This window comes from Odocoileus virginianus, chromosome 25 (assembly GCF_023699985.2).
Source record: "Odocoileus virginianus isolate 20LAN1187 ecotype Illinois chromosome 25, Ovbor_1.2, whole genome shotgun sequence".
NCBI classification, from domain to species: Eukaryota; Metazoa; Chordata; class Mammalia; order Artiodactyla; family Cervidae; genus Odocoileus; species Odocoileus virginianus.
In genome coordinates this window covers 8,462,578-8,606,756 of record NC_069698.1, presented here as the reverse complement: position 1 = coordinate 8,606,756, position 144,179 = coordinate 8,462,578, and the positions used below count along the sequence as shown (strand labels likewise).

At 36.6% G+C, this 144,179-nt stretch overlaps 1 long non-coding RNA gene across 2 annotated transcripts; it reads right to left on the bottom strand.

Moving 5' to 3' along the window:
• Positions 1-30,141: 30,141 nt before the first annotated feature.
• On the bottom strand, positions 30,142-139,331 carry LOC139031090 (uncharacterized). 2 transcript variants are annotated; one of them, XR_011483521.1, is made up of 6 exons: positions 139,277-139,331; positions 76,596-76,697; positions 62,548-62,686; positions 44,427-44,540; positions 31,603-31,647; positions 30,142-31,430 (listed from the first exon to the last, which is right to left on the bottom strand). It is a non-coding gene; the product is annotated as an uncharacterized lncRNA (long non-coding RNA). The 2 variants fall into 2 exon arrangements; XR_011483522.1 differs by lacking the exon at positions 31,603-31,647.
• Between the last annotated feature and the right edge of the window lie 4,848 nt (positions 139,332-144,179).

Here is a 144,179-nt window from a genome sequence, read left to right as displayed (position 1 = left end):
TTTAAATGTGTTCAGCTCAAAACTGCATCTCAAGTTTACCTTTCTCAAAGCCTCACTTTCTACACCTGCCAATAATTTCTACCTAAATTTCCCTGTCTCCAAACCCCTTAAACTCAGTATATACAGTCAGCTGTCATACAGCTTCAGCCAAACTTCTGCATTTATGGAAAGGATGTTATTATGTACTTATTTCCCCTAAATAAAAACTTTTCTTTCTTTCCATATCTGAACTTATTGTCTTGCTGATCCTTCATTGTTAATTTTCCATGTATTTTCTTGTTTCTAGTCATTATTTCATCATCCTAAATCATTATCTTTTATTTCATTAATATCATTCTTGGCATACCACATATATTTTGTAACTGAGAATCAATTTAATTCTATTTGATATATTATTAAACCACTCATGATGTATTTTCCCAAAATACAGCTGCAGTTTTTTCAAGTTCCAGCTCAGAAAACATTCTTATCTTTAGATGATAACCATCTTAAGTTTGAAATATCTACAATTATATATCAAGTTGTTTCTCCATTTTTCTCTTATATCTCTGCTCTAAATATATATGTATGTTTATCATTCATTTAACAAAAGTTTATCATAATCTATTTTTCAGGCACTTTGCTAGAACTTGGGAAGCAAAGATGAACATGACATACTGCTTGTTCTCAAGTACTAAGGAAAAATAAATATTGAACAGGAAGTATTACTGTCGAGTGTTAAAAAAAAAACATATTGATTTTTTATATTCTTGATTATGTTTTCTGTTACTGAATGTCATCATTGTGTCCCTACTGATATATTTTATTTTTTTCAGCAAAAAGAATTCACTGTTTATCTCTTGTTTTTTGTATGAATTTTTCTTCCATGCCTAGAACTCTAATCTCTGTAGTAATTAATATAAATTTAAACTCAGCATGAATTATTTCACTTATTATTAGTTTTTTTTTTCTGGGGCTTTTGCTTTTAATTTGTGTAAGATTATAAATATTTCCAGGCAACTATGTTAGTTAAAACTAATGTTCAATCATTAGTAACAAAAGGTTTATTTTTCTTGTTACCCAAGAAAAGGAAGTTAAGGATTTTCTGTTTTAATCAGCTCAAGGGTATAAATAACTGAGGCTACTGTAGTTTCATCAGCCCTTCAAGTGTGACCTCCAGATGGCTGCTCCAACTATAAGAAAGATCGTTTTCCTTTTGCTAATTAATGAAAAAAACAACGTGGCAGAGGGTAATGCCAAAATTAGGGAAAGAAACAGGTTCGGGGCACATGAATCCAAGAGAGACACCTTTTTAAAAGTCCAGAGATAAGCTTTGGACTCCCGAGTTTGATTTATATCAGGTAGCTGTCCTTAGCTGCAAGGAATTCTTAAAAAATACAAACTGCAACTTGGACATGTTGCTACTTATTACAAAACTGTAGCTCTGTTATTGGGTAAATGAGGAAAATAGTCACCAGTAGGATTTACCACAGTAGAAGAGTGCTTCTGTCACTGGCTACTGATATTCATTAACATTTAACGTAAGTCACTAGAAGTGTGTGCTGTTTTCTACCCATTGCTGATAGATCTGTTTCCATAGATATGCCTGTCATTTGCAGAAATTACAGATGTGGAAACTAGATCTTCAAAAAATTGAGAAAAAGAGAGCTCTAGTTATAAACAGACTTGGTAAACTCTAACTTCTTTCACAGAGAGAGGAAGTAATGTTATGCTCACACACAGAGATGTACAAAAACAGAAAGCTGGAACTTTGATCTTAAAACCTCAGCCACAACTAAAGCTTGTACAGAGCACAGTCGTTCATGTCTCAGAACAATTTCTAGCGTCTTGCATCTCTTCTGGAGATAGACTTGTCAGAAAGTCACAGGTGATGCCAGCAGTACACTTGTGAAGTTCCTTGATCTAGGGCTCATTCTTCAAAAAGGCACACATTTTTTTTTCTTTATTTTTTTCTCCTATTGATTTGAAAAATATGAGCACACAGTGGCAAGTAAACAGGATTAGCAACAACACCGTATGCCAAGAGGCATGAAAGTCCTCAAGATAAATACCATAGACATTAACAGATAATTAAATAAACAGGGAATAAAAGAGTGAAAACTAAAAACCTCTATTCTTGAAATACTTAATATCCGAAAGGAACACGTTATTCACTTGCCTAACAGAAGATTGGACACAGCAGAAGAGAGGATGAGTGAGCTTAATAGAAGTTGATAGAAATTATCAAAGGAAAAGAAATAATAAAACATATAAAGTGAACACAGGTTCTCAGACATGTGGTAAAATATGATGTTCTGATAAAAGTTGTTGAAAACTTAGGGAAGGAGGAGAGAATGGGGTGGAGGTAAGATATTGGTAGAGAATTTTCTGAAGTTGATGAAAGATATCGGTCCACAGATTAAGAACATTTAGAAGCATCCAATTGAAATAAGTGCAAAAAAATACCACTGAGGAAAGTTGAAGTCAAACTACTGAAATATGAATATATGTAAAAACAAAAAAAATACAACCAGAAAAAACTGCATTATATTTAGGAGAACAGTAAGAATGATGGGTGACTACTCAGAAAAAGTGAGAGGCCAGATGACAACAAAATTATACTTTTAAGTACTGTAAAAATTTTGTAAAGTTCTAAAAATTTTTAAACTGTCATATTGAAACTGTCATTCACAAATGAAAGTATAATAAGGCATATTCATACAGAAGGTAAGAAAATATGTCTCTTGCAGATTAATCACAAGTATTAAAGGAACTTTAAGTCACTGTCTTTTAAATGGCTTAAAGTTAAAATGCTGGTTATGTAAGTTAGTTAAGTAGTTAGTAAGGTTTATAAGTTGTAGAGGTAAACTTTATTGATAACAATACAAAATTTGAGAGACACTGATTGTGCTGTCTTAAATATCTTACATTATTGGTGAAGCATTATAACATTTATTTTAAAATAGACTCTGAGAACTTAAAGATACACATCACAATCCCTAGAGAAACCACTGAAAATTTTGAGATACAGCTAACAAGTCAATACAGAGAATGAAAATTGAATACTAAAAATATTCAATTTGAAAGAATGCAAAAACCTCAAAATATGTTGAATGAAATATCAGACATGAGTGAGTATATCCTATGTGATCCTACATATGTAAAATCCAAAGACAGTCATACTTAATCTAAGCTGGTAGGTATCAGACAGTATAGATGGTAGTTGCTTAGGAGGTGGGGTTGTGGGCACATGAGCTTGTGATCAGAATGGACAAGATACAACCTCCGAGGGGAATGGAAATAATCTATATCTTGATTTGCATAGTGATTATATGAGTATTTCACTGTCAAAAGCAAACAATTGTACACAATATCTAGCTTCACAATACATACATTTTAATCTCAAAAATGTAAATAAATTTTAAAAAATAGCAAGACTCTTTAATCTATTAGAGGCTATATTAGTTTCCTGTTGCTGTTGCAACAAATTAACACAAATTTAGTTGCTTAAAGCAATGCAAATTTATTGTTAGTTTTTCTGGAGAACGGAACTTTAAATGGGTGCACAGGGTTGTTTTCCTTCTTGGGGCTCCAGGTGAGGACCCATCTCTTTGTCTTCTCCAGCTTCCAGAGGTTCTCCATATTTGTGGATCCCTTTTTCTGTCTCAAACTCATAACTCCAGTCTCTATTTCCAGCTCCCTATCTCCTTTTGATGACTTTTATCCTCTTGCCATCCTCTTATAAGGATGATATAAACTACACATCGCCCCTCCCCTAAGTAATCCTGGACAATCACCCGATTTCAAGTTCCTAAACTTTTTCAAACTTGCAAAACCCCCTTGTGCCATGAAAGGTGACATATTCATGGGTTTTAGTGATTAGGATCTGGATCTCTGAGGTGACGGTAGGGTTGTGGGGGGAGGGTATAATGTGTGCCATCATTCTGTCTACCATACAGACCAAATGATCAGACTAATTGAAAACAAATTCCCAGGGTTGCTGACATCCACTGGGAAATGAACAACTGGGCACAAATCAGAACCATTACCAGACTGATCCTAATATTAGGAACTGTAAACCACAGTAAAATCTCATTCTTTGCATGAGATTTTCCCCCTGGGATTAAGAATGATATGCCTGGGTGCAATTATTGTGAAAAGCAGTATAATCATCCATACTGCTATGCTATACTATAGAAGAGTCACTATAGTTCAGAAAGCAGCATAGTCTTGTCAGACAGGTGATTCCTCCTGTGCATCTTAGCGAAATCACAGCTGTGTACCTTCCTAGTGGCATACCCAGCATCTAGTGTGTACTCAATAAATATTTGATAATGATCTCAAAAAAGAGAATAACTGTATTACTGTTGACATCAGTTCAGTTCTGTGGCTCAGCTGTGTCCAAGTGTTTGCGGTCCCAAGGACTGCAGCAGGCCAGGATTCCCTGTCCATTACCAACCCTTGGAGTTTACTCAAACTCATGTCCATCAATCAAGTCAGTGATGCCATCCAACCATCTCATCCTCTGTCGTCCCCTTCTCTTCCTACATTCAGTCTTTCCCAGCATCAGGGTCTTTTCCAATGAGTCAGTTCTTTGCATCAGATGGCTAAAGTACTGTAGTTTCAGCTTCAGCCTCAGTCCTTGCAATGAATGTTCAGGACTGATATCCTTGAGGATGGACTGGTTGGATCTCCTTTCAGTCCAAGGGACTGTCAAGAGTCTTCTCCAACACCACAGTTCAAAAGCATCAATTCTTTGGTGCTCAGCTTTCTTTATAGTCCAACTCTCACATCCATACATTACTACTGGAAAAAAAAAAAAACATAGCTTTAACTAGATGGGAATTTGTTGGCAAAGTAATGTCTCTGCTTTTTAATATGCTGTCTAGGTTAGTCATAGCTTTTCCTCCAAGGAGCAGGTGTCTTAATTTCATGGCTGCAGTCACCATCTACAGTGATTTTGGAGCCCAAGAAACTAAGATCTCTCACTGTTTCCATTTTTTCCCTATCTATTTGCCATTAACTATGGAACCAGATGCCATGATCTTAGTTTTTTGAATGTTGAGCTTTAAGCCAGCTTTTTCACTCTCCTCTTTCACTTTCATCAAGAGGCTCTTCAGTTCCTATTCACTTTCTGCCATAAGGGTGGTGTCATCTGTTGATATCAATGGAATGTATTCATAGAGATCAGCAGAGGGTATGATGCTGTCCTGAACTCATGTGTTACTCCCAGAGACACTTGGATTGGAAAACATGTCAAATTAGTAATATTTTGTCAAACCTGGTAGCTCAGCTGGTAAAGAATCTGCCTGCAATGTAGGAGACCTGGGTTTGATCCCTGGGTTGGGAAGATCCCCTGGAGAAGGGAACGGCTACCCACTCTGGTATTCTGGCCTGGAAAAGTCCATGGACTGTATAGTCCATGGGGGTCTCAAAAAGTTTGACATGACTGAGCGACTTTAGCTTTCACTTCAGGTTATTTTGCAAAAAATAATGTTACTCTCTGTGTGAATTTAATTCATTGTTTTAAAAATAGTTTGTTTCTTCATGGAGAGCCACCCTTTCCTATTCTACTCTTCTTGCTCCCAAAGTCATTTTGTAGATACTGATCCTAGAGGGAGTAAGGCCTGATTAATTACTAACTTCCCAAGAATTCACAGCCTCCCATCAAAGATTGTACTCAGCATATCCCATTCTATTAACACTTGCAGCCTGTTAAAACAAGTAGAGAGCTTTCACCATTTCAATTAAGCTAACCTGACCAATTTAGGAGTTACAGACACATTAGCGCCACAAATTAAGCTTGTTGTTCCTATGGGTCTTTTCCTGAGCTTTTTTATTCAGCTTAAGTTTGTGAGAAGAGTTGTCTGTCAGCTCACTCTTCTTTAAACCCATATATCTCTCGGGAAATTTTATCTTAGAAGCCTTCATATACATAATTACTTATTTTCTTTTCAGAAGCACAAAGCATCTCGTCATTTTTTACTCTTAATGTAACATATTATTGCTGTAGTTTTTGCAGTGGCAGAACTTTAAATCAACTATTAACTATCTCTGTACTCCCCAGAATGGTGATATAAACATTCCCAAGTTACTAGAAAACAGCTGTTTTAAAGAGTACATTTTTTTTCTGCTTTGTTTATGTATTTTTGGTTAACCGAGAACTAAAGATAATGACTAGAATAACTGTATCTTATGTAATTAAACAAGTCACCTGTGAATTTAAATTGAGAATAGTTATTGGACTTAAGGGGTCAATTCTCTAACAGTCAATAAAAAGAGTAGTATCTTTTGTTGTTGTATTAGGCTCATTATGATTGAGAAACCAATTATATTTGACAAGAATTACATGTAAACTAGTAGGAAACTTAGAGTTTTCTATCTTACCCTTGGAGAATGCTTTTAATCATTTTTCATTAAGAAGAGATTTGTGGTTTGAGGTAGAGTTTTCTAGGCAGTCATGAGATCTTCTTATGCATTAGAGAGGAAATGGCTTTCTTAAACTGCACATGCAATTTCATGAAAATTGGGCAATCTTTTTAAAGAATTATAGAACTATAATAGAGTAGATGATTTTAATAACTTAAACTATTGTCCCTCATCCTCTGACTTCAAATTTTATGGCTTCTAAATAAAACCAGACCATTAGACATCCTATCTCATATGCAGAGATCTTCAGACAGTATCTCATAGTCTAGTTGAGTAGTCCACCCCCATGCCTAACAGCCCTCATATGCTTCCCAATGAACTGATTTCTGGTGATTTTGCCACAGTGGAATTAGAGAACAATATGTCAACACAATGCTTCAATGAATCCCTAAAATCAAATAAGTAAAGGCCGTTGTTTACTCAACTAAAGCTAAATAATATCCTGTTTCTTCAGCCTCTTTAAGCTCAATCTTATTTTAGAAACTCACTTTACAATTTCCATGATCTTGAATTTACTTATTTTATAATTTGCATGTGTTACTGTATCTCCAACTCAATAAATCTGAAACTCAAATCAATACCTCTTTTTTCCAAATTAGCTTCTCCTCCTTAATTATCAATTAGCTTTCATCATACTGTCATCTTTTATATGTGCATCTGTGCATGCTCAGTTGTGTCCGATTCTTTGTGACCCCATTGACTATAGCCCACCAGGCTCCTCTGTCCTTGGAATTTTCAAGGCAAGAATACTGGAGGGGGTTGCCATTTCCTACTGGGAGAGGGGATCTTCCTCACCCAGGGATTGAACCCATGTCTCCTGAAGTAGCAGTGGTAGATTCTTTACCAGTGTACCACCTGGAAAGCCCCATTATCTTTTATATACACATGATCAGACTTTTAGGGGTACAAATGCTGAATTCTGCTGGGTTCCATCTGTAGTCACATAAGTGTCCAAGGCCCTGTTAAACCTTCTAAATGCCTTTATTTAGCATCCTCTATATTTTCTCTCAGGCAGTATCTTTAGGATCATGTTGCTTTTTGAGTAGACTATTCCTACAAGAGTCTCTTTTTAAACAAATATGCATTTTGTCTCTTTTCCTTTATTATTTATTAATTCTATGAGATTAATTTTATTAGAGTGCATTATGAACCTATATGAGGGACTCTTGTAGGATTCAGCCTCAGGCCCCTTTATACAGAGTTATTATGGTTGGATTTTTTCATATCTCTAAGTAACAACTTTCTTTAAAGTCTGAAAATTGATTTTCCAGCTTTCTATACACCTAGGACATGGGCATATGACCCAAAATCCACCAGTCAAACTCACCATGGTGAAGTGTTAACTCTGAGTAAGAAATGTGAGGGTTCAAACACCATGTACATTTCAGTTAAGAAGGTAGTAGAAATGTTTGGTTTTCGAGACATGTGTGAATGCAAGGGGTCTTTCTAAAACAGAACCGGTGCAAATGCAAAAAATTCAGTGGTGGTAGTTATGTTGATTTCCTGGTGCAGAAATGGTAGATATGCACAAAATTAGGAGTGGTAGTGTCCTCACTGAAGAAGGAAATGGCAACCCACTCCAGCGTTCTTGCCTGGAGAACCCCAGGGACGGGGGAGCCTGGGGGGCTGCCGTCTATGGGGTCGCACAGAGTCAGACATGCCTGAGGCGACTTAGCAGCAGCAGCAGTGTCCTCATAGTGTTCACCAATTCAATGGACATACATTTGAGTAAACTCCGGGAGTTGGTGATGGACAGGGAGGCCTGGTGTGTTACAGTCCTTGGGATTATAGAGTCAGACATAACTGAGCGACTGAACTGAAGTGTCCTCATAGACCTCTTCTGTAGCCCAGTTCTGGTTTATTCCTGGAAGGCTACCCAGAGTTTCATCATGTAGTCCCCAGACAATTCTCTCAGGTTCTCTCTCTCTCTCTCTGTATATATATATATATAGTGTATTTATAGTATATGTAAATATATAATACATATGTATATACATTTTTATTGAAGTATAGCTGATTTTCAATGTTTGTTTTGTTCAGGAGTACAACAAAGTGATGATTCAGGTGTGTGTGTGTGTATTCTGTTTTTATGTTCCATTCCATTATAGTTTATTAAAAGATATCGAGTATAGTGCCCTGTGCTATATAGTAGGATATTGCTGGTTATATGTTTTATATATAATAGTATGTATATTTTAACCCCAAACTCTTAATTTATCCCTCCTTTCTCTTTCCCCTTTAGTAACTATGTTTGTTTTCTACAGCTGTGAGTCTATTTCTGTTTGTAAGTAAGTTAGTTTGTATCTTTTTTTTTTTTAGATTCTACATGTAAATAATGTCATATCATATGATATTTGTCTTTGTCTGGCTTATTTCACCTAGTATGACAATCTCTAGGTCTATCCATGTTGCTGCACATAGCATTATTTCATACTTTTTTCATTTTACAACTGATTAATATTCCTTTGTCTATATAATGTCTTCTTTATCCAGTGAGCTGTCCATGGACGCTTGGGTTGGGTTTATGTCTTGGCTGTTATATCTGGTTCCATTGATCCATGTTTGGTTTTGTGCCAATACCATACTGTTTTGTTTACTGTGTCTTTGTAGTATAGTCTGAAGACTGGAAGCCTGATTCCTCCAGCTTTGTTTTTCTTTCTCAAGATTGCTTTGGCTATTTGGGGTCTTTTGTGTTTCAATACAAATTAAATATTTTTTTTTTTTCTAGTTCTGTGAAAAATGCCATTGGTAGTTTGATTGTTTCTTGTGCACTTGGGAAGAATGTGTTTCCTACTCTTTTGGATGGAATACTCTATAAGTATCAGTCAATTCAATTTGGTATAATGTGTCATGTAAGATCTGTGTTTCTATATTGATTTTCTGTCTGAATGATTTAGCCACTGATATAAGTAGGATGTTAATGCAATATATTCCTATATCACTTTTTCAAGGAAGGGAAATATAAATCTCCTGCAGTTGATAAGAATCCAGAGTAACAGCATGTTTAAACCTTTGAAGCAAAATATTCTAAATGTCTCTATTTTCAAACAAAGTTCAAACTGCAAATATTTACCAAATTCTGACCTCAGAGTCTCACTTAAGTAATTGATTTCTCTATTCCTTCATAGCATTCATACATGCCAGCCAAATTGTTCTAGTCACAGTTCTTTGAAGTCAGTCTCACCTATTCTTGAGCCCTTTTTTTTTTTTTTTGCAATTCTTCCCCCATTTCTTCAAAATACCTAAAATGTCTCCTTCAAAGACTAACTGAAATACTAACATCTTTCATAAGGTACAACAGATAAAAGCACACAGAAGACTCATTTGACATTACTTGGTTAGTGCTAACTTTTTGGTTTGCTTTTGCATTACTACTGCTCTCACTACTCATGTGATCTGGAATAAGAGAGGAATTATTGAATTAATTCTCTTAGACTTCTTTTTCCCTGGTTCCAGTAGAAGACACCAGGTGCTTCGTAAACGTATCCCACAAGATGGGTCAGATAACATCACATTCCTAATGTGGTCCAGTAGCAGGATTAGCTTGTAGAATATATTCAAACAGCACATATTTGCTCAGCACTCTGCAAGAGACTTAAACCATAGCTAGCCTATTACTTGAGTTAGAGGCTCCTTATTTTTGCTAATTTATAGGCAGGAAATGACTTGAATAACATAATTCAGCCTCAGTTCAGTTCAGTCACTCAGTTGTGTCTGATTCTTTGCGACCCCAGGGAGTGCAGCATGCCAGCCCTCCCTGTTCATCACCAACTCCCAGAGTTTATTCAACTCATGTCCATTGAGTTGGTGAAGCCATCCAACCATCTCATCCTATGTTGGCCCCTTCTACTCCTGCCTTCAATCTTTCCCAGCATCAGGGTCTTTTCAAATGAGCCAGTTCTTCACATCAGGTACCAAAGTATTGGAGTTTTAGCTTCAGCATCAGTCCTTCCAATGAGTATTCAGCCTGCCATTACTCAAAATTCCTCAGCAATTTATATTTGTTTATGTTTAGGCAATATTATCTATCTCAGTCAACCTCAATGGCTTATCATAGCAAATGTTTATTTCTTAATCACACATTATTCATTGTAGGTGGCCAGAGTTTTCCTCCATCTGGTGAACAGATAAATACTCTTGTATTTTGTAATGCTTCTATTTTAACAGTTGGCCCACATGACATGGAAAAGTAGTCATAGAAGAGACATCAATCTTTAATCTACCTTGGGTCAAAAGTGGCGTATATCACTTCTGTTCAGTCTGTTGGCCATTACTAGTGATAAGCCCTTAATAAAACATCATAAGATGATAAGAAATGTACAAGAACACATGGAATATTGAGCACTGCTTTTTATGCCACACAATCTGAAATTAATCTATTGTGTTTGAGGTATATTTATAAAAGTGCAAACTAACTCCAATATCTTCTGTCTTCTATATCCTTATGTTTTCCATAAATATACCATGCTTCTTTTTAGTTTATCTCATATTTTATCTGCTGTGAATTTTTGTGTCTAAAATTATATCCCTTCCACTCATGGTTAATTTATTTCTGAAATATACTTAAGCCGCACATCAATTCCCTTACATTTACAAGGCATCCCTAGATACTTCTGAACTCATTAGTTCCCCCTTTCCAAATGTTTATAGCACTTAATTTACTTTTAAGTTTTGTGGCTTATCTTATCCTTCTGTACAAATACTATGTACAGGACAATCTTGGGAATAAAAAATGTGATCATCATAAATTTGATGTAGATGGCAAGTCATGTAAGAGGACGTGGTCAGTAAGCGGGATACTAGTAGTGGTTACTCTTGGTAATATGTAATGAGACTCAAAATGGTAACTAATTTGGCTACATTAGATTATATTATAGAAGTCTGAGGAAGGAGTCTTTTAATAATTGTGTGTGTGTGTGTGTGTGTGTTTGTATGTAATGGGGGCAGGAGTTTCCTCCCAAACTCTAAATCAATAGGAATGCACAATGGAGTCAGATAAGGAGATCAAAATATTAATTTTATTAGTTGTAAAGCTGATACCAGAAAGAGACTAGAGTTACTGACACAAGCAGACTCCCTATGTCCTTTATTAATCATACTTGCTCGGCTACAGGCAAAGTTGAGTGAATGCAGATCTTTCTTTCATTCAGGGACCTGCTAGTTACTACAAAGGAGAGGAGAAGGAGTCTAATTTAAGAGCAGGTTGCTTCTGAGAGAGAAAACTATAAAGGGTTGAGCACAAAGATGTTTTCCCTTTTCTCTAACAATCAGGTAAATCACTTTTCCTCTCAAGGTTGGAATTCAGAAAAGTCTGTGGGGAAAAAAAAAGAGATGAAAGGCACCTCCAAAATCTTTACTCCAGGGGAGAATTTTCCTCCCATCCAGAGAAATATGAAGATGAGGACTAAACACGTCCTGTTTCCACAGACCACGTCACTAGAATGTGGAACTGGAGCTGCTCTGTACATTTGGAGTAATGTACATCCCTGATCACTGGTGTAGAGGCTGGGAGATAAAGTTAATGCTCAAGTGGCAAGACTTTGTTGGAATATTTTCTCAAGAAGGGTAGGTTTTTGTCTCATTACCCCCAGATTCATGTCTGACATCTTCATTTGTTTTCCATGAGCTTTTTTCCTGCAAACATCATCATTCCATTAAAGAACAATCATTGTGTCACACATTTGAATTTGTTCTTCCAAAGTTCCTACATCAGGATAAGGCTCAATTGATGATAAATCAGTTGACCTATGTTTCATTCCTCCCACACCCATGTTCTCTTTTCTAGTCATTTATCAAGTCTGCCAGTTTTCCCCCATGGAGTTTTCCATAACTGTCCTTACCTCTCTTCCAGACCCACCCTCTTCTACTTTAATCAAAGACACCATCAGATCATCCAAGGCTATTACAATTATCTGCTAATTGAACTCCCCCCCTCAAGACTTTTGGTAATGCAATCCATTACATAATACATTGCCTGATTAATCTTTCTAAAATGATATTTTGTTCCTGTCAGGCCCTGCTTGAAAATCTGTTCATATCTCTATAAAACAAGTCTAATTCTTGAGCCTCAAATTCAAAACATTTACAAGTTGGCTGCTACTTCCTTTCATTCAAAATCTACTGAGAGGCTAGTACATTAACTAAATCTGAGTACTTTCATTTTCTTTGTTTTAAAAATTGAGTTTATTTCAGTTCAGTCTATACCTTAAAAATGTATCAGTTTTGGTCCTTAAGTTCATTCATAGACTCCTGTAAAGATTATTTTCTAAGGGAAAAAGTGAATATGCAGAAGTTTTAGGTCTACTTCATTAAAGCTCATTTTTACAACACAACCTTATGAAATTAATATTTTTTTGAAATTAATATTTTTTTTGAAATTAATATTTTTAAGATGCTTATTGCATGTAATGGGAGAATGACCTATATCTTCAATTTATTCTTGTTTTATGTGTAAATGAAAATAAATAATGCTAACTAAAGATCATTTATATATACAACCTAAGCATTGTTTTCTTTTGCTAACCAACAAAAATATCTTTAAAAATATTAATGGATATTTTCTCATTTTTTGTTACTAAAAATTAACATGCACATCAAAAATACATCAATCCTAGGATCAGTGGATACTTGGACATAGCCATGGGAAGAAATATGCAAAAAATAATGATAGCTATATGTACTGGTATTTAAATAAAAAAATAATTGAGAGAGAATATAGAGGAAAATAGTTGCAATATTCAATTAGTAATTCATTTAGATATATTTTTTACAGTTTTTCTTTTGATTATTCAAATTAAATTTGCCTATGAACATGCATTTCTTTGAGTTCTCCAGCAGAAATTATTACAGGTGTTAAACAAGATAGCATTGAGAGATTTTTTTACACATTAGAGTGAGTTTTCTGTTACAACCATCTCAGTCTGTGACAAGAGATAACATGCTTTCTCATGAGACTGACTGCAATTTCCTGGTTGCTATGATGTCTCATGTTTAGACATGGCCAAGGCATGAAAGGAGAGGCTCAGCATTAACAGAGTCATACTGCTCTAAAGTTACACGCCCTTGGCTTCTTGCACATACCATGCGTACATGTACACAGGCCACATGCATTTTGAAAGCTGCTTTCCAAAGCTGGAGAGCAGGAATGCATTCTTCAGGCAATAGCTCAAAGATTTCAACTTCATCTGGATTTCAGTCTATTTTCTGTGAAGAATTGGCTTTGGGGGTGGAATAAGAGCTAGATGTGTTCTTACCTTTTGTGATCTGAAAGGCACACACGCACACTAGCTCCATTCTTAGAGGTAGGGAAATAGCATAAATTCTATAAATTTAAAATCAAGCTGAAGTAAATGTCTTGTAAATTTTATAGATATGTGATTAAAATTCTAATGATTCATCCTTGGCAAAAATAGTGTATTATTTTAATTATTTTATGATCATCTATATGAACAAATACAAAACATAGATTAGAAAACAACAAACACTGATTAAATGTAAAACCTTAAACAGAATTATAATAATTGTAATCACTACTTTTGCATTAATTTCTAAATTATTTCTGGATACCCCTGGACTCCTCTTACAAAAATTGTGAGAGAGGTATCCTTCCTTGAGATGTTCTTAACCACTGCTTAGAGTATATGTGGAAATATAAATCTCTACCACTCATACTTCTTCCTCTTTCCTTATATCTCTTCTAAAGGCCTTAGTCTATTGTGATGATATATTGTGATGATATACAATCATTATTTTACTAATTCCACTCCCTGGTACTAATAATTTCAAGACGCCAGCTAGGAAACACCATGTCATCTTTTGCACCTCTATTTCCTATATCCTTTGCCATCAGATAATTTTCCCATTTTCATAATCTACCAGTGAACTGGCTCAGGAATCTATCAAATCACAATTTGTTCCTGTTTCCCATTCCTAATGTTATGACGGGCTTTCCTGATAGCTCAGTTGGTAAAGAATTCAGTAGACCCTGGTTCAATTCCTGGGTTGGGAAGATCTCCTGAAGAAGGGATAGGCTGCCCACTATAGTATTCTTGGGCTTCCTTTGTGGCTCAGCTGGTAAAAAATCCACCTTCAATGTGGGAGACCTGGGTTCGATTCCTGGGTTGGGAAATCCCCTTGTAAAAGGGAAAGGCTACTCACTCCAGTATTCTGGCCTAGAGAATTCCATGGACTATATATTCCATGGGGTCGCAAAGAGTTGGAGATGACTGAGCGACCTTCACTTTCACTTTCTTTTAATGTTATGACACTTATTTGGACCTACAGTAATTCTCAGTTGTATGACGGTGATCCCTTTCTAACCAGTTGCTCAACCATAATCTATCTTAAGTTCAGTTCTCACTTCAAAGTACTGCTTTAGTGCTCGGTTATATTACTCTCTGTTCAAAAACCTTTCCTATGAATAGAAAATTAAAAATGCAGTTAAGACAGATAAAAATGCCCTCTCTCCTCATGGAACTATCATTCATTTGATGAGAAAGTTTTATAAAAACAAGTCAAAATAGACATATTCAAAATGTTCTAAGTATTATTTTTTCCCAGAAAAGTTAAATACTATTTGATAGAAAATGTGATAGTTGATCTAGGCCTTAAAGAATGAGTAGAAGTTCAGGTATAATTGGAAAAGGAAGAGAGAAAAAGAATATTTTATGTGTGGAGAAATCGTATGAGCAAAGGAAAACTATTTCAAAGTGTTTTGGGAAATAATATTTACATTAGTATGTATACAGCTATGTTTCCCAAAATATGTTTCAAGGAATATCAGTCCTATAAAAGATCACATGAGAATAAATGGGAGGCTGATGAGATCCATGATTAACTTACTTTGTGAAATTCAGCAACTTAGGTTTGTCTGTTTGTTCGGAAACTAATGGTGAGTTAACACATTAAAGGCTCTGAAAGATTAGAATTTTGCAAGTATTTGAATCATGTCTCCCTATTTTAAAAAAGATAGCTTTTAATATTGCTTTGAGTTTGTGTTGTTTCTGTTTAATTATTAAACAAACTTTTTGCATCTCATGGACTGTAGCCCACCAGGCTCCTCTGTCATGGGATTCTCCAGGCAAGAATACTGCAGTGGGTTGCCATTTCCTTCTCCAGGAGATATTCCTGACCCAGGGATTGAACCTGTGTCTCCTGTTTGGCAGGCGAATTCTTTACCACTGAGCCACCTGAGAGGCCCCTTGAGTTTATGATATATGTATATAAACTGCTTTGATTGCTATATTTAAAATAGATAGCCAACAAGGATCTACTGTATATAGCACATGAACATCTGCTCTGTTACGTGGCAGCCTGGATGGGAGGGGAGTTTGGTGGAGAATGGATATATGTGTATATATGACTGACACGTGTGTGTCTTTGCGTTTCACCTGAAACTATCACAACATTGTTTGTTAAATTAGCTATATCCTAATACAAAATAAATGTTAAAAAATTTAAAAACTGCTTTGGAAAATTGGATTGGATAAATGCAAATAATTCCTGGGATTCTTTCATTAAAACAAATATATGAGTGTCATGAACTAACAAAGACAGCTTTTATGCATCCTGAAACACTTGATGAGAGTACACACATAGGTAGCCTAATATGGAGTGTTCTACATTAAGGACAAAGCCTTTTCTATTTACTCTTACTTTAATTTTTGTGGAGGAAATTTGGCAACATGAATTACAAACTATAATAATGTCTTTTCCAACGTTTAAAGAGATGGGTTTGGGGTTTGAGGAAAGAGCCAGTCAATAGAGAAGGGCACTGGTTACTGTAATTGACATTAGCCAACATTCATGCATTAACTTTTCTTGTGAATTTTATATATAAAAAAGAGAATTTCCAGCAATTTTATTGAAGATAGAAGAGGGTAGTTATAACTGTACTATTTCACTTGGTAAGTTGAGTATCCCTAAGTGCAGAGGGGTCAGAATTAAGCAGTGGTATATCACCTTGCGTTCACACTGGTTAAGGACCTACTTGGATTCCATCTGCTTTCACTACTTTTTCATATCAAACAGATTTTCATATTATCTCAAATAATTTTCCATCTTCTAAAGACAGGTAGCACTCAGGATAATTTTGCATAACTCACACATGCATATTTAAACTATATTCTAAGGCAATTCATTTAACATCTTCAGTAGTTCCTTAACTAGGAAACATGGGCAATCATAGTAACTATCCCTGTGGAGTTCAGTGTCAATTAAATGAAATAATATATGGAAAGTGCTTGGCATGGCCTCTGGAACATCATTAGTCAATGCATATAAATTACAGTGCTGGTCACAAACATGTTAATGATATTGCTCAAGTCCTGTCATATGAATAGGATTTATAAATGTTTATATTCTTAATTGTTTGACTTGGGGTAAATAAAGTTCACACATGAAGACACTTGGTCTGGCAAAGCACTCAATTTTAATTTGTACAAGTATATATATTAGCTATATGAGAAAGGGCATTTTAACATAATTATTTGGTGTCATTTAACTTGTTTGGGTTGTCGATCCTACATATATCTTGAGGAAATCCTCACATTGTGGACTTATATCCCCCTGAATTTTCTCCCTGAAGACGTAGACAGAAACACAGACAAGATAAAGGCGAAGCAGAAGAGAGGAAGACAATGATGAAAAATGCTGCTATTTCTACAAACAACGCAAAGGTTGATTTTCTTTTCTTCTCTCCAATTCAAATACTTACAGTCCTTGGTTATTCATAAAGATTTCAGGGGGTGCAAGGATAAAACACTTTGGGGTCTATTTCCTGGCCAACATCCTTCTTACTATGTTCTCCTAGCAAGACACACCCAATTATTTCACAAAGCCTCCCATTGTTCATTTATTTTGAAATGTTGAAAAGATAAGTCACTCCTAAGGCATGGTAAAGAACACCTATGGAAATGAGGATGGAGTCAGGCACCCTACTGCCGCGAAGCAAGGGGACACATCTCTCCTGATAAGGAAAGAAAGTCTGCATGAAAGATACAGAGGCCTTAATGAATGTGAGATATGCAAGCGATATTCCTGTACAATGAGAATGACTTAATTCAGAGAACATTAATTCAGTGTTTGATTTCTGGGTAATTAAAGAATATAAATATTGGATTCAGGGTTATAGCTGTCCATCACAATACAGTTCTAGGTGTCGTGGCCATTCCATTTCTGTTCATTTCTGTTCTCCAGTTTTTTTTTTTTTTTTTTTGTGCCTAAATGAGAACAGAGTACCATAAGCAGGATGTTTCTTGAAGGGTTGTTCTTCCTTCTGAAGGGAGATTTCCCTTTCTCTCTAGTTTTAAAATAGATTATAACTCCACTTAACCTCTCCCATGCCACCATCATGAACATGAGCTTCATATAGTCAAACTGGCCAGGGACACCAAGGTGCTAGGCATTACAGGCTCATGGTAGGTGCTGGTTGGGTGTACATGGAATTTGTGGAGGACAGAAGCCAGCTTTATCATCCCAAACCTGAAAGACCCCTAGTGCGAGGGTCACATGTTCATGCCTTTGGAGTTGGAGCAGGAGGCTGTGAGACTCTGGTGGGTCCTAGAGATGTGGGTGAACCTGTTGGCCCACAAGAACCATCTGTGACCATCAAGTGTTTATGTTTTAAGTAAAAAGTAATAGTAAAAAAATTTTAAAAATGTGGATGTCATAGATGGTGCACCCTGCTTTATCAATCAAGGGAGGAAGTAGGAGAGAATAGAGATAATTCAAAAAGAAAATAAAAAATTAATAGTCTCTTGGCATCCTGGACCATGGTTCAGTCATCCCCAGAGCCAGAAGTACCCTATCCCTCCTAAAAATTTGAAGTTGATTCCATAACTCTCTTCTTTATGTTTACTGGTTTAAATTGTCACATAAAATGCCTGGAATAATAGAATGATGGTAAAACATGCGGCAGTTTTGTAGCATAGGTTGACACTTTTTGCTGTTGTTATTAACTTATAATCGTTCCTTAGTAACTTCACATATTATAGTTTGAATATATTTAGGAAAATTACTTATACTCTTTATTGAAAGCAGAATCCTTCAATTGTCTTGTGATTTATCTAGAATGTTACTTTTTCTTACATTTTTAAATTGAAATATAGTTGATTTACAATGTTGTACCAAGGTCTGCTGTTCAGCAAAGTGACTATTATACACGTATATATGTTCTCTTTGTATTCTTTTCCGTTATGGTTTATCACAGGACATTGAGTAGACTTCCCTGAACTATACATTAGGAACCAATGTGCATATACCAACTCTAAACTCCCAGTCCATCCTCCACCCCTCCCCACCCTTGGCAATCACAGGTCTGTTCTCTATGTCTATGAGTCTATTTCTGCTTTGTATTTAGGTTCATTTGTGTGCTGCATTTTAGATTCCACATATAAGTGGCATCATATGGTATTTGTCTTTTCTTTCTTAGTATGATCATCTCTAGTTGCATTCATGTTTCTACAAATGACATTATTTCATTCTTTTTTATGGCTGAGTACTATTCCACTGCATTTATATACACATCTTCTTTATCCATTCATTTGTTGATGAACATTTACATTGTTTCCATGTTTTGGTTATTGTGAACATTGTTGCTATGAATGTAGGGGTGTGTGCATCTTTTTTAATTTTAGTTTTGTCTGGGTATATTCCCAGGAGTGAGACTGCTGGATCATATGATAATTCTATTTTCACTTTTTTACTTTTGTATTCTAGCTTCACCAATATGCACACTTCTGTGCAACTTTCCCAGCAAAATTTGCTGGAGACTTTTTCCCATTTTATATTCTTGCCTCCTTTGTCAAAGTAGGATGTTACATTTTTCATCTCCTTCAATTTATTTTGTTGTATCAGGGTTTTATTCATTGCTACTATTAAATATATTGCTTAAATAACAGTAAATTAGTTATGGAAAACAGTCAAACAAATTATTGAATAGTTTTATGATATTGTACTTATTAAATATTTTATCCTCTCTATTAGTATTACACATATTCAAATAGTGAACATAATATTTTTCAAACAAGGGGTATTTTAGCTCTCCAACGGTACATGTCATTCTCCAGTTGCCATGATAACTAGCTTTTATTTTACAAAAGCACAGATGTATGCAGCAAAAAAAACACCCCATAAACAAGAAAATGGCAGTTTTTCCAGAAATGGCACATTTTGCTTAATGCAAACATTAAACTTCTTTTCTTTGCAACTGATAACTTTTCAATCTCTATCATAAATAAAGCATGAAAAAGAGATTTTAAACTAGATTTTGCAATACACTTTTAAATAGAATTCAAGTAAGTTTGGATGATGTACTAAATGACCTTGGATGATATCAGAAGGTGCCTAGTTACCTGATTAGTCATTCTCTGTATGGTCAGGTTTCATTTTAGGTACTGATGAAATTTACAAAATGCTTCTGAAATCTATTGTGTTATAGAGAATGGTCATTCTGAAACAAAAATGGAGATGTATTTTGGCTTTTTCTGTATTGACTGAAATATTGTCCAGTGTAAATCTCATTACCAAAGTGATGCTGATACTCTCTGTTCAGCAAGGGACACTGTACTTCTGTCTCTTCAATTCAGTTCATTTCAGTTCAGTCTCTCAGTCATGTCCAACTCTTTGAGACCCCATGGACTGCAGCACACCAGGCTTCCCTGTCTTTTACCCTTATAGATTTCCTTATGCCTTTATAATAATCATATTAAATATTAAAAACTAAAATACATTTAAACTTAAAACAGTTGTAGTCAAATTTTGTGGTCAGTTCTAAAGCATTGACTTTTGTTGAAAAAACCAAGCCTCATCTTATTTTTTTTTTTACTAACTTTGCTTCATAATATTATATAATTATATATGTGTGTATATATATATATATATATATAGCTTTGAAATATTTCTAATCCAAGTAAAAGAAAATGTTGAGGTGTGTTTAGCCTCTATGTTGCATAACTGTACATAGTACCTTTTTGAGCCAGTACAATTTTGATATATCCTTAATCATTATATGATGTCTATTTCTTAACTCCCTAGAAATTGAAACAGTAAGAGTGCTCAATAACCAAACTTCTCACATAGCTCAAAGGCAAAGTCCTTCTCTTTACATTGGCCCTGAATCAAAGGTAATTGGAAGTCACTTTTCTTTTCAGCTGCCAACAAGGACACTTTTTTTACTCCAGGAAATACCTCTTAGTCTTGCTACATGAAATTCCATGCTGTTGATCAAGTCTATGAAAAAGTAGCAGAATACATTATCTTTTTTCCCAGTTCTGACACTTGAACTTTTTCATCCTCACATTTCACCTGATACCCCTTGCTTCCATTGAAGTCTGTGTGCTGAGGGGCCCTGAGTGTGTTGTGAAAATGTACTTTGAAATGTTTCATTTGAGAGAGTGATTTTAAAATATAAATAAGCAGTGAATGTCTTCTCAATCCAGAAATTAAGTAGTATGCAATGAAAGCATAGAATTAATGTATGTGCTATCTATATATTTAAAGAAAAAATGAAAATTTGTTATGGAAAATAGAATTTGATCTACAAAATGAATCACAGGAATATTTCAGCCAGTACAGGTAATTCTGTTATTTCCAGCATTTGCTTTTTAAAATCTCTCTCTCCAACTGCTGGGAGCATGGTCAAAATTACAGGCATTTCTTAGAGCTTTGTAACTCAAAAGGTGGTTAATGAACCAGAAGCATCAACATCAGGAATTTTTTTTTTTTTAAGAAATACATCATGGTAGGCCTTATTCAAGACCTGCTCATTCTGAATCTGCATTTTAACCAAAATACTCAGGTGATTTTTTTTTTTTTTTTTTGTACATGAACTATAAGAAGTTCTTCCCTAGAGCAGATGTGAATATTTATCACTTGTCACCCTCTTCTGCCTGGATCCCAAATGATCACAAACAAAATAGCTAACAGCTCAAAAATCCGTCTTCAAGTGTTTATGCCCCTGGAACACTGTGGACTGGAATGAAAGATAACAGCAAGCATGTTTAGCTCCTGCATGGGCCCAGTGCTCATTGCTATCACATAGGCTTTCTAATCTAATCCTTGTATCAATCTTTGGCAGGTCATATGGCTCACACTGTCATTGCTATTATTGTTAAAGTTACAGAATACTAATATAAATGCTAAACTTACATAATACTAATGAAATTGAGGCTCACAAAGGTCAATTAAGATCCCAACGAACTTTCCCAAGATTGCATAACTAGTAAATTCTGGACTATTTCCTTAGGATTATTGAATAACTTCCTAATTGGTCTCACTGGTTACAATCTTGCTATCCTTCACACTGCTACCAGAATAATCCCTGTCCTATTGAAAACTATTTCTACCAGTTATCTACTTAAAATTCTGTGACAGATTCCCATATGATTTAGGAAAAGTCTTTCTGACTTTTCTGCGTGTATCCTTCTTTCTCTATAGGTAACTACTATAATTTTAGACTTTTCCAAACTAAATTATTTCTTGTTTTCACAACTTGTTTGACTGTGCTCTTCTTGCAATTAGAATATTATTTCATTTTTCTCATATGCTCAGCTTATTTTTTTAAAACCTATTTCATTATGTCCTCTAAGAAGCCTTCCCAAACATTTCCATCTGATATACACGCATACTGCATCTGACTCTATCAGCACTTATCTCATGCTATTAGGATTATTTCACTCCTATCAGCTTTACCCTTGGAGCTACAAGTTTTTGAGAGCAATAACTTATTTTATGTCTTCTTTTCTTGTCAGCTTTTAGCAAAGAATTTGGCCTATAACAAAGCTTGAATGTTTACTGTGTGAACTAAGGTAATGTGAAATGTATTAAGAACGATTCAAAAGTCAGAGGATGGTGGGGACACATGTGCACCCGTGGTTTATCCATGTCGATATATGGAAAACATCACAATATTATAAAGTAATTATCCTCCAATTAAAACAAATTCATTAATTTAAAAAATAAAAACAAAGGATTCTACCTTCCACCCCCCCCCCCCCCCCCCCAGTTTTTCTACCTGTTGGCATTTTTACTCTTTTCAGCAATGAATCAGTCAGTGTTCATGTAGATTGTGACTGATATACTTGCTTGGACAGCTTGTTAGCACACCTAAGTGAATCATAGCCAGTTGTCCATGTGGCATAAATTTATATAATTTAATTCTAAACATACTGCTAAGGTATTAAATAACTATAAAATGTGCAAAACATTTAACTTGAAATACTCAGTTAAATAATATTCACTTATATTTCACATGTTAAATTTTAATATACAATGAATTTTTGAAGCCAAGTTTAAAAATCTCAAAATAGAATTTTAATGGAAATGCTAAGATATTCTCAAGTATAAGCTACATAAAAGCTGCAGCTTTTTTAAGAAGACCATTTTCATCATGGTTTAAAACATATGGCAGGTCTTTCTGGGAAGTTTTCTGATGGTATGTAGAATTTGTAGTTACAAATATTCTGCCATTTAAATTAACTCACTCAACTTCACCTTTCTGAATTAGCAGAACTTAACTATTCATTGTCAACTGATTCATGAATATAGAAGCAAACTCCATTTGCAACATATGGCCTAAAGGTAATAAATTTAAGTGCCTGATGTAAAGTAAATTAGAATTGGGATTGTAATGCTGATAGCTTTTTCTGCAAGACTCTTATAACATCTGTCCAGAAACTTTAATTTTTTTCAGGTGTTTTTCACACATGCTGTTTCAACTCTCTATATAGGTATTATAACTTTCTTTCATGAGAATAATTGCAAAAGTTGGTTATTATCTAGGAATAAAATGGTGGACATGACAAAATAAAATTGTATAATCTTATAATAATTTTTGCAAGAGCCTTAAGTTTTGACAGTAGACCAAGAAATAATATTAGGAGGAGAAACTAAATTGTGAGTTGAGGTTTGAGGAGGTAAAAAGGTCTTAAAATGAATTTCTATATAAAATATAACAATCTTCCTTCTAGCCTTTCACATCCATGACAGAAATTAGACTTTAGAAACTGGATTTCTCATTATCTCCTGCCAGTGTGATTCTATCCACCAATGAGAGGAACCCTCAAATATTTGCAAAATAAGAGAAAAGAAGTAATTATTTTTTTAGCCAATAGCTGTGAGCAGGCATGTGGCTTTGGCAGATTTAGTTATGAATTTTTGCAAGAAACTTTCATTTGTCCTCTGAGAGTCATCCAGTTTGTTGCTGAAGGCTGTTGAATGCTATTGAGAATATCAGCGGCTTTTGACTACAATCACTGCTGTTACCAGTTTTGTGAAATCTATTTGGAGCTTCCTAATCTTCACTGTCATAGCTCTTGCAAACCTTTCATTTCTTGTGTTAAACCCTTTCCTATTTGACAAATATGTAGTTCTTTCTATATTCTTCAGCGACTGACACATTTACTATTATCAGCCTATAATTTACTTCAAGAAATTATATTTCTTTGGAAATATTTTTATACATATACACATAGAAATAATTTTTCCAATAATTCAAAGGATTTTCATCAACAGTTTTTTATTGATATATAATTTTTTAATGTGTTAAAACTTCATTGACTTAAATAACATCATTAGAAATTACTACTGTTGTGAATAGATCCTTAGTTATCAGAATTTACCATTAAAGTCCTTTTGTTATAGAACTTCAGGGTACATCATTTATATCCCAGAATGCCTAAATGGACCCATGAAGTTGTGTAGGGCAGTCTATGTAGCTACAGTCTATCACTGTCTCTGTTGAAGAAAAAAAAAATGCCTGCTTCCCAATGTAATACGTTTTCAGTTGAATACAATTTGCTGTTGCTGTTCTTCAGTCGCCAAGTCATGTCCAACTCTTTGTTACGCACTGGACTTCAGCAAGCCAGTCTCCTCTGTCCTCCACTATCTCCCAGAGTCTGCTCAAATTCATGTCCCCCTTGATTTAATGATTCTGTCTAACCATCTCATCCTCTGCCTCCCCCTTCTCCTTTTGCCTTCAATCTTTCCCAGCATCAGGGTCTTTTCCAATGAGTCTCCTCTTCACATCAGGTAGCCAGAGTATTGGAGCTTCAGCATCAGTCCTTCCAATGAATATTCAGGGTTGAGTTCCTTTAAGATTGACTGGTTTGATCTCCTTGTGGTCTAAGGAGTTTTCAAGAGTCTTCTCCAGCACCACAGCTCCAAAGCATCAAATCTTCAGTGCTCGGCCTTCTCTGTGGCTCAACTTTCACATCCATACATGACTACTGGAAAAACCATAGCTTTGACTATACAGAACTTTGTTGGCAAAGTGATGTCTCTGCTTTTTCGTATGTTGTCTAGGTTTGTTGAAATTTCCTTCCAAGGAGCAAGCATCTTTTAATATCATGACTGCAGTCACTGTCCACAGTGATTTTGGAACCCAGGAAAATAAAATCTGTCATTGCCTCTACCTTTTTCTCCTTTTACTTGCCTTGAAGTGATGGATCAGATGCCATGATCTTAGTTTTTTGAATATTGAGTTTTAAGTCAACTTTTTCACTCTCCTCTTTCACCCTCATCAAGTGGCATTTTAGTTGATCTTCAATTTCTGCCATTAAAGTGGTATCATCTGCATATATGAGGTTGTTGATATTTCACCCAGAAATCTTGATTCCAGTTTGTGATTCATCCAACCCCGAATTTTGCATGATGCTCTCTGCATGTAAGTTAAATAAACAAGGTGACAATAAGCAGCCTTATTGTACCCCTTTCCCAACTCTGAACCAGTTGTTCGATGTCCAGTTCTAACTGTTGTTTCTTGACCTGCATAAAGATTTCTCGGGAGACAGGTAAGACAACCTGATCATTTCTTCTTCTTCTTCTTCTTTTCTTTTAGTATTAAGTAAAGGCAACTGAGAAAGCTGGCAGTTCAGACTTGTATTGAGTATATTTCATAGATGTTAAAGTGATCCTTAATTCACTCTCAGAATCTCTGACAGGCACACAAAGTTGCCTTCCTCCAGACAAATTTGTTTGGGACCATGAAGCAATTCACAGATTGACAATATTGTGTAGAATTTTATGGTACAATAAATTCCTGTGTTACAAGACAATGCAGTTAGGCTCTTCAGAAAGGAGAAAGTTACAGATAAAAGCAAATGACAAGTATTTATTTGATAGTTAAATTGATTAAATGATCATTTTTTTCTTTTAATCTTAATCTTCTCTTCTTTTTCCCTGTCTCTGTTTCTCTAAGAATACCATTTGACTCTTGTTTCTAGAACCTACAATGACTTAAGCAATTTTTGTTAAAATATATATCATATATATTATTTATTATATATGAGGAAGTGAGGCTATAAAAATCACTTGTGTAATTACATGGCAATATTAGCAACAAGTGAAAGAAAGCAGCCCTTGAGAGAAAAAGAAATAAATAAATTACTATCCCATAAAATCAGAGCTTTTATGCAAGCCAGAAGATACTGCAACATTTGGATTTTATCCAGTCTTGATGAAAACATCAGTGAGAAACTTCAATACCATATGTTTTGTCTCATTTAATCACTGAAGTTGAACCAAGAGAAAATCAATAGAACATCATGGAAAAATAGTATGTAATTTTAAATTTGAATAGTTAACACAGCAGTAGCTGTATCAGATCTCATGATTTTTTTCTTTTCAGGAAGTATAACAATGAGGTAGCTGCATTTTATAGATCTCATGAATATTTCCCAAATCACACGTGAATTATGAGAAAACCAAGAAAAAACCATTTACTCATATTTTTTATCTTTTGATGAAGTGAAATTATCCCTTTTTCTTTTTTTCCTTTTTCTTTCTGCTTTTGTTCCACAGATCTGCAAACAGCCACCGTGAGCATCTATACCGCATTTTCTCAGTAATACGTTGAATGGGAAAAGCATCTGTTATACAGTCAATGAGCTATTTTCTATTTAATAATAGTGCAAAGAGAAGCCTTCTATGAAACTCCTCATACTTTGTGCTCTTAACTGATCTCCATTTTCAGTATATATCATGTTTCCGTAGGAAAGACATATGACACAGATGATACCGAGCAAATATAAAAATATTTTAAAATAGAATAGAAAATTTATACACACAATCAACCACAATCTCCCAACACAGTATAAGACATAAATTCCTTCTTTATCATGTAAACTTTTTGAATGTTTTTCTGTATGGGTTTATGATAAATTTAGTCTCTGCTCAAATATTATTGATAATATTTAATAAGATAATCCACATACTTCTGGTATAAGTCACATATGCAATAAATGTACACTATTAAAATAGTATTGCTATAATTTTAGGTAGAAGTTCAGTATTATTTCATTCTTTGTGTAGATAATGTACATAATTTCACTAGACATAAAGTGTTTTATTACCTTCACTCAAGTCACATTTGCCTAAACATTTCAATTTAGTTTAAGAAGTATATATTGAGTGCCTAGTTTGTTCCATGCACTTTTCTAAGAGCTTGTATATCTCAGTGAATGAGACAAAGCAATCTGTATGTTGTGATTTTACGTTCCGAATGTACTTTAATATTTTCACCTAGATTTTTTTTTTTTACCTCAAATTCAATATAATTAAAATCACATTAGTCATCTTGAGCAAAGCTGTTACTATTTTTGCCTTTCCTATTTTCATAAACACTATAAACATCTGAAATGAATTTGTACTCTTTTCTATAACTTCTTTTGTGATCTCCAATTCTGTCAGTTCATCATTTTTTCCCATCTATCTTAATAAATGGTGTTTCTTTTACCTCTTATCCACTTCTTTATTCCAGCCATTAACTTACTGAACAAATGTGTATTAAGTATTTATATTCTGTGTTAGATAGCATGCCTGAATTATTACAGTAGTTTTCTAATGGATTTCCTCATCTTCAAAACCTTTTTTTCATCTATTCTCGATGTTATTGCAAGATAAGTTCTTTTAAATTTAGGTTCATTATCATCAATTTTTTTCCCATCAACTATCAATGACACCCCTGTGACAGCACGATGCAGTTCATAGTGGTTAATTGAGCAATATCTTGACATTTTCTTGTCCCAATGTCTGTTTTAACCTTATTACCTTCTTATTTACCATCTCAGTAGGATGGTCTCTTTTTCAGCAGTACTCAAGTGTGCCTTTCTAGTATTTTCCTGTGTATGTTCTTCTTATGTAAAGTTACTTTCCCCATTTCTCTTTCTATCTAAAGCTGATCAATCACTCAAAACCAAGCTGAAATCATGCCACCTTTGCGAAGTCTGTCCTGACCATTTTAACACAGTGTAACTGTACTTTTATTACATTTCATGATCACTTAGCACCTTTGTTTTATAATAAATCTTATACCACTTGGATTTCTATCTGTAGTTGTGCTTCGCACTGTGATGCACACTTAAAAAGATGCCCAGTATTACCATAAATTTATATGGCACTTTATCCTTAATGAGTTTGATTCCATAAATATTGTGAGATGACAAGATAAATACAATTTTAGGTGATAAATTTGGCATCTCATGTAAATAAGTTTTGAAAAAAAGGAGATAAAGATAAAAGTGTGTACTTGAACAGAACATGCAATAACTTTGACTATAATATCTATGTAGCCAGGAGAAAGAGTCTTTCATGATTGTTTCTCTGATTCACAATATATTAATAGAATAACTGAAATATTGCTCAGAATCATAATCCTGTTATCTTAATGAGAAAAAATAAATGATTCCTATGCAACCTTACAGAGTCCAATATGTAATGAAGTGAAAAATATCCTTAATCATTTAAACTACAGAAATTAGTTACTTGGAAATCATGTTTTTTTAAAAATAGCTTTTCAAACTAAGTAAGTAAGACTTGGTCAAAACATAGCTCAGTAAATAATATTACACTGGGATACTACTGAATATGTTTCATATATGAACTTCTTATAGAGCATTGTTGTTCAGTCGATCAGTTGTGTCCAACTCTTTGTGATCCCATGCACTGCAGCCCTCTGGCTTCTTTGTCCTTCATCATCTCTTAGAGCTTGCTCACAATCATGTCCACTGAGTCTGTGATGGCATCCAACCACCTCATCCTCTGTCATCCCCATCTCCTTCCTTCAATCTTTCCCAGCATCAGGGTCTTTTCTAATGAGTCACTCTTCCCATCAGGAACCCAAATTATTGGAGTTTCATCTTCAGCATCAGTCCTTCCAGTGAATATTCAGGACTGAATTCCTGGTTTTAATTCCTTGCTGTCCAAGAGACTCTCAAGAGTCTTCCCCAACACCACAGTTCAAAAGCATCAAATCTTCAGCGCTCAGCCTTCTTTATGGTCCAACTCTCACATCCATACATGACTACTAGAAAAGCCATAGCTTTGACTACACAGACTTTTTAGGCAAAAGTAATGTCTCTGCTTTTTAATATGCTCTCTAGGTTGGTCATAGCTTTTCATCCAGGGGGAGCAAATATCTTTTAATTTCATGGCTGCAGTCACCATCTGCAGTGATTGTGGGACCTAAGAAAATAAAGTCTGTTACTGTTTCCATTGTTTCCCCATTTATTTGCCATGAAGTGATGGGACTGGTTGCCATGATCTTTGTTTACTGAATGTTGAGTTTTAAGCCAGATTTTTCACCTTCCTCTTTCACTTTCATTAAGAGGCTCTTTAGTTCCTCTTTACTCTCAGCCATAAGGGTGGTGTCATCTTTATATCTGAGGTTATTGATATTTCACATAGCAGTTTTGATTCCAGTTTGTGCTTCAACTAGCCTGGCATTTCCCATGATGTACTCGGCATGGATATTAAATAAGCAGGGTGACAAAATACAGCCTTGAGGTACTCCTTTCCCAATTTGGAACCAGTCCATTTTTCCATGCCTGGTTCTAACTGTTCTTTTGCTTCTTGACCTGCATACAGATTTCTCAGGGGCAGGTAAGGTGGCCTGGTATTTCCATCTCTTTAAGAATTTTCAGTTTGTTGTGATCCACACAATCAAAGGCTTAGTCAAAGTCAAAGAAGCAGCAGTAGATGTTTTTTCTGGAATTCTCTAGCTTTTTCTAAGATCCAGTGGATGTTGGCAGTTGGATTGCTAGTTCATCTGCTTTCTCTAAATCCAGCTTTTACATTTGGAAGTTCTCAATTCACATACTGTTGAAGTCTAGTTTGGAGGATTTTGAGCATGAGCTTTGATAGCATGTGAAATGAGGGCAATTGTGTGATAGTTTGAACATCCTTTAGCATTGCCCTTCTTTGGGATTGGAATGAAAAGTGACCTTTCTGAGTAATATTCCATGGTGTATATGTACCACAGCTTCCTCATCCATTCGTCTGCTGATGGGCATCTGGGTTGCTTCCATGTCCTGGCTATTATAAACAGTGCTGCGATGAACATTGGGGTGCATGTGTCTCTAGAGCGAAGTAAGCCAGAAAGATAAAGACCATTACAGTATACTAACACATATATATGGACTTTAGAAAGATGGTAACGATAACCCTATATGCAGAACAGAAAAAGAGACTCAGATGTATGGAACAGACTTGTGGACTCTGGGAGAAGGCGAGGGTGGGATGTTTCAGGAGAACAGCATTGAAACATGTATATTATCTAGGGTGAAACAGATCACCAGCCTAGGTTGGGTGCATGAGACAAGTGCTCGGGCCTGGTGCACTGGGAAGACCCAGAGGGATCGGGTGGAGAGGGAGGTGGGAGGGGGGACTGGGATGGGGAGTACATGTAAATCCATGGCTAATTCATATCAATGTATAACAAAAACTACTGTAATGCTGTGGTAACTGCTGCGTTTTCCAATTTTGCTGACATATTGAGTGTAGCGCTTGCATAGCGTCATCTTTTAGGATTTGCAATAGTTCAGCTAGAATTCCATCACCTCTACTAACTTTCTTCATAGTAATGCTTCCTAAAGCCCACTTGACTTCACACTCCAGGATGTCTGTCTCTAGGTGAGTGATCACACCATTGTGGTTATCTGGGTCATTACAATACTTTTTTGTGTAGTTATTCTGTGTATTCTTGCTACTTCTTAATATATTCTGCTTCTGTTAGGTCTATACCATTTCTGTCCTTTATTGTGCCCATCTTTGGATGAAGTCTTTCTTATCTCTCCTTGTTATTCTTTGGAACTCTTACATAGCATACACATCACATAATAATTTTAGAGTGTGTTCAAGATATAATGGAATATATATTCCTCATAATTCTATAATTCAAGGGATTTTCAATAGCAATTTGATTGAGATCAATTTATGTCCTATATGCTGTGAGTAGAATATAACCATATGTAAAATGTGACTGTATTTTATTCTAAAAAAGGAACTTTTAATTGGAGAGGAAATTGTGTGCTGTTGTGCAATACTACATTTTGAAACTGCAATAAATAGCAATCTAATTTGAATTAAATTTAAAACTTTCTTAACTTTGTAATTTTTGAAATAATGTTTGAGTGATGTGATAGCAATACTTTGTATCTAATAGACTAAATGGCACCCCACTCTGGTACTCTTGCCTGGAAAATCCTATGGATGGAGAAGCCTGGTGGGCTACAGTCCATGGGTCACAAAGAGTTGGACACACGACTAAGTGACTTCACTTCACTTTCACTTAATAGACTGAATAAAAAACTCTCATAGCATACTAACACAGCTCACAACTGGGAAAAACAGATGAAAAATTTAATCATAAATATGTATTTTTATTTGTAAGTTTGATATATAAATTAGGTATAAGGACTTTCAGAGTTTGAATAACTAAGGGAAAAAAGAAAGGAAGAAAACAAACAAACAAACAAAAACTAAAAGCAATTCCTTTTCTTTAGTTCTAGGGTTGGATAGGAAAGATGTAGTTAAATAATTTGAAAATAATAGTCACTCAGTTGTGTCTGACCCTTTGCAACCCGATGGACTGTAGCCCACCAGACTCCTCTGTCCATGGAATTCTCCAGGCAAGAATACTGGAGTGGGTAGCCATTCCCTTCTCCAGTGGATCTTCCCAACCCAGGGACTGAACCTGGATCTCTTGAATTGCAGGTAGATTCTTTACCATTTTAGCCACAAAAGTTGACCTGTAGGAAAAGATTGGAAAGCAAGAAATGAAACAAATTTTAAAAGAAAAGGTAAAAAATAAAAAGTTTAAAGCCAACTTGGAAATATAAAATTTAATAAATATGTGTATCTTTGAGAAAAGAAAACATTTGGAATGTCTCTTAAAAATATATAAAATTTTAAAAGACTTACCAAAACAAATTGTCATAAGAAGGTTGAATATAGTGTTCAAAGATACTATAAATAAATGAAAAAATTAAAATCATGTGTCAAGCTATTAAATGATACAAATTTAGTATTTCTGATAAATATAATCAAATAAAAAGAAATAGCTTTTTAATTGTTAAGGGGAATAATCCAATGAAAACACATAAAAATAATGAACTTTATGCAACAAGGAAGCAAAAGTCGTATAAAGAAAACCTGATGAAATTATAAGCACAAGTTAAAAACAAAATTATGATGAGAAATCATCAAACCATTGATATTTTTTAGTAGAGAAAATTAGTCTTAACAGTGGACACATAAGTGTATCTTGCAAAGCAGAGTCAGGGATGGGATGCTTATTTGAGATCAGTGATCTGAATATTAAGCAATTCAAAAATAAATAATTATTAATAACACTATTACTTTTCTAAGTTAAATCAGAATGTCCTTCTATCAAAAGAGGACTGTGGAAAGAGTCTGTCAAATGCCACTTGGAAATCACCATATCAAAATGTTCTATACCTAGAAATATTTAAGGCCTCTTGTTTGGAGGTAATCTTGCTTGGCTTTTAGTCTGGAGTTATGTCAGTTTTATATTTCCTCCTGAAATCAGTAATTTTTTTTTTAACCACAATATGGCTGATATATTTTAAAATAATTTTTTGTTAAAAAATTTGTTTATATTTTCATTCATTTTAATGAAGTATTCTTTCATATCTTGAAATGCATTATCTGATTTACTTGTTAGTTCATTTCTGCAGTCACTTCTATTGCCAATCTGATAAATCAACATGCATGCAAACTAACTTATTTTTCATTATTTTATCTTTTTTGCAGTATAGCCATTCAAGCTATTTTTCACTTGGCATTTTATATTATTTATCATGACTTTTGCTGCCAGCAGAGTTAATGTATTTGTCTTTTAAGTGAATTCTGAAACCATTCCAAATCCCCTTCTATCTCTTATTTTATAGAATTCATTAATATTTCCTTGAGAATGCAGTTATAACAAGTTTCTTTTCTACAGGGTCTCCTTTTCTATCATTTGCATGTTACAAATATTTGAAAAGTCTCATATATTTTATTTTTCTCTTGCTTCTATTAACATCTGCAATTCTCATTAAAAATCACTGTTCAGACACATTCCTCATGGTTCCCTTCTCTGTTTACCTAGGCATGATTTGAGTCTTCTTTGTACCGTGAAGGGGTACTTGAATGCCAATGGTTTCCCAAGACCTGTTCAGCTAAGCAATTTCTTACAGTAAGGGTTAAAGGCCTGGGTTTGGGGATAGCCACATATGGGAAAATTTGTCTCTCTCTGCACTTTGCAAAAAAAATTGTGTTAAAATCTCTTTTATGGGACACCTTTGCTAAATGGAATATATGCCCATTGTTAGAGATATGCCTGTCTTTCAGATATACATTTGTTCATTGTTCTATGGTGTGTCAGCCTTTTTAATGGTATGTTGAGTTTGGGAATGCTTCATAATTCATAGAATTTTCATTTGGTTTTCCACACTGAAATGAAAGTATACTGTATGAGAAATATAGAGAGATAAGATCTGATACCAACTCTGTTAAAAAGAATTGAAGCTGGAGAACAATCCATTAAATCAGTTAGCCTTAATCACAAAAATGCAACATTCTAAAGCAATGGAAATAGGTTTAATTTATAATAGGATGTATCCATAGTATGATAAAACATTTTAAAGATGAAGTTAGGGTGTGCTCATTACAGTGGGAGTTAGACAGAGTAAAAAACCATTCATTTATAAGAGATTGGGCTTATTCAGCCTTATTAAAAGTCTAGTGGAGCTGGTGTTGAGTGAAGGGTTTCCTTGCTTTTACATCTCAATGAGAGCCAAGTGCCATAGGAATAAAATTTCTTCTTAACTTCCCCATCCTTTGTCTTCTCAGGCTAAGCTTTTAAAGTGATCCTGCCTTTTACAAGTCATAGTAGACTGTAGCAATCAAAATATTGATACTCCACTGTGATCCATGGCTCTTTGGTCAATAATTCTACTGATCATGGATTGTTTGATATGCATTCTGGCAATAATTCTGTAATTTGCACATTGTCACTTTGATCTGTAGTAGCTTAGTCATAACTTTATGATATGGCTGATGGTTATATAGGAGATTTTCTTTTCTTTGAAGATACACCTATTATCAGTATGTTAAGGTAGCTAATTAGTACTGTCATTTTTGACAATATATGACAAAATATTGTCTCCTGAATATAAATTGAATAATGTATAATGAATGGATAAACAAATATGACTTTTCCTACTCACAATATGTATAAGAATGTATGTACAATTAAACAACATAAATGCATAAAATAATAAAAATTACTCTGAATTCACCTTTATTAAATTTTATTAAAAGGAAAACAAAACTGTGTTTTATCTTATGGGATTAGCCAATTCTTCAGTTGCATGGATGCTGGCTCTTCATTTACTTACCAGCTTGTGAGTTGATATCTTATGGGTACAGATTGAGGAAGCCTGCAAAATAGGATCTTCCCTCCTTCCCCACCCCAGATGGGAAACAGAGACTTGGAGAGAACAATGTAGACCTAAACGATAAACCTAAAGGACTGTAAGATAGGCAAACATAATAATGATATATGTTTTTAACTCAAGCCTGCCAGGTGAAACAGACATTCAAAACTGATTCCAGAGGGAAAAAAGAGACTAGTAACAGTGGGAGAAGTGGGAAATTTTATGACAGAAAGAAAGAGGAAGGAGGGAAAGGCAGAGGGGAAAGAGGAAGGGAAGGAAGGCCCAGATGGTTTTATAAACAGCCTCACTCCAAGACACTTGGCATCTCTCAGTGGAGCATAGTAAGTATTTTCATAATGTAGCTGCTTTAAGAATCATCCAAACTTAGAAATATTTCCTCTCTCTGGGTCAGGCCTAACATTAATCCTTAGACTGTAGTTAAGCAGAAAGGTTCAGAATACCAGGGGACAATTTTAATGTCCTTTTTATTCCTCCCCCGTGAAAATACTAAGCAGTGTTTGGCTCAGCTGGTCAGCAGTAGAGATGGTGGAGTTTGGCTTCTCCACAGCCACGGCATGGGTACCTCTGCGGGCCTGTTTGGTGGTGGTTTAGTCGCTAAGTCATGCCTGACTCTTTGCGACCCCATGGATTGTAGTCTGCCAGGAACCTCTGTCCATGGGCTATTCCAGGCAAGAACACTGGGGTGGATTGCTGTTTACTTCTCCAGGGGATCTTCCCCACCCAGGGATTGAACCTGGGTCTCCTGCATTGCAGGGGGATTCTTTACCAACTGAGCTACCAGGGAAGTTTACATGGGAAGAAATGTGTTCTGACTCCTTGAAGAATCTCTGTTAGGACAGACTATAACACTACGATGTCGTCTAATCATACACATTTTCAATCAACAGCAAGTTTATCTTCTCTAACAGAACCATAGATGGCAAATCAGCTTGATCTCTAAACAGGGAGACTTTTGAGCAGAGATTCTAATGAATGTACATTTCCTGCTTTCTTCTGGAATAGGGCCATGAATATCTTACTGTAGTATCCTTAAGAAAAACAGATATTTTAAAATTCATTTATGTCTAACAAAAAAAATATATACATATAATGTCATGGGGTGAGAGGACGTTGGGCTTTTCTTGCGGGTCTCCCGTAACACCGACCCTAACCTCCTTCTTGATCCTTATTGCCTTCTTCTCCATTCCCTCTCTACGTAAAGGTCCTGCGGAAAGTAGACTCACAATCCCTACAAATGTAGTGGTTTTCTCTGTGTTTCAGTCTTGAGCTAACAGTTGTCGTCTCTATCCACTTTATCAGTCTCCTCCACCCACCCGAGGAGTCATACCTTCTGGGAAGCCTGCTCTGCCGTTCCCTCCAGACAGAGTTAAACCATCTCTGCGGTGCTGCTGTGTCTTGTACTATTTCTGTGATTAGACTTTTCACAGTATTGTAATTATTTGGCTGTCTTATTTTATTGGCAGGGTCTTTGTACTACTTCTACCATCTCTAATATCTAGCAGAATGTAGAATCCTCTGATAGCTCAGTTGGTAAAAAATCTGGCTGCAATGCAGGAGACTCCAGTTCGATTCCTGGGTCCACTGGAAAAAGGCTAGCGCACCCACTCCAGTATTCTTGGGCTTCCCTTGTGGCTTAGCTAGTAAAGAGTCTGCCCACAATGAGGGAGACCTAGATTTGATCCCTGAGTTGGGAAGATCCCCTGGAGTAGGGAAAGGCTACCCACTCCAGTATTATGACCTAAAGAATTCCATGAACTGTATAGGCCATGGGGTCGCAAAGAGTCGAGACATGACTGAATGACTTTCACTTTCATTCAGTAATTTGATTGAATTTAATTAAATAGCTTAGGGCTTCCTGGTGTTTAAGCAGGATGAATTAAAAAAACAAAAACAAAAAAACCCAAACAGGTCAATGATAGTTTTGTTGTTATTCTGACAATTTGTTGTTCAGTCGCTCATTTGTGTCTGACTCTGCGACCCCATGGACTGCAGCATGCCAGGCTTCCCTGTCCTTCACAATCTCCCAGAGTTTGCTCAAATGCATGTCCATTGAGTTGATGATGACATCTAATCATCTCACTGTCTGTTGCCCCCCTTCTCCACCGCCTTGTCTTTCCCAGCGTCAGGGTCTTTTCCAATGAGTTGGCTCTTCATAACAGGTGGCCAAAGTATAGGATCTTCAGCATCAATCCTTCCAATGAATATTCAGGATTGATTTCCTTTAAGATCGACTGGTTTGACCTCCCTGCTGTTTGAGGGATTCTCGTGTTCTCTCCACTACCACAACTCAAAAGCATCAGTTCCTTAGTGCTAAGCCTTCTTTACAGTTCAACTTTCACATCCATACATGACAACTGGAAAAGTCATAGCTTTGACCTGACAGGCCTTTGTAGGCAAAGTGATGTCTCTGCTTTTCACTATGCTATCTAGGTTTGTATTAGTTTATTTTCCAAGGAGTAAGCATCATGGCTGCAATCACTGTCCTCAGTCAATGTGAAGCCCAAGAAAATTAAGTCTGTCATGGTTTCCATTGCTTCTTCATCTATTTGTCAAGAAGTGATGGGACCAGATGCCGTGATCATGGTTTTCTGAGTATTGAATTATAAGCCACCTTTTTCATCTTCTCTTTCACCTTCATCAAGAGGCTCTTTAGTTCCTCTTCACTTTCTGCCATTAGGGTGATATCATCTGTATATCTGAGGTATCGATATTTCTCCTGACAGTTCTGACTCAAGCTTTCACTTTATTCAGCCTGGTGTTTCACATGATGCATAGAAGTTAAATAAGCAGGATGACAATATATAGCCTTAACGTACTCCTTTCCCAATTTTCAATGAGTCCAATTTTCCATATTAGATTGTAACTGTTGCTTCTTGACCATCTTAGAAGGCAGGTAAGGTGGTCTTGTATTCCAGTCTCTTTAAGAATTTTCCATAGTTTGTTGTGATCCACACAATCAAAGGCTTTAACATTGTCGGTAAAGAAGAATAGATTTTTTTTTTCTGGAATTCCCTTGCTTTTATGATCCCATGAATGTTGGCAGTTTGATCTCTTGCTCCTCTGCCTTTGCTAAATTCAGTTTGTACATTTGGAAGTTCTCAATTCACATACTGTTGAAGGCCAGCTTGAAGGGTTTTGAGCATGACCTTTCTAGCTTGTGAAATGAATTGTGCGGTAGTTTGAACATTCTTTGGCATTGCCCTTTTTGGATTGGAATGAAAACAGACCTTTTGCAGTCCTGTGGCCACTTCTGAGTTTTCCATATTTGCTGATGTATTGAGTGCAGCACTTTCACAGCATCATCTTTTAGGATTTGTACTGCTCAGCTGAAATTTTATTAACCTCCACTAGTTTTGTTCATTGTAATCCTTGCTAAGGTGCACTTGATTTCACATTCCAGGTTTGTCTGGCTCTCGGTGAGTGATCACACCATCGTGGTTATCTGGGACATGAAGACTTTTTTTTTTAACAGTTCTGTGTATTCTTGCCACGTCTCCTTATTATCTTCTGTTAGGTCCATACCATTTCTGTCCTTTATTGTGCCCATCTTTGCATGAAATATTCCCTCAGTATCTAATTTTGTTGAAGAGATCATTAGTCTTACCCATTCTATTGTTTTCCTCTATTTATTTGCATTGTTCAGTTAAGACGACTTTCTTGTTAATCTTTGGAACTCTGCATTCAGATGGGCATATATTTCCTTTTATCCTTTGTCTTTCATTTCTCTTCTTTCTTAGCTCTTTGTAAGGGCTCCTCAGAAAACCTCCTCCGACAACCTTGTTGCATTTCTTATTCTTGGGAATAGTTTTGGCCACAGCCTCCCATGTAGTGCTACAAACCTCTGTCAGTAATTCTTCAGGCACTTTGAGCCTGTCACACATTAATTTGAATAAAACTAATACAAAAGCTTCATTTTTATTAGTCAAGTATTATATAGGAAAAAAAAAATATATATATAGCTTTCTTGAGCCCACTATACCTATACTATTTACCATGTTCTAGGCATGGTATGAGGTACCTGACCTGCTGTTCCCATTTAATTTTCACTATAATCTTGCCAGAGGGAAGGTATGGGGCTCAGCTTATAAACATAGAAATAGGACCAGAGAAAGATTTGTTCAAGGTTACTCTGGAACTTTGTCAAAACTATCACTATTTGCCTTTTATCGTCCTGATTAGAAATTTTGGTTTCATAATTTTGAAAACACAAATTTGTAGAGATTGGGACAAGTTTAACATGACTATATATTTTAAAAGAAATATAAAATGATTATGAATTTTACAATTTCAGATAAGCTAATTTTAGCTTTTATCTATATGTTTATATTTGGATAAAGCAGGATCATATAATATTTTGTGATGTGTTTTTTTTTTTATATAACAGTATACCATGAATATATATCCATGTCCATAAGATATATTCCACTGCTTCATCATTACTATTTTTGGATAGATTTTCCTTTATTCAGTGTATCCTCTACCACCAGACATTTAATTTTTATTCTGAATTTGCTCTTAAATACATTATTATAACAATCTTAATGGTTCATGTGTTTTGTACATCTTGTGCAAATAATAACTTCTTTCTTTGGGTTACATTCCTGAAAGGAGAATTGCAGTTTTGGTGTACTCTAAGGTTTTTATATTTACAGTACATATCTGTGGCTGCTGCGGATTATAAATTTCTCAAGGAATGATGCTTTCTTAAGCCTTTATCTCAGCTATGCATCATATTTTGTCTTTAAAATGATTACATTTCTCTTCAGTATCTTTTGTCCTAGATATTAGCAGCTTATAGAAAAATGTATAGGTAGCCAAAAAAAAAAAAAAAATCTAAGGAGCTTAGTTTTATTTCAGAAACTGCATTAAGTATATATTTGTGATTTTTTTTGTCATAGATCTTTTCATCTGTCCTAACTTTGCTTTTTTATTTTCCATTGAAATCTTTAAACATGATTTTTCCTGTTGAAGAATAAAAGTCAGTTTAGTAAAAAATGAATGAGGAAAGTGAAATAGAGCAAACTCTTTTCACCCATCAAAAGAATTATGTGTGTTCGGTGGATGGTTATGGATGAATCAATAAGTAAACCAGTTGATCACTGAATGAAACAGGAGAAAATCTGTCTCTATCCTTCTATTCTCCAGATGCTTTCCTATTTTCTTCATGTATTAGAAGGGGACAAAGGCCAAGTGGGAGGTGGGAAGAATTCTAGAAGGATGACAGGAATTGCCTTAGGCTAGTGACTTCAGTTCAGTTCAGTCACTCAGTCATGTCCAACTCTTTGCGACCCCATGAACCGCAGCACGCCAGGCCTCCCGGTCCATCACCAACTCCTGGAGTTTACTCAAACCCATGCTCATGGAGTCAGTGATGCCATCCAACCATTTCATCCTCTGTCGTCCCCTTCTCCTCCTGCCTTCCATCTTTCCCAGCATCAGGGTCTTTTCCAATGAGTTAGGCTAGTGACTCGACATGGGTGAAATCATTGCTGTTGGAAGCTGCCTGGTTCTGTGGTTTACTAAGTTTTGACAAAGTGGAGACTCCCTGAAGTTGTCTTTATCAGCAAATTCTTTTGAAACAATAATAAGTTTCAGCAGCTGAAGTTCTAAAATGTTTGACTTCTTTCTCAACTTGAACTTCTTGCCCCCTCCTCCCTCCTATCTTTTAAAACAAATTTCCTATCAAGTTACATTTTACTTTATACTCACTTTTAACAAGTATAGAGGCCTGTGACTAATCCAGAGATAATTATAGTGCCAATCCTATTGACAAAATTGAAATACTGAAATAGAAAAGCATACATTTCCACTCTCTTTTCCCAATAATTTTAACCTGTCACTTTGGCACGATATCAAAAATCCCCTGGCTTCTTTCCTGAAATCAAATTTGCCCAAAGCCATGAGAAATCATATTTTCATAAGCAACTTAGTCAGGGTACATCCACAAGGCCCTAGAGTGAGATTACCACATTGCCCCCCATCAAAACCTTCTCTAATGTGATATTAAGAACTTTGAAAACTGACTTGTGCCTCCTTACTAAACTTATCCTCAGGATTTAGGGGGATTCTTAATTAGTTTCTTATGCTCTAGTTAATGCGCTAACTGGGTGAGTTTCCATTTCAAAGGCAATATGATGGAAATGTGCATGTTTCTCATTTAAGCACTACCAAATTCATATCACCACAATAATTTTGTATGAAAACTCAGCATCATGAAAATATAGCAACAGTGAGAGCTATAAACATGAAGACAAATTTGCAGAAAGGGAAGAAAACCATTTGCACCTTGTTATCTAATTTGAATTTTAATAGGGAGACTCCTACAATAGTCACATGCAGAAGGAAACATTGATTGAAAAGAGCCAAAGAAGATATTACCAGATAATTACCATACAATTTAAAATGCACATTCCATTGTTCATACAGTGCTTTTTTTTTTAGAGGTTAGAGCAGCAATGTGATATTAAATGCAAAGTAAAATTATAAATCTCTAGATAATGAACTTTTTCTTTTCCATTATATAGCAGTTAGGCAACCAAAACCGCCCTTGATGATTAAGGCAAATGCAGTGCCACTAAATATTACATCAAATGCAAAAATACAAATGTTTTCTATAATATTGTACCTTACAGAGCTATATGTGAATTTGCTCAGTCGTGTCCACCTCTTTGTGACCCCATGGACCGTAGCCTACCAGGCTCCTCTGTCCATGGGATTTTCCAGGCAAGAATCCTGGAGTGGGTTACCATTTCCTTCTCCAACAGAGCTATATACCACACAGGAAAAAGCACTGAGGCAGAGGGCCTGAGAAAAAGAAAGAAGGAAGGCAGCCCAGCAGAGAGATGAGAGAGAGAAATGCACAGTAAAAGCATCTGAGGGCTTGTGATTAACAGGGGCATCAATAAATATCCAACAGTCAATGTAAGACCATTTAAAAATCTTCTAAATGCTCCTGCCAATGGGTGGACCCATTGCCAGCAAAAATCTCCCAAAAATCAGGAAGAGTACTGTTGCCTAAACAAACCTAAAAGCAAACTAAACGTGAATGTCCCTGGTTTCCTGTGGTGAGTCGCACCTAGCATCAGGGAAGACCTGTGGCTACCTGCCACACAACCTGAGCAGCATGTTCATACGTGCACACACCCTCCATAGATCACTTTTAAGCAGACTGGAATCCTAGATGCCTGAACTTGGATCACCAAAGAAGCAGTGGATAAAAAGCAACTTTTCTTTAAAAGAATGGCTTCTGCAGATAAATGATATGAGAACTTTGATTAAAAAACCTGTTGAAAATAGAATTGAGTTTTAACTTATTTTAGGAAGCAAACAGCAGATAGCACGTAAGGAGAGTATTTGTCTTAACGTGACTGTTTCTCCTTTCTTTAGTGTGTCTTTATATATTAACCACGTGAAGATTATGCATGCACCCTCAGTCACTTCAGTCAGTCCAACTCTTTGCAACACTATGAACTGTAGTCCACCAGGCTTCTCTGTCCATGGTATTATCCAGGCAAGAATACTGCAGTGGTTGGCATGCCCTCCTCCAGGGGATCTTCCCAACCCAGGGACTGTCTCTTATGTCTCCTGTGTTGACAGGCAGGTTCTTTACCACTAGCATCACCTGGGAATCTATAATGTAGATTATGTATATGTATATATAACTTCACTTACATATATTTTGAGTTTGAGTTTGAGCAAGCTCCAGGAGATGGTGAAGGACAGGGAAGCCTGGTGTGCTGCAGTCCATGGGGTCACACAGAGTCAGACATGGATTGAGTGACTGAACAACTCTACTTAATCACGGTACAATAGGCTTTATATAATTATTGTATTAATTTATATATCATTTTATACAGTGATAGGAAAAAAGGAACAGAATTTTAGAAATAACCTTTTCTTCAACAGCTGAACAAAAAAATCCCTTTATAATTGAAAACAAAAAAGCAGATTGCCCAAATCTCACACATATTTAGGTACTTACAGGGGAGAGGAAACAAAATTAAGAGTATATATATCAAATAACCTGAAAGAAATTGCATAATTTTTAGGGTCTATGTTAAACAAAGTTCTATCTCTACCTTTAGGAGATTTACTATGGTTTTTACTTTTTCAGTCAATAAATGGATAGTGGTTTTTTTTTTCCTAATTGTAATTTTTAGATCTTAATGGAAGATGCAATTGTGTTTTTCTAAAGTCTTAATACGGTCACTCTTTTGTTTTAGTAGCCAGGATGCCTTGGAATGGGAGTTCTTACTTAAATGTTTTTCTTTTGCCATCACCTCAAATACTTGGCTTTTTATTTGGCTTTTGGCCATACAACATGACTCGTGGGACTTTATCTCCCCGACCTTGCAGTGGAAGCATGGAATCCCAACCACTCCACTGCCAGGGAATTCTCTGGAGAGTGTTTTATATACTCTAAGACTAATTGACTGAAGGCTTATTCTCTTGTCAGCTAAGGAGGGTAAAGAAAAATGTGCCCTTCAAAAATGCTTTGAATAAAAAGACAACTTTGAATATATGTAAACAGCATTTTTTTAAACCACTGTGTTATATGAAATTTGTATTTTAGAGAGAAGCTAGTTTTTTCCCTTTTAGTTTTGCTAAAAGTTCATGAAATATAAATTTAAGTGCTGTCACTTTTCATACAGACTCCTTTTTCTCAACAATCCTACCTATATAAGCACATACCCTATTTACACTGTCATCAGTCACATGAAATCTGTGTTGCTTCAGAGTTTCACACCATGCAAATGTAACCCCACAGTGACCTGCATCTTTGAATAGTGTGAACTGTACAATGCACCTTTCTTTCTGAGTGTTGTTAAAAGTTTCTGAAACAGGAGTGCTTGTATTTTCTACCCTGGGTTTGATTGTTATATCAGGCTTGTGAATGAAGTATCTTCAAAAAGATATTTTTCAGAAGCAGAATACATACTTACCAAGAGGGAGTTAAACAGAAATGGTAGCTTTGGCCTATCCCATGCCATATAATATTACAAACCTATTCCAGGATAAAGGTGAACGGCATTGAAAAGACCTGAAACTAGTTTAAATACACTTGAGTTCTCGTATATTATTTTACTATTAAATGAGTCTTTAGATTCGTTATAATTATATTTTCATCCCGTGCTCAGGCTGTCATTTCTGACTCTTTGCGACCCTGTGGACTGCAGCCTGCCAGGCTTCTCTGTCCAGGCAAGAATACTGGAGTGGATTGCCATTTCTTCTTCCAAGGATCGAACCCATATCCCCTGTGTATCCTGCATTGACAGGTGGACTCCTTACCACTAAGCACCCTGGGAAGCCCCTGTATCTTCATCTACTTAATAAACATTTACTGGTGAATTGCTATGTACAGCCAACTTTGCTTTATACAAGAATATAGAAAAAAGAAACAGAAAATAAACTAATACTCAGTCTCATAAGCTAATATTCAGTCTCATAATCTATTCCCCAAAGACTGAGAATTAGAAGGTAAAATTTTGCAAAGGATTTTCAAAAAGATGGCCTTATTCAAATAGTATGTTAGTCCTACATAAAAACCTGAATCTATCATTTGTGGTCCAGGAAGTCTTCCTGAAACTGGTGGCCTTTGTTCTAGACCTTGTTTTCGTAATGTTTGAAAAGATATGTGTACAGGTGTACTTTTCTTTTCATTCATGCCTAATTCTGTTCCCTGAATGTTTAGAACCAAACAGGTAAGCCATGATGGTTTATCTTGTATGTCAGCTTGATGTCACCACAAGTGCCCAGATATTTGGCAAAATAGTATTCACGATATTTCTATAAGGATGTTTCTGGGTGAGATTAGCACCTTCATTGGTGGACTGAGTGAAAATCATCCTCATTAAAGTGGAAGAGTTTCATCTAATCAGTTGAAAGCCTGAATAGAAAAAAAGGCTGCCTTTCTCTGAGTAAGAGAATCTTTTCTACCTGATTGCCTTCAATCTGAGACACTGGCTTTTTCCTGCTTTCACACTAAACTGAAACACTGGCTCTTTCTTGGTACTGAGCCTGTGGCCTTTAGACCACCGAAACTATATCGTCAGTTCTGGTTCTCAGGCCTTCAAACTCAGGTTGAAGCTACAACGTCAGCCTTTGTCTGTTTCCAGATTGCTGATTTACTCTGCAGGTCTTGGGTTTTATCAGCCTCATAATCATGTGAGCTAATTCCTTGTAATAAATCACTTTCTTTATGTATACATACTTGCTATTTGTGTTTGCTCTGGAGAGATCTAATGCAATAGCCAAGCAATTTTGCTTCATCCCTATTATTCATACCTGAAGACTTCATATGGGCCAGCTAACTCCTGGTATACAGTGAGGAAGGTGTTTACAGCTGGATGTCAAATTCTGTCCTTCCAAATCTCTGACTTGATTTTCAGTCTTTCATACCTTTTAAAAGGAAAAAGAGAAAATATTGTTCATATTCCTGTTATACTGTTGTATATGTATAAAATATTCTTAATTCCAGTATGAATCTATATAATAATCTTATTTATACATTCACTGTACAATATTTTGAACATCTGCTATATTCTAGGATCCACCCATAGTCTCTGCATACACAGGTAAACAAAACAATGTTAGCAGTTCCTAGGGGAAGCATGTTTATTGAGTAAAGATAAAAGATTAGTGTGATAAATCAATAATTGAAAGCTAAATGTGAAGCCCAGAAGGCTTCTTCAGTATCAAGAACTCTGAGGAGTCTAAGGTTTTATCCTACTGTTTTTTCTTTTTAATTTTTTATTTTATATTGGTGTATAGTTGATTAATAATATGTTAGTTTCAGTTGTACCCCAGAGTGATTCAGTTTTACGTATACAAATATGTATTCTTTTTCAAATGCTCTCCCCATTTAGGTTATTACACAATATTGAGTAGAGTTACCTGTGCAATACAGTAAGTTCTTGTTGGTTATCTATTTTAAATATATTAGTCTATATATGTCAATACAAAATTCTGAATTTATCCCTCATCTACCATTCCCCTCCACCATTCTGCCCTGTTAACTATAGGTTAGTTTTCTAAATCTGTGAGTCTGCCTGTACTTTTTAAAATAAGTGTATTTGTACTTTTTTTAAGATTCTGCATATAAGCAATATTGTATGATAATCCTCTTTCTCTGGTTTACTTTACTTAATATGATCATCTCCAGATCCATCTATGTTGCTGCAATGGCATGATTTCATTATTTTAAATAGTTGATTCATATTCCATTATGTACAACATTTTCATTATCCATTCATCTGTCAGTGGACATTTAAGTTGCCTCTATGTCTTGGCTATTGTAATCAGCGCTGCAATGCACAATGGGGTACATGTATTCTTTTGAACCATGGATTTCACAGGATATATTCCCAGGAGTGGGATTGCTCAATCATATGCTAGCTCTATTTTCAGCTTTTTAAGGAACCTTCATAATGTTCTTCATATTGGCTGTACCAACTTATATCCCCACTAACAGTATAAGAGGGTTCCCTTTCTCCATACCCTCCCCAATGTTTATTGTTAGTAGATTTCTGATGTTGGCCCTTCTGAGAGGTGCTGTCTCATTGTAGTTTTGATATGCATTTCTCTAATAATAACTTGATATACATTTCTCTAATAATTAACAACAACAATAATTAGCTATAGTGAGCAGCTTTTCATGTACCTCTTGGTCACCCATATGTCCTCTTTGGGGACATGTCCATTTAGGTCTTCTGCCCATTTTTTGACTGGGTTGTTCATTTTTTTTGACATTAAGCTTTGTGAGGTGTTTGTATATTTTAGAGATAATCTGTCAGTCAAATTGTTTACAAATATATTTTCTCCCATTCTGAGGGCTGTTGTCTCATTTTGATTATGGTTTACTTTGCTGTACAATATTCAGTTTAATTAGTTTTCATTTTCTTGTTTTTATTTCCATTATTATAGGAGACAGATCAAAAATGATATTGCTGTGATTTATGTTGAAGACCATTCTATGTTTTCCTCTAAGAGTTTTATAGTATCAGGTGTTACATTTAGGTATTTAATCCATTTTGAGATTATTTTTGTATATGGTGTTAGAGAATTGTTGTTGTTATTTAGTCAATAAGTTGTGTCTGACTCTGCGTCCCCATGGACTGCAGTGCCCCAGGCTTCCCTGTCCTTCACTATCTCCCGGAGTTTGCTCAAACTCATGTCCATTGAGCTGATGATGCCATCCAACCATCTCATCCTCTGTCACCCCCTTATCCTCCTATCCTCAATCATTTCCAGCATCAAGATCTTTTACCAACAAGTTGGCTCATTGCATCAGGTGGCCAAAATGTTGGAGCTTCAGCATCAGTCCTTCCAATGAATATTTAGGGTTGATTTATTTTAGGATTGACTGGCTTTATCTACTTGCTGTCCAAGGGACTATCAAGAGTCTTCTCCAGAACCACAACTCAAAAGCATCAATTCTTTGGCACTCAGCCTTCTTTATGGTCTGTCTCTTACATCCATACATGACTTCTGGAAAAACCATCGCTTTGACTATACAGACCTTTGTCAGCAAAGTGATGTCTCTGCCTTTTTACTCTGCTGTCTAGGTTTGTCATATCTTTCCTTTCAAGGAGCAAGCATCTTTTAATCTCATGGCTGCACTCACCATCTGCAGTGATTGTTGAGCCTAAGAAAATAAAATCTGTCACTATTTCCACTTTCTGCTCCTCTGGTGGCTCAGTAAAGAATCCACCTGCAAGGCAGGAGACCCAGGTTCAATTCAATTTCATCAGTTGTAATTAGTATGCTCATTTTTTTCCATTTCTTCCTGGTTCAGTTCAAGAGATTATACGTCTCTAAGAAATTGTCCATTTCTTCTAGGTTGTCCCTTTTATTGGCATGTAGTTGTCTGTGGTCGTCTTTTATGATTCTTTGTATTTCTATGTTGTCCATTGTAACTTCTTTTTAATTTCTAATTTTATTGATCTGAGGGCTCTCCCTTTTTTTCTTGATGAGTCGTCTAAAGATTTATCAATTTTTTCTGTCTTTTCAGAGAACCAACTTTTAGTCTCATTGATCGTTTCTAACATTTTATTCATCTGTATTTTATTTATTTTTGCTCTGCTCTTCTACTAACTTTGATTTTGGTTTGTTGTTCTTCCTCTTGTTGCTTTCGGGGTAAATTTAGTCTGTTTATTTGATATTTTCCTTGTTTCCTAAGGTAACCTTTTATTGATATAAATGTCTTTCTTAGAACTGATTTTGCTGTGTCCATATGTATTGTATCACCATGTTTTCATTTTTATTCTTCTCTATGTATTTTTCTATTTCCTCCCTGATTTCTTAAGTGATTTATTGGTTGTTTAGTAGCTTATTGTTTAGCCTTCATGTGTTTGCATTTTTTAGTTTTTTTTTTTCTTGTAGTTGATTTTTAATCTCATAACATCATGGTCAGAAAAGATGCCTGATGTAATTTGAATTTCTTTAAATTTGCTGATGCTTGCTTTGTGGCCCAGCATATCATCAATCCTGGAGAATGTTCCATGTGCACTTGAGAAAAATATATATTCTCTTGCTTTTAGATGGAATGATCTGAAAATATCAATTAAGTTCATCTGGCCCACTGTATTGTTTAAGGCCTCTGGTACATTATTGATTTCTGTCCCAGATGATCTGTCCATTGATGAGAGTGGTGTGTTAAAGGCCCCATAATTATTATCAACTTCTTCTTTCATGTCTGTTAATATTTGCCTTATATATTGAAGTGCTCCTATGTTGTGTGCATGTTTATTTACAACTGCTACATCTTCTTGGGTTCATCATTATGTAGGTTTCTTCTTTGTTTTTTTGTTACCAGTCTTTTGTAGCATCTCTTTTGTCTGATATGAGTAATGCAATCCCATCTTTATGTTGATTTCCATTTGCATGGAATCCTGTTTTCCGTCCCCTCACTTTCAATCTCTATATGTCCCTAGATCTAAAGTGGGTCCCTTGTAGAGAGTATATATTACAGGTCTTGGTTTTTTATCCATTCAGCCAGTCTACATCTTTTGGTTAGAGTCCTTTATTTGTTTGTGTTTATGGTAATTATCGGCATGTATGTTTTTATTATTATTATGTATTATTATTTTTATTTCCATTGGTGCTAAGTTCCAATATTCTGCATTGTACTCTTCTCAGAGTCACTGGTTTTGATGTCATATTTGTGTGTGAATAATTCCTATCCTTATGCTATGTTTGTTTTTACTGGTGAGCTTTTCCATTCATAATTTTCTGTTTATAGTTGTGGCTTTTTTATTTTTCTTCAGGATTTGTTGCAATGCTTCTCAAGTTGTGCTGAATTCTCTTAAAATTTTTCCTCGTCTGTAAAGTTTTTGATTGTTCAGTCAAATCTGAATGAGAACCTTGCTGTGTAGTGTGTTCTAGATTGTATATTTTTCCTTTTCATCGCGTTCAATATATGTCAGTCCCTTCTTGCCTGCAGAGTTTGTTCTGAGAAATGAAGGGATAGTCAAATACTGTGTTTCGTGGGCAGCTGTAGGCTCAGGAAGACTTTGGACAGCCTGTCTGCTGGTGGGTGGGGTTGTGTTCCCATCATGTTTGTTGTTTGGCCTGAGGCATCCTAGCATTGGCTCCTACAGGCTGGTCTTGGTGAGAAAATGCCAGCTTCCAAGAGCGCGCCTGCCGATTAGTACTCCCCAGCAATGCCAATACCAGTCAGTGAGCTGTAGCCACCCCCTTCGTCCCCATGGCACCTTCCAGGACTAGCAACCAGGTCTGGCCTAGTCTGGTATCAGGACACTGATTTTATTTCTGGGTCCTTGTACACGTGAAACCTCGCACGCACCCTCCAAGACTGGAGTTTCTTTTCCTCCCAGTCCTGTGGAATACCCGTGATCAAACCCTGCAGGATTCAAAGGCAGATTCTCAGCAGGGGTCTCCTCCTTCTGACAGCCAGACCCACAGGCTGAGGGTGCCTGACATGAGTCTCAAAACTTTCGCTCCTGTGAGGGATCTTCTATGATATAATTATTTTGCAGCTATACAAACATTACATAATCTGGAACAAAGATTATGTGATTTACTCTTAAGTCATGCATGTGAGTGATCCACGGAGAATTGTTTGCCAACATTAGTAGCAAATAAAGGGACTCTAATCTCTAAAGCAAAAGGGAAGAAACTGCTAAATAGCAAGTATAGGATCTATTTATAGGACAGAAGTTTGTGTTCTCAAGCTGCATGAGCCTCTTATGTCAAAATCAAAAGCTTAATGGGGAAAGTGTTGGGACCCCAAGACAGGGCATTGGAATATTCATTGGTATACATGGAAAATCTTTGAAGCCTTTGGGCTCACAGACATTGTCCATTCCTCTCTGTAGAAGACTAGTGTTCTCTCCTTTTTAATAGTGATTTCGGGGGTCTCTAACTTGAAAAGTATCAGTATATCTATTTCAAGATATATCCCCACTTCTCCTAGGCACTAGATGAATAAGTATTATTAGGTCACAATCCAGTCAGGCAAATTTTTGTAATGCTTAGAGAAGAAAGTACTGTATATGAATGAGTTTCAGTATCTAGTCAACATTATAAAAAATATACAAGTTTGAAAAAGTAGGAGGACTTGAGATACCACAAGATATACTCACAAATAATAGTTGTAAGATATCGTATAGCAAGAGAAAGAAAACCCAGGCATATAACAGAAATCTGAGACTTCCAGCTATAGCTGCCTGGACCCTGAGTCATATGAGATGAACATCATCTTCAGAACATGAACTTAAAAGATACATGTTAGGTATTTTGGTCTCAGGAGCTGCCAAGGCACCTGAGGAGTCATTTATGCTCCACTTATAGCTAAAATAGGCCATATGAATCTAGATGGTAGATTTTATTCCTCTCTTGACCAAGAGTTAATATCATGGTTCCAGAGATTACTGAGGATAAACATAGAACTACCAGACACAAGCTTCAGGTTAAGTCCACCCTTACTGAGTTCGCCTCTTCCCCATGACCCCACGTCAAGTAGTCTTAATTACAAATACTCACCATTTTAAATTTTGAATCTGTTGTATTATTAAAATCATATGTAAATGCTAGTCAATACAATATAGATATTACTTCAAAGCAGAGTTCTATAAATTATGGCAAACTAATCATATCTGACCCATGGGCAGCCTTTTTGCATAGCCTTGGAAATAAGAATATTTTTTAGTATTTTTAAAGGATGATATAAACAAAGATGTTAAAATAAGGAGACATTGTGTGTGACCCCAATGTCTAAAATATTTACCATCTGGACTTTTAAAGAAAACCTTTGCCAACCTTTGGTTTATTGGCACATTTCAATCCTCTCTATATTTAAATATGCATTGTTAATAATCATTCAGAAGGTGGGCAACTCTTCTATCTCTTTTCACCAATGAAAGTTTAATTCCATGAAGGGTATCAACAGACTGTTTCAAAATTTGAAAACTAGCATGATATGTAAGATTAATTTGATTATAACAAATATTTTATATATATACATATATATAAATTATCAAATGGATTCAGAAATTGCATTGAAATCCTTAATGATCTTCTGTATTTGATTAGCAAGAGAAATTATTATATTTTATTAGTAATCAATTCAATGCCACAGTTATTTATGATTTAAGCATTGGTATGGCAATTAGGCCAACTCATCTCTACTTGTTGTCCATTAAATTTTTAGTAGCTCTACCCTCCCCTTCATTTCTGAACCATTTTAACTACCTGCACATTTTCTTTCAATTTTTATGATATTTTCCCTGTTTCTTTTATGGACCTTCCCTTTTTTGAATGATCCTAATATGTTTATATTCTTCAATCCTATTTGTGGGAGATGAAATAGCAGGTCTTCTAAAGCTTCACTTATTAAACCCTGCTTGTTTAATGATAGTAGAATCCTACATATGCACCTGTTGGAGCCCATCAAAGCACCAATCATTATTCAGGTCATGGTATAAAAACAGAGGACACTTTATCACCAAATGTCCAATCCAAAGTTTATTGCAGTCTCAACATTTCAGAAAGCTCAGGAGTAGTGTACCATTGGAAAGTAAAGATGGGCAGTTCTTCCTCCCAAGGTACGGTTTATGTACTCTCACTTTTATCCAGCTCAACATATTGGGAATTTGTCCACATTTTTGCAAAAGTTATAAGTAATGAGGATCATGAATAGGACAAACATGTTCTTCCATTGTGCAGCATCTAATGTGAAGAAAATAGCACCTTGTTGCCAAAATATAAAATCCATTTTAATATTGAGTTTCCAGAAATCTATTCATATTGGTCTAAGAGGCTTACATCTTTGGTTAAACAGCTTCCAGATTAATTTGTCTGTTAATTTCTCCCTATAACTATATATATGTATATATATAGCTAAAGGGAGGAGAGAGAGAGAGGCTTTTTTTTTTTTTTTTTAGTGTTTATTGATCAGAATGAGGGGGAATTCAGATAAAAATAGAAATCTTCACAACCCCTTTTTAGCATCAAGTCTTACCCCATTATAAAGAGTCATCAACTAGAATACAGGCATGCAGGCCTCAGGCTCTTTTTCAATTATTTTCATTATCATCAAAAAGGATTCAAAAGCATTCAAGGTACAAAAATATCACCTGAATTCCCATTCAGTCTGAATGTCTTTTGTAGTCCACTGAACACTTTTCCACACTGTGGTTCTACTTCGAAGTTCCATTCTTATTTTTCCTTCCATCATTGGTCCTTGCAGTTTAGCAGCCTCAAGTCAGGGGTGGCCTTGGAGCCAGCGTTAACATTACCATTTCCTCATCTTTCATTCTCCCAAAGAAATCTTTAGTTGATATTTAATCATAAACTTGGGGTTGTTTGAATTATCACAGTACTAACTGAAAAATTAGGTGATTTGAAGGTCTCAGAAAAGACCACTGGATATATTCAAATACATGTTTACTGAAAAATACCATTAAACCTGAGAAAGAATGAATAAATAAACAGTTTGCAAACTTTCAGATGCAATTTTCAGTGTTGTTTTATTTCCTTTTTGTTAGATTAAACTTTATTTTGAATAATTGCAGATTCACATGCATTTGTAATAGAGAGTGGGTACTTTGTTCACCCAACAGTAACACCTTAAAAAATCAAATAAAACATCATAACCAGGAAACTGACATGAATACAATTTACCAATTTTATTGAGATGTCCCCAGTTTTGCTTGTGCTTATTTATGTATGTTATTTATTTCTATGCACTTTTGTTATGCAGCGTTTCATGAATCCACCACTATAGTCATGATATACTTTCATTAACATGAGAACACTCTATGTTGTCCTAATATAATCACAACCCCTTTTCTCCTATCCCTTGACTTCCATAGTCTTCTCTCCATTTCTATGATATCATGTCAAATATTATATAAGTGAAATCACACATTATGCCACATTTGGGGTTTGGTTTTTTCCACTCAGTGTATATATCCTTTGAAATCCATCCAAATTGCCATGTGAATCATTACTTGCTCCTTTTATTGCCGAGTAATATTTCATGGTATGGTTTTTGAATGTTGAACTGATTTTTCACATGTGGAATAAATCCCCCTTGGTATGGTGTTTAATCATTTTCATATATTGTCAGATTTTATTTGCTAATATTTTGTTGAGGTTTTCTGTATCAGAGTTTATGACAGATAACTGGTTTGTAGTTTTTTGTTGTTTATTTTTGGTGTCACAGTAATACTGGCCTCAAAAATGAGTTTGACAGCGCTCCTTCCTGTTCTGTTTTCTGGAGAAAATGTGTAAAGTTGGTAGTAAGTCTTCAAGTATATGATAGTACTCTCTAGGGCCTAGGATATGTTACTTGGGAACTTCTAAGAATTGAATAACTTTAACAGCAATAGGACTTTTCAGATTATACATTTTGTCTTGGTTGAATTTGGCAGCATAAAGATTTTGCAGAGTTTGTTCATTATTTCTAAGTTGTTGGATTTATAAACATAAGGTTTGTGTTCCCTTACTATGCTTTTAATAGATGCAGGATCTGTAATGATATACTGTTTCATTCTTGATATTGATGATTTTTGCCTACTTTTTTTTTTTTGTCAGTCTTACTAGAATTTCAATCATTTCATTGATTTGAGAGGAAAAACAAATTTTTTTTGTTTCATTGATTTCCCCTATTCTTATTATGTCCTGAATTACATTAATTTCTGCTCCTATTTTTCTTTTTAATAATTCTACTTGCTTTGAGTATTTATTTTGTATTACTTTTTCACGTTTCTTGAGGTAGGAATGCATATTATTGATTTGACATGTTTCCTTACTTTTAGAAAATAAACTTTGTTTTAACAATTGTACATGTTTTCAACACTTAAGAAGATCTTAGAGAAATTCCATGTATTTTCTATCCAGCTTCTCCTATTATTAGCATGTCACATCAGTGTACTACATTTCTTATGGTTAGTGAACCAGTATTGATGTGTTACCCGATGCCCATACTTTACGCGAGTTTGTTTTTGGCTGTCATTTTTCTGTCCCAGGACCTCATTCAGGACACTGCGTTACCTCTCACACAGAGCATTGCACTGGATTGTGCAGTGTCTCAAAGTCCCATGTTTTTGATGATCTTGACAGTTTTGAGGTGTATTAGCCAGTTGTCCGAGTCAGAGTGTCCCTCTCATCAGAATTCATCTGATTAGAATTTATGGATTTTTAGGAAAAGACCAAAAATGTAAAGTGCTATTTTCATCATATCCACAAGGTTACCTCCTATCAACATACTTAAAACTGTTGCATGTATGTGCTTGGCTAAGTGGATTCAGTACTGGGCTCCTCTCTCCAAGGGATTCTCCAGGCAAGAGTACTGGAGTGGGTTGCCATGCCCTTCTCCAAGGGGTCTTCCCGACCCAGTGATAGACCCTGAATCCTGTCTCCTGTATTGGCAGGTGGGTTCTTTACTGCTAGCACCAGCATATAACTGTTAATCTACCATTAAAACCAATGGGATTTGGTATTTTTCAATGCCTTAATAGATATGGGCTATTTAGATTATCTAGTTTTCTATGTCTGAGTTTTGGCAATTTATGTATTTCAAAAAAATGGTGAATTTCATCTAGTTTATCAGATTTGTGGGCTTAGAGTTTTTCCCATTATTCCTTTACTGTTTAAGGTTTATTTATAATGTTTATGCACTTGTAGTACCAACTATTCCTCCATTTCTGACATTAGTAATCTGTATCTTTGCTAGCTTTTCTTAAATGGCTGAGGTTAATTGATTTTATTGTTCTTTTCAATGATTCTGCTTTTGACACTGATTTTTGCTATCATTTCTTCATTTTCCATTTTATTTATTTTCTAATTTTTATTATTTTTTTCTGCTTTATTTAGGCAGAAAATGTATTCTCTTTTGTTTCCTAAGCTGGAAGCTTTTAGATTCCTGATTTTCTGTCTTCTTTTCTGATGTGCACTCAATATTTTAATTTTCCATCTAAGTATTGCTATCACTTCATCAGACAAATACTGATGTTTTATCATTTTACGTAGTTTAAAATATTTAAAAAGATTCTTGGGACTTCTTTCTTGATCAATTATCTTTAATCTGAATATCTGAGAGCTTTTAACTAACTTTCTAGCATTGGCTTCTAATTTAATTCAATTCTGGTCTGAAAAAGTATTTTCTATAATTTCTATTATTTGAATTTTAAGTGTGTGTGCTTTGTAATTTAACATTTTTAATTGAAATATAGTTGACTAACAATGTTGCATAGTATGTATACAGAAAAATTATTCAGTTATACATATATCCATTGTTTTTCAGATTATTTTCATATATACATTTTTACAGAGTATTGAGCAGAGTTCCTTGTGGTATACAGTGGGTCCTTGATGATCATCTATTTTGTATATAGTAGTACATATATGTTAATCCCATATCCTAATACATCCCTTACTCTACCTACCCCGTTGGTAACAATATTATTTTTTTTCTAACTCTATAACTCCATTTCTGTTTGGTAAATAATTTCATTTGTATCATTTTTCAGATTCCACTATAAGTGATATCATATGATATTTATGTTTGGCTTATTTCATGTAGTAGGTCCATCCATGCTGCTGCAAATGGCATTATTTCATTATTTTTTTATGGCCGATTGATATTCCATTATGTATGTTTACCACCTCTTCTTTATCCATTGCTCTGTTGATGAACATTTAGAATCCTTCCAAGTCTTGGCTATTGTAAATAGTGTGGCTGTGCAAACTGGGGTACATGCTTCTTTTTGTATTAGATTTTTCTATAGATTTATGCCCAGGAGTGAAATTGCTGGATTCTATAGTAACTCGCTATTTGTAATTTTTCATTGAACCTCCAGATTGTTTTCCATAGTAGTTGCATGAACTTACATCCCACCGATAGTGTAAGAGGGTTCTCTTTCCTCCATAATAACTCCATGTTTGTGTGTAGACATTTTAAAGATGGCCATTTTGACTGGTATGAGGTGACATCTCATTGTAGTTTTTGATATGCATTCTTCTAGTAATTAGTGATGTTGAGTATCTTTTCATATGCCTTTCAGCCATCTGATGTCTTTGGAGAAATGTCTATTTAGATCTTCTGCCCATTTTTAATTGAGTTGTTTTTTGATACTGAGCTACATGAGATGTTTGTGTATTTTGGAGATTAATCCCTTGTCAGTCACTTTTTTGCAATTATTTTCCCTCCAATTCTGTGGGAGAAACACAGGTGCTTTTGGATGGTATGCTCTATAAATATCAATTAAGTCCATCTGAACTACTGTGTCATTTTAAGGCCTTGTGTTCCCTTATTGATCTTATGTCTAGATGATCTGTCCATTGATGTAAGTCAGATGTTACAAGTCCCCCCACTATTATTGTATTACTGTCAGTTTCTCTTTTTATGGCTGTTAGTATTGGCTTTATATACTAAGGTGCTCCCATATTGAGTGCATATATTTTTATATATTTTCACTTGTTATACCTTCTTCTTGGATTAATCCTTTGATCATTAAATAGTGTCTTTGTCTCTTGTAATAACCTTTATTTTAAAGTAGTTTTTCTGATATGAGTATCGTTATACCAGCTTTCTTTACCTTTGTATGAAATAGATTTTACATTACCTTGATTTCAGACTGGGTGTGTCCCTAAATTTGAAGAGGGTCTCTTATAGACAGTATGTATATGAGTCTTGTTTTTGTATCCATTCAGTCAGACTGTGTCTTTCGGCTGGAGCATTTAATCCATTTACATTTAAGGTAATTGCCAACATATATGTTCTTATTGCTACTTTGTTAATTGTGTTGGATTTGTTTTGTAGGCCTTTTTTCTTCCCTTCCTCTTTTGTTATTTTTGTGATTTAATGACTAACTTTAGTACTGTGTTTGCACTCCTTTTGTGTGTGTATCTATTATAGAGTGGTTTGTTTTTACCATGAAGTTTGGTATGTATATGTGTATATATATATATATGCATAAATACACACACAGTTGTCATTAAGTTGATGGTCTTAATTTCAAATGCATTTCCAATATCCTGCATTTATACTTACATCATGGTTGCTTGTTTTGATTTCACATGTGTGGATGATTTCTTTACTGGTGAGCTTTCCCATTCATAATTGTCTTGTTTCCAATTCTGGGTTTTTTTTTCCACCCTGAGAACTTCCTTTAGCATTTGTTATAACACTGGTTTGGTGGTGAAGAATGATAAAGAATCCGCTTGAAATGCAGAAACTTATGTTCGATCCCTGGGTTGGGAAGGTCCCCTGGAAAAGGGAATGGCTCCCCACTCCAGTATTCTTTCCTGGAGAATTCCAGGGACAGAGGAGCCTGGTGGGCTACAGTCCATGAGGTCACAAAGAGTCAGACATGACTAAGCGCCTTTCACTTCAGTGGGCTTGACATGTTTGTGTCTGGGTTTATCCTGCCTGAGATTCTCTACACTTCCTGGGCTGGGTGACTGTTTCTTTTTTTGTGTTAGGGAATATTTTAGCTATTATCTCTTCAAATGATTTGTCAGGTCCTTTCTCTCTTCTCTGTCTGGGATTCCTGTAATGTGAGTATTGGTGCATGTAATGTTGTCCCAGAGGAGGTCTATTAAACTCTCCTCAATTCATTTTTTCTTTCTTCTGTTCTACAGCAATGATTTCTACCATTCTGTATTCCAGCTCACTTATCCATACTTCTGTCTCAGCTATTCCACAATTGACTCCTTCCTGTGTCCTGTTCATTTCAGTTATTCTATTGTAAATCTGTTTGTTCTTTATATTTTCTAGTTCTTTAATAAACATTTCTCTTCCTCTATGCCTCTCTTCTTTTTGTGAGTTCTTGGATCATTTTTACCAGAAAGAGAATTCAGAGTAATGATAGTAAATTGTGTATCTTCACAGAATTTATACAGAATAACTATGCAAAAAAGATCTTCATGACCCAGATAATCATGATAGTGTGATCACTCACCTAGAGCCAGACATCCCCGAGTGTGAAGTCAAGTGGGCCTTAGGAATCATCACTATGAGCAAAGATAGTAGAGGTGATGGAATTCCAGCTTAGCTATTTTAAATCCTGAAAGATGATGCTGTGAAACTGCTGAACTCAATATGCCAGCACATTTGGAAAACTCAGCAGAAGCCACAGGACTGGAAAAGGTCAGTTTTCATTCCAAACCCAAAGAAAGGCAGTGCCAAAGAATGCACAAACTACCACACAATTGCACTCATCTCACACACTAGTAAAGTAATACTCAAAATTCTCCAAGCCAGGCTTCAACAATATCAAACCATGAACTTCCAGATATTCAAGCTGGTTTTAGAAAAGGCAAAGGAACCAGAGTCTCATAGCCATCATCTGTTGGATCATCGAAAAAGCAAGAGAGTTCCAGAAAAAACTTCTATTTCCGCTTTACTGACTATGCCAAAGCCTTTGACTGTGTGGATCACAATAAACTGTGGAAAATTCTGAATGAGATGGGAATACCAGACCATCTGACCTGCCTCTTGAGAAACCTGTATGCAGGTCAGGAAGCAACAGTTAGAACTGGACATGGAACAACAGACTGGTTCCAAATAGGAAAAGGAGTTCGTCAAGGCTGTATATTGTCACCCTGCTTATTTAATGTATATGCAGAGTACATCATGAGAAATGCTGGGCTGGATGAAGCACAAGGTGGAATCAAGATTGCCGGGAGAAATATCAATAACCTCAAATATGCAGATGACACCACCCTTATGGCAGAAAGTGAAGAAGAACTAAAGAGCCTCTTGATGAAAGTGAAAGAGGAGAGTGAAAAAGTTGTCTTAAAGCTCAACATTTAGAAAACTAAGATCATGGCATCTGGTCCCATCCCTTCATGGCAAATAGATGGGGGAACAGTGGAAATAATGGCAGTCTTTATTTTTTGGGCTCTAAAATCACTGCAGATGGTGACTGTAGCCATGAAATTAAAAGACACTTACTCTTTGGAAGAAAAGTTATGACCAACCTAGACAGCATATTAAAAAACAGTGACATTACTTTGCCAATAAAGGTCCATGTAGTCAAAGCTATGGTTTTTCCAGTAGTCATGTATGGATGTGAGAGTTGGAGAAAGATGAGCACCAAATAATTGATGCTTTTGAACTGTGATGTTGGAGAAGACTCTTGAGAGTCCTTTGGATTGCAAGGAGATCCAACCAGCCCATCCTAAAGGATATCAGTCCTAGGTGTTCATTAGAAGGACTGATGTTGATACTGAAGCTCCAATACTTTGTCCACGTGATGTGAAGAACTGACTCATTTGAAAAGACCCTGATACTGGGAAAGATTGAAGATGGCAGAAGAAGGGGACCACATAGGATGAGGTGGTTAGATGGCATCACTGACTCAATGGACGTAAGTTTGAGTAAACTCCGGGAGTTGGTGATGGACAGGGAGGCCTGTTGTGCTGCAGTCCATGGGGTCTCAAAGAGTCAGACACGACTGAGCAACTGAACTGAACTGAAATCAAGTTGTTCTGGGGTTTTATTTCGTCTCTTTTTCAGGAACGTACTCTTTTTCCATCTCATTTTGTTCAGCTTCCTTAGTTTGCTACCCCCTCAAGCTACAAGATTATATTTCCTCTTGCTGGTGTCTGCCCACTTTTAGAAGAAGCTGATCTAAGAGGTTTGTGCAGGCTTTATAGTGTTTGTGGGGGTGAGACTGAGTGGTCCTTACCTAGTGATGGGTAGGGTTGTGACTTGCCTTTCTGGTGAGCAGAGCAATATCAAGGTGTGTGTTTCCAGGCAGCTCTGGGCTTAGGAAGGCTTTAAGCAGTCTGTCTGCTGATGGGTGATGCCATGTATGCACCTTCTTGGTTGATTGGCCTGCGAGATTGGAGCTTTTGGGCTGTTGGATGGGGCCACATCTTAGCATAAAAATGGTGGCCTCCAGGACAGTTCCTACCATTGAGTAACCTTTGCTACCCATGTCTTTATCCCTTCAGTGAGACACAACCACCTCCCCCATCTCCACCAGGTAACCCTCTAAGACCAGCAGATGGGTCTGATGCAGGTTCCTGTGAATTCACTGCTTTTTCCCTTGGTGCACATGGGTATATATAATACCAAGAGTGGTTCTGCTTCACCCAGACATGTAGAGTTCCTGCAGTTAAGTCACTGACCTTCAAGGCCAAATGCTCTAAGACATCCTCCACCAGAGGCCTGACATGGGGCTCAAAATTGTCACTCCTATTCTACTGTATCATTGTTTTCCAGCTTGTTGGTCACCAACCAAGAAGATGTGGGATTTTATTGGATCACAAATATATCCTTCCTACTTTTTCTTTGTGGCTCTTTCTTTGTCTTTGGAAATACAATATTTTTGGTCGGTCCGAGTTCTTTTTTGTGATGGTTGTTCAGCAGTTAGGTGTGATTTTGATGTTTTCTTGGCAGGAATCTACTATTAGAGACAAGAAAATTATAAAATTGGAAGCTCACCTGTAAAGAGAAACATAAACAAAGATAGAAATCATCCACACACAAATATGAAATCTAAATCAGCGATCATGTGAGGAGGCTACAAATACAGGATATTTTAAACACATTTGAAATTAAGTGTTGAGGTGTATTAGCACAAAATTTGGTCTAAGTTGAATTCTACATGTAAACTTGAGAAAAAAAAATATTAGAGTATTCTGCACGTCTCAATTAGATCATATTGCTTATGTTCTTCAGGTTAGCTATATACTAATTTTCTGCCCATGTAGCATATAAATTACTAAAATAAATGCATTGAATTATCAAAGTATAATAATAGATTTGTCTTAAATGTTTTCCTCAAGTGCTTAGCATTATTATATGCTTTTGTAAGTAGCTTTTGGAAGGAAAGAACTCTTTGAAAGAAAGCGCTCTCTCCAAGAGATCCCTTTTGTCTTGCTATTTTCTCAAAGCTATACTGTAACTAATCTTAGAGCAGCACCCTGTTTTGCCCCTTTCTGGCCCTTTCAAATCTTTTTATCTTACAATACCTTTGCCTAAGCTGTTAATTCTTTACCTAGATAGCTGTAGTAGTAGCTCAGTTGTGTCCGACTCTTTGTGATCCCATGGACTGTAGCCTGCCAGGCTTCTCTGTCTGTGGGATTCTTCAGGCAAGAATGCTGGAGTGGGTTGCCATTCCCTTCTCCAGAGGATCTTCCTGATCCAGGGATCGAACCTGGGTCTCCTGCACTGTAGGCAGATTCTTTACCATTTGAGCTATAGGGAAGACCCTAGGTAAGAGAAGAGTTACTTAAGAGACCAAGATAAGAGAAGTAAAAATAAGGCAATAACAGATTACTGTATTTCTTCCCAAGCTTTCCTTTCCGGTAGTCTTGTGAATCAACTATGAACAAGATAGCATCTCTTGAGTAAGATCATAAGGAGTCGACAAGCCTGCACACGGTGGGGACTGGTGATGACTCTGATCCCCTTTCTCAGAGATTAACTGAGTTTACTTACCTTTTTCCCTTTAGAGACTCTCATAGTTGAGGAGGACCCTCAGTTGGCTTTGGATACATTATTCTGCCTTCTCCCAAGATGCTGTTTTTTCTGAAGAAAGCAACTTTCCTTTCTACCAACATTTACCTTGGGAGTATTAATTTCTGTGTGGCAAGCAGCTGGACTTGAGTTTGGTAACACTCTTCAAAAATAACTTTATTAATGTAAATCCAGTTAAGGTAGAAAGGAATTTGTTATGAATAAGAGGATGCCCACTCACCTTTTTGGCTCTGCAACATTTTAGGAGCTGAGGCCAAGAAACCAAATATTAGAATAAAAAAAGAATGCTCCCATTGAGATGACTCAGATCAATAAAATTAGAAATGAAAATAGAGAAGTTAAAAATGATACCACTACTTTACAAAAATCATGAGACTCCAAGCAGTTATACATGAATAAAATGGACAACCTAAATTAAATAGATACATTCTTAGAAAGCTACAATCTCCAAAGACTGATTAAAGCAACTATACTTCAATAAAAATTAATTTTAAGAAATAATAAAAACTAAACTCCTTAAAAATTCTACAAACAATAAATGCTAGAGAGGGTGTGGAGAAAAGGGAATTGTGGGAATGTAAAATGGTACAGCCACTATGGAGAACAGCATGGAGATTCCTTAAAAAACTAAAAATAGAGCTCTAACATGTGATTGTGTAATCCCACTCCTGGGCATATATCCGGAGGAAATCATAATTTGAAACAATACATGTAGCCCAGTGTTCTTTGCAGCACTGTTTACAATATCCAAAGCAAGGAAGCAACCTAAATGTCCATCAACAGAGGAATGAATAAAAAAGATGTGGTACATATATATACAATAGAATATTAGTCATAAAAAGGAGTGAAATAATGCCTGAAGCAACATTGGATGGACCTTGATATTGTCATACTGAGTAAAGTAAGTCAGACAAAGACATATCATGTGGTATCACTTTAAAAATGGCATAAATGAATTTATTTACGAAACAGTCACAGATGTAGAAAATAGATTTGTGGTTATCAGGGTAGAAGTGAGGAGATAAACTGGACATTTGGCATTGACATATACATACTACTGTATAAAATGGATAACCATGCTGCATAGCATAGGGAACGCTTCTTATTACTCTATAATGACCAAATGGGAAAACAACCTAAAAAAGAGTGGATATGTATATAGCTGATCTACTTTACAGTACAACACAAACCAGCCCAACATTGTAAATCAGCTACATTCCACTACAAATTAAAATGTAAGAGAATGCTTCCATTGCTCAGAAAATTCCAAGGGCTGGGAAGCTATGAGCCAATGTGATCTGAATAACAAAATATATATACTTCTTATAAATCACAGTACCACACACACACACAGAGCAATCCTTTGTAGGGTCAAAATTATGTGCTTTGATAGTTTTAACTCTGGCAATAATTAACAGAAATGTGAATACGTGGTAGGAGAAGACTCACCCAGAGTGCTTGTTTGCTAGAGTTGTTTCACACTCTCCCTGGAAGATCAGTAGAAAAAATGGGTAACCTCCACATCTGTTGAGCATTAACTCCACAGTCACAGATTTCTATTTTCTTTCCAGCTGCGTTCCATATGAATCTGGGTTGAAATGGAGAAATAAATAACAGTATCAAATACAATGAAATACAAATAGTTGGCTATTTAACCTCTTGGTCACTATAAAATTCAAAACTAGTCATTAGTCTATATTTTTGCCTTTAAAAATGCTTATTTTCCTTTCACCTAATAAAGGTTTTGTGTTCATTGTCAGAATTGCAATGCCCCCTATTTCTTATTTTCTTCTCTGTAGACCCTATGAACAGAGTTGCTTTCTACTGTGGTACCAAAAGGAAAACCATCCATTTGTTTAAAATAGAGTGCTGCTTCAAAGTGTAAAATATCTTACAGCAAGACAGGAGCTGCAGAACAACAAAACAGATTAAAGGAGAAGTATTTTGTACCTGAATAATCCAGCAATTTCTTTATGAGTTAGAGAATGTTAAAAAGAACAAGCAAGTTTCATTACTGGTAAAGAGTGTAGACATTTTAGAAACAAAATATGCAGCTCAATACCAGAAAAAGGAACAACCCAGTCAAGAGGTGCCCAGAAAAGCTAAACAGACATTTCTCCAAAGAAGACATACAGATGGCTAACAAACACATGAACAGTTGCTCAGAAGGACTAATTATTAGAGAAATGCTAATCACAACTCAATGAGGTGTCACTTATACTGGTCAGAATGGCCATCATCAAAAAGTCTACAAATAATAAATGCTGGGGATGGTGTGGAGAAAATGGAATCCTCTTACACGGTTGGTGGGAAAGCAAACTGATACAAGCACTATGGAGAACAGTATGGAGATTTCTTTAAAAACTAGGAATTACACTACCACATGACTTAGCGATCCCACTCTGGGGCATACACCCTGAGGAAACCAGAATTGAATATACATACCACAGCGTTCACTGCAACACTATCTACAATAACTAGGACATGGAAACGACCTAGATGTCCATCGGCAGATGAATGAATAAGGAAGTTGTGATACATTTACACAATGGAATGTTCAGTTCAGTCACTTATCATGTCCGACTCTTTGCGACCCCATGGACCGCAGCACGCCAGGCCTCCCTGTCCATCAGCAACTCCCGGAGTCCACCCAAACCCATGTCCATTGAGTCAGTGGTGCCATCCAACCATCTCATCCTCTGTCACCCCCTTCTCCTCCTGCCCTCAATCTTTCCCAGCATCAGGGTCTTTTCCAACGAGTCAGCTCTTCACGTCAGATGGCCAAAGTATTGGCGTTTCTGTTTCAACATCAGTCCTTCCAATGAACACCCAGGACTGATCTCCTTTAGGATGGACTGGTTTGATTTCCTTGCAGCCCAAGGGACTCTCAAGAGTCTTCTCCAACACCACAGTTCAAAAGCAACAATTCTTCTGAGCTCAGCTTTCTTTATAGTCCAACTCTCACATCCATACATGACCACTGGAAAGTTACTTCAGATAGGAGCACGGTTGAGTCAGTTCTAATGAGGTGGATGAACTTAGAGCCTATTATACAAAGTGAAGTCAGAAAGAGAAAGACAAATAGCATAGATTAATGCATATTTATGGACTCTAGAAAGATGGTACTGACAATCCTACATTCAGGGCAGCAAAGCAGGCACAGCCGTAAGAACAGACTCGGACTCAGTGGGAGAAGGAGAGGGTGGGATGATTTGAAGGAACAGCACTGAAACATGTACATTACCATATGTGACATGGATAACCAGTGTGAGTTTGTTTGAAGCAGGGAACTAAAAACTGGGGCTCTATGACAACCTGGAGGGAAAGGGTGGGGAGGGAGGTGGCGGGGGCACTTGTATACCTATGGCTGATTCATACTGATGCATGGCAAAACCCACAATATTGTAAAGTAGTTAATTTCCAATTACAAAAAGTAGTATAAGGTAATCTTTGTAAGATTCCAAATTGTAGAAAATGGTTATAGTTCTCTTGACCACTCCTTTGTCTAAGTTGATTTTTAATTTTCTTTTGATGATAACTAAGAACTACTTTTGAGGTGTAAAAAGCCGCAGCAAGTGCCCACAGGGTTGAAGTACTAAGATCTTATGAACGAATACATTTTAAATAAGAATTCCAACTTTCTTCCAGTCCAATGAGTCTTTTTCCTACTTTCTATTTTCTAAGTCTTATCATCTGATAAGCCAGCTTCCAAGACTTCTCCATAACCACTAACATTTTATTAACCATGGTCACTGACATAGAAGTGCCAGACATTTCAGAGAAATTCTTTCCAGGTGGTATTTCTAAAATACTGTCAGTGACTTGAGAGAGTCAGAGAAGTGTAAGAATTCACAGTGTAAACTCTGAAAAACTTTTGAAAATCATCTTTTTAAAAGAGTATGCTAAAAAAAATACTTTTAAAACAACAAAGAGCTAGAGAATTTCATTAAATAGAAGAATCTATTACTAGATTCTTGGTATTCTTTCCTATTAATAGTTCATTTCACTTTCCTGGTTTTCCATGAGAGGTGAAAAAAACATTTGAAGACAGAAACATATCCATATTTAAAATGAAAATATTTTGGGGGATCATTGAAACCTCACCTCCTTTGTATCATTCTAAGTTTCTTTCATGCCTACATATTATACCACTGTTGTAAGACAGGGCAAAGAAAAGTATGTTAGATTTCTGTTATGCAACTTAAGTTCAATATTAAACTACATTAATGACATGCACTGTATTTATGTATTTATTTGTATGAAATTTCATATAGAAATTTGATGTATGTAAATTCTACTGGTTTCTGCATAATGTCACCAAATTCCTCCCACTTCAGTGTAGTACAGAAGTTTATGACTTCCATGAATTTGGTGATATTATACAGAACTTGGAGGAATTTACATTTATTGAATGAAGAATATATTTTCAGCTTCAACCTAACAAAAATTCCTCCTTGATTGCAGAGATCAATACAGACACAGAAATAGTGAACACTCAATATTTAGCAGTGTTTCTCAAATTGCGGAGCATACTCAATTGCATCAATTATCACTCAGTTGCACTTATCTTAGGATTCTATTACACCAGCATTCTAAATGCAACCAGGGAGAGGTAGTGTGACATCTTAGAGATAAAGTGAAGTAGAGAAAGTTAGGGAGATGGCAACCCATCATGGTTTCTAGGTTCAAATGCAAATATATACAACCATCATCTTTCAGAGTCTATTTAAATTAGCCAATCTCAATATTTATTAAGATGAAACTTAAGTGGCATTTGAAATAAGTTTTAACCAATTATATAAGACTGGACATATTCTGTATCTAGTAATTAATACCATGACAAAAGTGATAGTATAGATTATGATCACAAATTATAACAAATACACAAATAAGAATCAGATTTTTAAAGAAAATAAAGGAGGAAATGGAGATAAGATGGCAGAGTAGGAGGATGTGAGTTCACCTCCTCTCATGAAAATTCCAAAATCACAATGCATTGCTGAATGGTCATTAGCAAAAATTCTAGAACCTATCAAAAAGAGATATCCTCATCAAAGAGAAGCAAGAAGCCACAATGAGAAAGTAGGGGTGAGGAGTTAGGAGGGGTTCAACTGAGATAAAATCCACATTCCATACTGTAGAGTGGGCGACCCACAAACTGGAACATGATGAGATTTCGGAGGTTCTCCCATAGGACTGAGAGTTCTGAGTCCCACATTAGTTCCTCAGGCTGAGGGTCTGGCAACAGGAGGAAGAGTTTCCAGAGAATATGGCTCTGAAGGCCAGTGGGATTTGATCACAGGAATTCCACAGGACTGGAGGAAACAGAAGCTCCCCTTTTTGAGGGTGCATACAAGGTCTCATGCATACCTGGATGCAGGGAAAAAGTAGTTACCTGATAAGAGACTAGGCCAGACAGCTCCTAGTATTGCAGGATCTTATGGAGAGATAGGGGATGGCTGTGGCTCCTTACAGGGACAACACTTGCATTATAGGAGTCCTAGAAGGAGAAGAGAAAAAAGACCCCAGAAATATTTTAAAAGATAACAGCTGAAAAATTCCCTTATATGGGAAAAGAAACAGTCACCAAGTCTAGGAAGCTGAGAGAATCCACAGGCAGGATAAGCCCAAGGAGGAACATGTATACAGTACTCAAATAGACAAAAATTAAAAAAATAAATAAATAAAAGTAATGAGGGAAAAGCAACAAATAATTTACAAGGTAATTCCAATAAGGTTATCAACTGATTTTCATCAGAACTTCTCTAGGCCAGGGGGGAGTGGCAGAGTATATTTAAAGTGCTAAAAGGGAAAAACCTACAACTTAGAATACTCTACCCAGCAAGGCTCTCATTCATATTCAACAGAGAAATCAAACGTTTTACAGACAGTAAAAGCTAAGAGAATTCAACACAACCAGACAAGTTTTGCAGCAAATTCTAAAGGGATTTCTCTAGGCAGAAAAGGCCACAGCTAAAAAGAAATTTATGAGTGAAAAAGTTCACTGGTAAAGTCAAACATAAAGGAAAGGCAGAAAATCATCCACACATAAACATGACTCAACTGGAAATCATGAGAAGAGTACAAACACAGGACATTGGAAATTCATTTGAAATTAAAAAAGACCAAGTTAAACAATCTTGTATATATACAGACTGCTGCATCAAAATCTTATGGTAACTGCAAACAATCTATGGTGCATAAACAAACACACAAACATAATGACAAGGAATCCAAACACAATACTAAAGTTAGCCATCAAATCATAAGACCACGAACGAGGAAGAAAAGGAAAAAGACCTACAGAAACCAATCCAAAACAACAAAATGGCAATAACAACATACATATTGGTAATTACCATAAATGTAAATGGATCAGATGCTCTAACCAAAAGACAGCCTGGCTGAATGGATACCAAAAAAAAGACTCATATACAAGCTGTCTACAAGAGATGCCCTTCTATCTAGGGACACATACCGACAGTAAATGTATGGAAAACTATATTCCATGCAAAAGGAAATAAAAAATCCTGGAGTAGCAGTGCACATATTGGAACTTTAAAGAAGACTTTAAAATAAAGGCTGTTACAAGAGAAAAGGAGGCTACATAGTAAATAAGTGACCAATCTAAGAAGAAACAATTGTTTACACACACACACACACACACACACACACACACACCCAGCATAGGAGCACCTCAATATATACAGCCATACCAACAGCCATAAAAACAAAAATCAACCAAATCCACAGTAACACAGTAGTACTTGGAATTTAGCACACCACTTATACCAATGCACAGATCATTCACACAGAATATTAGCAAGGAAACGCAGGCATTAAATGACACATTAGATCATATGATATTTAACTGATATTGATAGAGCATTCCATCCAAAAGCAGTAGAATACGTATTCTTCTCAAGTCCACATGGAACATTCCCCAGGATTGACCACATTGTGGGCTACAAAGCAAGCCTCGATACATTTTAAAACTGATGTCATACCAAGCATCTTTTCTGATCACAATGGTGTGAGATTAGAAGTTAACTACTAGGAAAAAAAAAAAAAAACTATAAAAATACAAACACATGGAGGCTAAACAATATGCTACTAAATAACTAATGTATCACTTAAGAAATCAAACAGGAAATTAAAAATACCCACAGACAAATGAAAATGAAAGCACATTTATCCAAAACCAATGGGACACAGCAAAAGAAGTTCTAAGAGTGACACTTAGAAATAGAAGCTTGCCTCAGGAAACAAGAAAAATCTCAAGTAAACAATCTAGCCTTGCACCTAAAGAGATTAGAGCAAGATATCTTTTTCTGTCCATCTCCTCGAGTAAGGGAAATAAAAATGAACAAATGGGATATAATTAAACTCAAAAGCTTTTTGCGTAGCAAAGGAAACTATAAACAAAAGGACAACCCACAGAGTGGGAGAAAATATTTGCAAAATATACAACTGGCAACTGATTAATCTGTAAAATATACAGGCAGCATGCAGCTCAATACCAAAAAAAAAAAAAAAAAAAAAGCACACAACCCAGTCAAAAAAATAGAAGACCTAAAAAACATTTCTCCAAAGATATACAGATAACCAAAAAACACATGAAAAGATGCTCAAGATCACTAACTATCAGAGAAATGCAAACCAAAGCTGTATTAAGATATTCATTCACACTTGTGAGAGTAGACATCATCAAAATTCTGAAAGCAATAAATGCTGGAGAAGGTGTGGAGAAAGGGGGACCAAACCCTCCTACATTGCTGGGAATGTAAACTCATACAGTCACTATGGAGAAGAGTGTGGAGGTTCCTTATAAAACTAAAAATAGAGCTACCATACGATACAGCAATCCCACTACTGGATGAATACACAGGGAAAGCATGGTTTGACAGATATATGCATCTCAGCATTCACTGCAGTGCTATGTGCAATAGCCTAGACATGGAACCAACCTAAATGTCCATCAACAGTTGAACGAATAAAGAAGATGTGGCACATATGCACAATGGAATATTACTCAGCCATTAAAAAAGACCAAAGTAATGCCATTTGCATTCTAGTTGGAAAAGACCCTGATGCTGGGAAAGACAGAAGGCAGGAGGAGAAGGGGATGACAGGATGAGATGGTTGGATGGTATCACCGACCCAGTGGACATAAGTGAGCAAGCTCTGGGAGGTGGTGAAGGACAGGGAAGCCTGGCAAGCTGAGTCCATGGGGTCGCAAAGAGTTAGATATGACTGAGCAACTGACCAGCAAAGCCATTTACAGCAACATGAATGGACCCGAGGATTATATTAAGTGAAGTCTGTCAGGCAAGGAAAATTATATGATATATATTGTATGTGGAATATAAAAATGATACAATTTAACTTATTTACAAAATAGAAACAGATTCACACACTTAAAAAACAAACTTAATGGATACCAAAGGCAAAAAGGTGGCAGAAAGAGGTAAATTGTAAGTTTGGAATGACTTATGTACTCTACTATATTTAAAAACAATAATCACCAATGATCTATTATTTAACACAGGGAGCACTGCTCAATATTCTGTAATAACCTAAATGGGAAAATAATTTGAAAGAGAATAATCATATCTATATGTATAGTTGAATCACTTTGCCGTACACCTGAAACTAACACATTATAAGTCAATTCTAGTCCAATATAAAATAAAGTTAAAAACATGATGATTATCACTATCTACACTAAGGCAAATTCTACCTCTTACGTGCAATAAGTTGTTAATATATTTTATTTTGCTTGTAACCATAGAAGCCCCCTTATGCTCCAGGTATACCTGAGATTATGAGACTTGGTAGGTGGCAGAATCCATCACTTGTCTTAGGTGCTGAATACACCATGTAGTTTTTCAACTTTTGTGGCAGTTAAGGTTCAGGCAGCTAGGATCTCCTAACCTGATGGATCAGCACCAGGGATCTGGTTAAACACTGGTGAATTAGGAACTTATGAAAAGAGCAGCAGAGACCAAAGAGAAGCCTTTTTTTATTCTTTCTTGATTTTTTAGTTAAAGGAAAAGTAAGTCCTGGTGTAATGGGGATAGCTTCGATGACAGTGGCTCTGTTTAAAGTAGCACAGTGCTTTGCAGTACAGAACCACCACACTAGGTCTACTACCTGAGTCAGGGCTTGGCATCCTACAGCCTCTGACCATGCTGAGAGCGCCTCTCAGTGATTCTGGGAGCCAACAAGTATCCCTTTAAGAAACTCATTCTCTGCTTAAAGCAATCAGAGGCCATGCTGGCTCTAATAATTAAGATCTGTGACAGGTGGGTTTAATAGGAATTTTTATATATTTTCTTGTTTACATGAAATTTGCAGAGAAGGCAATGGCACCCCACTCCACTACTCTTGCCTGGAAAATCCCATGGTCAGAGGAGCCTGGTAGGCTGCAGTCCATGGAGTCGCTAACAGTCGGACACAACTGAACGACTTTACTTTCACTTTTCACTTTCATGCATTGGAGAAGGCAATGGCAACCCACTCCAGCGTTCTTGCCTGGAGAATCCCAGGGATGGGGGAGCCTGGTGGGCTGCCGTCTGTGGGGTCACATAGAGTTGGACATGACTGAAGCGACTTAATAGCAACAGCAAATGAAATTTGAAATATTAAATTTTTACACATTTCATTATCTCTTGGGTTTTTTATTAAATTAATGTTACTTATAAATTGTTATTTTGTAGTGCAAGGTTTAATACTTTTTACTGTAGAAAAAGCTGGCTATACTGGCCATGTAGCATTCTAAGGAGCTTCAGTCATGTCCAACTCTACAACACCTATGGACTGTAGCCTGCCAAACTCCTCTGTCCATGGGATTCTCCAGGCAAGAATACTGGATTAGGTTGCCTTGCAACTCCAGGGGATCTTCCTGACCCAGGAATCAAACCTGTATCTCCTGTGGCTCCTGCACCGTAGGCAAATTCTTTACCACTGAGCTACTGGGGAAGCCACTATATTGGCTATATCACTCATTAAAATTGACTTCACATTATTTTTTTAAAAATCTAATAAGTTTTGATACTCCATTTAGAGAAAAGAAAAAAAAATACAAACAGAATTGATATTGTTTATCCATGGTCGCAAAGCCAGGAAATGGTTGTACAACCAATGCCTTCTGTCAAAAGCTCCTGGATTTTAAAGCTATGTCATGGTGCCTTTAAAATGAATTTCAAGAAAGAGAGAAACAAACATCTGTGTAAAGGGAGCTCTAATTCTTGGCCATAAGATTAGGCAAAGTAAAGTTTACATTTAACATTACATCTTTCTATATATTGTCAAAGTCTTGCAGACTCTTAACAGACTACATATTTTATTTCTGTTATCTTAAAAATCTCTGCCCAAACTTCTCTTAGAGAAGGGTTAAAAAAAATGTGTCTACCTAAGCTTAAAAAATGAACAAAATTCACATTATTGTGGATTTTCAATAAAATTCTAAGAGAAGGAGAGAACAAGAAAAACATTATTTTTTATTTTGCTTCATTGTGGCCTAATGCATTTTTAGGGGTTGAAATATGAAAGTAAAATGAACATTCATCATCACAAGATTTTCAAAATTTCCTTCAGCATGCAGCCTGAGGCACCAGTAAGAGTTGAGAGGTTGTGAAGGGGTCGCAGTGTTTCCTAAAGTCAAACAGCCACCACTCTTTTCTCAGCTTTTCTTTCCTTCCCTAAGTACACTTCCTTCAACTCCCATTCGCACACCACTCCAGAGCAGTCAATGCTTGTAATATTCGGCTATACTTGCAACAACCAGTGTCGTGGAGTTCTATTTCAGTACCATGCCCCAGGCCTCTGTTCTTATGAAAATCTCCTGGAAGGCAGCATGGAAGCCATTTCTGCTTTCTAACTCAAAACCACCAAATAGCTGAGGCTATCTCTACCCTCTCTTTTGCCAATTTTCCAGAGTCATCAGCTTTGTATTTCTTGTGTTACAGCTGCTATCTGTCCTTATTTTGCTCTTAGTTGTTTGAACCAACACACAAACACACACATGGGTTAGACACATAAACACATCTGTATTATCCCAGCTTTCAAATATACTCTCATTTATATTACTAATTTGAAAATATAAAAGCCAATTTGGCTGTATATTAATCATTTAAAAGGGATGGGCCTCAGGCTTGGCCTTTGAATTTGAAAATGTTTCCAGCCTGTAACATCACCAAAAAATGGTGCTTTTGGCTAGAACTCACAGTCTTTCATTGCACTGTGGGCATAAGACAAAAACGACTTGTGAACCAAGGAGTATAAACCACCTCTATCTGACACGCTGCAGGTCTTAGAGGTTCTCTTGGCAGTTGCTACTTTGATACCTGATCCCACTTCTTTGAGAGTTTGGCAGAGGCCCTGCAAGGTTGTCACAGGCAACTGTTGAAATGGAGAAAAAAAATTAACTGAGAGGAGCATAATTCTACCTATTTCATTTCTTGCTCTCTCAGCCTAAAGGAGAAAAAAAAAATACAAAACCATCTTTAACCTTTATCATTCATTTAGTGTATCTTGCTAGCTGACAAGGAGAGGCATAATGTTCTGAGAAGTGGAAATGTACCTAGAGTTGAAAGTTTTAGCAGCCATGACATTACATCACAAGGTTCTCAGAAGAGTGGGAATGTTCAGAGAAACTGTAGATTAGGGTAATTTATTACCATGTCTGTTAGAAAGTCATACCCTCTTTAATTGCACAAGATCTAGTTAAGTCTAGAGGAAGGGAAGCTGTTGCCCTCTTTCAGCTCCACCTCATCAGTACTTTTCAGTTTTATAGATTAGAATTACAAATCTTTATTGGCCAAATGCCAGGATAATTTAAGACACCATAATCACAGGGCCTTGAACTCTCAGAGGAATTAATGATCACCACGAAGAGTATGAATCAACGCTTGGAGAGGCAGGGGTATGGACCTGGTCCCTTTCTTTACGGGTGTACCATTCATTTTCCTTCCTTCACTTTTTCCCGTTTGGGTTCTTTTAAATCCTAAATGCTGGTCTTGAGACAAGCCTGAGGCCAGTACTTGGTTCCCTAGCCTGGGAAACCTGCTTTCAGTGATTAGAATTTTACAAGGAGCTAAAAGTACAAAAGCATGTGCATATACTCTTCTCACTTCATAAACTGTCTTAGGGTCTGTGATCCCAGCCAATGTGCCCAAGGAAGGAAGCTCAGGAGGGCTCTGTTCTAAGCAGTGGGATTAGCTTTCCTTTTCTGCTTAATATTCTCATTCACACATTCACTCAGGATAGGTAATAAAAGTTAGATTCAGGTTTGATTTTTGGTTTGTGACTAGGCAAAGGAAGCATGTTTTGCATCTAGGCACTCTAAACCTCGGCTTCCCAGGTGGTGCTAGTGGTAAAGAACTCACCTGCCAATGCAGAAGACGTAAGAGATGCAGGTTTGATCCCTGGGTCTGGAAGATACCCTGGTGGAGGGCATAGCAACCTACTCCAGTATTCTTGCCTGGAGAATCCCATGGACAGATGACCTGGTGGGTTCCAGTTCATGAGGTTGCACAGAGTCAGACACAACTGAAGCAACTTAACAAGCATGCCCACACTCAAGGCCTATGTTGTTGAGGAAGTAAGATCTCTTCTACTGAGTTTACTAGCATTTTATATTAAAGAATGGAGTGTCACCTAGTAATAAAGTGGTAATCTGCCCTGAATTTTTCCTCAGGGATATTGAGAAGTGTTTGTTAAGTAAAGGATATGAAAATTCCTGTGTATCATGGTTTGCCTTGAATATCTGAATACTCTGTAAATGATATTTTACAGAGATGTCACCTGAAGGAAGCCATCTCATTCATTCCAACTCCTTAACAAATGGCTCCAACTGTGAGTTCTTTCAAAGTCAGTTTGAGCAGAAGAGATCTCTTCTCTTCAGATCACACCCTTCCTTGGGCAGCCTATATCTAGTCACTGAGGAAGGCAATGATACAGAGGTCTGGACATTTCTACCAGACATGGGGATTCTGACCAGTAGTATTCCCTCTAGAGCTGCCCTCTAGGTTTCTTGGGGCTTTGTTAGTCTTGCATCACCATTCACCATTTCCTCTGCCTGATACTGCTTCCTCTCACGTCCCTTTAAAGACTTTTATTTCCAATAAACATCTTGAACCTCAAACTCTATGTCAGCCTCCATTCTGGGGAACACAATCTGTGATATAAATAAATAAGCAAATAAAATATCTGTGTGTGTGTGTGTTTGTGTGTGTGTGTGTGTGTAAGGAGCTCTTTTGCCCATTTCTCCTCCCCTCAAACATAGAAATGAGATCACGATGTAACAGTTAACCTAACTCCTGATTTACGTTCTACTGAATGTGCACAGAGCTTTGCCTAACCTGTTGATTCCTTTCCTAGACTAAAAGAAGTAGAAATGAAAAATTAAATAGTGAAAGAATGACTTGCTCTTTACTTACTCCCTGGAGACAGACCATGTGGTGAGATAACATCTGAAGAAAGATTGTGAGATGTCAACCTGTGCACAATGGAAAATGTCACAGAACCTAACCTGTCTCAGGGATTAAGATTACTTCCCATTTTTATCCCTTTAGAACTGTCATAGCTCAGCAGAATCTCTGGAGTTGGTTTTGGGATATGAGTCTGCCTTTTCCTCAAATTTCCTAATTAAAGCAATTTTCTTTACTACCAACCCTTGCCTCTAGAGTATTGGCTTTTGAGTGGTGAGCAGCTGAATCTGAGTTCAGTAGTATGTGTGTGGTTTCTAGTACAAAACAGAGAAATGGACTTCCTGCCCTTGGTTTTCTTGGTTGAGGTACTAGTTTAGGCACTGTAGGAGATAGGCAATAAACCCATTCAAGCATTTCTGTTTCTTGAAGTTTTTTTTTTTTTTTTTCCATTTATTTTTATTAGTTGGAGGCTAATTACTTTACATCATTAGTTTTTGTTATACATTGAAATGAATTAGCCATGGATTTACATGTATTCCCCATCCCAGTCCCCCCTCCCACCTCCCTCTCCACCCGATCCCTCTGGGTCTTCCCAGTGCACCAGGCCCGAACACTTGTCTCATGCACCCAACGTGGGCTGGTTATCCGTTTCACCCTAGATAATATACATGTTTCAATGCTGTTCTCTTGAAACATCCCACCCTCGCCTTCTCCCAGAGTCCACAAGTCTGTTCTATACATCTGAGTCTCTTTTTCTGTTTTAAATTACTTCCTCTGCATTATTTCAAAGGATTTAGAGACTGTGAGATCTTTGCTTACATTAGCTACCCCAGCCAATGGCCAGAGCAATTAAAGGCTTAAGCGTCACCATATTCAATAGAGACCTAGCTTTTTTTTAAAGACAACTCCTGTTGTGAGAGCCTATAATAGCTTGAAGCCACTTTAGCACGGGAGATAAAGGGACCGTCTCATGGCCATCCAATTAATGAGAACTGGGAAAGGAAAATTAGCATGGTCACGTCTGTTCGCTTATGAAAATATCTATTCTACTAGATCTGGTTTAAAAACTAGTAATTTTTGCTAATATGCTGCTGACAGTAGCTATTTATAGGTGCTTCTGAAAGTAAGCCAGCAAGAAGGATGGGACTGGAGGCAGAGAGTGAGAGAAGAAAAAGCAAGGGAGAAAGGAGACGGGAGATGGATGTCGAGGCTTCAAGGCTGATTAATCTGTAAGGGTCACCAGGACCATTAGCTATTACCCACAAATCCCTACAATAGTTATGTCATCGCTCATTTATGAGCATTTAGAAACAGCTGCAGAACCTGACTGTGTCTCCTACATCAGTCACAGAATTGCCACAAAACATTAGTAGCTAAATTTTAAAAATTGCTCCAGGTCTTTGATACCTCACCATTTCTCCCTGTGAAGCATATATTCTCTTCTATTAACTGGATGGAGAGGTTTTTATGGTCATTAATTAAATCTGCACAATAAACAACACAGTACATATTACACTCTCAATAACTGGTAGCTATTAATATACTGATATTATATTATTGATGCAATTATCCCCTTCTTACTATCTTTAACTTTCTGAGTGTCTCTATTCTGCTACCTTCTGCAATTCTTTCACCTTCTAAAACAATATGATTACATGGGATAGAAATATTATATTATTCTCCTGTACTCATTTTCCCTCCACTTCCTTTATACCCTCCCCTTTTTTCTTTCTTCTTCTCTCCCAACCGTCTCTGTTTCACGGTATAAACTACTTTCTCTAAGTAATTATTTTCCAACCATGGCTTCTAATTTGTTCTCCAGTTATGCATATCTCTAAATGTTGAAATTTATTTTCTGATAGTAAAATAGAATATGGAAATGATAAGTATTAAGGTGCTGAAATGATTGATTCACCTCCCACTGTACTTTTCATTTAAAAATAAGAATTTCACTGGGGAGGCAGAGGAGAAACTATTTTTTCCCCCTCTAAAATCACAGTAATTAATAATTAATGATAATTTTCAGTTTGCTGTGGACTTTTCATGCCTTATGGTTCTACTCACCCCCATGTTATGATGAAGAAACAAATATTCAGAGAGGCTGAACACCTTAGTCTGCAGATGGAACAGGATCTGGTGTTCATTCCATTTGAAACCAAGGCTGATCTGTGTAAAGAAATAAAACATGATATCACTTAAAGCTGCCTCTGTTCTGTCAGCTGTAAATCAGGGTCTGTGGCTACTATCATAATCAACATCAGGTAATTACTAAGCTACAGTGAAAAGGACACATACTTATGGGTTAAACTGATGTGGGTTCAAATCCCCTCCTACCAATTACTCATTGAATGAATTTGGGCAGATTATTTACCTTTTTCTGAGCCACATATTCTTTGTGTATTGTTTATATTAATACTCTTTGTATCTCAGCAAAAAGTATTTTTTAAACTATTATTAGCCTTTTAAGGGAAAAATTACAGTTTTTGATACTACTACTACTTTTGTCTTTTTAACATTTTCCTAAGCACTTTGTTGATATATTCGTATATATTCCTATTTACACTCTGTTCATTTATTTCTTCTATTTTATACATTTATTTTTAAATAAAATACACAGAATTTTAGAAAAATAGAACATATTCATGTATCCACAAGGATTAAAGAAATATTAATATTTTTAATGTTTTTCAGATGTCTATATTTCTTTTCAAGAAATAAAACATTGACATATAGTTAAAACTTTGTTCTGCATATCTTTGTATTTCTTTCCTTCCCAGAGATAATGATATTTAACTATATTAATGCCATACATATCTTTATTCATCAAATGTGCTATTTGATATATTTCTTCAGAGTTTAATAGAATTAAAAAAACAGCTATGTCTGTGGTTAGACTTTTACTTACCAATTAAATAGTTTTATTTATATTTTTAAAATATTTGAAGTTCAGTTCAGTCACTCAGTCGTGTCCACCTCTTTGTGACCCCATGGACTGCAGCACGCCACCATCACCACCTCCCGGAGTTTACTCAGACTCATGTCCATTGAGTTGGTGATGCCATCCAACCATCTCATCCTCTGTTGTCCCCTTCTCCTCCTGCCTTCAATCTTTCCCAGCATCAAGGTCTTTTCCAAAGAGTCAGTTTTTCGCATCAGGTGGCCAAAGTATTGGAATTTCAGCTTCAGCATCAGTTCTTCCAATGAAAATTCAGGACTGATTTCCTTTAGGATGCATTTGGTTTGATTTCCTTGCAGTCCAAGGGACTCTCAAGAGTCTTCTCCAACACCACAGTTCAAATTATTCATTTTCTGAATCATTAAATTAAAATGATTTCATAATTTTAGATGAATAGAATAGTTTATTTTCCTGATAAATGTTTGGCTAACTTTTTACCACAATGGGCATGAATTTATGTGGTTTTTCTCACTCCATCTGTAGCTGTACTCTTTCAATCCCACTGTTTGCTGTTGTTCACCTGCTCAGCCAGGTCTGATTGTTTGCGACCCCATGGACTGCAGCACGCCAGGCTGCCCTGTCCTCCGCCGTCTCCCAGAGCTTGCTCAAACTCATGTCCATTGAGTCAGTGTTGGCATCCAACCGTTTCATCCTTTATTGTCCCCTTCTCCTTCTGCCTTGAGTCTTTCCCAGCATCAGAGTCTTTTCTAATGAGTCAGCTCTTCATATCAGGTAGCCAAAATATTGAGTTTTCAGCTTAAGTTGTAACATCCCACTGTTACTGTTCTATAATTTTTCTTCTTTAGTCGAAATTATAGACTATGTTATTCTTAAATTTGTAGATTATAGTCTTGACAATACTGTATTTGATTGCTTTCTGTTTTATAAGTTCTTATTTTTCAGATATTCATCACTTTAAAAAATTTGCTATATTTTCTGATTGAGCTAAATGCATAAGTCACTCTTTATATATTTTTTTATTTTCTAATATGTAAATGCGCTGTTGCAGTGTACTTTTCCTCAAAGTCAAATTTTGTTTGATCTCTCCTATAGAAATGCATAATATTTTCATTTTCCTTCAATTCTATTTATTTCACTTCAGTTAAATTTTAATTTAATTTACACTGCCAATTAGTTATTTAAAAACATGTTCTCATAATTCCAAATGAAAGGGCTTAGATATAATATTTTTGCCATTTCATTATCATCACAGTAATATCACTGTAATATTGAGTAATTTGCATTTTTGAGCCTTTCATTTTGGCTTAGTAGATTGGCACCGTTTTGTATATATTCCTCGGGTGCTTGAAATAGGTGTTCATTTTCTAACTATTCTGCGCAGTGGTCTACTGTGCCCATTAGTGGAGGGTTGGTGTTCATATTTTTTTATATTTTACTATTCCTATAGTCTCTTTGAATGGTTATTGAGAAAAGTATATATTCAGCTTTAATTGAGTTGGATTTGTCCATTTCTTATTGTAAGTCTGTCATATCTTTATGTTTTTGAGACTATGTAATTCATGATATATTTCTTGATAAATAGAACATAATGCATTTTTTCTTTTCTTATCTAACTACATTGCTATTTGAAAAATTATTTTTGCTTTAAATTCTATTTCATGTGTTATTATTTATCTCTTGATTAGTTTTGAATATCACATTTCTTTTTTCATCCCTTTACTTTCTACCTGCTTTATTTTGCTTCAGGTGTATCTCTTTTAAATACATATAGCTGTTTTGTTTTTCTTAAAATTGTCATTTTTACACCATGAATTAAACGGTTCATTTTTTTATGTGTGATGACTGCTGATGTATTTGAATTCATTTATACAGTATTTAATTTTTTAATTATTCATTTTCTGGGTTTAGCTTTTTATTCTGTCATATTTTATTAGCTTATCTATTTATCTTTCTTAACACTAATGATTTGAAAACATTTTATCATATGCTTATTCTTTTCCGAATATTTAACATGCCCCAAATAAAAAAGTATTAATATTATTTTAAGATAATCAATCTCTTACTTTCTTTGAGAACTACAACAAAAAAACATTTAGAATATTTTAAGTCTAAATTCTCCATCCTGTCTTTCATTGCAGTTTTTCCTTGTTGTTTAATTATGTATTATGTTGCCCTCCTCCAAATTTAGTATTATTCCTGTTGCTTTATATGTACTGTGCTTAAGACACTCCCAATACTTAAGAATTTGTTATATTTTTATAAATTATTTCATCTCACTTATTCACTCTGAATAATAAATTAAGTTCCAAAAAATAATTGTATATTTTTTCAGCCAATGAATCTTATTCATTGTGAATTGTTTGTGTATACATGTGTGTGTTTGACTTCATTTTTTTAAAGCAAAAAAGTTTTTTATTTTGTACTGGGCTATAGCTGACTGGCAATACTGTGGTAGTTTTAGGTGAACAACGAAGGGACTCAGAGAGATATATACATCTAACTATTCTCCCCCAAACTGTCCTCTCATTCAATATACCACATAAATTGAGCAGAGTTCTATGTGATGTGCAGTAGGTCACTGTTGTTTATCCATTTTAAATATAGCAGCATGTCCATGTCCATCCCAAACTCCCTAACTATCCCTTTCCTCCTCACCACCAGCAAACATAAGTTCTTTCTCTTTCTGTTTTGTAAATACATTACTATCATTTATTTTTAGATTCCACATATAAGGGATGCAAATCAGACACAGAAGAAATATTGTATGACCTCAGTTTTAGTGGAGCTTTTCTGCTAGACATGGGAAGTTCACTCAATTTGAATCTGCCTGATCTTTGGTATATCTGAGTTCACTGATATTTTCTAACACATCTGATGTTTACATTGTGTGACTTAATCTTCTATATAAGTTCAATACAGGTTGACATAACATGAGAGCATTTTCTTCCATCAGAATTGCATTTCTGCTTTCAAAATTAACATAAATGTTTTTAGAAAAATGTAGCAATGAACTATAATAAATCAAATTCAGTTGTGTTGTTACAGGTCATTATAAATCCCAATAAAATTGTTATTTTTCCTAATGAAAATGTTATTGAAAACTGTGACTCAATCTTATTGCTTTGCCCATGGAGGCATGAAAAACAATATTAAAAATAAAATTATTTTTCTGCTTTGCTAGTACTTATTTTCAAAATCCAATTACAGAAAACTTGGACTATGAAAAAGTAAAAACATATATTAATTTATCAGTAACAGCTTGTCCAACTTTGTAGTGGTAAAGTTTTCATTCCTGAAAGAGGAAGTTTTCATAACAAAAAATTATAAGACTATAGCAATAGAATTTTAATTTAATAAATATTCATTAAGTGCCTAGTTCAACTCCAGTATTATGTTAAGACACTAGGCAGGCAGTCAGACATTGCTTGGGTTCTCAGAAAGTTTTATAATGTAATGATTCTAATGAAATAAGTATGTATAGATTTTCAAGTTTGTACGAAGGAGTAGGTTTTAATTCTGTTGCAGGAGTGAAATATCTATCAGTTCAGTTCAGTCATTCAGTTGTGTCCAATGCTTTGCGACTCCATGAACTGCAGCACACCAGGCCTCCCTGTCCATCAGCAACTCCAGGAGTTTATGCAAACTCATGTCCATCGAGTCAGTGATGCCATCCAACCCTTCTCTTCCTGCTTTAAATCTTTCCCAGCATCAAGGTCTTTTCCAATGAGTCAATTCTTCCCATCAGGTGGCCAAAGTATTGGAGTTTCAGCTTCAGCATCAGTCCTTCCAATGAATATTCAGGACTGATTTCCTTTAAGATGGACTGGTTGGATCTCCTTGCAGTCCAAGGGACTCTCAAGAGTCTTCTCCAACACCACAGTTCAAAAGCATCAATTCTTCAGCACTCAGCTTTCTTTATAGTCCAACTCTCACATCCATACATGACTACTGGAAAAACCATAGCTTTAACTAGTCGGACCTTTATTGTCAAAATAATGTCTCTGCTTTTTAATATGCTATCTAGGTTGGTCATAACTTTCCTTCCAAGGAGTAAGCGTCGTTTAATTTCATCGCTGCAGTCACCATCTGCAGTGATTTTGGAGCCCCAAAAATAAAGTCTGACACTGTTTTCACTGTTTCCCCATCTATTGCCATGAAGTGATGGGACCAGATGCCATGATCTTAATTTTCAGAATGTTGAGTTTTAAGCCAACTTTTCCACTCTCCTCTTTCACTTTAATCAAGAGGCTCTTTAGTTCTTCACTTTCTGCCATAAAGGTGGTGTCATCTGCTTATCTGAGGTTATTGATATTTCTCCCAGCAATCTTGACTCCAGCTTGTGCTTCATCCAGCCCAGCATTTCTCATGATGTACTCTGCATATAAGTTAAATAAGCAGAGTGACAATATATAGCCTTGGTGTACTCCATTCCCTATTTGAAACCAGTCTGTTGTTCCATGTCCAGTTCTAAGTGTTGTTTCCTGACATGCATACAGATTTCTGAAGAGGCAGGTCAAGTGGCCTTGTATTCCCATCTCTTTCAGAATTTTCCACAGTTTATTGTCATTCACACAGCCAAAGGCTTTGGCATAGACATTAAGCAGAAATAGATGTTTTTTTGGAACTCTCTTGCTTTTTTAATGATCTAAGGATGTTGGCAATTTGATCTCTGGTTCCTCTGCCTTTTCTAAAACCAGCTTGAACATCTGGAAGTCACGGTTCATGAAGTTTAAAGTATGAAGTTGAAGTCTGGCTTGGAGAATTTTGAGTGTAACTTTGCTAGCGTGTGAGATGAGTACAATTGTGCGGTAGTTTGAACATTCTTTGGCATTGCCTTTCTTTGGGATTGAAATGAAAACTGACCTTTCCCAGTCCTCTGGCCACTGCTGAGTTTTCCAAATTTGCTGGCATATTGAGTGAAACACTTTCACAGCATCATCTTTCAGGATTTGAAATAGCTCAACTGGAATTCCATCACCTCCACTAGTTTTGTTCCTAGTGACACTTCCTAAGGCCCACTTGACTTCACATTCCAGGATGTCTGGCTCTAGGTGAGTGATCTCACCATCCTGATTATCTGGGTCGTGAAGATCTTTTCTGTATAGTTCTTCTGTGTATTCTTGCCACCTCTTCTTAATATCTTCTGCTTCTGTTAGGTCCATGACTTTCAATCCTTTATTGTATTCATCTTTGCATGAAATGTTCCCTTGGTATCTCTAATTTTCTTGAAGAGATCTCTAGTCTTTCCCATTCTTTTGTTTCCCTCTACTTCTTTGCACTGAGTCCTGAGGAAGGCTTTCTTATCTCTCCTGGCTATTCTTTGGAACTCTGCATTCAAATGGGTGCATCTTTCCTTTTCTCCTTTGCTTTTCGCTTCTCTTCTTTTCACAGCTATTTATAAGGCCTCCTCAGACAGCCATTTTGCTTTCTTGCCTTTCTTTTTCTTGGGGATGGTCGTGATCCCTGTCCTGTAAAGTGTCACAAACCTCCATCCATAGTTCTTCAGGCACTCTGTCTATCAGATCTAATCCCTTAAATCTATTTCTCATTTCCACTGTATAATCATAAGGGATTTGATTTAGGTCATACCTGAATGGCCTAGTGGTTTTCCCCCACTTTCTTCAATTTCAGTCTGAGTTTGGCAATAAGGAAATGTCTATAGAGAATCACAAAAAAGCAATTTGCTTCTTAGAAGTGGGTTGTAAAGTTATTTCCAGGAGAAAAAAAGGTAAAAATGAACAGAGACATGTAACATTATGACATAGCAGGTGAAATAGTCATGTGATGTTGCTTGATATATAGATGAGTGGGAAGCTCTAAAAGATGAGTTTGCAAAGAGGGTATGTGGCCGTACCTTGTAAGTGATAATCTCAGGGCACAGAAAGTCATAAGGAGCTTCTTTCTCCAGGTTAAATCACAATTTTACAATCGGCCGTTTGGCAGTAGATATTGCTGTCTAGTCTTAAGTTCTTCAAATCAAGGTACTGAGAACAGAAGAAGAAAACTAATAAATTATTTTGAGAAGAAATGTTGGCAGTAATTTGGAGCACATTTAATAAAATTTGAAAATATTCTCTGATGGTTATAGAAATGACTGCAGAGGCTGATCAAATATTTCCCAGGACTGATAACCTTTGACCAAAAGGCATTTCATAGCATGCCTGGTACCAACTAACAAGGTCAGACTGTGGAAGTCTACATTTTTTGTACTTAATTAGAGATTAAAGAATACTAGCTAAATGATGTCAGCCTGTTTTAGATACACTCAACTATTAGAAGAATGTGTCTGCCATCAGAAAAAATCATGTTTTTAACAATTTATTTTCTGCATTTATTTAATATTTTGAGTACTTATATTCCATATGTATGGATCACATATATTAGTATGGATGGATTTAGTCTTTGCTAGTATTAATTTTGTACTATTTAAAAGTATTGGCTTTGTAAATAGGAATCCCAGAGTTTAAATTTTGGTTTTGCCATTTGTTAAGTGTACGAATTTGAACAAGTACTTTCATTTTCCTTAATTTCAAATTTTTTCACTTTTTCAATAGGTATACATGTAAAAGGCCACTTCCTTGTCCAAGACATAATAAATGCTGACTGTTCCTGTTTTTGGAATAGTACTATTTTTATCATTAAGGTTTTGTACAGAAAGCACTTTACCAGTCTTACCAATGATCTACCACCAAAAAACATGTATCAGTGGAAACCAATATTTCATTACTTGTCCACACGATGTGTAAAAAGAAAATAACATTATGAATATTCTCTGTTTGCCCATCTCTCTACCCATTAATCCCTTTTTTATACTTTCTACGTGTACTCCTACAATGATATCTCAAAAGACATTAGAGAATATAAAAGATAGTGTTATAAATTCTGTTTCAGTCATTTTGATAATCTTGGGGAGCTACCTTTTTATCAAGGTTTGATGAATTATTCATATTACCTTAATATGGCTAATGAAATTTCTACTCTTCTGGTAAGAGAAATTTCAACTCTTTTTTGTTTATCTTTCCAATATTAGCACTATCTCTAATCTTCAGTTTCTTTTAAGAGACCTATGTCTACTTAATATGAGTGAACTTAGGTAAAATTAAATAGCATAATATATATAATATATCAAATTAATTAGCACTCATGTAAGCAGTAATATATAGCCGTATCCTGAAAGTTAATACATGAGTATGTTATTCTTGATTCCTCTTTGATTTTTCATTCATTCAGAAGTATTTCTTGTGTGCCTGTTAGATGCTTGAAATGCTTTTAGAATCTAGCATTGAAACAACATGAAATCTGTTAGGCAGAATCAGATCATTAGAAAACAGAAATAAAAGATCCAATATGTTAGAAGGACTTAAGTACCATTAAGAAAAATAGAACCAGGGCAAAGAGAGTGGGAAGATGTTCTTGGTGGTGTTGGCAGAGATGAGAGATGGTGAAGAACAGCTTTGAATAAGGAGATCAGGGAAGAACTGTCTGAGAAAATAACACTTGTGTAGATCCAAAGAACATAAAGGAGTAAGCCTCCTGAATAGCTGAGAGAAGAAGTAACATAAGATGCCTCAGTGTGGTATGCTGTGGATGTTTTCAAAATCCAAGGTCAGTGGTTGCAGGTAGAGGAGTAGGATGCAGGATCAAAGGGTCATAGGGAGAGATGATGAAAAGCCTTTCAGGGTGCTGTGACGACTGGCTTCACAATGTTGTTAGGAAACTTTCTCAAAAGATCCTTATATACCATCTGGGCTTCAAGATCACATGACATTTGGACTTATTAAGAGAGGCAGTATGAATATAGTAAACAGTAGAAAATGCAAGTAGTTATTGTGTAGATAAAAATTAGATATAGATTTTTTTATTTCTTTGTTTGTTTAGGTGCTAAGTTGTGTCTGACTCTCTTGCAAACCCATGGACTGTAGCCCACCAGGCTCCACTCTCCATGGAATTTCTCAGGCAAGAATACTGAAGTGTGGGCTGCCATTTCCTTCTCCAAGGGGATCTTCTGGACCCAGGAATCAAAGCCATGTCTCCTGCATTAGCAGGTGGATGCTTTACCACTGAACCACCACAGTTGTATTTTCTAGCTTACTATGTAATTTCTGTGCACAATGAAGGAAAGTGTGTCATTTTGCAGGAGCTACGTAGCAATGCAAAACACAAAAGTACTTTGCTGTGAGCCACGCTAAATTCTCTTACTGCCAAAGATACAGGGGATAACAGAGGCAAAATAATAGCAGACATTTTAGAGATCATTAAAAAGTCAGAATTAAATCTGCAGACTACACAAACTCCTATTTTCACCTTCTGCAAACATTTCTTCAACAAATAATTGTTTTGTCTTAGTCTATAACAGTAAGAATAAGAAAGAAACCCTTGCCGACAACAATCCGATATAGATATAAAGTAACACAAGCAAAGGCTGAACTATTGGAGAAATCATTCAAAAAAAAAATGGAGGAAAATGTTAGATAAGCATGTTACTTAGTTTCAAAGAAATCACAAGTGATATCCTTTTTCTAAACAGAGTCTAAAGGTTCATAAGAGAATTTGTAAGAGAAGGGGCCTTAAAGCAAACCATCCATTTGGGAAAAGAGAAAAAAATGTTTTAGTGATGAAATTCATTAAAGCAAAAAAAAAAAAAAAATAGAAAAACGAGAGTGAGAACATGTAAATGGCATGAGGAGAGGCTTTAACAAATTGCAAAGAATGAGGTGGAAATAACAGTGATTATAAAATGATTATATAAAGATGATGTGTATGGAAGACAAACGAAAGTGACATAGCCACCATGGTGAATCTGAAAAAGAAAAAAGAGTAGGGAAAATATCCAAAATATAATAAAATGAAGTTTTCCTGGACAAAAAAAAAAAAGAGTGAATTTGTGTACAGATAGGACATGGAGTAAGGCAGGAAAAGAATAATGCAGAATGATTAACTTAGGCACATATCAGGACAAATTTACTGCATTTTTAGGATGAATAAAATGTCATGACTTACAGCAGAAAAGTGAGCCGTGCAGAAGAAGGAAACCTCAAGAAGACCTCAGGCTTCTCCACACCTATCCAGAAGAGGGCTACCGAGGTCTGCGGAAGGCTGTGTTTCAAGCACTGTTTTCCTCATAGTTTTTCAAGAATAAAGCAAAAAGTATTTTTACACATCCACAAAATCCAGGGAATGAAGTAATCATGATTTCTACCTGGAAAACTACTAGAAACAGTAACAGATCAAATAGACAACTCAAAATAAGCAATTTACTAATAGAGGTGTTGTAATAAAATAATTGACAATACTTGCTAGATGTATTGAAATACCCAACTAAAACTGGTCAATCATGCCATTCATGGTGGTTTTTTAAATGACTGTATTTTAGACACCAAGAGACCCACCTGGCATCCTGAAAAATTCACCTTCTACTAGGTAGTCTGACTTTCCACACACCTAATCACCAGAGTCTCCAGCAGCATTATTTCCATTGGTGGAAACGGGTGGAAGCCACTACTTCTAACAGTGAGGCTGCTAAAGTCATTAAACAAGGAGGCTACTAGCCTGAGGTGGCGCTAAAGCTTTGGTAGCCTATGTAAGCAAACCAAAACCTAAGCCAGAGTCAGTTCTTATAAATGCATTTGTATCCCAGAAAATGAAATTTTCTTCCCAGGTGGCTTGGTGGTAAAGAATCTGTCTGCCCGTACAGGACACAGAAATGAGACAGATTTGATCCCTGGGGTGGGAAGATACACGGGATGAGGAAATGGCAACCCACTCCAGTATTCTTGCCCAGGAAATACCATGAACAGAGGAACTGGGTGGATTACACCATGGGGTCACAAAGAGTCGGATATGACTAAGCACGCACACACACACAATACAACTAGGCTTTCCCAAATGAAGCAACTTTTTAAGCTATCGGTTCAGTCGCTCAGTCATGTCCAACTCTTTGCCACCCCCTGAACCACAGCACACCAGGCCTCCCTGTCCATCACTAACTCCCAGAGTTTACGCAAACTCATGTCCATTGAGTCGGTGATGCCATCCAACTATCTCATCCTCTGTCGTCCCCTTCTCCTCCTACCCTCAATCTTTCCCAGCATCAGGGTCTTTTCAAATGAGTCAGCTCTTCTCATGAGGTTGCCAAAGTATTGGAGTTTCAGCTTCAACATCAGTCCTTCCAATGAACACCCAGGACTGATCTCCTTTAGGATGGACTGGTTGGATCTCCTTGCAGTCCAAGGGACTCTCAAGAGTCTTCTCCAACACCACAGTTCAAAAGCATCAATTCTTCAGCGCTCAGCTTTCTTTATAGTCCAGCTCTCACATCCATACATGACTACTGGAGAAACCATAGCCTTGACTAGACGGACCTTTGTTGACAAAGTAATGTCACTGCTTTATAATATGCTGTCTAGGTTGGTCATAACTTTCCTTCCAAGGAGTAAAGGTCTTTTAATTTCATGGCTGCAATCACCATCTGCAGTGATTTTGGAGACCCCCCCAAAACAAAGTCAGCCACTGTTTCCACTGTTTCCCCATCTATTTGCCATGAAGTGATGGGACCAGATGCCATGACCTTAGTTTTCTGAATGTTGAGCTTTAAGCCAAATTTTTCACTCTCCTCTTTCAGTTTCATCAAGAGGCTCTTTAGTTCTTCTTCATTTTCTGCCATAAAGGTGGTGTCATCTGCATATCTGAGGTTATTGATATTTCTCCCGGCCATCTAGATTCCAACTTGTGCTTCATCCAGCCCAGTGTTTCTCATGATGTACTCTGCATATAAGTTAAATAAGCAGGGTGACAATATACAGCCTTGATGTACTCCTTTCCCTATTTGGAACCAGTCTGTTGTTCCATGTCCAGTTCTAACTGTTGCTTCCTGACCTTCATACAGATTTTTCAGGAGGCAGGTCAGGTGGTCTGGTATTCCCATGCCTTTAAGAATTTTCCACAGTTTATTGTGATCCACACAGTCGAAGGCTTTGGCAAAGTCAATAAAGCAGAAATATATGTTTTTATGGAACTCTCTTGCTTTTTCAATGATCCAGCAAACGCTGGCAATTTGATCTCTGGTTCCTCTGCTTTTTCTAAAACCAGCTTGAACATCTGAAAGTTCATGGTTCGCGTATTGTTAAAGCCTGACTTAGAGAATTTTGAGCATTACTTTACTAGTGTGTCTGATGAGTGCAATTGTGCGGTAGTTTGAGCTTTTTTTCGGGATTGGAATGAAAACTGATATTTTCCAGTCCTGTGGCCACTGCTGAGTTTTCCAAATTTGCTGGCATATTGAGTGAAACACTTTCACAGCATCATCTTTTAGGTTTTTAAATAGCTCAACTGGAATTCCATCACCTCTACTCACTTTGTTCTTAGTGATACTTCCTAAGGCCCACTTGACTTCACATTCCAGGATGTCTGGCTCTAGGTGAGTGATCACACCATCATGATTATCTGGGTCATGAAGATCTTTTTCTTATAGTTCTGTGAATTCTTGCCACCTCTTCTTAATATCTCTGCTTCTGTTAGGTCCATACCATTTCTGTTCTTTATTGAGCTCATCTTTGCATGAAATTTTCCCTTGGTGTCTTTGATTTTCTTGAAGAGATTTCTAGTTTTTCCCATTCTATTGTTTTCCTTTATTTCTTTGCATTGATCACCGAGGAAGGCTTTCTTTTTTTTTTTTTTTTTTTTTTTTTCGAGGAAGGCTTTCTTATCTCTCCTTGCTATTCTTTGGAACTCTGCATTCAAATGGGTGCATCTTTCCTTTTCTCCTTTGCTTTTTGCTTCTTTTGTTTTCACAGCTATTTGTAAGGCCTCCTCAGACAGCTGTTTTCCTTTTTTTCATTTCTTTTTCTTAGGGATGGTCTTGATCCCTGTCTCTTGTACAATGTCATGAACCTCCATTCATAGTTCATCAGGCACTCTATCAGATCTAATCCCTTCAATTTATTTCTCACTTCCACTGTATAGTTATAAGGGATTCAATTTAGGTTATACCTAAATTGAATGGTCTAATGGTTTTCTCCACTTTCTTCAATTTCAGTCTGAATTTGGTTGTAAGGAGTTCATTATCTGAGCCACAGTCTGCACCCAGTCTTTTTTTTTGCTGACTGTATAGAGCTTCTCCATCTTTTGCTGCAAAGAATAAAATCAGTCTTATTTCGATGTTGACCATCTGGTGATGTCCATGTGTAGAGTCTTCTCTTGTGTTGTTGGAAGAGGATGTTTGCTATAGCCAATAAATAGTTAAGCTATAGCAAATCAAGTACTTCCCTTGCATTGTGTCTGCTTTGTAAATATCTCTCCCCTACCTTCTATCAACAGAGTGCTGTCAACCACTCCCAGCTTGGCACTGCCCGATTAGAACTGTTTGCCTAAATAAAGTCTTTAAACTTTTAATGTGCCTCAGTTTATCTTATAACAGAATTAATTGGGCTTCATCTCAGACAGCTGAATAAAACTCAATATGTTGGTACTATTTTGGACCCTAGAGTTACAAGACAATACAACTTTATCCCAGTTCCTTCTTTGGCTTTGTTAAGTAGTTTTGCTGACTGTTATGGCCCCTATAATCTTAATGATTGATGCTTTTGAATGAATTTATAATTTTAATTGGACCCACAATTCCTTTGTCTGACATGCTTAAGAAAATCAAAATTTTAATTCCCACATGAATGGCTGCTAATAGCTGGCAAGTAATTCAGTTTGGAAAAAATAATGCAAGTTCATGGGCACGTGAGACATTCTGGAGGCAGGTAACCAGGAATAAGAACAGAGTAGCCAGAAATGAAGTCATGCTATCTTTACATGAGAATAGGCCCAGTATATTCCCTTGGTCATTTTCATACTGCTGGATTCTTTGTGATATATGACATCACAACACACTGGCTCTTATCTAGAGGAGCTGACTCTATTCATCACTGGAAGTGAGATTGCATTTTGGACTTCTCCCTGATTGCAACGGCAAAATCACCCTTACAGAAGTGATTCCCATTCAGTTTGTAGCTTGGTTTCCTGGATATTGGAGGCACTTCATTACCCATCATTATAAGTTTTACTTGGTATGCTAATTATTGTGAAGCACAGTCAATATCTAATTCAGTCCCACAGAAGGCACAGATTTTGAAAATAAAAGCAGCCTACTACTCTACCCATTAGCTGCAGTCAGAGCAAAGGAAGACTCCTTAATTCTGTACTCCAGAGTCTTACTAACCCCTAAGTTGTAATAGTATTTTTCAATACCAGAATGATCCTGTAACAAACGTATTCCCTAAACCATCATTAACAACAGCAGTGTTCTCCTTGATTACTAAGAATTGGAATTAAAGAGAAGGCCTCAGGATACTTTAATATTGGATATTTCTATGCTTAGGATCATTAGGATTATTACTACATAAAGCCAGTAAGTTAATGATTGGTGTAATATGAGTATTTTATTTATGGTTCAGTGAAAATAATGAAGGGCCTTAGGACATGTAACCAGTTATGATAATACAATGGATGGAGAAAAAAAGTTCTTTCAAAACTAAGGAAAATATAAATCCAAACTCTGTTCTTTACACCTATTATTAAAGTTATGAAAGTCCATCTAAATATCTTTGTGAGGATGTAAAAAGAGAAGTCAAAATGGAAAATGTAATAAAACCAAAGGATAGAAACCACAAACCAGAAAAAAAAAAAAAAATCGCCATACAATATGGTCTGAAGTTTTCCAATAAAATTGGTTTGGAGCAGCTACATAAACCAATTTGGTTCATTGACTTTTTGATGGTGTACATTTTGTCCTTTCAGATCTTATATTGAACATAATATATCACTATATATGGAATGGATATAGTTTTTATTAGAGAGAGAAAGCTGGGTTTCATTAGATCATATCAAGCTGAAAAATTGTGAACCACAGGAAAAAAAAAAAAATTGAGTCTCCCTGCCAGACAAAATAAAATACTCATTTGAAATGTTAAATTGCAGAGTTTTTATCAGAGCACATATTTAGTAAATATCTCTACATGAAATTTTCATAAAATCATCACTTTTGTCAGCTATAAATTGATTGATTTTAGATTTAAAATGTTGCAGAAAATACAATTACATGGTGTATATCAACTGTTGGAATGTCTGCTATTTAGTAAATTTACTTCATTATTTGAAATTTTAAGGAAAAAAAAATCTCCTTGAAAATCCAAACTCAGTATTAAATATATTTTTGAAACAAGATTTACCTCAAATTTCACATCTGACATAATTAGTCACTTGCGATAATAAAGGACACACACATTTTCTAACGCATCCAGGGTGGCCAGAGGCAACAGTGTGGCTTGGGAGCCCTCTGCTCCAGCAACAGTTCCATCAGGACCATGGTCCAGGCCCCCAGGTGCAAGTTGCCCAACACCCGGTGGCCACTGAAGATTTACACATTCAACAGGATCAGCAGTGGGACAATCATAGCCTGTCCTTGGTCTATGTCCTTGGTCTGTCAGCTAGTCAGGGCTGACAAAATGTGGTCCACTGGAGAAAGGACTGGCAAACCACTCCAGTATTCTTGCCTTGAGAACCCCATGAATAGTATGAAAAGGCAAAAAAAAAAAAAAAGACACTGAAAGATGAGCCTCCCAGGTCAGTAGGTATCCAATATGTTAACTAGAGAAGAGTGGAGAAATAGCTCCAGAAAGAATGAAGTGGCTGAGCCAAAGCGGAAGGGCACCCAGTTTTGGATGTGTCTGGCAGTGAAAGTCTGACGCTGTAAAGAACAATATTGCATTGGAACCTGGAAATGTTAGGTCCATGAATCAAGGTAAATTGGGTGTGGTTAAACAAGAGATAGCAAGAGTGAACATCGAAATTTTAGGAATCAGTGAACTAAAATGGATGGGAATGGGCAAATTTAATTCAGATAACTATTTTATCTACTACTGTGGGCAAAAATCCCTTAGAAGGGACTGGAGTGGAAGAAATAGAGTAGCCCTCATAATCAACAAAACAGGATGAAATACAGTACTTGTGTGCAATCTCAAAAACAATGGAATGATCTTGCTTCATTTTCAAGGCAAACCATTCAACATCACAGTAATTCAAGTCTGCCCCAAACACTAATGCTGAAGAAGCTGAAGTTGAATGATTCTATGAAGACCTACAACACTTCCTAGAAATAACACCAAAAAAAAAAAAAAAAAAATTTCCTTTTCATTATAGGGGACTAGAATGCAAAAGTAGGAAGCCAAGAGATACCTGGACTAACAGGCAAGTTTGGCCTTGGAATACAAAATGAAGCAGGGCAAAGGCTAACAGAGTTTTGCCAAGAGAATGCACTGGTCATAGCAAACACCCTCTTCCAACAGCACAAGAGACAACTCTACACATGGACATCATCAGATGATCAATGCTGAAATCAGATTGATTATATTCTTTATAGCTGAAAATGGAAAAGCTGTATACAGTCAGCAAAAAACAAGACCTGGAACTGACTGTGGCTCAGACATCAGCTCTTATTGCAAAATTCAGGCTCAACTTGAAGAAAGTAGGGAAAATCACTAGGCCATTCAGGTATGACTTAAATAAAATCCTTTGATTATACACTGGGGGTGATGAATAGACTCAAGGGATTAGACCTTGTAGGCAGAATGCCTGAAGAACTATGGACAGAGGTGTCTAACATTGTATAGGAGGTGGTGGCCAAACTTTCCTCAAGAAAAAGAAAGGCAAGAAGGAAAAGTGCTTTTCTGAGGTCTTACAAATTGCTGAGAAAAAAAGAGAAGCAAAAAGCAAAGGAGAAAGGGAAAGATATAATCATGTGGATTCAGAGTTCCAAAAAATAGAAAGGAGAAATAAGAAAGCCTTCTTAAGTGAACAATGCAAAGAAACAGAGGAAAACAATAGAATGGGTAAGAGTAGAGATCTCTTCAAAAAAATTAGAGATACCAAGGGACAATTTCATGCAAAGATGGGCATTATCAAGGACAGAAATGACAAGGAACTAACAGAAGCAGAAGAAATTAAGAAGGGGTGATAAGACTACACAGAAGAATTACACAAAAAGTTATTAATGACCCAGATAACCATGATGGTGTGGTCACTCACCTAGAGCCAGACATCGTAGAGTGTGAAGTCAAGTGGGCCTTAGGAAGCATCACTACAAACAAAGCTAGTGGAGACAATGGAATTCCAGGTGAACTATTACAAATCCTAAGGGATGATGCTGTGAAAGTGCTACACTGAATATGCCAGCAAATTTGGAAAAGGCAGCAGTGGCCATAGGAGTGGAAAAGGTCAGTTTTCATTTCAATCCCAAAGAAGAGCAATGCCAAGGAAGGTTCCAACTACTGCACAATTACACTCATTTCACATGCTAGTAAATTCACTCAAAATCCTTCAAGCTAGGCTTCAACATTACATGAACTGAGAACTTCTAGATGTACAAGCTGGATTTAGAAAATGGAGAGATGAACCAGAGATCCAGTTGCCAGCATTCATTGGATCATAGACAAAGCAATGGAATTCCAGAAAGCATCTATTTCTGCTTCATTGACTATGGTCAAACCTTTGACTGTGCAGATTACACAAACTGTGGAAAATTCTTAAAGAGATGGGAATACCAGACCACTGTACCTGCCTCCTGAGAAAACCTGTAGGCAGGTCAAGAAGCGACAGTTACAACTGGACATGGAACTGGGACTGGTTCAAAATTGGGAAAGGAGTTATGTCAAGACTGTATATTGTCACCCTGTTTACTTAACTTACTTGCAGAATACATCATGATAAATGCCTGACTGGATGAAGCACAGTCTGGAATCAAGATTGGTAGGAGAAATATTAGTAACCTCAGATATGCAGATGACACCATCCTGATGGCTGAAACTGAAGAGGAACTAAAGAACCTCTTTATGAGTGTGAAAGAGGAGAGTGGGAAAACCTAGCTTAAAACACAAAATTCACAAACTAAATGAACAAAAAAAAAAAGCTGTTTTTTGGGTTTTTTTTTTTTTTGAGTTCTGCTGATGAGTTCTCCCCAGAACTGCCATTGTCAGTGTCTTTGTCCCTGTAATGACCACAGCTAGTCTCCACTTCTGCAAGATACCCTCCAATACTAACAGGTAGGTCTGATCCAGTCTCTTATCAGGTCACTCTTTTTTTCTTTTTTCCCCCAGAGTCCTAGTGCACATGAGACTTTGTGTGCACCCACTAAGAGTGGATTTTCTGTTTCACCCAGGCCTGTGGAGTTCCTGGACTTTGTACTGGAAAAACCATCCCAATAACTAGAGAAAGAAACACTAAACACTGCTATGCTAGGGCTTTCCTGGTGAGTCAGATAGCAAAGAATCTGTCTGTAATGCAGAAGGCTCAGGTTCAATCCCTGGGTGAGGGAGATCCCCAGGAGATGGAAATGGCAACACACTCCATTATTCTTGTCTAGAGAATCCCATGGTCAGAGGAGCCAGCAGGCTAAGGTCCATAGCATCTCAAAGGGTGGAACATGACTGAGTGGCTAACACTTTCACTTTCACACCAAAGAGCATATCAAATAAAAAAGTGCAAATGTGTAAAGAATTCACACTGTATTACTAAAGAGGAAATACCAATATGTAGGATATAGGCTTATTAAACATGCTACAACAGGAGGGACAGAGATAAGATGGCAGAGTAGAAAGACATGAGCTTAAAATTTCTTATTAAAACACCAAGATGACAACTAATTGCTGAACAACCATTGACAGAGAAATGCTGGAACCTACCAAAAGAGGTACCCTGCATTCAAAGACAAAGAAGAAGACACAAGGAAATGGTGGGGGGGACACAATAACAATAAAAACCAAATTCCATTCCTGCTGGAAGGGTCATCCACAAACTGGAAAATAAATTATACCACAGAGCTTCTCCCACTTTAGTGAAATTTCTGAGAACCACACCAGACTCCCCAGCCCGGGAGTCTGGCAGTAGAAGTAGGAACCCCTAGGGAATCTGGTTTTGAAGACAAAACAAGGTTTGAACCAGGAATTTCAAGCTGGATAAGACCCAGATCCACCTACCAGTAGGCACCTACCAGTAGGCAGGTGGCTCCAGTAGGCACCCAGCTCCACCTGCCCGTAGGCAGGTACCAGTGCCTCCTACTGGGAAGTCTGCACAAGCCTATTAGCATCATCCATGAGATGGCAGACAGCAGAAGGAAGAAGAACTACAATTCTGTAGTCTGTGGAAGAGAAACTGAAATCACAGTTAGGCAAGTGAGATGGTAGACATATATGTCCCATATGAAGCAACAAAATAGAACCCTAGAAGAACAACTACATGAAGTGAGATAGACAACTCACCCAAAAAATAATTCAGAGTCATGATAGTAACAATGATCCAAGATCTCAGGAAAAGAATGGAAGCATAGATCCAGAATATACCAGAAATATTTAACAAAAACCTAGAAGAATTAAAGAACAAGTAGATGAACAGGACAATAACTGAAATGAAATATACACTAAAAGGAATCAATAGAATAAGTGAGGTGGAAAACAGACAAGTGAGCTACAAGTTAGAATGATGGAAATCAATACTATCACAAAGAATAAAGAAAAAAGAATGAAAATAAATGAGAACAGTTTAAGAGACCTGTGGGAAAACATTAGATGAACCAACATTCACATTATGGGGGCCCCTGAAAGAGAAGAGGGAGAGAAAGGACCTGAGATAATATTGAAAGTGATAATAGCTGAAACTTGTCTAATATGGGAAAGGAAACTGTCGTCCAAGTCCAAGAAGCAAATAACACGCAAGGGAATTTCCTTCAGGGTATCAGCTGGTTTCTCAGCAGATAGTCTGCAGATCAAAAGGGAGAGGCTTGATATATTTTAACTGATGGAAAGGAAGAACCCAAAGTCAAGAATACCCTACCTAGCAAGACTCTGACTCAGATTTGATGGAAAAACCAAAAGGTTTAAAGATAAGCAAAAGTTAAGAGAATTCAGTACCACCAAGCCAGTTTTGCAATACATTTTAGAGGAAGTTCTCTAAGCAGAAAAGAAAAGACCACTACTAGAAACAAGAAAAGTGTGAATGACAAAGCCTACAGGTAAAAGAAATTGTAGTAAAGGTAGGAAATCATCTGCACACAAATATGATATTAAAACCAGAAATTATGAGGCGAGTACAAATGCAAGATATTGGAAATGCATTTGAAATTAAAAGACAATTTAAAACAATTTTATTTATATACAGACTACTATATCAGTCTTATGATAACCAACACCAAAATATCTACAATAGATACACACACACACAAAAAAAAATTAATTCAAACACAACACTAAAGTTAGTAATCAAATGATATGAGAATAAAAGAGGAGTAGAAGAAAAGAGAGCTACAGAACAAATCCAAAGCAATTATAAAATGGCAATAACATACATATGGAAAACTACCTTAATAATAACAGATTAAGTTGCTTCAACCAAACACATAGACTAACTGAATATATACAAAAATTAAACCCATATATATATTGTCTACAAGTGACTCACTTCAAATCTAGGGACAAATATATATGAAAGTGAGGGGATGGGAAAAGTGATTCCATGAAAATGGAAATCAAATGAAAACTGGGGTAGCAATACTCATATCAGACAAAACAGACATTAAAATGTAGACTGTTACAAGAGACAAAGCAGACACTACAGACTGATGAAGGGCTCGATCCAAATAGAAGGTATAACAAGTGTTAATATATATATGGACCCAGCGCAGCAGCACCTCAATATATATGGCAAATACCAACAGCCATAAATGGAGAAATTGACAGTAACACAGCAGTAGAGAGTAACTTTAACATCCCACTGTCATCCAAAGGCAGACAGAAAATCAATAAGGAAAATACAGGCCTTAAATGATAACATTAGAAAAGATGGATTTAGGGCTTTTCATTCAAAAGCTGAAGAACAAAGATTTTTTTCACAAATGTGCACGTGCACATAGAACATTCTCCAGGACTAATCACATGCTGGGTCACAAAGTAAGCCTTGGTAAATTTGAGAAAACTGAAAGTATGTCAAGCAATTTTTTTAACTGCAACAGTATAAGACTAGAAATCAACTATGAGAAAAAGAAATAAAGCACAAACACCTGGAAGCTAAATAATAAGCTACTAGAGAACCAATGGATCACTAAAAAGATCAAACAGGAAATCAAAGAATACCTAGAGACAAATGAAAATGAGATCACAATGATGTAAAACCTATGGAACGTGACATCACTGATTAAAAGAGGGAATTTTATAGCAATATAACTTACCTCAGGAAATAAAGAAAATCTTAAAAAAACAACAACAACAAGCTACATGTATAAAGCAACTAGAGAAAGAAAAACAAAATCCACAGTTAGTAGAAGTAAAGAAAGCATAATGATCAGAAAAGAAAGAAATGAAATAGAAACAATGAAAGCAATGGAAAAGATGAATGAAACTAAAGCTGATTCTTTGAAACAATAAACGAATTGTTATTATTAAAACTTTAGCCCGGATTAATGAAGAAAAAAGGAAGGGGGCTCAAATCAATACAATTAGAATTTTTTTAAAAAAGAGGCTACAACTGACAACACAGAAATTTAAAAAAAAATCATAAGAGAATACAAGCAATTGTACACCAATAAAGTGGACAACCTGGAAGACATGGACAGAATCTTAGAAGAATACAATCTCCCAAGATTGAACCAGGAAGAAATAGAAAGTATGAACTGAAATAGAATATGAAATAGAAAATATGAACTGATCAATCACAACTACTGAAATTGGAACTGTGATTTAAAAAATCTCAGCAATCAATGTCCATGACCAGATAGCTTTACAAGTGAATTGTATAAAACATTTAGAGAAGGGTTGACACCTATCCTTTTGAAACACCTATATTGCAAACAATTGCAGAGGAAGGAATACTCCCAAACTCATTCTTTGAAGCCACCACCATCTTGATACCAAACCAGGCAAAGATAAACCAGGCACACAAAAAATAAAATTACAGGCTGATGTTCCTGATAAGCAGAGAAACAAAAAATCCAGCAATACATTAAATGGATCACACACCATATTCAAGTGGGATTTATCCCAGGGATGCAAAGATTTTTCAGTATCCACAAATCAATCAGTGTGATACAGTAATCAACAAATTAAAGAATAAAAATAATATGATCTCAATAGATGCAGAAAAAGCTTTTGAGAATGACAGTTAATTACAATAAAAACTCCCCAGAAAATGGGCATAGAGAGAACCTATCTCAATATTATAAAGACCATATATGACAGACCCACAGCTATAATATTCAGTGGTGAAGAGTTAAAAGCATTTCTTCAAATATGAGGAGCAAGACAAGGCTGTCCACTCTCACCACTTCCATTCAACATAGTTTTGGAAGTCCTAGACACAGCAATCAGAGAGGAAAAATAAGTAAAAGAACCCATTTTGAAAAGGCAGAAGTAAAACTGTCACTATTTGCAGTGACACCGGTTGCAGATGACATGATACTATAAGAGAAAATCCTAAAATGCTATCAGAAAACTACTAGAGCTTATCAATGACTAGGTTAAATTTGCAGGGTACAAAGTCAATATACAGAAATGTTTTATTTCTACACACTAACAATGAAAGATGTATGGCAAAAACTATCACAATATTGTAAAGTAATTATCCTTTAATTAAAATAAATAAATTTATTTTTAAAAAAGAAGATGTGTTACATATATACAATGGAATATCAAACAGCCATTAAAAAGAATGAAATGCCATTTACAGCAGCATCGATGGACCTGGAGATTATCATATTAAGTGAAATAAGTCAGACAGAGAAAGACAAATATCATACGATATCAGTTATATGCAGAATCTAAAATGAACTTATTTACAAAGCAGAAAGACTCATAGAGGATGAACTTATGGTTATCACGGGGAGAAGACTGGGTGAATGGGTAAGTTGGAAGTTTGGGATTGACATTTACACACTGCTATATTTAAAATATAGCAAATATTTAAAAGAAAGTGAAGAGGAACTAAAGAGCCTCTTGATGAGGGTGAAAAAGGAGAGTGAAAAAGCTGCCTTAAAACTCAGCATTAAAAAATTAAGATCACAATATACCATCCCATCATTTCATAGCAAATAGAAGGGGAAAAAATAGAAGCAATGATAGATTTGCTTTTCTTGGGCTCCAAAATCACTGTGGATGGTGATTGCAGCCAAGAAATTAGAAGATGGCTTGCTTGTTGGAAGGAAACATAAGACAAACCTAGACAGTGTATTATAAAGCAGAGGCATACTTTGCCAAGAATGGTCTATATATTCAAAGACATGGTTTTTCCAATAGTCATGTATTGATGTGAGAGTTGGGCCATCAAAAAAGTTAACAAAGTCAAATAACCGGTGTTTTTGAACTGCAGTGCTGGAGAAGACTCTTCAGAATCCTTTGGACTGCAAGGATATCAAACCATTCAATCCTGAAAACTATTCAGTCATTAACCCTGAAGATTCATTGGAAACACTTTTGCTGAAGCTCCAATACTTTGGCTACTTGATGTAAAGAGCTGACTCATTGCAAAAGACCCTGATGCAGGGAAAGATTGAAGGCAAAAGAAGAGGGTGGCAGAGGATGAGATGGTTGGATGGCATCACTGACTCAATGGACATGAGTTTGAGCAAGCCCTGAGAGATAGTGGAGGACAAGGAAGCCTGGCGTGCCGCAGTCCACAGGATTGCAGAGTTGGATATGACTTAGTGGCTGAAGAACACAACAATATTTAAAATAGGTGGCCATCCAAGTCCTACTGTAGAGCAAAGGGAGCTCTGCTCGATACTGTACAACAGTCTAAATGGGGAAATGATGTGAAAAAAGCAGGCATCTGTACATATAAAACTGAATCACTTTGCCATATACCTGAAATGAATACAACATCTTTATACTATGTTAAAATGTAAAAACTAACGAACAAAATGGGTGTCATAACAAAGTACCACAAAATGGGTGGTTTCAGAACAATAGAAAACAATGTCTCTCAATTCTAGAGGCCGCAGTCCTCCTGAAGTCTGAGAGGAAAAATGTGTTCTCGGCCTCTCTCCTGGCTTTTAGAAATTTGACGGCAAACTTTGGTGTTCCTGGCTTCTGCTTCACCATTTTGATCTTTGCCTTCATCTGCAACTTGAGTTCTCCCTGGTGCCTGCCTGTATCTAAATCTCTCTTTCTTCTAAGGGCACCAGTTATACTAGACTAGGGATCCTAATCTACTCTACTCTGGTAGGGTCTCACCCTGACTTAAGTGCTTAGCTATGACCGTTTCCAATAAGGTCACATATGGGGGTTTGGGAGGTTAGCATTTCGACATATAAGTTGTGGGGAAACACAATTCAGCCCACAGTAATTTTAAAGCACTCTCCTCTTTCACTTTCATCAAAGGCTCTTTAGTTCCTCTTCACTTTCTGTCATAAGGGTGGTATCATCTGCATATCTGAGGCTATTGATATTTGTCCCGGCAGTCTTGATTCCAGCTTGAGTTTCATCCAGCCCAGCATTTCTCATGATGTACTCTGCATATAAGTTAAATAATCAAGGTGACAATATGCAGCCTTGATGTACTCCTTTCCCAATTTGGAACCAGTCTGTTGTTCTACATCCAGTTCTGTTGCTTCCTGACCTGCATATAGATTTCTTAGGAGGCAAGTTGGGTGGTCTGGTATTCCCATCTGTTTAAGAATTTTCCACAGTTTGTTGTGATCTACACAGTCAAAGGTTTTGGCATAGTCAATAAAGCAGAAGAAGATATTTGTTCTGGAACTCACTTGCTTTTTTGATAATCCAACAGATGTTGTCAATTTGATCTCTGGTTCACACAAAAACGTCAAATCTAGTTTGAAGAATAACAATATGACAATTTTTAAAAAATAAGTATTTATATTATTAAATGATGATAAATCACTTTCATAAAGTCCTGGTGACTTTATATGTCTGTGATGTCTTCCTAGGTTGGGGCTGAGTAGGGAGGAAACCTATTACTGTCTACCAAGTGCCCCCAAATAATCTCCAAATTGGATGAATCAATTAATATGTGTAAATATCCTCAAAGAACATTTTTAAAGCAGCTATTTGTTTATAGAAAGATGTTCTTCAAAACACTTATTTATAAAATATTGGAAAAATAATTAACTTTAGGAACTGATGAAATAAATTGGCTATATGCATAAACAACTAAATGCTAAATACTTTTAGCTAACTTTAGTGTAGTACCTACTATGTGCCAAAAATTAAGCACTTTATATATGTTCACATAGAGAATCCTCACAAGGACCCTATGAGGCACATGCTACCATTATATCTGCTTTATTTTTGGTAAAGTTTAAATGTAAAGAATCAAAATAACTTGCCCAACATCATTCAGCTTTGTAAGTAGCAGTGCTGGGCTTAAAAGCAGGGAGTCTGGTCCCACAATCTATTTCAAAAATGCTTTGCTATATTTTTACAAATTGATAATAAAATATGCATGACTTAAGACTGTTTAAAGGGAACAACATAGAAAATTGTAAACATGTTTTTCAATATTTGCACTGACAAATAAGTCAAGGAGATATGCCAAGATTTTAATAATTGTTGCCTTGGAGTTGTGTGATTATCAATGATTTTTTACTGCAACTTTTACTTTTGTATTCTTAATGTGTATGAACACCTATTAATTATATTTATTTCAAAATTTTAGAATAAAGAATAAATATACTTAATAGGTGTTCATATACATTTTTGACATTTATTTACTGGATCGAATTGAACAGTAAGATATTTGGTAATTTGAATGTTCATTTCTTTCTAGGTAAACTTATTTAATTCAGGGTTGAGGTGGTTGAATACACTGACAAAATATAAATAGATAACATGGTTTATGTAATTAACCAGGGATCACTCTCAGAATTTAGTTTGCATATCTTTGTTGCACAACTATGGAATACTCCAGGTATTTTGTGTAACCTATTTTCATATATGGTCCTGTGTCCCTGATAGAGGGGCACATGCCAAAGAAATTTTAGCCTGTTGTTGGGTTTCTGGATACTTAATTTCAGCTACCACACAATCTTCCCAGGTGGCTGCAGTGGTAAAGAATCCGCCTGCCAGTGCACGAGATACGGTTCAATCCCTGGGTTGGAAAGATTCTCCGGAGGAGGAAATAACATCCCACTCCAGTATTCTTGTCTGAGAAATCCATGGGCAGAGGAGTCTGGCAGGCAAAGAATCCAACACGACTGACTGAGCACACACACACACACACACACACACACACACACACAGAATCATATTCACTAAAACATTTGAGGAGGGGTGGATTGGAGATTTGTAGCATAGACTAACAAGCAGTCAGTTAAGCACACTTAGTCCAGATAGATTAAAAAACAATCGAAGAAAAAGTAGAATAATATGAAATGGAGAAGAGTAAGGAAACAGGACTGTCTGTTTTCCCCCCAATTTTACACTGTGTTTCCCAGCATAAGTGCATATTACACTCATTGCATATTTTTTCCCTTCACGTAGGAATGTCTGCTCATCCTTAATTGTGGTGGTGGTTTAGTCACCAAGTAGTGTCTTACTCTTGAGACTCCATAGACTGTATCCTGCCAGGCTCCTCTGTCCATGGGATTCTCCAGGCAAGAATATTTGAGTGGGTTGCCATTTCCTTCTCCAGGGTATCTTCCCAATCCAGGATCAAATCCAGGTCTCCTGTCTTGCAGGCAGATTCTTTACCGACTGAGCTACAAGGGAAACCCATGAGGCTAATTGCTTGAGTATTAAAAGGTGATGGAGGGAGGAATTAGTTAAAATGATTGTTAAACAATTATCTTTGTTTCTGGTCTTATCATGACAAAGACAAAATATGACACTATCTGGTCCTGATATGAACTGCTACATCTCCAGCTGTATGCTTCAACCCAGCATTTTATTTTATTTTTTTTCCTTAGTCAAATTCACTTTATTTATTTTTTTGTTTTTTATTTATTTTTCCATTTATTTTTATTAGTTGGAGGCTAATTACTTTACATCATTACAGTAGTTTTTGTCATACATTGAAATGAATTAGCCATGGATTTACATGTATTCCCCATCCCAGTCCCCCCTCCCACCTCCCTCTCCACCCGATCCCTCTGGGTCTTCCCAGTGCACCAGGCCCGAGCACTTGTCTCCTGCACCCAACCTGGGCTGGTGATCTGTTTCACCCTAGATAATATACATGCTTCAATGCTGTTCTCTTGAAACATCCCACCCTCGCCTTCTCCCAGAGTCCACAAGTCTATTCTATACATCTGAGTCTCTTTTTCTGTTTTGCATATAGGGTTATCATTACCATCTTTCTAAAGTCCATATATATGTGTTAATATACTTAGGAGTATATCTACCTAAAGAAACAAAAGACCTATACATAGAAAACTATAAAACACTGATGAAAGAAATCAAAGAGGACACAAACAGATGGAGAAATATACCATGTTCATGGATTGGAAGAAGCAATATTGTCAAAATGGCTATACTACCCAAAGCAATCTATAGATTCAATGCAATCCCTATCAAACTACCTACGGTATTTTTCACAGAACTAGAACAAATAATTTCACAATTTGTATGGAAATACAAAAAACCTCTAATAGCCAAAGTAATCCTGAGAAAGAAGAATGGAACTGGAGGAATCAATCTGCCTGACTTCAGACTCTACTACAAAGCCACAGTCATCAAGACAGTATGGTACTGGCACAAAGACAGAAATATAGATCAATGGAACAGAATAGAAAGCCCAGAGATAAATCCACGAACCTATGGTCACCTTATCTTCGACAAAGGAGGCAAGGATATACAATGGAAAAAAGATAACCTCTTTAACAAGTGGTGCTGGGAAAACTGGTCAACCACCTGTAAAAGAATGAAACTAGAACACTTTCTAACACCATACACAAAAATAAACTCAAAATGGATTAAAGATCTAAATGTAAGACCAGAAACTATAAAACTCCTAGAGGAGAACATAGGCAAAACACTCTCCGACATAAATCACAGCAGGATCCTCTATGACCCACATCCCAGAATTTTAGAAATAGAAGCAAAAATAAACGAATGGGACCTAATGAAACTTAAAAGCTTTTGCACAACAAAGGAAACTATAAGCAAGGTGAAAAGACAGCCCTCAGATTGGGAGAAAATAATAGCAAACAAAGCAACAGACAAAGGATTAATCTCAAAAATATACAAGCAACTCCTCCAGCTCAACTCCAGAAAAATAAATGACTCAATCAAAAAATGGGCCAAAGAACTCAACAGACATTTCTCCAAGGAAGACATACAGATGGCTAACAAACACATGAAAAGATGCTCAACATCACTCATTATCAGAGAAATGCAAATCAAAACCACAATGAGGTACCATTACACGCCAGTCAGGATGGCTGCTATCCAAAAGTCTACAAGCAATAAATGCTGGAGAGGGTGTGGAGAAAAGGGAACCCTCTTACACTGTTGGTGGGAATGCAAATTAGTACAGCCACTATGGAAAACAGTGTGGAGATTTCTTAAAAAGCTGGAAATAGAACTGCCATATGACCCAGCAATCCCACTTCTGGGCATACACACCAAGGAAACCAGATCTGAAAGAGACACGTGCACCCCAATGTTCATCACAGCACTGTTTATAATAGCCAGGACATGGAAGCAACCCAGATGCCCATCAGCAGACGAATGGATGAGGAAGCTGTGGTACATATACACCATGGAATATTACTCAGCCATTAAAAAGAATTCATTTGAATCAGTTCTAATGAGATGGATGAAACTGGGGCCCATTATACAGAGCGAAGTAAGCCAGAAAGATAAAAACCCAGCATTTTATAAATTTACTACTTCATTCAACATTTCTTGGTAGGAATGTGATAAACTGTAGTGTAATAGAGGCTTACATCTCTAAAATAATTTAGGAGGACTTCAGAGAAGTCCCTAAACCTTGAAAAAATTTCCAAGCATCAGCCAGTCAGTAACACTTCTGAGAACACAAAATCAGAGTTACCACAAGGGTGGTAAGTTGAATGCCAAGATTTTGCCCAGATAGTGCTTTCTGAATCACTTATGGAAAAAGTAAAAAAACAAACATACAAACAAAGAAGCCAAAAACCCTACAAACTAGAACAAAGCTCAACATGTTTTGCTGATGAGAGGAAGCATGTGAAGGTATTGTTGCCTATACTGTAAAAGACAAAATGTGAAAGAATAGAGCTTTGTCATTACTTCTAAATATTGGACCTATAAGATAGCCTTCCTGCAAAATGTTCAGGACTAGTCTTAGTGGAAGCTGTGAGTTTGGCTAAGTTTATCGTTATTCAATTTGGCTTTTCAATTATGGATCTTTTACCCTTTTGTTGCACAATTTAAAGTCTGAAAAACACACAATGCTAACCATTCACACTACTATGTGGATTTAAGGATGGCGTTGCTTTTTATCTCCTTCTATGGGATATTTACATTTTATATTAAGTTGAGAAGAGAATTTTCTCTTTTAAAGAAATTTCAGGCACAGGTGAGAAGAGAGGGTGAGATAATCAATTCTGGCTTGAAGCTCTTCCTGGTACTATAATCATCTCAAACAATAGCTGTGCCCTCTACCTGCACATAAAACTAGCCTTGAGTTGGATGATTCAGACTAGATCACTCTTATCAATATTGTCTGTGCTCACATTATTAGATTAATGCATTGATTGGGTCAGCTTTCATTTTAATATGGAAAATATTAACATAATCTAAGGCATATAATTTTAACTTAGTATACCAAAGATGTTAGTAAGGCCAAAGGTATTAAGAAATTATCCTGATTCATATAATATATATGCAGAATGCCAATGCATTATTTATAATACGAAACAGCATGGATCAGAGAATATTTTTCTTTACATACACTCAGTTTCCTTAATTTAGCATCAATATTTCCTTCATTCAAATATCAACATTTAGCCACATGTGGCATATATTACAACTAACTGTCACCTGTGATAGCTTATTGTTCACTATGGCTTAGATGTGAGATAGAACATAACCAACCTTCCAAATGTAATGTCACATTTCAGATGTCAAAATTTGAGGCCGATTAAACCATGGAAGAATGAGTAAAAAAGAAAAACTGTGTAGATTTGAGTCTAAGAAGTTATAAAAAATACATGTAAAAAGGAGAATGTGGATTTTGTGCCAGATTCTGACTGATACCCTATTTCCCTCCTCTTCCTGACTTAGCTATTTTATGACAATTTGACTTTGCCCTCAAGTCTCAATCCAAACCATTGAGTTTTTGTTTTCTTTTTCTATTCTAAAAACTTCCCTTGATTACCTGATGACTATAATTCAGATTGACTTATCCAAGTTTCTGGGGTTCATGTCCATCCTCCCTCTTCCCACAGAGTTTCAAAACAGACCTATTACCATGCTGACAATGGTGAAATTTCTGTTCATCTATCAATATATATTAATGCCTCTTATGTGGCATTAATAATAATGTGGCATAGATTATTATATATTAGGGATGCAAAGATATAACATAATCACTCAATAGGAGTTGAGTGAAGTAGTCCTGTCTACAATAGAAAGTTTTACCATGTCTGGGTCTATCCCAGATTTGAGGGAGAAAGCCCAGAGAACCAGAAGGAACATGTAGGGTCTCCCAGGTTAGGTTGGTGAGAGATGGGGCAGGATTAGAAGTGAAGCATTGTTAAAAGAAATGTCTTGAGAAGAGATGATGCTTGAGCTAAGCGTATAAGAATTGCTTTCTTACCAGTGTTATGGGTTGACTTTGTTAAATTAACATTTGTTAAGTGGGTCACAGGGTATAGAAGAGTGAGTCAGGGTTCAAGAGAAATATTACTTTCAAATCCTGCCAGAGGTACATAGCATTCCATGAGAACCCACACAGGCAGGTTAAATCAGGGGAGAGGTAGAGAGAGCAACTGGACCCAGGTACATGCCTTTGTTAGGGTCCATGGATGCAGTGCTTTGGATTTCCCCTAAAGCTGGATTGGTGAATTCCAAGTCTTATGAACAAGGTTTTAGAAAACTCCATATGGAAGAAATGTGCAAGGGAGGGAAGGCCCTGGGAGGCAGGGGAGACTACAGACTGCACGTACTACTGGGGAAGGCATGTCAGAACCTGCTTTTTGCTTGTGACTGGTGGGCTCTTATCTAGGTCATGTGTTTGCACGAGGAGGCTAGTGTCAGTTTAAAGCCTGCACAGACCACTTGGCCCAAGAAAATGGAGGTGAAGGCAGCAATAATATAGCTTAGTTAACTCTCAACAGGCAGACTCACTTCTTCGTGTCAGTAAGTTGGAAAAGTTACAGCTCTGTTTGGTATTTGAAATCAGCAATAAACTTAAAAAGCAATGTGAGGGACTCCCATGAGTGTGGTAGATGAGTATGTATCAAGATCTTTTGGTTCAAATTCCAGTCTTCCTTTTGATAAACTTTTCAACCAAGGGCAAATTCACATTTTCATGTTTAAATGTTCATCTAGGTAATGCCAGAGATTTGGTGTTCTCTGAAATCTTATATTTCCTGAGCTACCTTTCAGAGGTCTTCCTGGGAGGCTGATAACCCTTCTGGTAGTAGCATTAGGAGGGAAATCTCATTAATAAGCTTTGGGTCTTTGTGCCACATAACTTACTTTCCCTTTAGCCTAACAAGAAAAGGTAAATGTAACATCAACTGGCCAGCCTTTGCTCTGTTCTTGACTGATAAGAGACATATTGACCTGGGATCTTTCTCACTATCAACAGAGCTTTGCAGGGGAATATGTTAAGACAGTTTTTTAAAAAAAGGTATTTATGTGAAAAAAATTTGAAACAACTGTGTGGTTCTCTTTATCTGTCATTCATGTTCAGAATCTTGTACCACATGGGTATTACCTTACAATACTATTTTAACAGAATTATAGATACTATAGCAGAAACAAAACAAAACAAAACAATCAAAAGCCAAGAGCAGAAAAGAAACCATGGAATCTCTGGATTTGATATTGAAAATTGTAATTTTATCAGTGTGGTCACTGAAAGAGCTTCAGCTCTAATAGCATGATTTTAGAGGTATTTCAGAACATTAATTATGAGAGCTGAGCAAACACAGAGCAAAGCCACTTCAGACAGATGCTTTCAAATACTTGGAAGCATAAGTCAGCTCAAAAGCTATTATTGTGCATTACAAAATTTTCAGTATCACCACGGCTCTCTTGGTGATGATAAGTGTCCAAAGTTGGTTGGCTTAGGATTCCACACCCAGAATACTTATTTTAGGTAATGCTTATTCATCTAACTAATTTGATACCCTTACTTAAGGGTCAGAAGCAGAGGGAGAAAGAGATTTGTCACAGAGTGGGAAATATTACAGAAGGAATATTTGTAAGTTGCATTTCTACTGTTCAGTCAATAAACTAGGCCATGATATGAGCTTATTATCAGGAAACCAATACTGAGTAATTGGAAAAAAAAAAAAAGGTCCAGAACTGAATGCTCTGATGACAGTAAAAATCAATATCTATTCACAACCTAGAAGCTTTAAAGATTGGAAAATTGGATCCAATTATTTACATAAAATGCAAACTAAGAGACTCCTGCCTTAAGAACTGTGAAGGATATGAGATTTTACCATTTTGGGACACTTAATTTAGTCTGCTATAGTTTTATGGATGTTGGCAGAAGCCATGAGAATCCAGGGACAGAGAAGAGGGTTTTGTCATGGCACAGCCTGAGTTTAACATTCGTATCAGTTTTCCTCATTCCCCAAGACTCATGTGGGAAACCCAGGATAGCTCAGGAGGATGCTGCTCACCTAAGTGGATTTGCATCATGGCTGAGGAATCCTGAGTTTAGTTAACTCCATTTTTTTTTTTTTAATTGGGCTGCAAGCAATCTTGTTCAACCTTTGCTCACTCAAGAAAGTCACTATGTCTTCCAGGCTATTTGTAATCTAAGCATCCTTGAAAAGATAGTCCAGGCCCAGAGTTATCAGTGCCTCTGTTCATAACATTGAAGAAAGGTAGGAGGAGGACTGTCTCTCTGGAGATCTGTCTCATAAAGTGCTCATGCTTTGGAAAATTTTAGTGCAGCAGGCATGCAATTGGCTAGTTTATTAACTTGTGGGCTTATTTCAAAATGTTGAAAACTTATTCTCCAATTTTCCTTAATATCTTTTTTTTTCCCATTGTCTTGGTCTTTCAGTGTTTCATAGAATTGTCTTGCACACAGGGCCATTATTCTGCTGATAAGCACTTTGTGATTATATTCTCACTTATTCTGGGTTATCTGATTATGAATTCAGTAACATTTCTAATTGTTTTAAGACTGCTACTTCTGTATATCTTGCTATTACTCTGAATATCTTAATAGTTCTAATTTTCTATTTGAGAGCTGCTAATGCTTATATAAGTTAGCATGTGTGTCTACCTTTCTATATTAATTTTAGAAAAATAATGCAAATCAAAATGAAATATGCATCTAATTTTTCTAGAAAAATTTAACATCCTTCTTTTTTTTTTATTGAAACAATGTGGCAAGAGCAGGATGAATCATTAGAGAAGTCCATTTTGATACCACCCAGGTGTGCAATGGACAAGAAAGGACCTGAGCCCCAAAACATTTGTATCCAGCAAATGCCACAGCAGAGTCACAGTTACACTGACTGCTTGTGTTTCAATGGCAAGATGAATGACTTGAGACAACCGTGTTCTTTTTATAACTTCCTCAAAAGCACATGGTATAAGCCATCTCTCCTAGCAGATGATGCCTATGTGTTTGCACGTGATATGAACAGTAATTTGTTAACAGATACATTTAATGATTTTTATTTATCCATATGATGTCAGTTATTTATTTCTTACACTGGGTAGATTATGAGTGGCTTGCATAACGGGGTTTCAGAACCAACCTGAAGTTAGGGACAATGACAAAACCTCTAGACACATCTAATATCCTGTGTAAGTCTTCTACTATAATATCAACTCACTCTCTAGTGAGGTCAAAACGTAATTCAAATGATCAAACTACCGTTTCCATGCAAAGCATGTAGATATATTGATTAGGGATTACTAATTAAGATACTGGCAGGACTCAAACACTCATGATGAATCAATGAAATGGGTCAGCAGAAAAGGAAGTTCACATAAAATTCAGTATCAGAGTGATAATAAAGAAAAGTGGAGACATGGAAGTGCACACTTTCTCTAAAGAAGAGCATCTGTCATGCAGATTCAATTATGAGGATGTGGCATGTTAACAGTTTTCCAATATTTAAGATGATTCAAATTTTTATACAAAATTACATTTGTTTTAGGTTAGCTTGTGAGCTGCCAGTTTGGGGTCCTTGTTTTTGATAGGAAATAGTACTTGGAAATAGGTGCTATGAAATCCTTTCATTTACTAATGAGCTATGAAATTAACTCTCTTGGTCTAAAGAGAGTTCAGGCTATTTCTGAGAATGTAGAATGCATCATACCTCCAGGGCTGGCTTATCATGCAACAGCTTTGATCTTGCGAAGAACGCCTAAATTATTAGTCTTTTCATGTGTGTTTTTTGGAATCAAAGTTCTCCAATTGACGGTAGAAATAAATGGAGAGGCTATTTAAAAGCAAAAATTAATTAGTTTGTTGAACTAATATCTTCAATGTTATTGAACAAAGTTAGGTCCCAAAATGTAAAACAAGCACCTTCTTGCATAGATCCTTGCAAATTTGCACTTGGGAACGGTTGCAAAGGAAATCCACACATGGTTTTGAACAAATTCAATTGATTTGCTGACCTCTGAAAAGAACCCACTTTCAGGTTAAATGTTAAAATACAGAATCCAACCAATGGTAAAGTTTACATAGCCCATTCCCCTAAAAGGGATAACTAAGCAAACTAAACTTTACTTTAGATGCAAAGATTTTTTCTTTTTATTTTATTTTTGTATTAAACAGGTAAACTACCTTCTAAAAAATTTTCTTAACTATTATATAATGTTTTGGAAATGCTTGTAAAAATTTACACAATCAACCTGAATCTTAATAATGGGGAAATTAATACTTCCAGGTATTAATTACATAAAAAAAAGCTCTCTGGGGTGTGAGGAGGTGTTTTCTATAGCACTGAATTAATGGTTAAATAATAATTATAGAATATAGTGAGTAAGATGAATATTGCAATCACTGCTACTTACAGAATATTCTAACGTGAAATGTTCTGACAGTCTGCCTGTGGTTGGCTCTCAGCCAATAGGAACTCATAGAAAAATGGGAGAAAGCAAGTATATTAAATGAAAGAACGTTAAAAAAATCAATTGTATTTATGTTCATATTGTTAAATCTGGAATCACTAACATGCTGAAATGTACAGAAGGAAATGCATGAAATTAAGGTTTGAGGGATGTCAATGTCTTCAACCATTGTATTTCTTCTCTACATTAGAGATGTGCTTATTTGACTATCTTAGGAGATCTAACATAATTCTAACTATATTCTTCAAACAGGATGATATTTTTCAGGCATGAGTTAGCTGGTATTGAGAAGACAATAAATATCCTAATGATACAATATGATATGATTAAATGCAAATAGATCTAGAATACTAACTCACTTGCTGGAAGTCTATTCTCTCCACTCTACTTGGAAAAATCAGAAAATTTCACTTCTCTGAAAACTTGCACTCCCAGCATTCCTTTTCAAATTCCCTATATTCATATTTATTTTTTGATAGTTTTCCTTTAAACATGATTGTTTTCTATATCTTAAAAAACAAACAAAAACACCTTTGAGTCCCTCTCTCTGAAACTTCAAGTATCTCTTTTTACCCTCACAGTCAAACTGCTTAAAATAATTGTTTATATCTTCTACCTGTATGACCTTTTGTTCACTATTCAGACTGTTCCATTATGGTTTAACTCCCCATCAGTTTACATACATAGCTCTACTATATTCCAAACAACTTTCTTGTTTATGGGTCTTAATCATATCTCTTCTTTAAAAAGCAAGCATAAAATCTATACACAAGGTTTCTAGCAAAATATTTTCAAACAGTTCTCTTTCCATGGAGGAACCAATGGATGTTGTTACATGTTATCTGTTAGAGGGGTTATCTTATTTGACCTCTCTGCTACATACTGTACATTCTTCTATTTGTACTAAGACTTAATAGCTAGAGTATTACATAGCATAGCCCTAAGCTTTTGCTTAATGGGTTCATAGTTGTTTTTGTCATCTCATCTTCTGCACTATTTCTCAAAAATGTCTTCTGTGACAATCTAGGTAGTCTATTTTGATGTATAATGTTAAAATATCATTTCTTGTCATTAATAGCACTCATTTCACTTTAAAATTTTACATTTATATAGAACAATAATTTGGCATTTTATTAAAGCAGAAAATATGTCTTTTTTTTCACTCTTTTCCAGACCCTCAGCTTGGCATCTGAGTCCTGATAGGGATCCAAAATATACATTATATTAATGAGTGCACAATTACTAAATAATTGAATGTGAAGGAGGAAAATAGAAATACTGGAATGGAAATGCAGTGACAAGACACATTCTATAGTATAAAATAAATAGTACATTTTGCTATATTTGAAATAGAAAACCAACAAGGACCTATTTTAAAAAAATAAAAATAAATGGTATGGTCTTGTACTGAAATGGGCTTAGATTCTCATCCTTTAGCTAGGTAATTTGAGCATGTTTCTTAGCATTACAACTGTCATTAGTGCTGGATCTAATTAGGTAAGTAAAAACATAAAATTGATTAAAACAGTGACATAACAATTGATAAAGACACTTTGTTATGCTGATATTTATCTGGGCACTACTGAGGGTTGAACACTTGCCAGGAGGATAGCCTGGGACTCTGTTAAAACTCATTATGCATGAAGAGGCAGATGTAAGAATTCATTATATGTTGAGTCCTTCTTTGATTCACAGGAAGGACTCTGAGGACTCAAAGGCTATTATCCCATGATTACAGTTTATGCAATTAAAGGATGCAGCTTAAAATCACAAAGGGAAAAGGTATGTGGTGTAGCGTCTGGTAGAAACCAAATGCAAGCCTCCAAGGTGTTCCTTGCCAGTTTGGTTGCATGAGCCCGCTTAATTTTTCCCAGAAGTATGTGTGAGAGTATGGACTAAGCTCCGCCAAGGCAGGTGCTCACCTAACGCTCTGTGTCCAGATTTTGTTGGGGGTCAGTCAGGTAGGCTTACTGGACTCCAGACCCCCACAGCAGAACTGGATGTTCATCATAAATTATATTGCTATCATAAACTATCTGGTCAAAGTGGTCCAGCGCAGCCCCAAGCCTCAGGCTTGCAAAGACTCTTACCAGGCAGAACATTTCAAAGGCTGTTCCTTAGCAACAGGAAGCTGGAAAAGAGTTAGTCTTGAAAACAGGGCTTTTGGAAATGTACAGGATGTGACCAACATAGGCCTGCTGAATTAACCCTTTCCTGTACAATACCTAAATTCAGCAATACCAAAAAGAAAGGGATTTTCAATTCTAGTGTCTCTTTCTCAACAGCCTAGAACCCATTCTCATAATATTTTAAGTTTCTTACCTAAAAATAATTCCAGCAAAGAGAAATGGGATATCATGATTGGCTTTAATTTTTAATTAATTAACTCCTTATTGCAAAATTCAGACTTCTATTGAAGAAAGTGGGGAATAACACTAGACCATTCAGATATTACCTAAATTAAATCCCTTATGATTGTACAGTGGAAATGAGAAATAGATTTAAGGGACTAGATCTGATAGACACAGTGCCTGATGAACTATGGACGGAGGCTTGTGACATTGTACAGGAGATAGGAATCAAGACCATCCCCAAGAAAAAGAAATGCAAAAAAGCAAAATGGCTGTCTGAGGAGGCCTTACAAATAGCTGTGAAAAGAAGAGAAGTGAAAAGCAAAGGAGAAAAGGAAAGATATACTCATTTGAATGCAGAGTTCCAAAGAATAGCAAGGAGAGATAAGAAAGCCTTCCTCAGTGATCAATGCAAAGAAATAGAGGAAAACAATAGATAGGAAAGACTAAAGATCTCTTCAAGAAAATTAGAGATACCAAGGGAACATCTCATGCAAAGAAGGGCTCAATAAAGGACAGAAATGGTATGGACCTAACAGAAGCAAAAGATATTAAGAAGAGGTGGTAAGAATACAGAGAAGAACTATACAAAAATGATCTTCATGACCCAGATAATCGTGGTGGTGTGACCACTCACCTAGAGCCAGACATCCTGGAATGTGAAGTCAAGTGGGCCTTAGAAAGTATCACTAGGAACAAAGCTAGTGGGGTTTGGAAATCCACTTGAACTATTTCAAATCCTAAAAGATGATGCTGTGAAAGTGCGGCACTCAAAATGTCAGCAAATTAGAAAATGCAGCAGTGGCCACAGGACTGGAAAAGGTCAGTGTGCATTTCAATCTGAAAGAAAGGCAATGCCAAAGAATGCTCAAACTATCGTACAATTGCTCTCATCTCACATGCTAGTAAAGTAATGCTCAAAATTCTCTAAGCCAAGATTCAACAATATGTGCACCATGAACTTCCTGATGTTCAAGTTCATTTTACAAAAGGCAGAGGGACCAGAGATCAAATTGCCAACATCCACTGGATCATCGAAGAAGCAAGAGAGTTCCAGAAAAACATCCATTTCTGCTTTATTTACTATGCCAAAGCCTTTGACTGTGTGGATCACAATAAACTGTGGAAAATTTTGAAAGATATGGGAATACCAGAACACCTGACCTGTTTCTTGAGAAATCTGTATGCAGTTCAGGAAGCAACAGTTAGAACTGGACATGGAGCAACAGGCTGGTTGCAAATAGGAAAAGGAGTGCGTCAAGGCTGTATATTGTCATCCTGCTTATTTAACTTATATGCAGAGTACATAATGAGAAACGCTAGGGCTGGAGGAAGCACAAACTGGAATCAAGATTGCCAGGAGAAATATCAATAACCTTGGATATGCAGATGACACCACCCTTATGGCAGAAAGTGAAGAAGAACTAAAGAGCCTCTTGATGAAAGTGGAAGAGGAGAGTGAAAAAGTTGGCTTAAAGCTCAACATTCAGAAAACTAAGATCATGGCATCTGGTCCCATAGCCTTATGGGAAATAGATGGGGAGACAGTGGAAACAGTGGTTGACTTTATTTTTGGGGTCTCCAAAATCACTGCAGCTGGTGACTGCAGCCATGAAATTAAAAGACACTTATTTCTTGGCAGGAAAGTTATGACCAGCCTAGATAGCATATTAAAAAACAGTGACATTAGTTTGTCAACACAGGTCCATCTGGTCAAGGCTATGGTTTTTCCAGTGGTCATGTACAGATGTGAGAGTTGGACTATAAAGAAAGCTGAGCACAGAATAATTGATGCTTTTGAACTGTGGTGCTGGAGAAGACTCTTGAGAGTCCCTTGGACTGCAAGGAGATCCAACCAGTCTATCCTAAAGGAGATCAGTCCTGGGTGTTCATTGGAAGGACTGATGCTGAAGCTGAAACTCCAATACTTTGGCCACCTCATGTGAAAAGTTGACTCATTGGAAAAGACCCTGATGCTGGGAGGGATTGAGGGCAGGAGGAGAAGGGGACAACAGAGGATGAGCTGGTTAGATAGCATCACCGACTCAATGGACATGGGTTTGGGTGGACTCCGGGAGTTGGTGATGGACAGGGAGGTCTGGCGTGCTGTGGTTCATGGGGTCGCAGGGAGTTGGATATGACTGAGCGACTGAACTGAGCTGAACTGAGGGGGATAGTAAGTACAGTTGGTGTTCTGTTAGGGTGGGATAAGGGGAGAAACGAATATTGAAATAGGCAAACAGGTTTCCAACAGCATGCTTTTTAATACTGGTGATTCTAATAGAACAAAATGTAGAGGTATAAAAGAAGTTAGACTATTTTTGGTCTGTTTTTAACATAAACACACTCACATACACACATAATATACACACACACATATGTTACATCTATGTACGTGAAAGTTAAAGTCACTCAGTCATGTTAGACTCTTTGTAACCCCATGGACTACACAGTCCACGGATTCTCCAGGCTAGAATACCCCTTCTTCAGGGGATCTTCCCAATCCAGGGACTGAACCCAGGTCTCCTGCATTGCTGGTTGATTCTTTCCCAACTGAGCCACAAGGGAAGCCCAACAATACTGGAGTGAGTAACCTATCTCTTCTTCAGCGGGTCTTCCTGACACAGGAATCGAGCTGGGGTCTTATTACCAACAGAGCTATCAGGGAAGCCACAACATGTATGTATAAGCCCAACAGTGTGTATGTATATGTACATATTGAGGCTTCCCTCGTAGCTCAGCTGGTAAAGAATCTGCCTGCAATGCAGGAGACCTGGGTTTGATCCCTGGGTCGGGAAGATCCCCTGGAGAAGGAAATGGCGACCCACTCCAGTATTCTTGCCTGGAGAAGTCTATTGACAAAAGGAATCTGGCAGGCTATAGACCATGGACTCACAAGAGTCAGACATGACTTAGTGACCAAACAACTACCACCATGTTTATATTACCATGTGTTTCTACACATATGTATAAACTACCCATGTGTTTCTATACATATGTATATATTACCCATGTGTATCTATACATATATGGAAAAAGAGATTTAAGTAATGCTCTGTGTTAGAAGATAACAGAAATAACCTGAAATCCTATAATAGGTTACTTTTATTTAAATATTCTTACTGTCAAACTTTAAGATCCTTTGCATTACCATTTTTTTTTTCCTGAATAAACTAACTTCTCATTTTTATATCCTCATCTCTAAGCTTCTTTTCAATTCCCTAGGAAATTATTGTTAAAAACTCATGAAATATTAATGCCGCTCTGGATCTAGTTTCACTCTTTCCCAGTAGCTTATATTCCTTTATCCAAGCCTTTAGAGAAAATTGATATACATAAAAATTACCTCTTGTCCTGAATACCTTTTATTTATCTTTAATGCTTCCTGCTACTACCCTTTGTCCTGGTGACTAATATTCTCATCATCCAATCTAAAAAAATGAATTAATTTATATATTTTTTATCTTAAAATGTCTTTATTCCCTGCTCACAATTATTTAATACTTTGCCTGGATATACAGTTCTAGTTTGAAAATCTGTATCTCTCAGAACTTTGATATTATGAAATTATGACATTTTAAAATATGTGCTTGCAGTGTTTGCAGAAAGCTCCCAGGTGATTGTGGTATATGGCTGCTGCTGCTGCTAAGTCGCTTCAGTCGTGTCCGACTCTGTGTGACCCCATAGACAGCAGCCCACCAGGCTCCTGTCCCTGGGATTCTCCAGGCAAGAGCACTGGAGTGGGTTGCCTTTTCCTTCTCCAATGCATGAAAGTGAAAAGTGAAAGTGAAGTCACTCAGTTGTGTCTGACTCTTAGCGACCCCATGGACTGCAGCCCACCAGGCTCCTCCGTCCATGGGATTTTCCAGGCAAGAGCACTGGGGTGGGGTGCCATTGCCTTCTCCAGGTATATGGCAAGGTCTTTGTATTTTTCCATCTTATTATTCTTCTAATCTAACTTTATAGATATTTGAAAATTTTAAGTTTGACTTAAAAAAATGATCAATGTTTGACTCAGAGTAATAGTGAACTCTTTTTAAACTCTAAATGAACACTTTAAGAAGGGAGATCCTCAAATGCAATAGTTAAATGCAAACTACACAAAGTTCTTCATATATTCCTTGCCAAGCTGGCTGTCTATTGTTTTCTTGCCTTCCCCTTTAGAAAGATCCCAACTATAACCTTTAAAAACACAAGGAAATTAGAAAATTAAAACAAAGAAATAGAATCTTGTTGAGGAAATAGTGTATTTAATTACAAATCAGAGTATGACTGAAGAATTTAAGGATTTTCATAATTGACCTCAATGTGCTTATCTAACTGATGTGACTGACCTGGGTTCCCTTTATTCCTCTCACCTCCACATTGCACACAGACCCACATTACAAATTCCTCAGTGGTCTAAGGAGTTTTTTCAGTCCTTTATATCTTTTCAATTGCCATTTCCTCTGACTGGCCAGCCCCTATCTATGTTATCTTGTTTGCTTAGATAGCTCCTATTCTCCTTTTTTTCAGTTAGCTCATCCATAACATTTTGCCAGGGACCTTTTGATTTCCCTGGACAGAATTGCTTATAGTCCTTCTTCTGAGGTTACACATGATAAAGTGTGAATCTCTACAAACTTGTTTCACATTATATACACATTTGTAGGGCTTCCCTCCTAGCCCAGCTGGTAAAGAATCTGCCTGCAGGAGACCCTGGTTTGATTCCTGGTTTGGGAAGATCCTCTGGAGAAGGGATAGGCTACCCACTCCATTATCCTTGGGCTTCCCTGTGGCTGAGTTGGTAAAGAAATCGCCTGCAATGCAGGAGACCTGGGTTTGATCCCTGGGTTGGGAAGATCCTTTGGAGAAGGTAAAGGCTATTTTTTTTTTAAGGGATTCCCTGATAGCTTAATTGTTAAAGAATCTGCCTGCAATGCAGGAGACCCCAGCTGGATTCCTGGTTTGGGAAGATCCGCTGGAGAAGGGATCAGCTACCTACCTATTCTTGGGCTTCCCTTGTGGCTCAGCTGGGAAAGAATCCATTCACAATGCAGGAGACCTGGGTTCTATCCCTGGGTTTGGAAGATCCCTGAGGAAGGGAAAGACTACCCACTCCAGTATTCTGGCCTGGAGAATTCCATGGACTGTATAGTCCATGAAAAGAGTTGGACACTGCTGAGCAACTTTCTTCAACACTTCAATACTTAGTGCAATAGCAGGCTCATAGTAGATGATCAGTAAATATGTGGGCTGAGAGAATTTTAAAGAAATTCTATGAAGATAAAATACCAAGAGCTAGACAAGATAGTGATTCATATGCGAGTGGGGAGGAGAGAAGTCTTGTGACTTAGAGATGTCTTCACAAGGAGTAATATGCTATAGTGGTCCTTATAATAACCCTATATGCAAAACAGAAAAAGAGACTCAGATGTATAGAACAGACTTGTGGACTCTGGGGGAGAAGGAGAGGGTGGGATGTTTCGAGAGAACAGCATCGAAACATGTATATTATCTAGGGTGAAACAGATCACCAGCCCAGGTGGGATGCATGAGACAAGTGCTCGGGCCTGGTGCACTGGGAAGACCCAGAGGGATCGGGTGGAGAGGGAGGTGGGAGGGGGGATCGGGATGGGGAATACATGTAAATCCATGGCTGATTCATGTCAATGTATGACAAAAACCACTACAATATTGTAAAGTAATTAGCCTCCAACTAATTTAAAAAAAGTCTCCAAAAAAAAAAAAGAATTCTCCAGCATCTGAAGAATTATAGGAAGATTATTATAAATAGGAATTAATAGAATTACTTATTTCGTTAATTATATTTTTTCTTCTAGCAACAGAACTCATAAGGACAGCTTAAATAAGATAAATCTGTTAGGAAGGTACTTACATATAAATATATGTTCCTCACAGAACCAAGGCAGGACTTACAAATGTCCTACCTGAGGGAAGCAGACTCTGCTGAGACTCAATTTTTCTCTTTCTCTTGATTACCAACTTTCTCTGTTACATTTTCTCTGTTACTTTCTCTGTTTCTCTATTCCTGGTTGGGTAGGTACAGGTTATAAAAAGAACATGATTTTAAGTCAGTCGTCTCCAAAAATATCACCCTGGAATGGATCAAATAAGAAGCCTCAGGGAGCCCACAGGTACTCAAGAGCATTTTGATCAATAAATGAGATCCCATATTCTCTATACTTGTCCTCAGAATTAACCATTTATCTGGCTGAGGCCAGTTTTCATTCCCCTTCAGCTTCATCTCCTTTAAACTATACACATTTTTCTTTCTAACACTGATCTTATATATGGCCACCTATTATGGATTTACTGTGTGTAAGTTCCTGCTCTAAACCTTTCTTAACCTATTTCTAAACCTATTTCTAATGGTGTATTAAGAAAGCGTCTTTGAGCCTATCAACTGAGCCTCACTAGCCAGACTGTCAACCTGGTCAACACTACATTAAGGTCAAGAAAGGCTACCAGAACCCTCTTCTTTATCTGCCTCTGTAAATAGCCTAAGATTTATGTCATGATATTTTGTCTAAAGAATTCCTTTTATTCTCAGAGCTATTTTATAATCCATCATTTTATGCAGTAGCCACTAGCTACATGTTTTCTTTTTTCAGTTTAAAAATTAATGAAAATAGTATAAAATTAGAGCTTCAGTCCTTCAGTTATGTTGGCCATATTTCAGATGTGCAATAGACAGAAAACTCTGTTGGTACCATTGCCTTCAAGAATAGAGTTAATGGACCCAGCCACCCTTTCAGTCTCAAAATAACCCTATATGGATTTCGTAAAAGAAATCTTATTTTTACCAACCCTATTTTTAAGGTGAATTTTCCATATTCTTCACAGAGATGTGTCTGGGCACTAAATAATCTGTATAGTAAAATTAATATGAAATTATTATTATATCCCGATAATCCTATGGACAGAGAAGGCTGCCAGACCACAGTGCAGGAGATTGCGAAAGAGTGGAACATGATTCGGCAACAAAACGACAGCCATATAAGGCTCAGTGGTAAAGAATTTGCCTGACAATGAAAAAGACACAGCTTATATCATGGGGTTGGGAAGATCCCCTGGAGGAGAAAATGACAACCCACTTCAGTACTCTTGCCTGGGAAGTTCCATGGACAGAGGAACCTGGCTGGCTACTGTCTGCAAGGTTGCAGAGTCAGAGATGACTGAAGTTACTAAACAACAACAAACCATAAGACAATAATATAGGATGATTTGGTAAATGCTTTTTCCCTACTTGTGACTTTTTTTTTTCTATATGAGTAGAAGTTTAACAGTATAAACATCCTGGCCCTACTCAGCTCCACTAATTATTTCTATTTAGGAAGTGTTTACCTAATTTATTGAGTTCCCTGGGATGAGGAACTGAACAGATGGCTATGGCTCTTTCTCTGGGAAGCAAATCTGCCTTCATGGAGCATATGCTGTCGATTATTTTTAGTCAAGCAATGCCCCTCCCTGGTGGAGATACCTACAGTGGTCCATGGCCACTGGTGACCAAGTTTGCCAGCAACAATAAGCCCACTAGACCAGAAATTTCCAATATCCACCTAATCACTAATCATTAACAAAGGTGGTTGTTTTCATCTGTTCTATTTCTTATCTTTTAATTTCTTGAAAATTCTCATAAGTAAGAATCTTCCTATTAATGAGATACCACCAAACTCTGACAGATAAGATAGGAATTTCTCTGAAAGACAAGCAGGTGCTATTATTAAAAATAATATTGCCTCTACGTGTTGTTTTCATTTTTTGAAGAATGTCCTCCTACTATCCAAACTACAAATATTTATATTTACTTTTGAAGAAAAGTGAGGAAATTACCTTCTCATATAGAATTTTAAATATTTATAAACTCATTTACCTCTTTAGGAAAAATGAAATAATTCAACTGCTAGTCTTCTTTTCAGACTTATAAAGTATATAAAATTCCTTTGTCCAAACTAAAGCAGATTGATTATTTGCAAGCAACATATTTTCTTACATGCATTCTAAATTGTCAAAACATCACTTTTTTTTTTTTAATTTGACCTCTCTAGGTATAGAAGAAGTTTTTCTCTAGATTAAAAGCAATAATCAAAAAGAACATTGATTTCTTAATAGCACAAATCTGAAAATATCAGAAAATACTGCAAGACCCTTTTGAAATTTAATTCTCATAACACTTTAAAATTAAAGTGTAGATTTAATTTTTTTGCTAAAATAGTATTATGAATGTCACATTGAAAAAATTATACACAAACACAATTTTACTCCATTAATTTGCAAAGAAAATAATCTAACACAAACCTAACTCACCTTTGGTAGAAAATCAAGATCCCTGACAAGAGTTAACCCTAGCTTGACAGGAGGAGCTATAGGAATTCTGATTTGATGTGCTTGTATGAACCTATGTGAATCAGATTACCAACTTTTATTATCACTGAAATGACAAGTTAAAAACTTCAACTGCAGACTAAAGATGACATAACCTTTGCCATGTCAAAGTCAAATCCAAAATATAAACTTATTATTCAAGCCAAATACCAGAAACTTACTCATGTAAGTATACTTGTAAGCAGAATTAACTTTTCTCTTTTGGGGTTTACTTGTCCAGATTGCATTTAGGCCCTTTTTATTTTTAAGGGAGCCGTTGTCTTCATTTCACACTTGGAGCTTGGCGATATTCTTTTTTTAACTTGACCTTATATTTTTTGCTTCCCTTGTAGTTGAAACTCACTGGTAAAGAATCCACCTGCAATGCAGGAGACCTGGGTTCGATCCCTGGGTTGGGAAGATCCCCTGGAGAAGGAAATGGCAACCCACTCCAGTACTCTGGCCTGGAGAATCCACGAACTGTATAGTCCATGGGGTTGCAAAGAGTTGGACATGACTGAGCTACTTTCACTTATATTTATTGAAAAGGAAATCTATTTCCAATACAAACTAAAGCAAATGGCTTGAAAATATTGTGTATTTATGTTCATTATATGTGGAAAGGGAGAAATATTAGACAGGTCTATAATTTATCAGTTCTTAAAATTGTATATAAAACAAAAAATTAAAAGCAAAAGCTGAATGTTTTGTTCTTATTTAACACAATAAATTAAAAATTATTGTTGAAAAATATTTAACTCAGCCTATGAAATTTTGGACTTATAATGTTGGAAATTGGTCATTATTTTTGCAGGTTTAATTCAGGATACTACCTTGCTACTTTTTACTGGGAAGAAAATAACAGAATAAGATGTAGCTAACTTTAAGTATATTAATATATAATGACATGTAGTTCAAAAAATTGTGAAACAAAGGAGCCAAGATATGTAATGGAGAAAAGACAGCCTTTTCAATAAGTAGTGTTGGGAAAACTGGACTGCTACATGTAAAACAATGTTAGAACATTTCCTCATACCATATGCATAAATAAACAGAAAATGGATTACCTAAATGGAAGAACTGAGGTCATAAACTCCTAGAAGAGAACATGAGCAGAACACTCTGACATGAATTGTAGCAATGTTTTCTTGGATTTGTCTCCTAAAGCAAAATAAACAAATGCAAAAGTAAGTGGGGCCTAAACGTTAAAACTTTGCATAGCAAAGGTAAGTGAAAGTTATTATTTGCTCAATCATGTATGATTCTTTGTGATCCCATGGACTGTAGCTCACCAGGCTCCTCTGTCTATGGGATTCTCCAGGTGAGAATCCTGGAGTGGGTTGCCATTCCCTTCTCCAGGGAATCTTCCCCACCCAGGGATTGAACCTGGGTCTCCTGCATTGCAGGCAGATTCTTTACCACCTGAGTCACCAGTGAAGCCCTATAAAACCATGGACAAAAACAACCTACAGAACACTAGAAAATATTTGCAAATGATATGACTGACAAGGAGTAAATATTCAAAATATATAAAAGGCTCATAACAGTAAATATCAAAAAGGAAACGCCACACTCTAAAAGTGGGCAGAAGATATGAATAGATGTATTTCCATAGAAGACATACAGATGGCAAATGGGGACATGAAAAAATGCTCACCACCACTAATAAAATTATGAATTTTAATTATGAATTTAATTATGAATTTAATTTAATTTAATTTAAATTTAATTATGAATTACCCATGACATTTTTCACAGAACAAGAACAAAAAATTGCACAATTCATATGGAACCACAAAAGACACCAAATCGCCAAAGCAGTTTTGAGTAAGAAAAATGGAGCTTGAGGAATCAACCTTCCTGACTTCAGATTATATTACAGAGCTACAGTCATCAAGGCAGTATGGTACTGGCACAAAAACAAAAATATAGACCAATGGAACAAGATAGAAAGCCCAAAGATAAACCCATACACCTATGGGTATCTTATTTTTGATAGAGGAGGCAAGAATATACAATGGGGCCAAGATACCCTCTTCAATAAGTGGTGCTGGGAAAACTGGACAGCTACATGTAAAATAATGAAATTAGAATACTTCCTAGCACCATACACAAAGATAAACTCAAAATGGATTAAAGGCCTAAATTTAAGACCAGAAACTATAAAATTCTTAGGGGAAAGCATAGAACACTCTGTGACATAAATCACAGCAAGCTAGTCTATGACCTCCCTCCTAGAGTAATGGACATAAAAACAAAAATAAACAAGTGGGGCCTCATTAAACTTAATAGCTTTTGCATAGCAAAAGACAATATAAATAAGGTAGAAAGACAACCCTCAGAATGGGAGAAAATGATAGCAAATAAAACTGACAGAGGATTAATTTCCAAAATTTACAAGCAACTCATACAAGTCAATACTAGACAAACAAACAACCCAATCAAAAAGTGGGAAAAAGATATAAACAGACATTTCCCTAAAGATAAACAGATGGCTAACAAACACATGAAAAGATGCTCAACATCATTCATTGTTAGAGAAATGAAAATCAAAACTACAATGAGATATCACCTCACACCAATAAGAATGGCCATCTTCAAAAAGTCTACAAACAATAAATGCTGGAGAGGGTGAGGAGAAAAGGGAACACTCTTGCACTGCTGGTGGGAATGTAAATTGATATAGCCACTATTGAAGGCAGAATGGGGAGTCCTCAAAAAAACTAGGAAAAAAACCACCATATGACCCAGAAGTCTCACTCCTAATCATATACCCTGAAGGAACCAAAATTGAAAAAGACACACGCACCCCAATGTTCACTGAAGCACTATTTACAAAAGCTAGAACATAGAAGAAACCTAGATGTCCATTGGCAGATGAATGGATAAAGAAGCTGTAGTACATATATATACATATATATATATATATACAATGGAATATTACTCAGCCATAAAAAGGAGCACACTTGAGTCAGTTCTAAGGAGGTAGATGAACCTAGAGCCTATTATACAGAGTGAAGTAAGTCAGAATGAGAAAAACAAATATTGTATACTAATGCATATATATGAAATCTAGAAAGATGTTACTGATGAAATTATTTGCAGGGCAGTAATGAAGATAGGACTTCCCTGGTGGCTCAGATGGTAAAGCATCTTCCTACATGTGGGAGACCTGGGTTCGATCCCTGGGTTGGGAAGATCCCCTGGAGAAGGATATGACAAACCTGCTCCAGTACTCTTGCCCGGAAAATCCCATGGACAGAGGAGCCTGGTAGGCTACAGTCCATGGGGTCGCAAAGAGTCAGACATGACTGAGCGACTTCACTTCACTTCACTTCATTTCAATGAAGATAGACATAGAGAACAGGCTTGTGAACATGCAGTGGCGGGGGGGAAGTGAGGGTGGGGTGTATGGAGACAGTAACGTGGAAACATACATTGCCATATGTAAAACGGATAGCCAGTGGGGATTTGCCATATGATTCAGGGAACTCAACCCAGAGCGCTGTACCAAGCTGGAGGGGTGGAGCGGGGAGGGAGGGGAGAGGGAGGGGACCTGTGTATATCTATGGCCGATTCGTGTTGATGTTTGGCAAAAACCGACACAATACTGTAAAGCAATTGTCTTTTGATTAAAAATAAATAAATGTTTAAAATGCAAATCAAAACCACCATGAGATGTCACCTCACACTTACCAGATGGCTAGCCTCAAAAAGTCTACCAATAACAAATACTGGAAAGAATGTGGAGGAAAGTGCATAGCACTTTGTACATTGCTGGTGGGAATGTAAATTGGTGCCACCACTTTGGAAAACCATTATGGAAGTTTCTTTAAAAACTAAAAATAGAACTATCATATGATCCAGCAATTCCACTCCTGGGTATATAGCTGGAAAAAATGAAGTCACTAACTAAAAAAGATACATGCACCCAAATATTCATAGCAGGCCTTTATCAAGATTTGGAAACAGCCCAAGTGATCATCAACAGATGAGCAGATAAAGACATGGTTATGTATTTTATATATATATACACACATACATATAAATATATATGTATTTTATATATATAATACATACACAAACATATAATGCAATATTACTCAGCCATAAAAAGAATGAAGTTATGTCATTTGCACCAACATGGATGGACCTAGAGAATAATATGTTTAGTGAAATGAACCAAAGAAAGACAATTATATGTGGTATCTAACAAAAAATGTAAGTGAATATATATGCAAAACAGAAACAGACTCACAGGTAGAAAAATCTAGTAACTACCAGAGGGGAGAAGGAAAGGAGTAGGGGCTGGGATATAAGATTAAGAAATACAAGGTACTACATATAAAATAAAAAGAATATATTGTATAGCACAGGGAATCATAGCCATTATTTTGTAATAAATTTTAATGGCATATAATCTGTAAAAACATTGAATCACTACACTGTACAACTCAAACTAATATTGTATGTCAACTGTGCTTCAATTTTAAAAGCTCAGCACCTGGTTGAACATTTAACCATTTATTGTCTTACACTGCCTGCTACTGTACTCTAAGAAATCTTATTACTGTAGTAGACCATGTATTAGAATGTTCTATAATTACTTAAGTATCTGTTTCCCAGTGTTTACCGTCTTAGTAGAGAACATAGTAATCCTGTAGGATGAATAAACTACTTGGAGAAATAATATGGTATATGAAGCAGCTAGAAAACAGTATCATCCAGAGTCCAGTTTGAGATGATAAAGTACTTAGAGAACATCAAACAAACCAACTGGATGAGGCTTGAAGGAAATGGATGTAGGGGAAAGGCAGCATCTGGCTTATCTGAGGAGCAGTATAAACAATAGCAACAATGTTCGAACATTCATGATTATCCACAGAGAGACTAGCCTCCTTGAAGGATGCTGGGCAGAGCGCCGCCAAGTGAGACTGAGTATGAACTGAAGGATAAGGAATATTGAAGAGGGACAGCCTAAGTAAAAGTGAGGTTTTGAAAATATCCACCTGGAAGCAGTTTGAAAATAGCAAGGGTTTGGTGGCAGCAAATATCACTAGAAGTTTATTGTAGTTATAGGAATGCAAAGCTATCAAATTCTGACTAAAGTGATATTAAAAAATATAAAAGAAGAAACACACATGAGAAACTATAAGAAACATATTAGGTAAATAATTGCACATAGGGAGTAAAAGTATCTTCCTATTACTATAGTTAATTCTGAGCTCTGCTATATTACACGAGTAGTTATATTTTTTTACTTGGTCTTTCAATTCAAAATCAGTTGCATCTTATGTAAGGAACAGAGAATACAGATATGAAAGCATTATTTTTTCCTTTTAACTTATTTCTCCATACCCAGACTATTTATATCAAAATCAGAAATGTTAAAAATAGAAAATATTTCTTACAAATTATATATTTACCAAGTTTAAGGTTTTTATCCTGCTTTTCCTGAAAAATTAATTCCTAAATTAGTCCAAACATGATTTGTTCAAATTGTTTTATTAATTTCCTATGTAATAAAAAAAATTCATGTGATACCTTTAATTCTGCAATAATTTGCCAGTGAAATCAATACTCTTATGCAACATTCAATCCAGTAGGGAAAAATTCAGTACAGAAAAAATCAAATTTGACTGCTACAAAGTCTGAGGCAAAGCAAGAAAAAGACTGTCTAATTTTATCAAATAGAACCCTTTGCTTAAATGCTGTAATCAATTCCTTCACAACATTCAGACACAGATGCCACAACTGATGGCTAGAAAAGAGTTAAAGAAACAGGACAATGTGTCTGAGGGGTAACTGATTTACCTCAGCAGCAAAAAACTATCACTGATTTCACTAAAGTTTCAATTAGCTTTTCATCCATTGAAATTTTAAAAATTAATTTTAAATATAGTTTTGAAAAAATATATCTCAGACCAAGAAAGAAAAATAGGTCAAAATGATCCTTTAAGAAGAATTTTGCTTTATTTTGACATACACATCTGGTAGCATGTATCACCCTGTGGAAGAATCCTGTTTCTGATTTAGGAGACCAGCTTTCATGATTTGAAAAGCCTCAATCCCTGTAGCAATAATTCTAATGCAACTAGAAGGAAAACAAAAATTACATATACTTCTGTTTGAAGGTTATGATTATTGCCAAAACCAAAACTAGCTACCCTGGAGCAGCAATAAATGTAAGCACTAAACCATGTGTTCAGGGTTTGAAAGAAATCGACGAGTAACTAATGATAGCCTTGCACAGACATATGATTGTTATTTTTTTTCTGTAAGTAGACAATGATGTTTATGTATTAAAATGGAGAACTTCAAGAGGAGATAAATCTGTGAATGCACTGAAAATGCAGGCCATGAGACATTTATAGATTGATACAGTTAGTGTCAAGCACTAAGGGTATAAGTTAGTAATTAAAAGAAAAATTTGTAGTCAGCTTGGTTTCTCTATGGCTCCACAATTTATTGAATGAATTAAGGCAAGTAATATCACCTGGGCTTCATTTTTTCCCCTCTGTCAATAGGGATAAAATATAGTTTACTATGAGGATTGAATATGAATATTTCTGAGCTTCCTAGAACAGGGCTTACTTCCTGGTATTTGCAGGTGACAGCCATACTGATTATATAATAACTATTATTATTTATTTAGGAATATGTCTGACATAGCCAGGCATGGTTTTGTCAATTGGAGAAACACAAGATACACTGAAGAAAGTTCAGATGTGAAACTAAATATGCTCGTTGAAGTGGGAAAAGAACTGAGGTGATAGACTCAGGATAAATGGGAATAAATTCCAATCTTGCAGTTAGAACTCAACCTGTGTTGGGCAAAGTCACAGGTAAGTGAGAACTTGCTAACTCCTCAACACTCACTGAGACTGGAGGACCCAAATAGGCAAGAAGAGGTAAACTAGTGCAGATCCAAGTTTGGCAGCAGTTTCAAGGCTGATCTTACACTGGGGTTTAAACCTAAAGTCATGGGAAAACTTTACATTTCCTGAAGTATTTCACATCCTCATAGCAAAGCTCTATTTGTAGAACTACGCATCATCTCTCAACCTCTCAATAGAACAAGTTCAGTGGATTTGTTTTCTCTTCTTTTGAGCATATGATGAAGCAATTCATTGAAATTTGAGGACCACATTACAACAGATACAGAAAATTAAAATCTAACTCAGAGTGGTTAAGAGAATAAGAAACACATGGGAATTGAAACTTGGGAAGTAAAAAATTCTTCTTGCTCCTCTAATACATCTAAGTCTTATGTATATACTTAAATTGATAACTTTTGAATTGTTTCTCTCTCTCTCTCATATATATATATATATATATATATATATATAGGTATATGTGATTATAAGTCTTTCATACTTTCACACTCTGAAACTTGCAAAGAGAATTAAGGAATTAACCTTACTAAGACACTTCAGCATCTTGTTTGCATGGTTATACAGTAGTGCCTCAGGCAGTCATGTCCAGAACCAGCTTAAACTCTTTCCTCTTTTAAACTGCCTAGTTCTATTTGAATTCCCCTCCTTCCTTTCATATCACTACCCTGGATGTTCTCAAACCTACTTAAATTTAACATTCTACTTCCTTCCTCAAATCCATCAGAGCCCCTAAACACAGATGGAGGAGAACGCATCACCACATCCAATGCTCAGCTGCGGACGGATGCGCTCAGCTCTGCGCTGCTCCCGCTGCCGTACAGCCTGCTGACCCGGAGCGTCCGCCTGCAACCCCTGCCCATTCTCTCCTGGGTTCAAGCCAAAGCTGGGCTTCTCTGAGGCTTCTCTGAGCCAATCGCTGGGTATGGCAGGACTACTATTGCTGGGCTATTTCTGCCCAACGTGGACTCTCCCATCGTCAGCCTCTGCTGGGGACCTCGCGTTGCCTGACCAAGACATTCTCACATCTGCACTGCAGTCAGAAGCTCTCTTACCCAGTGTTCCTGTCTTTCCTGTCATTTAACAGGTGTCAGACCTGCATGACAGTCCGAAGACTCCCCTCACCCATGCTTAACCCGTCCCTGTATTCTCTGCAGACATTTTCCCCAATATATATCATGCATCTTTAATTCCAACTTGGCATCTGCTTCTTGAAGGACCTGAACTGATTCACTAACTCTAAATTCCTGGCCATGTCTCTCAGGATCTGTCCTTAATTTTAATCCCTTTGTGTTTCCCTAGTCAATTCAGATACCCTATCTTCCTTTCTCCTCAAAGTAACAAAACCTCTTCCACCACCCTGCTCCTGGGGAATTCCTTGTTTTCAGATGTTCACTAGTAAATATTTCACTGACAAAATATAAGCATTCAGAAACACCCAATACCACATCCAGCATCTTACCTACTGTGATTCTCATGCAATCTATCTTTTCTCCTCCTGCTGCTGTGTATTTATTCCTGCCCAAGATGAATCCCCCCAACTATTCACTGGATTCCAGTTTATCTCACTTATTTGTGATACTGTTTGCTTTGCTTTCTGGCTTATCAGATTTTTATCTCTCTTGAACAGTTTGTCATAATCAAACATACTGTATTAGTACCTATTAAAAATCCTCCTGACCTTCCAAATCTTCTGAAGCTACCATCTATATTTATAGTCCATCTTTATAGTCCACCTATTTTCTTGAATCCACACTAATTTATCATTAGTATAATGTATTTGGTTGGCCAAAATGTTCATTCACATTTTCTCATAAGATCTTATGGAAATCCAGTATATTACTTTCTCTTTTGGACAACTCAATGTATTATTTGCTCTTGCAAATATCAGGATCATCTACCTTAAATCTTTCAGTTAATTCTCACACTTCACCTCATGTTAACAATCAGCAACATTTGATAATGCTGATCACTTCTTCTTGAAAAACTTTCTTCACACTGATTCTAGACATCATTTTTTTCTTAGTTCTCTTACTTCACTTATTGATTCTTTCAGCCTCCACTACAGGCAGTCCTCATCTTCCACTCTTGTACCAATTAAAATGCCCTATCACTTTGTCCCCGCAACTTCTTATAACTGCATGTTGTGGTATCTTCCATTACTATAGCTCTAAAAGTCATCTTTAAAAATAAATAACTAAATAAAAGTCATCTTTAGGACGTCCCTGGTGGTCCTATGGTTAAAAATCTGCCTGCCCATGCAGAGGACACAGGTTCCATCCCTGGTCCGGGAAGATTCCACATGCCGCAGGGCAACGCGGCCACATGTCACGACTACTGAAGCCCACACACTCCAGGGCCTGCATGCCGCAACTAACACTGAAGCCTGCACTCTGCAACAAAGAAGCCACTGCACTGAGTGGCCTGCACACTGCAAGTGGAGCGCAGGCCCTGCCCACGGCAAATAGAAGAAGCCTGTATGCAGCAGTGAAGACCCTCAGCAGCCAAAAATAAGTAAATAAAACAGAAGTAAAAAATTTTAAAAAGTCACCTTTAATTTGATGACTCCCAAGTTTTGGGAATCTCTGAGTTCTCTCCTCCGCCCATCTTCAGAACTCCTATATCCCACTGTTTATGCAGCATCTCCACTTGGTCATCAAATAAGTATCCCAAACATAACACATCCAAATATATATTCTTGATCACCCGCAAGCATGCTTTTCATTTCCTCATTTCCATCAATATCAGCAACTTTCTTCCAATAACTTCAACCAAAAACCTTAAAGGACCTTGAAAATGTTATCCAAAAGTATTCTTTGTTCTATTATGTTCCTATTGACTCTGAAGTCAGAATAAACCCAGCTCAAATATTCTTACCACTTCCACTTACTGCTACCATTATGTTCCATGACACTATCAACATCATCTTTTCTATGTATTATTGACATGTATTCTGAATACTCTTTTATATTATCTCCTAATATTTCATCCTCATCTTTAAATGTTAGTTACTTTTTAAAAATGTGCAAAACATATCACTTTTTTTCAAAAAATCTCCAATATTCTTATCATTGAGGAAAATTTAAAGATGTTAACAGGTCCTACAGTTCAGTCAGTCAGTTCAGTCGCTCAGTTGTGTCTGACTCTTTGTGACCCCATGAATTGCAGCATGCCAGGCCTACCTGTCCATCACCAACTCCTGGAGTTAGCCCAAAACCATGTCCATCACCCATGGCTGGTGATGCCATCCAGCCATTCATCCCCTATTGTCCCCTTCTCCTCCTGTCCCCAAATCCTTCCCAGCATTAGGGTCTTTTACAATGAATCAACTCTTCTCTTGAGGTGGCCAAAGTATTGGAGTTTCATCTTCAACATCAGTCCTTCCAATGAACACCCAGGACTGATCTCCTTTAGGATGGACTGGTTGGATCTCCTTGTACTCTAAGGGACTGTCAAGAGTCTTCTCCAACACCACAGTTCAAAAGCATCAATTCTTCAGCACTCAGCTTTCTTAACAGCCAACTCTCACATCCTTACATGACACTGGAAAAACCAAAGCCTTGACTAGATGGACCTTTGTTGGCAAAGTAATGTCTCTGCTTTTAAGTATGCTATCTAGGTTGGTCATAACTTCGATTCCAAGGAGTAAGCATCTTTTAATTTCATGGCTGCAATCACTATCTGCAGTGATTTTGGAACCCAAGAAAATAAAGTCTGACACTGCTTCCAATGTTTCCCCATCTTGCCATGAAGGGATGGGACCAGATGCCATGATCTTAATTTTCTGAATGTTGAGCTTTAAGTCAACTTTTTCACTCTCCTCTTTCACTTTCATCAAGAGGCTTTTTAGTTACTCTTCACTTTCTGCCATAAGAGTGGTGTCATCTGCATATCTGAGGTTATTGATATTTCTCCTGGCAATCTTGATTCCAGCTTGTATTTCCTCCACCCAGCATTTCTCATGATGTACTCTGCATATAAGTTAAATAAGCAGGGTGACAATATACAGCCTTGACGTACTCCTTTTCCTATTTGGATCCAGTCTGTTATTCCATGTCCAGTTCTAACTGTTGCTTCCTGACCTGCACACAGGTTTCTCAAGAGGCTGGTCAGGTGGTCTGGTATTCCCATCTCTTTCAGAATATTCCACAGTTTATTGTGATCCACATAGTCAAAGGCTTTGAGATAGTCAATAAATCAGAATTAGATGTTTTTCTGGAACTCTCTTGCTTTTTCTATGATCCAGCAGATGTTGGCAATTTGATTTATGATTCCTCTGCCTTTTCTAAAACCAACTTGAACATCTGGAAGTTCACGGTTCACATATGGCTGAAGTCTGGCTTGGAGAAGTTTGAGCATTACTTTACTAGTGTGTGAGATGAGTGCAATTGTGTGGTAGTTTGAGCATTCTTTGGGATTGCCTTTCTTTGGGATTGGAATGAAAACTGACCTTTTCCAGTCCTGTGGCCACTGCTGAGTTTTCCAAATTTGCTGGCATATATGAGTGCAGCACTTTCACAGCATCATCTTTGAGGATTTGAAATAGCTCAACTGGTATTCCATCACCTCCACTAGCTTTGTTCATAGCGATGCTTTCTAAGGCCCACTTGACTTCACATTCCAGAATGTCTGGCTCTAGGTGAGAGATCACACCATCGTGATTATCTGGGTCTTGAAGATCTTTTTTTTACAGTTCTTCTGTGTATTCTTGCCACCTCTTCTCAATATCTTCTGCTTCTGTTAGGTCCATACCATGTCTGTCCTTTATTGAGCCCATCTTTGCATGAAATGTTCCCTTGGTATCTTTAATTTTCTTGAAGAGCTCTCTAGTCTTCCCTATTCTATTATTTTCCTCTGTTTTTTGCATTGATCACTGATGATCTTTGAGGATCCTACAGATCCCTACAAAAGGGTTTCCATTTTTCTCTTATGTCTCTGATGTCACCTATTAGATAACTCACTACCTTGATTATTCTATATCAGGATGTTGAACTCCTTGCCTTTTTCTCACCAGCTTTTATGTCTGTAACGTGAACTGTTTGGAGGGAGTCTCCTCTAGTTATCTATGTAATTTACTCCTGTCCTTTCACTTCTCTGTTCCAATATCCAGAGAAGCTCTCCTTGAAAATAACATATAAATTAACTCAAATCCAACTCTGTCACTCTGGCTTCCCCTTAGATTTTGTTTCACAGCACTGAGCACAAGTAGAAAATCTCTATATTCCAGTAGGTATATCCTAACCACACAAAGTGTAAGTTCCTATATGGAAGGTATTTTGTAGAATTCTCTGCTATATATTTTGAATTATGTTGATAGCATATATAGCAGCAGATATTTATTAAGGGAGTAAATGCATAAAGTAGATAATGGGACAGGCACAGAGAAAGAGCAGGGTGAACTTGTCACTAGAACTGGAGTAGAAATTAGAAAGATAACCTGGTTAATAAGGACTAATTAATAATTCTAACATGATTATTCTAATTAAGGTACAGAGATAGTTAGAAATTTGGTCATTATTATTAGCATTTAAGATTTTTACAACTAGACTACTAAAAACAAAGTTAAATGTGCAGAAAAGGGTTAACATAATTGTGCAAGACCGCTATCCCCAGAAGGCCTACTTTCAAGGTTAACCCTTTGCACTTGGTGTCTGGGAATGTGGATATCAAGGGTACTGCTACCATCCCCAAATAACAAAGGTCATGTATCATGTTGGCAGTGTTTGTGCAAGCAATGTGCTTTAAACTAGTCTGCTTTGCTGGGAATCTGGAAGATTGGTGTGTGCTAGGCAGGGAATGAAAACTTAGGACATGAGTCAGCTTCCCTTAGCAAAAAGACAGCACAGATTGCACTGCATTTTCACTGCTAGGGAAGAGAATGCTCCACGTGACAGCTAATGAGAGGGAGGGCATAAGAAGTCTGCAGATAGACTCCTCCACGCTCTACTGATGTCTCTTTCCCTTATCCAGTTGTTTACCCTAACTGCATTTGTGTGATAAATCTTTAGGAGTAAAACTATATTTTAAGTCCCATGAATCATTCTAGGGACTTTTAATGTGGGGATGGTGTCGTAGACACAATCACTGTTAATAAACATCTGCAAAACACAATAATAAAATGCATCCACAGTAACAAACTCTGAGATTGAGTGCAAAATCTCTGCCAGTCCACCTGCCAATGATCAACACAGTTTCGATCCCTGGTACAGGAAGATTCCACATGACTCTGGGCAGCTAAGCCCACATGCCACGATGCTGAAACCTGTACGTCCTAGAGCCTCTTCATATTTTAAGCCACCAACTGTTAGACATTCAGGTTTCAAATCTCTAGAAAATTTAAAAATTGGTTCTCACAAAGGAAATAAGATCTGTCTTCAGTACAACACAGGAAAACCAAAACTCAACATGGTGTAATGTAACTTTGAATCTAGAGCTGACAAAGAGACCTATTCTTCATATTTCTGAGACTACTAAAAACCTAGTATTATCTAATGTGCACAAGAGTGCTGAGAAGAACCACACAATACCTTAAACCAAAAGAGGCAAAGCAATAGATGAAACTTTGCATAAACTTTTGCTTAAATTTGAATCAATTGTTTTAAGTTCTGTTCTTTAATTTTATTGACAACTTTAGAGAAGAATATATATACATGCCTATAAACTGTTCAAATACAAAAATATAGTTATATATTCTAGAGAAATGATATAGCAGTTAACTGCTAAAAGTTATAAATGACAAAGCCATCCAACTTGATATCTCATCAGCAGAGTTAATATAAAAGTGCAGTAAGTACTTTTAAATTTTGTTGAAAAAAATGAAGAGCTTTATCCAAAGCAGAGCTTGTTCTCTCAGTCACTGCTGACTCCACAGTTCCCTGAACAGCATCTGTCAAGAGTCACTCAATAAGTCACTCAATATTGAATTAATGAACATCTAGCTCACAAATAAGGGTCACATGGTTAAACTGATTTTACTTTACTCTTATTCATCCAATTCCTGAAAATAACATAAAAAGATAATGAATGTTAGACATAACACATTCATTATATATGGCCATTACATTTTTTCAGTGTCACTCTGCTTCTAGCTTTTTGACTCAGCTGAGTAAATACAGAATACTTCTGTCTATTACTCATAACAGCTTTGAAGAAAAAAAAAAACAAAAAACATTTTCCTGAGTGCACTAGACTATTACTCTATCAGAAGTCAAGAATGCATTAGTATCTTTTATATAAACTGAATTTCCAAGTAGTTTTGACACTGATCAAGTTAAATGTGGTAATAGCAAGAGTGATGAAATGATAGTAAAAATGATGTAATACAATAGAATTAGGAATTCTGGTGTGCTAAAATTAATTGTCCAAGGAAGTACTGTGCTCACATTACAAAATGTTCTGAAGATAAAATTTCCAAAATTTAAATGAACAAGTAATAAAATCAGCTTTCCAATTGAGAGACTGTGTTAAAATAGCTATTTTTACAATTTCTCGTTTTTTATACATAAGAACATCCATTTTATGTGTCATGCGACTAATATAAAATAAAATGCACCTTAAAGCCTACAGTTAAAAATGGTATGTCAAAGGCATCACATTTATAAAATGACATCACATATACAATTTGGTCTTAGAAAAATTGTGTTCTGCCATTTTAAAAACCTAAATTTTCAAAGTGAAAGTGAAAGTTGCTCAGTCGTGTCTGATTCTTTGTGACATCATGGACTACACATGGAATTATCTAGGCCATGGAAATATCTAGGCCAGAATATTGGAGTGGGTAGCCTTTTCAGGAGTGATACCCCTTCTCCAGGGGCATCACCCCTTCTCGTGATGCCAATACAATTGTTAATGAAAATAATGACCTCAACAGCCCAAAACAATTGTGTGTAACTTCTTCATTATATGAAACAGGGATAGTTTTAATGGTTTCAGCTGAACAAAAACTTCTCCAGAAAGACTGGCTTCCAATTAAGATGCAGAAATGTAGAAAGCATTGCTTCCACTCAAGCAGAAAAAATAACCCAAATAATCTGAAAAATTATAATTTGCTCTTACCTAATACAATAAATGAAGTCACAGAGGAAACAAGTAGGTTGAAATGTGAGGAAAGACAGGCACCTTCAAGGAAATACAAGTGATGACGTATCTGGGGCAGAGCATAGTAGGAAACTGGGACTGACGTATAAGCCAGTAAAAAGATTTCAGCTAAAGATTTTAAAAGTCTTAAAGACCAAGTGTAGGATTTCCTCAGAACATAGAACTCTCAAGAGCTCAAGACATCACGGATTTTACATTCAATCTCAGAGGTTTTCACGGATGTTACAAGGCAACAAGAACACTTTTGAGCAGAGGGAGACACTGAAAAAGGCTCTTTGTGCTTCGATTGTGAACAAGAAAAGCAGCTGCCACTGCGGGAAGTTTCTGTCTGCAAACTCCCCTTCTACAGGGAAGAAGTTTTTTGACCTGTAATTAGGAAAAGAGGAGGGGATAAGTAAACAGTTGCAATTAGGGCAAAAAACCAATGCAAACAAAACAACTCTACCCTTGGGATGAAAGTTGACTCTCCAGACCTGGCTATTAGAGTTACCTACATCCTAGCAATAGGTACTAGAGTAAGATCACAGGGATATCCGCATTCCCAGAACCAGGAACATCAAGCCTATCTAAACCTGAGACTGAACCACGACAAGAGAATGCCCTCCCTTGCCCCCACCAGGCTGCTCTGTGCTGACTATGTAGCTGTCTGTACCTGGGGTGAGAGATATGGAGAGGCATCTATTCTCATGTGGAAGGACACAGTAAGTTCAGTTCAGTCAGTCGTGTCCAACTCTTTGCGACCCCATGGACTGCAGCACGCCAGGCTTCCCTGTCTATCACCAACTCCCGGAGCTTGCTCAAACTCATGTCCATCGAGTCAGTGTTGCCATCCATCCATCTCATCCTCTGTCGTCCTCTTCTCCTCCCACCTTCAATCTTTCCAAGCATCAGGTCTTTTCCAGTGAGTCAGTTCTTCAAATCAGGAGGCCAAAGTATTGGACTTTCAGCTTCAGCATCAGTCCTTCCAATGAACACCCAGGACTGATCTACTTTAGGATGGACTGGTTGGATCTCCTTGCAGTCCAAGGGACTCTCGAGAGTCTTCTCCAACACCACAGTTCAGAAGCATCAATTCTTCAGTGCTCAGCTTTCTTTATATTCCAACTTTCACATCTATACTGGAGAAGGCAATGGCACCCCACTCCAGTGCTCTTGCCTGGAGAATCCCATGGACGGAGGAGCCTGGTGGGCTGCAGTCTATGGGGTCGGGAAGAGTCAGAGACGATTGAGCGACTTCACTTTCACTTTTCACTTTCATGCATTGGAGAAGGAAATGGCAACCCACTCCAGTATTCTTGGCTGGAGAATCCCAGGGACGGGGGAGCCTGGTGGGCTGCCTTCTATGGGGTCGCACAGAGTCGGACACGACTGAAGTGACTTAGCAGCAGCAGCAGCACATCCATACATGACTGCTGGAAGCACATAGGGAAAGTCTAAAGGAAATAAGAGAACAGGAGCACTGGAAAAAATCCTCTGACAATCCAACTCGCACCCTATGCTGAAAAAAACTAAAGCAAAATAAGCATTAGGGGTAACTACAGCTACAATAAAACCCACACTCAATCTTTATGCAAGCCTAAGACCTATGACTAGCATCTTTCAAGTTCTGAAAGAAAAAAAAAATCTAAGAACTTTGCAACATGAAAATATTTTCTAAAAAGGAAAGTTAAATAACGACTTTCACAGACAAACAAAAACAGAGAATTCAGTACCATTTATTAGGACACGTATCAGAGGACATCCTTCAGGTAAAATAAATATGATACAAAACTTGTCTGCATCTCAAGTAATCTGTAAAGTGGGGAAAAGCAAGGCTGAAATAACAGACTATCTGTGGCTTTTAACATCAGAGAATCCCCACATATTTTGGTCTTACCTCCAGGAGGTAGATGAGGCTCTCACAGTGAAGAGCAGAGAAAAATCCCCTTGTGCTTCTGGCAGGAAAAGAGAAAAAGGGGCTATTTTGAAATATGCCAGATCACCCTGTTTGTCTTTAAAATATCTCCCCTCAGGTGAAACTATTCAGCTAGAGTCCAATCTGCCAGAATTAATCAGAGCTTAATTGATCTGGAGAAAGCAAAAACCCAATTCTAGATCCTTTTAGCTTTCCATATAAAAGAAAACATATACCACATACAACCCAGTATAGACACTGTGTCCCTAGGAAGAGGAGCAAAAAAAACCCCAGAAGTGTGTGTGAAGTTCAGAGTTCACAGGTACAAGTTCACTCAAAAAGAAAGAGGTGAGGGGAAAAAAAAAATAACAAAAACCACACACTTTAAAAGAGAAATGAAGAATGCCCTTCATGACATTATTGATAGACTAGATATAGGCGAGAAAAGATTTTCTGAGCTTGAGCATATCTTAATAGAAACCAATGAATCTTAAAAGCAATGAGGAAAAAGGACTAAAGAAAAACATAAAACAGGTGAAACTAAATATTCTAAACTGTAGTACAACTGAAAAGTATAACACATACTGAATAGGAATTCCAAAAGATGAAAGCGAAAGGAATGGAAGGAGTGTCTGAAACAATAATGATAGTAGAATGACTTGCAGAAATGTTAAAAATAATAAATGCTTCAGAGTCAGGGCAAATGATTAAGGGCAGAAACTCAGATCTAGATAAAGAAAGAGCATTTGAGAAGGAATAAGTAAAGGTAAAATTAAACGTTCTATTTTTCCTATTCTTCATCTGTTAGATAAGAGTATGTGTGAAACAACTGTAACAGTATATTGAATCATGTGTCCATATATATATATATATGCTTATGTGTGTGAGATGAATGACAGCAATGATAAAAGGGAAAGAAGGAAGGAGTAAGGATTATTTTGTTATTATGAAGTATTCACTACTTGTAAATCAGTATAGTGTTATTTAAAAGTGGATTTGGATTAGATGTAAATGTTATGGAAACCTCTAAAAATGGTAAGAACAAGTAAAATGAACTTGCAAAATGAAATCATGTAAAGTACCAATTAGAAGCACAAAAAAGCTGAAAATGAGTGGAATGCAAAAATAGGAATAAAGATCAAAGGTGAGAAATAGGAAAATACTAACAAATATGGTAGATATTAATCCAACTATATTGATAATAATTTTGGATATCAACAGTTTAAATGCACAAATTAAAAGATTGCCACAGTATATCAAGAAACAAGTACCAACTATGTATTGTCTAAGAAAAACACTTTAATATAAAGACAAGTAAAGATTAAATGAGTGAAGTAATACATATGATGTTAACATTAATCAAAAAAAATAAGAGTATCTGTGTTAATTTCAGATAAAGCACATTTCCAAGGAAGGAAAGCTATTAGGGTTAAAGAAGGGCAATACAAAATGATAAATAGGTCATTTCTCCAAGAAGGCATAACAACCTTAATGTGTAGTACTCAACCACAGAGTATCAAAATATATGATGCAAAAACTTATAGGATTGCAAGCGGAAAACATAGATGAATCCACTATTATAGTCAAAGTCTTCAACACCCCTCTATCAGAAATGGAGAGTTTAAACAGACAAAATATCAGTAAGGACATAGTTGAATTTAACAATCAACTGAATATTATGGATACCTATAGACTACTTTCTACAACAAAAGCCTAATACACATTTCTGTCAAGCTCATATGGAATATTTACCAGGATAGGCCACATTATGGACCATAAAATGTACCTTAACAAATGTAAACATATAGAAAGCATTCAATGTCTGCTCTCAGCCCACAAATAATTAAATTGGAAATCAGTAGTGGAAAGATAACTGGAAAATCCCAAGATATATATATAGATTAAACAACAAATTTCTGTGATATGGATTAAGGAAGAAGAAAAATTTATTTTAAACAAAATGAAAATGAAAACAGCTATCAAAATCCATGGCAGGCAGTGAAAACAGTGCATAAGGGGAAATGTATAGCATATATTAGATGCATATATTAGAAAAGAAAAGAGATCTAAGTTTCCAACTTAGAAAATTGAAAAAAGAACAAATGAAATCCAAAGTAAGTAGAAGAAAAGAAATAATAATGAGCATGAGCAGATCTCAGAAATGGGTTTCAAGACTCCTTCTGGTGACTGGTAGCCTGCTTCCCAACCTGCTATGTCCCAGGTAGTCCCTCAAGTCCTTTGGGGAAGTTCCTGCTAACTGGATAAATTCACTTATCAGAAAATGTACTGTAGGTCTCTAATATGTGAATAGCTACCCCAGGAGATACGGATTCACAGCCCATAATTTATTACTGTTTCAATTCATCTGCTATTATTATTTTCTCTTCCAGAAATAAATTATCTTCTGCCCTCCAACTAGTTAACTGTATGATATTGTCTAAGGTTATGTAGAATAAAATTCATTTTCTCTTCTCCCATTCACCAAGTATTCTCCATTTTCTAAATACTACATTGAATGCTTTTTTAATAAATTCCTATATTCTAGTAGTCTGCAATACTCTATATTGCTATTTCAAGTGTTCTCTTTTATGAACAATAGCTTCTATTTCTTCATGATGTGTTAGTCGCTCAGTCATGTCCGACTCTTTGCAAAACCATGGACTGCAGCCTGCCAGGCTCCTCTGTCCATGTAGTTCTCCAGGCAAGAATACTGGAGTGGGTCGCCGTTTCCTTCTGCAGGGGATCTTCCCAAACCAACGATTGAACTTGGGTCTCCTGCATTGTAGGCAGATTCTTTACCACATGAGCCACCAGGGGAGCCCAAAATACTGAGAGAAGGAATCGTATTAAGAAATACATTTTTACTATTATAGTCTATAGTTTATACAGAATCAAACGTCTTCTTTTCTTAAAACCCTCTAAAGCTCACCTTTGCGCCCCCCATTCCTAGGAGTGGTAGCTGCTTCCTGTAGTTGCCACCTTTGAAACACCTTTGATTTCCCTTTTTGTCTCTTCAGCTACCCAGCTAATGCTGAGCAACTTCCACAAAACAACTTCTGAACACTGGTGAACACCTGGCACCCAGAAAGGCAGCCCTTTCTCTTAGAAAGGAGGTAGCGCAAAATATAAAAGACAAAAGAGTTAGGGATGGACAGCTATCCTGGGGAGGGAGTCTTGAAGGAGGAGAAGTTTCCACACAGCAGGAAACCCTCTCACAGGCGGGTCTGTGGGGAGTTTTGGAATCTCAGAAGGCAATATAACCAGGAGGAAATGAAAACAAAACAAAACTACAGAATACATGCCTAGCTGCAATTGAGGAAAAGAGAAGTTTCCCGAGAAAGGCTCTAACCTGACAACTTAACCTGGCCCTATCACAGAACAAAGGATTGAGCAAATACCAAAGGAGAGCTAGCCTGCTGCATACCAGCGCGTCCCCGCCCAGAGGCAGAGAGGCAGGCTTGTGACAGCCAGAGCTGGAAGGCAAGGGGCTGCTACAGTCTCAGCCCCAGAAACACCATCTCCCACCAAACTGTGAGCAGGCTCCCAACTGCTAACCATGTCTTCCTGAGATCCTGGATGGTTGACATCTGCCAAGAGGGTCACAACCTGAAATCAGCTCTCCAGAGGAGACATACTGCACAACTGAGATGGTACTCCCAAGGTGCATCCTGGAAACCAAGCATCCAGGACTAGGAAGGTGATTAAGATGCACAGTCCACCTGGGACAGTGCACTCACCTAGCACCTGGTTACCTGAGCTGCTCAGATGTGGGAAGGGCACTAAGCATGCCCAACTCACAGAGGCTGAGCCAGAACTGGGTCTGAGTGTTTCCTGTGGAGGGACAGGTCAGCAGTGGCCTGCCCCAGGGGTGGGGGCTCTGGGTGCAGCAGACCTTGGTATGTCATAAGCCTTCTTGGAGGAGATTGCCATTAACCCCACCATGGGACCACCAGAACTTAAACAGGGCTGAGGAAACAGGCTCTTGGAGAGCACAAACAAAACCTTGTGTGCACCAGGACCCAGGAAAAGGAGCAGTGACCCCACAAGAGACTGACCCAGACTTGCCCATGAGTGTCCAGGAGTCTCTGGTGGAGACAGAGGTTAGCACTGGCCTGCTGCAGGGTCGGAGGTGCTGAATGTAGCAGTGCATGCATGGGACTTTTTGAAGGAGGTCACCGTTATCTTCATTACCTCCACCATAGTTTGGCCTCAGGTCAAGCAACAGGGAGGCAAAACAGCCCCATGGATCAATGGAAAATTGGATTAAAAATTTGCTGAGCATGGCCCCACCCATCAGAACAAGACTGTTTCCCCCTCAGTCGCTCCCATCAGAAAGCTTCCATAAGCCTCTTATCCTTCTCAGAGGGCAGACGGAATGAAAACCACAGACACAGAAAAGTAACCAATCTTATCACGTGGACCACAACCTTGTCTAACTTAATGAAACTATGAGACATGCAATGTATGGCCATCCAAGAGGGATGAGTCATGGTGGAGAGGTCTGATAAAATGTGGTCTGCTAGAGAAGGGAATGGCAAACCGCTTCAGTATTCTTGCCTTCAGAGCCCCGTGAACAGTGTGAAAAGGCAAAAAGGTATGACACCAAAGATGAACTCCCCAAGTCGGTAGATGCTCCATATGCTACTGGAGATCAGTGGAGAAATAACTCCAGAAAGAATGAAGAAATGGAGCCAAGGAAAAAACAACACCCAGTTGTGGTATGATGGGTGATTGAAATAAAGTCCGATGCCATAAAGAGCAATACTGCATAGGAACCGAGAATGTTAGTTCCATGAATCAAGGCAAATTCATATTATTTTAGTCTCTCAGTCATGTCCAACTCTTTGCAACCCCATGGACTACAGCATGCCAGGCCTCCCTGTCC